We start from the raw sequence: 133,992 nt of genomic DNA on the forward strand, positions 1-133,992 counted from the left end.
CTTTGGTTTTCTACATCATAGCCTTATTATCTCTTGTCACAATTATATCATCAACATATATAAGCAAAATAATAGTGCCCAGTGAAGAATTGTGCACAAACAAGGTATAGTCTATTATACTTCGCTTAAAACCAATTTTGATAAGAACCTCACTGAGCTTGGCAAACCAGGCTCGAGGAGATTGCTTCATACCATAAATAGATTTTTGAAGTTTGCACACTTTCCCATGAACATATTTATACCCGAGAGGAGGATCCATATATACTTCTTCTTCCAACTCTCCATGTAGAAAATCATTTTTAAATCTAGTTGGAAGATGCACCACTGCTTATTAGTAGCATCTGACAAAATAATGCAGATTGAACTCATTTTTGCAATGGGTACAAAAGTTTCTGTGAAGTCAATACCCTCTTTCTGAGTATATCCCTTTGCTACCAGTCTGGCTTTGTACCTTTCTACGGAGCCATCACTATTCAATTTAATTCTATATATCCATCGACATCCCACAGTTTTCTTACCTTCAGGCAATTCAACTAACGTCCAAGCATTGTTTTTGAGTAACGCTTTTAGTTCTTCATCCATAGCCGATTTTTACTTAGGATCTTCAAGAACTTCTTTATGATTTGAAGGTTCATGATGGGCATAAGTCTTGGCAAGGTAAGTTTGGTAAGACACAGACAATTTTGAAAGTTCAAATTGATATTCTATTGAATGGGTTTTAAGAATCTCGGTAGTACAATAGGAGTAATAATCTCTCAGTTTGACAGGAAGCCTAGTGGGACAGGATGACCTTCTCAAATTATCAATCTCTTGACCGATATGAGTCTCAGGTACGTTCTGACTTGAGTTAGTATCGATCACAGGATTCGTAGGTATTGTATTTTGGTCCGACATGGGTGAGAACTCAAAATCTTGGTCTGGTAGACCAATTGGATCATTAGGACTAGGCGAGATAGGTTCGGATTCAATAAATGGATCGGGTATTGGTAAAAAAGAGCTAAACATATCCGATTGGTTCTCCCCCTCAGTAGGATACTGAAAATAGGTTTCCTTCTCAAAAAATTTCACGTCCCTTGACACATAAAGCCTTTTTTAGATGAGATCAAAACATTTAAACCCCTTTTTTGTTGAAGAATATCCAACAAACACATACTTCACGACTCTTTTCTCAAGCTTGTTGCAGAATTTGTCTTGTATATGCACAAAGCACTTACACTAAAAAACTTTCAAATGATTGATGAAAGTTTTTTTATTTCTCAAATTTTCAATAGGGATCTCATTCTCCAGTCTCGCAGTTGAAATTCAGTTTATGATGTAACAAGCAATAGCTATGGCATCAACCCAATATTGTTGGGGAATGTTCATATGGAACATAAGAGACCTTGCCACATTGAGTAAGTGATGGTTTTTCCTCTCGGCAACCCCGTTTTGTTGCAGAGTTTCAACACAAGTAGTTTGAGGCTTATACCTTGCTCAGACATGAAATCACCAACAACTTCATTAATGTACTCTCCTCCATTATCAGAACTCAAACATTTAATCTTGTGATCATATTGAGTATACACAAGATTATAAAAAAATTTAAAAACTTTGGCCACTTCATGTTTATGTTTTAGGAAATACACCCAGGTGACCCAAGATCTATCTTTAATAAATGTGACATAGTATCTAAAACTGAACACAGAGTCTACGGGGGTTGGACCCCACACATCAGAATGCAACAATTCAAAAAACTTGCTACTTTTATTAGAGGAGTTTTGAAACAGAAGCCCGGTGGCCTTAGCAAAATCACAAGCATCACACGATAGGCTATTATTATTCAAATCAGGTAGCAAAGATTTTATAGTCTTAGTAGAAGCATGTCCAAGGTGGGAGTTCCCCAGACTATAAGTATTATTTAATTAGGTACTACTCAAAAATGTTGTCTTTGGTTGACTGAAGATGTATAGGTTGTCCCGTTCGATACCTTTATCAAGCATCCTCTTCGATCTCTTGTCCTGAAAGACAACCTCATTAGAAGAAAAAATAGCCAAACAATCATGAGACTTAGTATTATGGCTTATGGACATAAGATTGACAACAAACTTAGGAACAATAAGGACTTTAGAATCAGAATCACAATTCATAAATTTAACCTTCTTCTTGCTGGTGACCATTATGAGAGAACCGTTGGCGGTATATACCGATTTTCTTAAGCTACTCAAGCCTTCATCACGGTTTGTCATGTGGTCTGAGGCTCCAGAATCTATAATCTACTCATCGTTTGTAATACATGAAAGAAGGGCATGAGTCTTGCCTTGAGGTACGACATGAGCATCATTGATGGAAGATGACGATGCTAAGTTAGTTTTGGGCATCTGCTGGAAATTTTGAGTAAGATCATCTTTGGTAACAAAGTTTGCAGTATTGTGCTTAATATTGTTCTCCTTGTTACGGCTAGGTTGACCCACGAGATCCCAACACCGATCTTTGGAGTGACCCAACTTTTTACAATAGGAGCATTTAAGTTTTAACCTTGGTCGAGACCGATCTTGAGTAAAGTTTTTTGGAGGCTCTGTGGTTGAATAACTTTGTTTTACATCAACCTGAAATGCCATTTTTTTGGCTTGTTCTTCTTTAATTTGCACGCTCGAATTCATAACTTTTCGGCGGGTTTCTTTGCACTGAATCATTGTGCATATCGTGTTATATGAAGAAAACAATATTGTCATCAAGATCTGGCTTCAGAGGTTTTCATAATCCGGGTCAATACTTGCAAGAACTTTAAACACTTTATCTTCTTCAAATCTTTTTTTACTTTTAAGGATATCACCAGTAGGGAGACGATATTGAAGCAATTCGCTCCACATACCTCTAAGTGTACCTATGTACATACTAAAGGGTTTGTCATCCCGAGTGTATTTAGCTATTTTCAATTGAAGCTCGTAGACTCTTGCAATATTGAACTGTTCACCATAAATCTCTTTAACCGCATCTCAGATTTCCTTTGTTATGTTCATAAACAAAAAACTCCTGACAATAGCCGGTTCCATAGAGTTTAACATCCAACTCATAACCATATCATTTTCAGATTCTCACTTTTCATAAGTGGGATCAGTGGGTTCTGGTTTTTCATTTTTTTCAGTGATATATCCAAGTTTGGATCTTCCACTGAAAAATAACTTAACAACTTTTGCCCAGTTTAAATAATCAGCCCCAGAGAACTGCGCATTAGTGATTTTAAGAAAATGATTCCGCTCATAGTAACCAACCTTATTATCAATAACTTGAGTGAAGGAACTTTCATTATTCTCAGCAGCGGAACCTTTAATGGTATTGACAACATTGCCGACCATTGATCTTCCGCTCAATACGAATACTACCAGATCGTCGATTACTTCAACGCATTATGCTCTGATATCATGTTAGAGAATATAACCATACACATGAAGAACACATGTTAACGTGGTTCGGCCTACAACCATAGGAAAAAATAGTCGCTCTCTTTCAGATTAGATTTACCCACTATTGGTTATACGATATATAAAAAACTAGTAACAACAACAATAACAATTGCTCGAGATAGACGATATCTCTATCTAGAGAAAACAGAAAACAACCCACGACATGATAATCTTGCATGACGCAGTTGCCTATGTTGGCTCACATTTTTTGAAAACTGAATCCATACTATAATAGCATTTGCTGACGAACATTTCAAAACTGCGTAACTATTTGCTGAAGGATCCTCTTATCTCTAGTGATGATACCATTAAAAAATGTAAGGACGTGCGTGCAACAGTAACGATGGACTTGGAGAACAACTTTTAAAAGAAATCTGAAGCTACCATCCCCGTCAGTCACACTAGATCCATCTTCTTTTTGAATCCATTGGATGTGTTTTCGTTGCATGTTCTTATTGACCAGGAGATGAAAAAAAAATGTGAGTTACGATCACCTTTATTGAGCGGCCAACAACGAGATTTCTGAAACAAATTGGTTTTCTCTATGCGCAGAATGTCTGACAACTCATACAGAAGTAAAGATTTTTTTCTCAATGGCTTCCAGACTCCCATTACTAACCTGAGACTCATGAGCTTTTCTTCCTTTCTTTGAGTTGGCGACTCACTGCAGAGTGTTTAGACACCATAAAAAATTGGCTGTCCTTAGCCCAAAGCCGACCCCACGTCCACATGTTACTCGGATCGGGTTCAGTATTCAACATAAACCCGACCCGTTAACGATCAGCAGCCAGCATTAAAGCCGCTCGAGCACGATAGTAGTATATGCTGGGCCCAGCACATTGCCCAGCCTTCATTCACGATCCCAAAACCTACCCTCGTCCTTCACACAAATTCCAAGAATGCCCTCCATACTTTCACTTGACGAAAATACCCTTTGCCGCGTCTTCCCTCCCTTCTTTTATTTTCCAACAGACAGAGAGAGTGTGCACCTGTGAGCATCATTCATGGCATCCACCAAAACCCTAGTTTCCGTAAAACCGTAGTTTCACCAAAAACCGTAATATCCGCAAAACCCTAGCTTAGTTTCCCGCCACTAAGGATGCCGGGGAGGGCCTCGGAGTCCGGCACGGCGCTGGTCCAGTTCGCCGCCGAGGTGAAGGATCCGGTGGTGCACCACCTCCACCACGGCCTCCTTAGCCCTCCTTCCTCCCTCTCCATCTCCTGGTCCCGAGGCAACGTCCTCCGCGTTTCCTTCTTCCGGCACCGGAGGACCCTTCCGTCCGGCGGCGATGTCGACGCCGCGGAGGATGAAGGCGGCGGCGGGAAGGTAGTCGAGCTCCGGTTCTGCTCTGGCGACTGGGAATTCGACGAGGCTCGGCGGAGGAGGGTCGCGTACGGGTCGGTCCACGCTTTCGCGCTGCTCCAGAGCCGGAGGAGCCTTCTCTCGTCTTCGATGATGGCTCCGCACCGCTCGGATTGGTAATTTTTATTGTTCTTCTGGAGTTTGTTCGTGATTCGTGTTCCGTTGCGTGATTTAGGGTTTTTGATGAAGTTTGGTACTTATTTTTGCTGAGTTTTTGGCTCGAAAATCGTTTGAATTATGAAATGATCCTCTTCTTGTTTGGATGATTACTGGAATAACCGGTGTATACTTGGTACTGGTTATTGGCGCTAGTGATGGTGTCGTTGTGACTATCGCTGATCCTGTTGATTATGATTCCATGGCGTGGATTTGTTGAATGTTCATTTTAGGGGGCTTGCAAACGTGTGTTCTCGTCAATATCATATTATCAAATGTAAATGAAAACATGATGTATCCTACCCCTTATTGTTGCTAAATCAGCGATGTGGCTACGGAGATTACAAGTTCTTTCGCACACAAATGAGTTCCTAATATCTTGATCTAATGCCTCAGTCCGGGTAGCGGAACATCATAGATTTTAATGTGTAGAATGTATTTTTTTTGTTCCTTCTAATATCATGGTTTTGTCATATCATGGACTGGTAGTTTTTGAGTTTGCGTCCCTTAGATCAGTAAATTAAGTCCCTTGGTTTGTTACCTGGACACTGATAGGAATTTCAGTGTCAGGCATGGACATTTGGAACTTTGCAAAATTAGATATGTTGGCTATAATCCTTTTCATCATGTGTGTGTAGGGCGTAACTGCAAACAGCGGGTGAACGTGTATGGAAAAAAGGTGCAAAAGGGGTCGTTAGTGGCGGTCAGGACCACTGCCAAAGACCAAACCCTAAAAACCCTTTTGCACATCTTCATGCATGCACCGTTGAATCATTGGGATCCAACGGCACATGCACATTCCTTTGGTGTTTACAGTTAAGGTGTTGGCATATATATATATATAGAAAAAGTGGTAGCTGTGCAACCCTTAGGTGCACAGCTACCAGTGCAAGTTTGTTGGCTGTCCATCGCAGCCTTGATGGATGGCCAGCGCAAAAAATGCTGAAAACAGCATTTTTTGACCATTAGCGGTGCTTTTCAAGTGCCGCTAAAACACTTTTTTTTAAAAAGAAGTGTTTTAGCAGCGCTTCTGAGCACCACTGCCTTTAGCGGCACTCGTAAAGCGCCACTAATTCTGAAAAAGTAAAAAAAAAACATTTTTTTGTTGGCTGTCCATCAAGGCCTTGATGGATGGCCAGGGAAGTTGCTCTGGCAGCTGCCACCTATGGGTTGCGCAGCTACCACACTCTTTCTCTATATGAGAGAGAGAATCACTAGAATATAAGAACTAGAAATATGGGCATTTCCAACACTTTTTTTGCAAATCCAACCATGTGAATGTGCTTGGCATGGTGAATTTGCAGGAATCAACCATTGGATCATGTATTTTCGATGAAAAAATATGATTATTGAATGATTGCATATTTATGAAGATTATGAGCCATTGATTTTAAAGGCTTCATAAATACTTGAATATTTATTAAGATTACGAGCCATCATAAATATTCAAGCATTCAAAAATCATATTTTTCATCGAAAATACACGATCCAATGGTTGATTCCTGGCAAATTCACCATGCCAAGCACATCCACATAGTTGGGTTTACAAAAAAACGTTGGAAGTGCCCATATTTCTAGTTCTCATATTCTAGCAATGTGTAAAGCAGCAAAATATGTAAATTGGTATGCACCAAAATTTTCATATTTTTTTTCTTCTAAAATTTAACCGTACAGATGTGATCTAGATCCTTGGTTTTATAGAAACAAACGGTTAGATCATCTGATTACGATGTATAAGAAGGATATTTTAAAGCTTGAAAATCCATGGCTCATAATTTTTGTAAATATTCAATCATACAAAATCACATTTATCGATCCGATTACGATGATCCAATTGCCGATTCCAAGCAAATGGACCATACCGAATGCATCTACAAGGTTAGATTTGCAAAAAAACCTATGAAAATCTTGGTTAATACTAGTTTACATATTTTGCTGGTTTACATATTTCAGTTTCCTTATATATATATATATAGTGATGCACACATGCTAAATGTGTTTTCTGGCTTTTCCAATACTTTTTTTTGTGATTCCGACAAGTACATGTTTTCGGCATGGTCGGTTTACTAGGAATCGGCAGCTGGATCATGTGTTTTTTATGCAAAAACAATATTTTGAGCTTCGAAATTTACAAAGATTTTAGACCGTTGATTTTTCGAACCTTATAAAAAAACCCACCCATGTGTCGGAATCGAACACTCTAAGAGCTGATCAAAATAAAATCAAATATGTAGATCACATCTGTAAGGTCAAAATTTAAAAATAAAATGAAAAAGGCCCAAAGAACTCATTTAGCATGTTTGCATATATAAAGCAAAAGGATTACAAACCTTTTATGAAAAAGGAGAAAAAGGGATAACAAGAGAGAGATGCTCAAACCTAAGAAAATGAGAAAAGATTGCTAAAAAACAAAAAATAGGAAAATTTTCAAAAACACACCTAAACTTTGTCATGGTTAATTAAAAAGAAGACAATGTTTACTTTCATCAAAGTTGCCATTAAATGTGCTGCAATTACTAAAACTTAGGTGTGTTTTTTATTATTGTGCCAAAACTTTAGGTGTGTTTTCAATTTTTTTTTAACAAACAATATTGTTTTGAGGGTAAGTTAGTAACTTTATGCTATTAACTCAACTTGTGTTAATGATAACCCCTGTTAAATTGACAGAAGTGTGTTTTTAACTGACGAAGTTTAAAGTTGTGTATTTTCAATAATATCAAAACTTAAGTGTGTTTTCTATTAGTGCCAAAACTTTAGGTATGTTTTTGAAAATTTCCATAAACAATATATAATTTGTAAAATCCTTAAAGTTTAGATGGAAAATTGCTACACTTTTAGAAAATGAAATTCAAAGGCTAATTGGTGCTAAATGTCATCATGTTCATCGTATAATCAATGCTTTAACAAACAAATGGTAGTTTATAAAATAACAAACATATGCCTATATGCCACAGATGGAGTGTCCAGCGCTTGCTTGTTGTCTCTAACATGCTTGATAGTGTTGGACATTTTGAAGTTCAAAAAGTCATATCCAAAACGTGTCAAAAAGCATTGATGCCAGTGTTAGAAATGGTTGAACACAAATGCAATGGACCTCTAGGAATGTCCAGGTGACATAGCTCCTTTTCTGGATGTTAATAGAGTTCTGATTTGGTTTGCTTGTTGAAGAATGGTGAAAGACCACAAATGATGTTTTAGAGTTTTCTTTTGTCACCACCACCTATAGACTAAGAGGCGGCTGGGGCGTATTTTTCGTGTTAGGGGTGGCTTAACTCCTCCAATGGAACACTAACCTAACAATAGATAAAGAATCATAACAATAGCTAAAAAAAAAAATCCTGTGTTCAAATGGTCACTTTGTGCCCCACAGGATAGCTTTTGTGGGGAAGAGATTTCTTTGGTGACTGTCTGACAAAAAAGTAGCCTTGATGCACCACCACCACCACCATCACTGATGCAAGAGGAGGTGTTCAGTTGACTATTGGTCTTTGTGCCTTAAAGCACAAAACTCCTGCTATTCACTCTTTGAAGCATGAAAAACCAGCACTTCTCTCTTTCTTTCAGAACCTCTCGACTTTGTTACTAATCTATTCGTATTCCTTCCTGGTCAACTTTAGGTCATGATGAAAGAATGTGCCCCTGATTAATTAATCATATTACATTTCTGTCTCTCCTAGATAAGTAAAATACGAGGTTCTTGTAATTTGCATTTGCTTGATGTAGTATTTAGCACTTAGTGTTCACAACAGTCTTGTGTATCTTCTTTCTGGAGTGTCTTCTAAATAGTCCACCATGTGAGAATATTTTTAGGAATTCATCAACATTAAAAAGCTACCAACTAGCATTAGCAAGGAGAGTGTTACATCCTATATTGCTATACTAGCCTGTGCATATCTTCAATACTGACCTGCAGACTTTTGGTGGTATTTGTAACCCTTTCTAACTAAAGTAAAGTTGGTCATGTGATTATAATGAGCCCTAGAAAACCTCTATTCTTATGATTTAACAAAGTAGAGTTAATTGATGATTGGTAGAGGAGCAAGGGCTGTGAGTGAGTCAATTGTCACCCCCTTTGGGTGCCCGACTACTATACATGGATGTGATGGTATGGATGTTCAATCATATGAAAAAAAGATTCTTTCTTGTCCACCCTAAAAGGGGCTTCAACGAAACTGATTCTCCTTCATAGCTAATGTTGTAATTGGCTTATGGATTCCTTTGTTTTCCAAATGCCACATGTAAAGTTTTCCATCATGCAAGTTTACTTCTGAAAGTTCTTATTATTTCTAGTTTAGTTCATCAAGTGTTGGTGGTTATGTACTTCCTCAAAGATCTGTTACTTTTATGTTACATGCTTATGTGCTTAACTGCTCTTTGGAGCTTGAAGGTGGAAGCATGTGATGGAGTTTAGCAAGTGCATCAGTGAGCTGCTTGGGAGTCCAAGGGATCCTTATGTTTCAATCATTGAAAGCCCAAAAGCACTTCTAAAGGTTTATTTTTATTCTTTTTGATACTGGACACATAAATTCTATCCTCTCATTTGTTTTTATGTTCCGGCAAGGGACTGACCATATGTTCCCAATTCCCTTGTATAATTTTTGGTTCTTTTTTTGGGAATATGGGTATGCATAGGTAGCTTCAGATTGTTTAATCGAAAATTTGAGTGATCCTTTTTTGATGGGATATTGCTATTTCTGCTTTGACTATGTAAATTCTTTTCAGGTATGAATGAATTGTGTCATACCTTAAAAGGGATTTTTTTAAAATGCATTTACTGTTGTTTGTTTCTATCAGAAAATGAAGTCATTGATATATGCCATGATTTTAGCATGCCTACATACCTGGTTCTGTTTTTGCAGTCATCTGATGAGCCTACATATTCAAAGGCTGCATGGGAATTGTTGGAGATGTTTTATGTTGATAATCATTCCTTCAATTGGCTCCCTGAACGACTTGTTGATTGGTTAGCAGTAATGTTCTTTCTTTTTCATCTGTTTTGTGTTGATTTATGTCCTAGAAGTCATACTTGGTGTTCAGGACTATCTTTGAGAATAACCTTTCAAATTATAATCATGTTTTTATTTGTTTAGGAATATGATCAGCTCATTTCAGAGACAGAGATGACCGTTCATTCAAAGCTTGTGGCTTTGCAAAGCAAACTTGTCAATTTACAGGTTTGATCTTTTGTGAGATCTTAGTAATATGTTATATCCACCTGCCAAATCCAATAAACTTCAAAAAACGCCATGTGCATACTCATTGTGCTATAATTCAATTGTTAACTAGGGATCCGGATATTATCACATTTCTGGCAATTTGTTGTTAAATGCATATGAAGGTGAAGCTCCTTTGTATATCTTTCGGCCATCTTTTTTAAATTTGTGAAACATGTATTTTACATTTTACGGTGGACTTAATCTTCATCTCTCATACAAAGCAATAATGAGTTATATATGGCTTAATCTGCATTTGTATACATTGTCGCTGTTCATGTATTTTCATCAAGTGACAATATAACGATGTAAAAGAATTCTTATATTAGCAGGAAAAATGTAATTTTTTCTTTTGCCAAAAGTGTGTTCTTTGTTCTATAATGCTCTAACCTGCTTACATGGATCTTGTCTTTCCTGGTCTGCAAGTTTAGGAATTAAGAGGATTGGACTTTTCTTCTGTGCAGTTTCTGGAGGATGATACAGATTATTGGGAAGGTATTGCTTTTGCACTGGCAGTTGGATGGCTGGAGGCAGTGGTAAATGCCTGACTGGTTTGTAATCTTTTTATTTGATCCTACAAGCATGCTTATGTTACTCTTTTGATGCTTGCTACGCTTTTGTTATCATCATTGTCATCATTATATCTTCATTAGTCATAGTTTGGTTATTAAAAGACAACAATCATGTTTTTCAGGTGAAACTGTTGAGATTGCATGGATCCTATCAGCTGCATCAGCTTGATAATCGTGAGGTCTGCACCATAAGCAATATGTATACTTGAATTTAGCACAATACTACCTGGAATATTTGTGAGGAATTTTTCTTGGATGTCATTTAAGTGCAGTTGCGATTGAGCAATTTCTTGATAAAATAAAACCTCTACAAAATTAGGGATAGTGATCTATTGATTACTGGCTCAAGGCTTTCTTATAGGCGCTTCTTGATAGTGCAAATACTGCATAGACTAGTCACATTGAGTAATTTTAAGTGGCTCTTTTCTTCCTCAAAAATTCAAGGTGGCTCTTTATTTTAACTCTATCATTGCCATGGTTCTTATGAATTGAAACACCTTATTAAACTTTTTGCAAAATTATGTATTCATTGTTTCTTCAAGCCAGTTTTGTCTTTCCTACTTATGTTGTAGTCTCAGCTACATATGTGCCTATAGTATAAAGGTAGTATAAGGGTGTAGAAGGGAGCAGCCACCTGTGTAGAGAGAGAAAGAGAGAGAGAGAGAGAGAGAGAGAGACGGCTGCACAGAAAACTAAATCACGTTGAATTAGATTAGGGCTTCTCTCTATATTAAATAGAGAGAGGCAAAAAGGAAAAATTACATCTAAGTCCTTATGAGAACAAAATTTCAGAAAACCTCTAATATAAGAGAACAAACAAACAAACAACAACTACGCCTTCATCCCAAAACAATTGGGGTCAGCGATATGAACAAAAAAGAAATTCATTTTGGGTCTTCCACATGAATCCTTTTCCTCCAATCATTTCTATCCAATGCCATGTCCTCGGTGAGGTTCAAAGCATTCATATCCTTTCCTATCATCTCCATCCAAGTCTTCCTAGGCCTACCCCGACCTCTTTTAACTAATATATTTTCCCATTTCTCCAACCTTCTAACTGGAGTATCATTAGGCCTTCGCCGAATATGTCCAAACCACCGTAAACGATTCTCTCGCATCTTATTTTCAATGGGTGCAACACCTACCTTCTTACGTATCTCCTCGTTCCGAATCTTATCTTTTATTGTATTTTCACACATCCATCTAAGCATCCGCATCTCAGCTACACTCATTTTTTGAATATGATGTCTCTTGGCAGCCCAACATTCCGTACCATATAGAAAAGCGGGTCTAATAGTCGTCCTATAAAACTTTCCCTTCAACCGCAATGGCATTCTACGATCGCACAACACTCCAGTTGCACTTTTCCATTTCATCCACCCAACCTTTATCCTATGATTTACATCTCCATCAATTTCTCCATACTTTTGAATGATGGATCCCAAATATTTGAAATAATCATTCACCGGTATTTCTTGCTCACCAAGCTTCACTACACTCCCATCACTACTTCGTTGCTTACTAAACCGACATTCCATATATTCAGTCTTACTCTTACTCAACTTAAAACCTCTAGCTTCCAATGTCTGTCTCCATAATTCTAACTTAGCATTAACCCCAGCTCTAGACTCATAAATCAAAACAATATCATCAGCAAACAACATACACCACGGTACATTTTCTTGAATTGATCTCGTAAGCTCATCCATCACTATCGCAAATAGGAAAGGGCTTAAAGCATATCCTTGATGTAACCCAACCGTTATCGGAAAATTGGTTGTCACCCCTCCACAAGTGCGGACATTGGTTACTACTCCTTCATACATATCTTTAATTATACTAATGTACTTGAGAGAAACACCTTTCTTCATCATTGTCCACCAGAGAACGCCCCTAGGTACTCTATCGTAAGCCTTCTCTAAATCAATAAATACCATATGCAAATCTTTGTTCCTCTATATCTTTCAATAAGTTGTCTAAGAAGATGTATAGCTTCCATAGTTGATCTTCTAGGCATAAAACCAAACTGATTCTTCGATATCATGACAACCTTCCTCAACCTAGACTCAATCACCCTCTCCCAAAGTTTCATAGTATGACTCATGAGTTTTATACCACGATAGTTTGTGCAATCTTGTATATCACCTTTATTTTTATATAAAGGCACCAAAGTACTCTTCCTCCACTCATTAGGCATCTTACTCTAATATAAGAGAACTTAACCTAAAACTACCTATTCTCAACACTCCTCCTCAAGCTGGAGCATAGATATCAATCATGCTCAGCTTGTCACAACATTTTGAGAAATTTGGCCTAGCAAGAGGCTTTGTAAACATATCTGCAACTTGGTCTTCCGACTTTAGTATTTGGTAGTGATATGACCAACTTGAATCATATCTCTTACATAGTGGCAATCAACCTCAATGTGCTTTGTTCTCTTATGAAAGACATGATTGTTTGCTATATATGTTGCCGCTTTGTTATCGCACATCATGGTCATTGGAGAGGAAACCTTCACCTGGAGATCATGAAGAACAATGCGAACACATATCAATTCAGCAGCTGTTTGGGCCATAGCCCGATATTCTGATTCTGCACTCGACCTGAAAACCACATTTTGTTTCTTACTTCTCCATGAACTCAAGTTGTCTCCCAAAAACACACAGAATCCTGTGGTAGACTTTCTATCTACTACATATCCAGCATAGTCAGCATCAGAATAGGCTACTATCTCCAGAGTTCCACCTTTCCTGAACAATAACCCCTTTCCAGGAGAGAATTTTAGATATCTGAGAATCATTATGGCTGCATTTCAGTGTACCTCACTTGGTTTGTCTATAAACTGGCTAACTTTGCTTACTGCTAAAGCAATATCCGGCCTGGTACAGTTACATATAATAACTTCCCTACTAGGGAGCGATAGCTTTTGCTATCAACTGGTTTTGACCCTTCTTCAAACAACTGAACTTTATGGTCCATGGGAATATTTGCTGGTTTAGCTCTCAACATGCCCGTTTCCTTTAATAAGTCAAGAACATACTTCTGTTGAGACAAAACCATCCCTTCACGGCTTCTAGCAACTTCTATACCCAGAAAATACCTGAGTGAACCAAGGTCTTTTGTAACAAAGTGTTTTTGAAGATGAGCCTTTGTGGCTTCAATAGCTTTCACATCATCTCCTGTAAGAATGATGTCATCCACATATACCACCATAACAACTATGCCAGAGCTAGTTTTCTTTATAAAAAATGTATGATCTGCTGCTGATCTATTAAAGCCAAAGCTTGACATCACTTCAAACAACTTTTGAAACCATGCACGAGGACTTTGTTTCAAGCCATAAATCACCTTTCTCAATCTACACACCTTCTGACACTCCCCTTCAACCTCGAATCCTGGAGGTTGTTGCATGTAAACGGTCTCAGATAGATCCCCATATAGAAATGCATTTTTCACATCTAATTGGCACAAGCTCCAACCATGCTGAACAACTACTGAGAGAACAAGACGGATGGTACCCATCCGTGCAACAGGAGAAAAAGTTTCAAAGAAGTCAATTCCATATGTCTGAGTATACCCTTTCGCGACTAATCTGGCCTTGTACCTTTCAATAGAACCATCAGATTTGTACTTTATTGTATATACCCATTTATATCCAACAATGTCAGCATCTGTTGGGGAATCAACTAGATCTCAGGTATGCTGAGATACTAAAGCTGTCATTTCTTGCATAGCCAGCTTCCAGCGAGTATCAAGTGCTGCCTGTTGATAGTTCAGAGGAATAGTTTCAGCAGATAAGGCTGAAATAAAAGACTTCATCTGATGTCCAATTCTGGCATGGGAGACAAAATGAGATATGGGATATAAGGTACATTGTCTTGTCCCCTTTCGTAGAGCAATAGGCCTGTTATCATCATCCTGAAGATCACGATTGCCAGTAGAACTTACCTCAGGAGAAGAAGAAGATGAAGGCTCTTGCGGAAGTGGAGCTCTACGCACATATACCAATGGAGGATTATTAAATCTGGAAGAGGATGAAGTTTGGTTCGGTAATGAGGGCACAAATTCCAAAGGAAAAGGAGGTACAGGTAATGGAAAAGACTCAACTGGATCAACTAGCGGGGAACCGAAAATAGAGTAATATGGAGAGGATTCCAGGAAAGATACATCCGCACTAATATACTCTCGGCGAGAAATAGGATCATAACATCAATAGCCCTTTTGATTTTTTGGATAACCGATAAATATGCATTTTGTAGCTTGAGCGGCTAATTTATCACGGTCAGGGCCAAGTTTGTGTACAAAACAAACACATCCAAATATTTTTGGTGATAAAGAAAAAAAGGGAGCATTAGGTTTTAGGATATGTAATGAAATTTGATCACCCACCGAAGACGAAGGCATGCAGTTGATCAGATAGCAAGCAGTGGTAATCGCATCACCCCAGTATAACGCAGGAACATTTGATTAAATCATAATGGTCCTGGCAACATCAAGGAGGTGATGATGTTTTCGCTCAGCCACCCCATTTTGTTGAGATGAATAGGCACAGGAAGTTTGGGGTTGGATGCCATGATCTTGGTAAAATTGTAACAGACCTTTTGATTTAAACTCGAGAGCATTATCAATGCGAACAATCTTGACAATAGATTCAAACTGAGTTTTTATTTCAAGAATTAGGGATTTGATAATACTTGGAACTTCAGATCGTTCTTTTATTAAAAATACCCATGACAACTTAGAGAAATCATCAACAATAACAAGATAATAACGACACTGAGTCCTAGTAGGAATCTTACTAGGACCCCATACATCTGCATGAAGAAGTTCAAAAACTTTATTACTAGACTGACTCTGACTCGAAGGGAACAAACTTCGATGATGCTTGCCCAACTGACATGCTTCACACTGAAATGATGTGGTGGTAGGAATCTGAGGAAAGACCGACCGAAGCTTTGACAATGAAGGATGACCAAGACGACGATGCCACTGAACATGACTGAACGAATGTTCCACTGCAACATGAACAATACCCATTGGATGATGTAGGTAGTAAATTCCATTTTCTTCATAGCCTCCACCAATCTTTTTCCCCGTCAGCAAATCCTGAAAATGACAACCCATTGGATCAAATATTACTCTACAGTTTTGTTCTTTTATAAGGCAACTAACAGAGAGTAAACTTTGAGGAAAGTTTGGAGCATGAAGAGCATTTTTCAACTGTAATGAGGAGGATATAGAAATATTTCCCTGACCAACAACCGGGGAGGAGCTCCCATCGGCTAAGGAGACTCCAAGTTGAGCCTTAATATCCTTTAGATATGAAAAAACATGTGAATTTCCACACAAATGTTTGGATGTACCAGAGTCAATAACCCACTTACTATCAGTCGGATGAAGATGATTTCCGGTTGAATATGCAACACCAGCTACAGGAGGAGTGGAACTAAAAGGTCGAAGAGCTATCAGCTCATCATATTCCGCACGACTAAGGGTGATACTATTTTCATTTTCAGCGATATTCTTTTGTACATTTGTTGCCTCAATAGTAGTCACATTTGCTTTAGGAGTATATGACTTTGATGAAGAAGAGGTTGGCCGACCATGCTTATCCCAACAACGATCTTCTAAATGTCCAGATTTTCCACAGAATGTACATTGAAGCTTTCCTCTGCCTCCCATACCACGTCCACGTCCTCTGATATTCTGAATATTTCCACGCCCATAACTAGATGGGACAACAAGAGCAGATGACTGAGTCACAGGCTGAGATTGTGGCAGAGAGATCGCAAGTCTACTCAGACGATTGTAAGCATCAGCAAGAGTGGGAACATCTGATCTAGTCAACATTTGAACTTTTGCAACAGAAAAATCTGAAGAAAGACCGGTAAGAAAACGAGCAATCATGGTTTGTTCTTGATGATCCTTTTGCTTCGAGCAACAAAGAGGCCTGTAAGCATTAAGTCTTTCAAACGCAGCTTTGACAAAGACATAGTATTGGGCCAAGGTCTGATCTCCTTGTTGCAAATTATATATTTCCTGTTCGACTTGTAGGATACGACTCACGTTCGTTTCTTGTGAGTATGTGTCACGAAGATTGTCCCACATCAGTTTGGCTGTATTATAGTATATCAATCCATCTGCAATATGGGGTTCGACACTATTCATGATCCATGACATAACTATGTCATTATCTTCATCCCAAGTAACATATCTTCCCAATTTCTCAGTGGGTTCGCCTTCCAACAAAATGTGTTTTCGACGATGTCTAGATACCGACATCATAAATGTTCTGGACCACCTGACATAGTTGGTTTCATTCAACCTTACGGAAGAGCCATACGAGAAGGGGTTGGCAAAAGCCTTATACTCCCCAATCTGTTCCATTTTAGAATCACATTTCGAATTTTCAGCCATACTGCTCACTAGAACAGCAAGTATTCAAGTAGAATTTTCCAACACTGTAAGGAATCAGCCCTGCTGTTTCCAAAAAAGAAAACAGTCCACAACCAGCAGGTAATCACTCCTGCTGCTTTCACGACAAAGGGATAGCTGAAACTAACACAACACGAAACAAAACTCGACACAGCAGGGAGTCACGACCATTGTTGCACCCAAACACACCACGATCAACAAGAATATTCAGTTGCAACACAGATGAACACGACAACTGCTGTTCTCCAAACATATAAAGCATAACGGCCAATAAGTCTTCAGAAGACAATTAAATAGATCAATCATATCTCGATCACACGCAACAAACACAGAAAAAAAATTCCAGAATCACGGCAGGCACGCAATCAGCACAGAAAACATGACAATCTCGGCTAGCACGCAGTATCACAGAAACTTGCTGCGTGACCCAAACAGCAGGAACAACCAACAGCTCACGGCTGACACGCAGCAGCACAGAAGCTTGCTGCGTGACCCAAACAACAGGAACAACAGGAACTCGTCAATCATGGCACGCCAATCACGACAGGCACGCACCAGCAAGAACTCGTCAATCTCCAGAGAATCACGACAGGAGATGACAAAAAAAACCACACTAAGAGAGAAAAAAAACCAGATTCAAAAAGAAATGGTTACGGCTCCAGGAAATCACGATAGGAGCTCCATCCTTAGATCTGGGTAACATCCCAGATCTGTTATCAGATCTTCCACATCAGTGCAACAACAAACCTGATTTTCACGCAGTCTGAATTTTTTTTTTCGTTGGTGAAGATCAGTCCTCTTCGTGATCACGCTCCCGAGATCGAGGGCTTTGATACCATGTAGAAGGGAGCAGCCAACTGTGTAGAGAGAGAGAGAGAAAGAGAGAGAGAGAGAGAGAGAGAGAGAGAGAGAGAGAGAGGCTGCACAGAAAACTAAATCATGTTGAATTAGATTAGGGCTTCTCTCTATATTAAATAGAGAGAGGCAAAAAGGAAAAATTACATATAAGTCCTTATGAGAACAAAATTTCAGAAAACCTCTAATATAAGAGAACTTAACCTAAAACCACCTATTCTCAACAAAGGGTCTAGTGTATTTTTATTTCAAAGAATGCCTTCATGTAGTTCTAGTTGATAAGAATTGTATCATTATGTTGGGCTGAATATTCTCAAACATAATTTGAAAAGATTCGTGCATTTCACTCATTGCTGTTGGGTGACATTAACCTCATTTTGTCCCTAAAAATGGCCAGCCTGCTGTAAATCACTGTGCTTTATGGCCATTTGTTTCATTTAATATTGTCACCTAAGCTGCAAACAAAGTCTCACCTCCATGTTTATGGGAATGTTGATGACATTTTTTCAAGTAGAGTTGTTCGGATGTACATATTGAGTTTTTGAGTTGTCCTGGTTGGCATGCTCTTCATTCCGCTTCTACGTTACCTGGCCATGTCATAGTTCTTTTATTCATCTTTTCTTCAAAACATTGTTGAACTCATAACTGAGTGATTCATCCATGTGAAACAGACTGAGAATGGGCTTGTTGAGGCAGTTGCTGTTCTTGTTTCAACAATGCCACGCTTACGCCCAGATTTACCTGCTGGAGGCTTTGGACAATGCTTTAAAAATAAACCCGACTTTATTAAGGTACATCTGAATGTTGTGCTGTTAAGCTTCTGTAATTGTGTTAAAGCTTATATTCTGGCTGTTTTCAAGGCATGGGAAAAGTGGCGGGGACAAGTAGCTAAGCTGGACTGCAGTGCGTTTTGGCTTAGGTGCGAGCATCATCAAACGACAGATGGATTGAAGAGATTGTTAAAGATTTTGCTGGGAGATGTTGAGAATCTTGCTACAGCAACTTGCCACTGGATGGAGCTATATATATCTCACTTTCTCTATGTCAGACCACTTACAATGGTTAGGATGCATGTCATTTTCTTTTGCTTGTTAAATTCTTTTTAACTTTTATTTGATGGATATCATGTTTATTTAGCACCGTCTCCTTTCCATATTACTGCCTAAACTTCTTTAACTTAAGATATGTTTTTTTCTTTTTTTCATTTCATGGACTTTTCTTGTAACCATAGTTGGCAAACTTGTGACTCAGGCTCGGATCGGACCCCTACTGGTCACCAAGTCAGCGTGTTGACTCAATGACTCGGACGAGTCAGGACTCTATGTTTTATAATGTAAGCACATGAATAAGACATGAAAATAACTAAACTTCAAGCTAATATGTCAATAGCTAATTTATAAAAACATATAATTATACTTGATTATTAACTTTTTTCATTGAACAATATTAGATTCTTCATAACAAGTGACTTTATATAAGAATTATGCATTAAAAATAATAAAATACATGATGAAAAAAATTATATCATGGGTTGGATCGGCAGTCCTAAATCGTGACCCAGTTGGGGTTCGATCTGGGTCGACCCGCGAGATTCCCGAGTTGACTCGCTGGGTTTGCCAACTATGCTTGGAACTATTTCATTTTTCATGTATCAGAAGTGAAATAAAAACTACTTAAAGAGGTCATCCAACATGATAAGGTAGGTTGCATTTAACACTTTGTACACTTTTTTAAGCTTGGTTCTTGGACCTCCTCGAATAAATGTATCTTGAAAAGAAAACCTTTCTTAAGATATCACAGCACTAGATCCTATTTTCCATTAAAACTTCATCATTGATCTCTTCATGTTGAGAACATATTTTAGGCATCACAGTTTTATAATTTCCCTCAGCAGAAGGCTGCAAAATTAATGCCTCTGTGAATAATGGTCAACTTCATAATGGAAATAATAGTTTTATTTGCACTTGTGCTTTTTATCATTTTGAAATCCTCTGTGCCTTATATTTTTTGATACTTTTATCTGTATTGCATTTGATATTACACATTTATGTGGAGCGAAAAACACTTTTGATTCTTGATCGAGTGAGTGTACTCATTTCTTGTTGGGGCCGAGTCTAGTGTCCTGGAGCAGCATGAACGGCCATATAATTGCTTGATTCAACATTCAAGCCAAGTATATAACCAGAGCAATTTATCTTAGTATACATTTTTTGAGTGTGGTATTTGTCGACTGTTCTTCACGTACAAGCTTCATGATCAGTTTTATCTATTGTGATAATAAGAGTGCTAGCAATACATCAAATAAAGTATACCATGGGGAAAAAAGAAATAGAGAATGCAAAACAAGAACCAATGACCTCCATAATTGGATTGCATATATCTTCATAAAGGCTTTGACAAATACCAACCTAAAATTCTGAGATAAGATGTACTTGGGTTTAACCACTGACCAATATTGGCGATATTTTTAAAATATCGCAATAAATACCGATATTTTAAGGTAGCCAATATTAAAGGGAATATGTCACTATCGCCGGAAGACAAAATATTGTGATAATATCATGATATTTTTGGGAAAAAACTCTTTTTTATTTTACGTTTGCATGTCCTATTTTTTTTATATATTTTAAAACCTTTAAAACTTGTTTCTTTATATTTTTGGAAGAAAAATAATGCAAAACTTATTATTTTCTTATATTTTTAGTTAATATTTATATTTTTTTCAATTTTTTAAACTCTCTAGATTTTTCAACTTTTGATAATCTCTCCGAGAAATATCTTCGCCGAGATAATACCATGAATGATATAGGTGACTATGGTTTTAACTGAAGTACAACTTGAGAGGTGCTATTAAAGATGTAGATAATTGCAGAATGCATGCATTTTTTTCCTTGTTTTGGTAAGCTGAAATGCAAGCTCACCGAGATTGCATATTGATTTTAGGGAAAAAATGTTGAATTGCTTGATCATCAATTTTTTTGTTCTTATCCTCCATTTCTTGTTGCTTTGTTTCTTATTGCAACTTGTACTACAGTCCATTTACTGAAATTTGGAAGCAATTAGCAGATCCTTAGAGTACAAGATACACAATAATACCATAGATCTGTTCAATTATTAGGAGGCATTTTTGTAGAATTATCTAGTTGCAAAAAATACTGAGCTTTGGATGCATATGTGTGCACATCCCCATGTGCATGTGTGTAATTCCAGCCGTTCTAGCATTGGAATAATATCTTCTTTTTACTATGTTAGGGCTTAGAAGCAATGCACAGCTTAGTTCAGAAGTGCATCCAGCTGAAGCCAGCATCTCACGTTAACAATTTGATGGGGCTTATTCTTGGAATTGTTGGTGATAATACTGAGGTATTTCTTTTCTTCTCCCTACTTTTGTTGGTACTACTGGATGCAATATTGTGATTATGCTTATTATTTTTCTGAAGCCTCTGCTTGTTGCATTCAGGTTGTTTTAGCAGAATGCTTGAGATCCTTTGGTCCCTGGTGAGCCTTTTCAGTTGGTGGAATCTGAAGCGTTTTCTGTTAGCAAAGATATTGAAATCTTAGGCCCTTTTTCTTGCACTTATGTTTGTTTTCACTTTTGCTTTTCAGGATGGTTGCTCATGCCATGGAGTTGTTGACGGCAAAGAATCATCAAATTGAGATTCTTTTGCATGAAGAGCGACATAATTTGGGTGGAATTAGTATAGAGGAGCTGCATCGACTTGTTTATGCTCAAGTTCTCTCTTCTCATGCTTTGACTTGGCAAGTAAGTTGCAATTTGACAACTGAACATGCATTTTACTGGACAAAGTTTTGAAAGTTATGACTTTTGTTGAGGGCAATACTTTCTAGGGCCAATCACAGTCTGATTTGAATACTGTTTTCCATAATGTTTGTCTTTTTTTCCAATGAGAATTCTTGAGTTCCTGTTAACATATTAGTCTAGAGTGTTGTACTGCATTTGTATTGCACTGCATGTTTACACTTCCTCTGGTAATTCTGTTGTCCAAATTCGCATGCTTACATTGACAATTGACTTTTTTGGCATCCTTATAAAACCCCATCTTGTAGGTGTGTATTGCATGTCATGGAAAACCTCTATGGGAATGCAGACGAGAAATCTGGTAGAGGGAGTAAGGTCATCTCCAGGGAAAGCTTTCCACTGAAAATGCATGAAAAAAGGTGGCAGCCCACTGTGTTAGGAGTTGCTTTCCTTGATCCGTGTGTACTCCACGTTTTTGTTGTACATCATGGGGGGGAATGATGAAAAATGATGCTTTTGCATGTCCGGCATGCAATTTTCTTCGCAGGGAAAATGCACCTTGTGGAAATTCCAATCAATTAGTGTTGACATAGTAGCTTTGCATATGGCAAGAAAGAAGAGCTACTAGTCAGTAAGGCTACTGCTTAGGCCATCAAGTGGTTGCGCCTCTCTTGAGACTCTCTTCCCTTTTCTTTTGATAGCTATCCTTTAGCTCATCGCAGAATGTTTGGTCTCACACCTATTCCCATTCACGTATGGCCTATGGTTTGGTTACTACAAATCATATCTTCTGCCAAGGTATTCACCGAGCAAGCAGAAGCCATTTTGAAGGAGGCTATTCAGGAGCTGATACCACAACACTGGCTATCCCTTAGAGAAAAAACAAAAAGGGTCTTTCGAGCTTAGTAGCGGGATCTGAAAGAGATTCATTCACAATAGCACAAACTATTTCTTTTCCATTATAGAATGTACTATTTACATGTTTCGTGAAAAAAAAATGTGAAACTTTTGGTTTTCAGGGGTTTGAAAATTGAGTTCAGCATGAAAATATGTTATAGTTTTATTTACTTTTTGTTAATTATATGCATAGTTGGCAAACTCGTGACTCAGGCTCTGATCAGACCCTACTGGGTCACCGAGTCAGCAGGTTGACTCGGTGACTCGGACGAGTTTGGACTCTATATTTTTTAGTGTAAGCACATGAATGAGACATGAAATAACTAAACTTCAAGCTAATATGTCAATTATTAACTTTTTTCATTAAACAATATTAGATTATTCGTAACAAGTGACTTTATATAAGAATTATGCATTAAAATAATAAAATACATGATAAAAAATACATGATAAAAAATACATGAAATAACTAAACTTCAAGCTAATATGTCAATTATTAACTTTTTTCATTAAACAATATTAGATTCTTCGTAACAAGTGACTTTATATAAGAATTATGCATTAAAATAATAAAATACATGATAAAAAATTTTATTTAATGGGTTGGATCGGCAGTCCTGAATCATGACCCAGTTGAGGTCCGATCCGGGTCAACTCGGGCGATTCCTGAGTCAACTCGCCCGGTTTGCCAGCTATGATTATTTGAGCTGTGATATTGAATGTTGATTGGTATATGTGCTAAAGAACTATTTAACCCAGTTATCTGTGTAATCATACTGATGAATCAAAACTGCTATTTTGTACTTCCTCTGATTAGTGCTATACAACTTCTGATTTGCTTCTTTCTGGATTCTATCTGTAGATTGCTCCAATTTATTTGGCATCATGTCCAAATCAAGGTTTAGGGCTGCTGGAGATTTTATTATACAGACAACCTGTGCAACACAATCAATTAATGCTAAAGGTGATGAAGTTAAAGATAGATCTTTGCTTGTAAAGCTATGATTTTTCATAAGATAATTCTTGTGCAATAATGTCTTTTAAGTTTCTCTTTTGTGATTGGTTTCAGTTTTTTATTCTTGTCCTTTTGTGCAGACTCTTGAGATATGCAACCTATATGAACTTGGCAACATTGGTGCAAGCATCATGATGGTATTTATAAACTTATTAATTATCTATTGGATGGACCAATTAATTGTCAAATCTCATTTCCTTAAATATTAATTGTGGTCCGAACTTTCTTTTGTTTGGTGAGCTTCATTGTTGCAGATCATAGTCACAAAAATTTACTATTTTCCTTTTGGTAAAATTTCAGTTCCTTAAGTATCATTTGTTTGTCAGAATTTTCTTTTGTTTGGTGAGTTCCACTGTTGCAGATTAGTCACAAAAATCTACAACTTTTTTAATAACTATGTTGTTTTAACGAAATGGCACAGATCCCAATGCACTCCAAAATGAACTCCAAGAATTGAAACTTAATGTATTTGGACAAAAACATAAGAACTAAAATGAAACACAAGGAATGTGAATAAACGAATAATTTCATTAATAAAGAAAAATTAAAATACATAATAACCTCACTACACAAATACACTCAAACTCATAAACCTAAAACTACCCATCACTCTCTCACTTTACAAAGCACACACCTACCCCTATTTATAGAGAAAAAAAAGGGGAGGAAGAGCTAGAGGAAAAAGAGGAGAGTGAAAGTCCTCTCTAGCCGTGGCTAGAAAGGTTAACCGTTGGGCTTAGTTCCCAATAACTAGAAGTCAACTTTAGTTGACTTACTTTATATATATATATACATACAAAAAGGATACATTAATCTTAATTGCCCTCCTCAAACTTTAAGTTTGCAAATACAAACAAAGAACCCATTAATTAAAATATTTTCATTTGACTTCATCAAGTTCTTCTATTCGTTGCTTCCTTAAAGGGTGTTGATCTTCAGTCATATACTCTATTGTACAAAGAGTTTTTAGGATCTTTAATATCATCAATACTTGAGAACCTGTAAATAGAGCTAACAAAACATCCCAACTATACACATACATATCATAAGAGGATTTCAAAAATTAATTATATATTATGGAGAGAGGATGACCAAATACCAAAAATACAATATATAGAAAATATTTAATAAGACAATTTACCAAATTTCAAATATATTTAAAAGAAAATTTTTGACATTATTTTTGAAAAATCATTAATTTTTAAGAAATCATGGTTCTTAATTCATAAGAGAACATAATTGCATATTATAAAAAGGAGAGATACCTGCATAAAATATCTCAAAGATAAGCTCATAAATCATTAATCACGTTAAACATTCATGAAAGCATGCATTATTCAATGTCAATACACCTATATATCTATCACTAAAAAACACATTAATGCATAAAAGGCATAGAATATGGTTTTTCAAACAACATTAATACCATGGATAAATAACTCACAAGGGAGTTTAAATCATAAAATCTCACACAGGAGAGTAAATTACTCATAGATAGATTTACTTTTTAAGAACAAATCATTTTTACACAGTGGAAGATACAAGAAATAATTCAAATTATTCAATAAAGATTCTGAAAAGACAAATATGACAAACATGGATCAATCAATTATTACATTTTAGAAGCAATATTAACCACACAACTAATGCATATATAAATGAACCATGCAATAGTTTAGACCAAATTTAAGAAAACCTTTTAAGAGAAAACAAGTTACTAAAAATATGAAGAGATTTAAAATCCCACAAATATCAATAAATTATATTTTGCAAACTTCAACAACAATTCCACCACCACAAGCAATCACCTCACTAGATCTCCAAACCTCAAAATTCGAGTGTATCAACTACTAGAACAAGAGTACAATACAAATGTCAGCCATTACCAAACCAATGACCATGCACCAACAAACTGGTAATTGAAATTGAAAACAAATATCAACAATAATCATTCTCGTGACCATGCACAGGAAATACAAGCTTCCTGACAATACAAATCAGCTACAACCACATGAAGTGCACGTACCTCACCTCACAAATGTTATAAAACTGCAAACAATAACATCAGTTTCAACGATTGCACATAACTCACAACACTGATAAACATCTCTTATCTACATAAAATGACAAATAAGAGACATAACAGGAGGAAACACACAAGGTAAAAGAGCGATTTATAAATCAAGGCAAAGATACTAAATTTTATGAACTTTCAAAACACTATGGTTTCCAAAAATAATAGTCATCACAGATAAACATAATTACAAGCATCCATAATAACAATGGTTACTCACGGAACCAGAAATCAAACAATCGTCAGTTAAAGCCAAACTATAAGCCAACAATGTAAACTGACAAAATCGTTGTGCACACAACTCACCCCAACAAACAACTCTAGTTTAACAAAAGCAACATGGATTTAAAGGTCTATCAACTATCAATCAGACCCAAGACAAGTAACAACACATCATTCATAACCCTTGAGAATCTAGAGTGATAAGATGACATAAGGTGAACACATAACTCACCTCAACGGTTAACCCTGACTCAATAACAAGGCCAAAAAAGATGATGCATCAAATAAAATTTTGTGAAAGAACCATAATATGACAATATTGAACTCACGAAAAGATCAATTTCAAATAAGGTGAGTTCAAACACATAAATCAATTTGAAAGATGCAATTTCAAATTAGATTCAATAAAAATTTAGAAACAAGTGTAATCATATGCAATACAAGATATCTCATAACAATTTTTACAAACTTGAACAAGCAAATAATGGACAAGGATCATACCCAATATAATCAATCTACATAGAGGAGATGGAATCATGAAGTTTGAGTATCTTTCAAAAGATAATGGAATCATAAATCTACCGATCAAGGAACAAGTGAACTAAAGCACATCACATTTAAAACATCCAATAAATCTCACTAAAGAGACAAGAATATATGATCTTATTAAAGAATAACTTCTAAGAAGCTAGATTTAAATAATAAGTCTACTATAAGACAATAGATGACAAACATAGAGATTCACAAAGAGCCACATATAACTATCATCAACCATGAACCCACATATGACATACAAGAAATTTGATCACAATGCAACAAATATAAAATCTATAAGAAGCATCTAATGGCATGAAATATCAATGCACAAGAAAGAAACCGCTAAGGGTTACAAAAGTGCAAAGCCACCAATGAGCAAAAACACATAAAGCTACAAAGTGCTAAACAACAACCATACAAGAGTTTTAAAAATATAAGTTTTATAAAATGCTCAAGAAGAAGCATAAGTACAAGCCAATAACTTAAAAATAATTTTACTTAATGAGGTATTTTAAAAGAAGCAATATCACTCAAACATACAAGGAATGACATATTCACACGATGATAGAAGGACCTTGAGATAGCATAGAGAACGTCTATGTTATAACCAATGACAATAACATACAAAAAATTTCTAAGATTCACAATCTTAATCGTGGAGTTCACACAATATATCTTAAAATTCATGTTTGGTCACATAATTAAAATCATCAAAGAAACATCACAATATATTAAAAATCCTGAGGATAATCCATTTTTACACATACATTAGGAGACATTCAAGAAAGAAATAAAACATGAAATTTAATATTTTGCAAAACATGAAACACATATATGACTTTAAGAAACCACATATTTTTGCAAAATATAATTTTCATATCCATAATCTAAAGCATATATTTCATATATCAAAAGATAACAATTTCTACATATTTAAAAAAGCATTTATTTTTAATATAACCCTTTTAAAACACCTATCATACATATGAAAATAGAAAACCAAAGATAAATACCGGGATGTGAAGTCATTGAATCCATATCATTCATTAATATGAATCCTTTCCAACACCACGATTCCAAGCTTTGATACCATGTAACGAAATGATGCGGATCCTGATGCAATCCAACAATCGAAACATAATGTATTTGGATCACGGTTATTCATATCGTACGATACATATCGTTACTTTTGGGGTTTGTAATACGATACATACTTATATCGCGATATGAGTATGTATCATATCATGTTGTATCGTACGATGCAGGACATATCGTATGATACACCTTCGACGCACTTTTGGGTTTTAAATACCTTTTGAAGGCCAACTTTTCCATTTGTCTAGAGGCCATTAGAAGTGGATTTCCAATGTTTTTTCACCCAAAGAATTGGGTTAAGATAAAAAAAATGCATTTCCACTATTTTTCACTCAAGAAAATGGGTTAAGGTAAAAAAATCTTTATTTTGAGTAAAATTAAAAAGCTACTCTCCAAAAAAAATTGCCTCAAGAGGGCGCTGCCCCCTACAACCCATGCCAAATTACCGCAAAGTTGGATTCCCTGAAAATTAAAGATTTATATCAAGGTAAATAAGGCCCCACACTTCTCCAACAAAGATGACATCAGATGATCCGGCATAGTAATGGGGCACTCGAGTAATGAGTGAAAACCGATTGAAAATCGAGTGCAACTATTGTTATAATAATTTTATTTATATAGTATGAAAGTATAGTCTTTTGGCATGTTCTTAATTGCATGATATTTAATATTTTGGATTGTTTTTGTGAGATAGTTGATGTTTGATAATGTCTTATGCAGCTCATAGAGACATAAATGCTTCATATGTGATTTTATATTTGTATTTTATGCAATTCATTAGTATTTGATGTGATATGATTTTTTTGAACTTTTACTATTTTTTTATTTTTTTTTATTTTTAAAGTTTTTATTAAAAATGTATGATACAGTGTTACTATTGGCTTGACCAATACGGGTAACGATACGCTACTTACAACCTTGATTTAGACAAAAACATAAGAACTAAAATGAAACACAAGAAATGTGAATGAATGAATAATTTCATTAATAAAAAAATTAAAAATACATAATAACCTCACTACACAAATACAATCACACTCATAAACCTAAAACTATCCATCACTCTTTCACTTTATAAAGCACACACACCCCTATTTATAGAGAAAAAAGGAGGGGAAGAGATAGATGAGAGAGAGAGAGTCATCTCTAGCCATTGGACTAGGTCCAACGGCTAGAAAGGCTGGCCGTTGGGCTTAGTTCCCAACATAGTTGATTTAATATATATTATTTTATATATATACAAAAAAGATACATTAGTCTTAACAGTTGCATTGCAAGAGTTTGATAAAATGACATCAAAGGAAACTCTTAATTATATTTTCAAAATATCACCTTCTGTATATTGTGATGTCATCGTGAAGATATGAAATGCCATGGTATTTTTCTTGTATTTTCTTTTTTTAAAAGCACTCTTACCCATAATTCCTTAAGTTTTCCAGTTCTTCATATTCTATTTTTTACATTATTTTTAAAAAATGAGTTAAGTCTATCTTGATTTTCTACATAAAAAATTTCTTTTAGAATTGCTTAGGTTAAAAACAATTGTGAATTGCCTAGAGAAATTGCATCATCAAGAAATTTTGATGCCAATATTCGTTACTGCTATGCTATGTCACATGGGTGCGGGTGCGGGGGTGCGACACTTTCAAAAAACTTGGGTGTGGGGGTGCGTCAAAAAAATAATAATAATAATAATAAATATATATATATATATATATATATATATATAAAATTTTTAAGTTTTAACAGTTAACAACATTAACACTAATGAAATAAAAAACAATTATCACAATATCACTTGGGTGCGGGGGGTCAATGGTTGGAGGGCTCTACTGAGTCGAGCTCAGTCCCAGTCGAACCGGGGGCACCTTGGGCATAGGGTGGCCTTCGACAATGCGTACAAGACGCGGAGGCACAGGGAGGTTGGAGAGAGAGAGAGAGACCTGATAACTGAGGAGCGCGGCCGGAAGGAGTCGGCGTCGGCTATAGGAAGCAAACTCGGGAAGATTAGGGCAAAAAAGTTTGCCCTAATCCTCCTCCCCTCAGCCCTTTTCATCGGGCATTTTTTTGTCCAAAAATTGGACACAAATGACCCTGGGTGCATTGACAACACCCAGGGTCTGGTTGACCGCACCGGGTGCCGCACCCGCATCACGTCGACGGGGGTGCGGCACCCGGTTGGCCGAATCCCTGTGACTTAGCTGCTATGCATGGGACCCCAACTGACAAAAACACAATCTGAATGAGCGTGTAATGAACTGAAAAAAGAATATCTGGTAATTCAGTTCTGACCTGAATCATCTGAACAGATTGCTGGAATGCATCACTGGAAGCATGGCAGGAAAGGGTTGGGTGTTTTTTGGTTGCAGCAGGCTCATGATGAAGTTCGTCTTGGTAAAATTGCACAACAGTTGTTCGAATCTGTAGGAAAGTCATTATCTGATGATAGTTTTAAGGTGATAACTTGTTCTTACTATTCTGCCTTTTGGAATTTTTTTCTTTGCTTTTACTGTTCTCTGAGTTCTTCTATTACCTAAATTTTTTGACTTATTTGTCTTTATTAATAGTTTTTACTGAAATGTGATTGTGACTTCTGTTGTTTGATTGATTTATTGCTGCAGCAATGGGAGGGGTTGGTTGAACTTCTGGAACATGAGAACAGGAGCGCAGGAGGTCTTGAATTTCTGCACATGTATTTCTCTATAATCCCTAATTAATTACAAACTTGCGAGACACTATAATGACAGGTTCTTGCCTGGAAAGAAATAGGTGGGACTTAAAAAAAAAGTAAATCTTTGCTAAATGATATGGAAATTTTTACCTACTTTTGGTTTTGTTTCTTAAAGATATGTAAATAAAATTTTATCCTTTGTATAATTTTGTGGCTTATCCTATAGAAGATGGTAACCTTGAATTTCATGGGTTTGATTTTTCAGAGAAGGAAGATGAGCTGATATATATATATATATTAGAGAGAGAGAGAGATGTATGTATAAAATCTTCTCTATTTTTTAATTGTGGGCTTTGTTTCATTCATACATTACAAGTTTGAAAAAGTGAGTTCCAAAACTTGGTTTGGTATCTGTTAGGCGCAAGTTGCCTAGAACAGATGACATGGTTTTTTTTACTGTGCTATTTGTTTCTAAAACATATGCCTAAACTTATTACAAACATGTAGGTATAGAGAGTTCAAAGGGTCACTTAGAAAGTTTCAGCATGAATCCCGTGATGGGCTCCTGGATGAAACTGCACAACAAGCATTGGAGATGCTTATACTGGTAATATCCTTTGAATGCTTCTAAAAACAATGTCTACTATATATATTTAATGAATTATTTAGATATGAATTTTCTTCCCTTAAAGCTTAGGTTTTTAGTGTGCCTTATGTTGAACATCAAATAGTGACATTCGTTGGGAAGTACACATGATCTCTTATTAAATCCTTGATAGTTCTAATTAGCGAAGTAGGCATGGTTGATTGGTTTTGTAAGCTTTGCAGCTAGATTCTCCTTCCAAGTTTGATTTCATGAATTAGTTCTTTTCTAGTGCATATGGATCCAAAAAAAGAAAAAGGGTCCGAAATTCGATAGCTGCATATTACCCTAGCAATTCTAGCATATGCCTTGCAGTGGAAACTGGAAAGATCATGAATGTATCTTACTAAAGTCAATCATGTCCTTTATGCATCAAGCTGTTTCTATGTTAGAATGATCTGAGGTTCACATCTTCCCATTATGCTTCGAGTATCTTCTCTTTACCTGTTCTTTGCCATGTCATCATCAGATGCATAATAACGGTCATTTGTTCATTCTCTTACATTTTTTATTCTGAATAGTTGAATTTACATTTTAAAGATAGCATGTTATCTATTTGTTATACAAAAGAACCTGTGATTATTCAAGAAATCATGTCATTTTTAAATCTGTGAAGCTTGTGCAGCATTGGGCAAAGTTTATACCTAAGTCCTGATTATAATTATGATGGAAAAAAATGTTGTGACAAAGATAAGAGTACAAAGTAAAACTAAAGAGTCCAACAAGGTGAATACCCCCTTTGTTTGCCATTAGTTTAGTGCAGAAAAATAAAAAACAACAAACAATATAGCACAATGCCATTCTCTCTCTCAACCATGTCAGAATGTGAATTTAACATGCTAATCCTATACAAATGTATAAATTGCTACTTCCTATAAAAAAATAGGAATGATTTGATTGCACTTTTGTACAACATGAGTAGTTTGTGCAGGATCTGGATAATATCATGCATGGAAAATATCTAAGACTGATATAGATCCTTTAAACAGAAAGCTTTCAAGATTTTGCCCGAGGAAATTTGTGCAGAAGGCCAAGGGATTACATCAGGTGTCTACCTTTTGAATATCACCTTTGAAAGGTAGAGTTACATGTTTCAGGGAATAGTGGTGCCATTATTAGCTGGAAGTAGGGGTGGGCAACGGACTGGGCTGGCCCGTCAATTGATGGGCCGGGCCAACAGCTTGGTTCGGGCCACCCATTAGCAAAGGCTCGGCCCATGGGCCTATTGGGCGGGCCGGTTCGGGCTGAACTCTTTTTTTTCGAATTCATATCTGAAATGGTAGATGACTTCCAGGCATATGTTGAGATAAATGAGGACAAAACGAATGCAAGAAAATATCTACATGACTTATCTAACGATGGACACGGTTAGACTAGCTAGGATAGTTTCCATCTCATGAGAGAATTCCTTGCAGTTTGTGAAGATATAGAATTATCTTCTTATGTTAATTTTCCTTTTCACTGTTGTAAACAATTAACCTTGTAACCTCATCTATTTAAGATGTTTATGGAAGCTGCCAGAACCTCATGAGAATGGTGAGGTCTTCTTTGCTGTCTGTCTGATCTAATTTCTTTTAACATGGACTGAGAATCTGTACAAAAAGTTGATAAAATAATAGATATCGGTTCAATTTAGTTTTATGTTTATACAGTGGGGTAAAAAAATGTATATGAGATTCCTCACTGGAAATAGAGTTTTTTTTGGTGAGCCAGCTCGTGGCTTAATTTTTCTCAGTTTCATGTCTTTTTTCAGTTTTTGAAAATTTAACAAAAAACATCTGTTTTAATCAGATCTCCGGTTGCAGATTGCTGTTCGCTGATTGCGGGTGGGAGGGGAAGGGGCGAAGGGTGCTGTGTCTGTGATACTGTGAAACCCTGCATGAGAAACCTGAAACCCTACTTACGTGAAAACTTAAACGCAATACAATAACAAAAAAAGACATAACGGGCTGGACCGCGTGGGCTGCCCTGCCCAGTGCCCACCTCTAGCTTGAAGAAACATTCAGGGCAGGCTAAAGATCGAATTCATGTGCAACTGTAGGACTTAGATGCACTTCATAGATGTGTCAAGAACACTAATACATCGATTAAGGGCTTATGAACAGAGGCTTTTTGATGGATGACTTCCCTGGGTACAGGACTTTATTCTGATTTTGGAGGTTGTGAAATTATTATAGGTGTTTTCCAAGCGTTGTTGGTGGTGGAGGGATCATTTGCATTTGCTTTGCAAGGTTATGACCTGGACCAGCATTATTTGGAGGACCTCCCGGGTTTTGTCTATATTTAGTTTACATCATTTAATGTAATTTACTGCAGGTACTGAAGTTAATTAAAAAAAATCTCACATGATAAGTTGAAATATTTTGCAAGATTTTTCCTGATGTCACAAGATTTTAATATTTCTGAGGTGTTTATCTCTATGAGAATTGATGCGAATAAATCAGATTAGGATAATTGGTTCAACGAATTAGAACAGAATTTGGCGTTCATAATCGTAACCTGGTAGGTTATTATTGTAATCATATGTCTGTTACGGTTCAAAAAATGTTTGTTAATATTCTAGTTACACCCATGTTCTAAATGTAACCATTGGGCCAAATCCGTTTTCTCTCCCATCAATTTATTGGCATGAGATATTCTAAAAACATTGGGAGCTTTTGTTGGTTTGACTTCTTTTCTTTTACTTTATTTTTCTCCTTTTTGAAATTTAAAGAGCACGAAAGAAGCTTGTATAAGACAAACTGGATGAAAAGAACTGTGATTATCTTGAGCAGCATCTGATATTTCATTTGAAATACAGAAAGAAAAGGCACTCAAGTTATTATTATTTTTTTCAATTCTTTCCTGTAGAGAAGTGTGAACAAATTGATTGTCTTGTAATTTGTTGTTGGTTGCAACTGGAGGTTTGAAGAGGAGCCTGATGCATATCTTGTAACATTGTTGTTTTTGTGATCATATCATGAACAGCTTATTAATTAGTATCGACTTTCAGAACTGCTGTGCCAGCCAATGCTTTTGGTTTTTGTGTTATTGTTTTGACTTTGGAGCTTGTCTTTTTTAAAAAGGGGTGCCTAGTTTTTCAGACACCCAGTTTATCACTTTTTAAAGCACAATTTTCTCAAGGTAGAAGCCGAGAGAAATTAGTCTCTATAAGCAGAGACATGTCAGGTCTTGATGCAGAGCTGTATGGCTGGTGGCTGTGTTTGAGCATTGTGACCTTTTTATCTTATTTAATTTGCTTAATTGTGTGCAGCTCATAAAAAATCCATCAACACCACAGCGGTTTTGGCTACCCCTACTTCATGATTCAGTAAGTCGTGTTATGTTGAACATTTTCTTGGAATTAATTTTGTAGATTTTCTCTGTAAAAGCTAACGTTTCTAAATGCCATTGAAGTTTGTATAAAGGATTCGAACAATTTGAATATATGCCAACATAGTGACTGCATAAAGTCTAAAAGTCATATGTCAATGTTGTTTTCCTGCCAAGTGCCATGTAATGTGGAGGGTATCAAAGGACTAAAAAATGGTGAATATTTTTTAAAAGAATCTCAGTCCATGTGTGGCAGAAGAAAGTTGTGGGTCTTGGACATGCAATTCTTGTCCTTTGAAGTTCTAAAAATAAATGGTACAATTTATGACGAATAAATTCATACTGTCTCAACTATGATATGCATGCTCCATCATGTCATTGGAGTTCTTCAAACTTGAACCAGATGTGCCATTTCTTGAAGTCAACAGTCTATCCGGGGAAAGAATCATTTTTCCTGTTCAAAAAGATAAAAATGTTAAAGATAGTCTGGTCAACCTGATTTTTGGTGGTTTAGCAAAAAAATTAAAAGAAAAAACAATTCATTATTTGTTCTCACAAGTTAATGGATATGTAATGACATTTGAATGTATATTCTCTGACACTGATCTCTGGTTTTATTGGCCCAATCTGCTGACTTCCAGTTGAGCCTACTAAGATGGCGAGACCACTCCCTGCTTTCCATCTCTCAAGCTAACCTATTGCTGAGCAAGCTTCAAGAGTTGTCATTGGCAAGACTGCATCCGGGTTTTTGTGAATCCGATTTGCCCCCGCAGGCTTTGAGTAGTGTGAGATTGGCATTGGCTACAAATCTTGGGCGAGCAATGTTTCATGAGTGATCTTTGTGGTTTAATGGCAGGTATCTACTTGTTTCTGGACTAGCTTGCACCCATTTTTTTTTTCTTTTTGCTTATTTACACTTTGTTCATGTGGGTAGTTTTTTTGTTCTGTAAATAACATATGAGGAACCCATCAGGATCGATGCCTAAATAGCCCCACCATATATTGGTAAACCCTGGGAGAGTGGACCGGCCCTACGGTGCTGCTCCATACCTGTAGCGGGTAGTTCCAGGGTGAATCGATCTCGTGATGTCTGGGGGCCTCTGGACGTCCTGATGCTCAACTTAACTGGGCAACTTTTTTTTTCTTTTTTGGGTGGCGGGGTGCGCCCTGATATGGTGTTCTTATTGTGAAGATAATCAAACTGTCAAAACTCGTTCTTTTCCTATTGACACATTTATGCATTTCTGTTGCAGGTGTTCATTTGCAACTGTTCCGCCATTTGGGTGTCACTGCTAAACTAAATAAATGGCTGCATCTTGTAATTGTATAGTTTAATCAAACTCCGTCCAAGTGCATGGAGTTCTTAACAGTAAATGTGGTCGAGTGTAGTCACTAGTAGGCTCCTTAGTTCAGCACTAAACAGGTTTCATTGGATGGAAGCACCCAGTTGTGCAGTATTAGGGGTGTGCTAGTAGCCAACGGGGGCTGATATTAGGGGTGCTAATAGATTGGGTTTGTTGGACATCTAATCTGAGCTCAAACACTGTGTGCCTTGGGTATGGATCATTAAACAAGATTTTGAATATTTATTTATATTTGGTTTTGATATTTTCGAACTTGGATTGGATATATGTTTTTTTTTTGGAAACATATCAAATGTGTTTTGCTTCAAATTTTTACATGTAAAGTACTTGATTTCAGTCTTATCTTACCAGATCCAGTTTTTATCACATACATTTGAATCAGGATTTGGTCTCGGCTGAGTCCAGGTTTGGTTTGATTCCAACACATTGGTGAGTTTTTATAAAGTTCAAAAAATCAACTGTTCAAAATCTTTGTAAAATTTTTATGCTCCAAACATCATTTTTTTCATCTAGAAGGCATGACCCAAGTATGGATTCTTAGTAAATCGACCATGCCCAACACATTTATGGGGCCAGAACCGCATAAAAAGCACCGGAGAAGCCCGAAAAACCCATTTAGCACATGGTTTAGCACGACACCATTACTATATATATATATATATATATATATATATATATATATATATATATATATATATATATATATATATATATAACGAGAGGTCTTTCATCTTTCATTTGAGAGGGAAAATCAAATACGAAAAGTTGTCATTTCTTGATTTAATTTTTTATTATATTTTTAAAACTACTTAACTGCGTAACACCCCGTTAGCTTTAGCTTGGTTTAAGCGGGAATCACGTCCAACACGGGCCACCTTCAGTTCTTCAACGGTGAGGATTTTGAAATGAGAAAGTTTCTCATTTCAGGAATGACCTGATCTGGATCCACATGGTTTGGTTAGTGAGAATAGACTCTTAGATCATTCGATTGTGAGGCATGCATGTTCTTGAAAGATTTAAAAGAAAAATCAAGTGGCCTACAGTGTGAATTTTTTTCTTGCTCATATAATCGTGTTTTTTCATTGAACAAACACGATTCAAAAGCCGATTCCCAGCATTTGGGCTATATTAAACACATTCATGATGTCTGATCGAGTCGACACAGACTTGCACCTATAGTTCCCAGCTCATTTATTTAAAAGTGGCAAAATTTGAGGCTTTCTAAAAAAATAATGTGAATGCTATGGTGGGTATAAATAATTAAAACAAACGGCTCAGTGTGCTTTTCAAATTACCCTATTATACCTGGATCACAAATAACTTAAGAAATTTCCATAATAACTCCACAGAAAGTTACAGTTGAGTATATTAACTAAAATAAGCAGTTTCGTAAGCGTTATGGAAATTAATCCAATTCTATTTAATATAATAAATTGTACCTAAGGAAAATGCCATAAAAATTTACATGTGGCAGCAGAATGGTGAAGGGCTTATCTGTTAGCAAAGACCGCCTCTTGAAAATCATGGACCTCACCCCTGGGTAGGATTGCAAACAGATACATGATATTTCCAGATCTAGATCTTTTACCTTATGTTTGGAACCGGTGTTGGAGAGAGTTGCAAGGAGTTGGGGAGAATAAAACTATCGAAATTAAAAAAAAATGGATTTGGGAAGAGTTGTGGACTTTCTCTTTTGTTTGGAAGCAGAAACAACTCCTGTAACAACTCCTGATTCCTCACCATGTTTGGAAACCCGTAGCATTGTATTTGGGGTGGGCCAGGGCTTATAAATTAGACTTTAGTTCAGCATATATATATATATATATATATATATATTATTTATAATATATACACATATATACATTATATGTATGTATGTATATATATTACGTAAATATACATATATATTATGCATATATATAATATATTATGTATGCATATATATTATATGTTTATATATATACATTATGTATACATATATATTATGTGTATATAATATATATACATACATATATATTATGTATATATATAACATAAAAAGTTAGAATTTAGTGAGCTAAAATCTTATTGTTTATGAAAGTAAAATAGATGAATATAAGATTTACTGAGGTAAATGAGATAACAAATTTGAACCATCAAAAATTTATGAACCCACCGGAATGCTTGTGATTCAAGGAGTTGCAAATACCTTTTTTTTTAAAAGAGGAGTTCAAATGGGTATTTTAAAGGAGTTGGAGTCTGTTGATTCCCAACCTAAAATATCAACTCCCTCAGACTCCTTCTCCCAAACAGCAGCCAAATCTGCGCCAAATAACTGTCTCCAATTACACTACAAATACTCCCGTAACATGCTCCCAAAGATTTGCCTTCAATTAAAATCTGAATGTGAGTTAGGATGGATTTGGATTGGGATTAGTATTTGAACCATATTAGGCTGAATCAAAATCGGAACCCATTGCATTTTTTACAGCTAAATAGTTTGTTTTTGTTCCATTTTTTTGGGATCCGGTATTATCACATGTATTTCAGATTCAATCTTACCTCCTTGGATCTTGCGCATCCGGATCAAGATTCAGATTCAGGTCCAGATCCAACAAGATCCGGCCGAATCAGACCCTACTCCTGGGGGTAAACGTCGTAATTTGGCCCTACTATATAATTCACCAGGTCGTCTCTCTCTCTCGCCATCGACCGCGGCGATGGCGTCCACCGAAGGAGCGACGGAGACGACGACAGCGACGACTCCTCTCCGGAACGCCTTCGGGAACGTGCTTTCGTTCTTCATCCTCCTCCTCATCGGAGTTCTTGCCTTCTCCATCCGTCTCTTCTCCGTAAGCCTCGCTCTTCCCTCATCCCGTTGTCCTAGATCAGATTTATCGCTCCATTCTCTCTTAGATCCGGAGATATGACGCCGATCGGTGATCTGGATAGAGAATTTTATGATCTTGACTTTTTTGTCGTTCTTTTTTACAGGTGATCAAGTACGAAAGCGTCATTCACGAGTTCGATCCATACTTCAATTACAGAGTCACTCAGGTTTGAGGCCTACCGATCCTTCATTTTCTCTAAAAATCACTGTCTTTCTGTGTTCATTTGGTTAGTTCGTGGTGTGAAGCTGTGGTAGGCTCTTAAATTTTCGGTTTTCTGCTTCTCTTTTTTGGTTTGAAGGTGCTTCCCGGTGAGAGTGTGATAAATTCTTCAATTTGTGGTTAAAGATGCGATCTTTGAGTAGAATGGGGTTTATATTTAGTGAATTGAAGAGTTTTAGTTCGACCAGGGGTTGTAATTAGTCACGTTCAGCTTGTTGCTGGATGAGGAACGGAATGGGAAGCACATGTAGTGATAAGAGGTCTTCGAAACTGTACTGACTTTTAATGTGTTTCAGTACGTGTTTAATTGAAAGTGTGAACTCAAATTTCATTACTAGTTCTTTGTTTTTGGGGCCCGCATTATTTGACTCTGCATTGGGCCTCTGAATCAACATTGTAAAAGAGGGTGCGGAATCAGTCAATTATATCTAATGTCTTATTCTGGGAAAAAAGCTTCTTGCAACAAGCTATTCTTTTAGGAATAAAATTTCCATGTGTATGTTAGTCGAATTTGGATGCTGATGAATTGATTGGTGATAGAGGAACTTGAATTTGTGGCAGCTTCTATTGAAAAAAAAAACTATTCATTGTGTCTCCTTAGTGGTAAGTCATTGCGATTCCGCACCTAGTTAGTGAGCTAGCAAAATTTTGAAGGGTCTCTGTTTAATGCTTTTGGTTGGTGCACATCTGAATATGTCTGATTAAGGTTCCTGCTGTAACGCCCCAAAAATTCGGGACTTGTAACTTTTACAATAGTTTAGAAAGCTTTGAAATCATACAATAATCAGAGTTTAAATAATATTTCAGCGGAAAATGATATTTTTAAAACCACAAGTCAATGGACCTTGAGCGCATTACAGCGTAAACTTTCCTTTGTCAAATCCCGCACGACCATTGAAATTAAATGGTTTAGAAATGGAGTTTCAATAATTGAGAATTCGTTTGTTGAAACCAAGAAGAAGCTTACTAAAACAGTTTTATTAACTCACGGTTTAATAAAGGAGAAATTTTGAAACACACTTTATACCGAATTTACCAACATGTCATTAGGAACGAAACGTCAGGGAAAGAGCTCTATCTTGACCTCATCACGCCATCGTGCCATCACAGACTGTATCACCTATCCAAAACTTGCCCATAAAATGGGTCAATTTCATTAAAAACTGGTAGGTGCACAGATAGGACAATATAGAACATAATTAAGCAGAATAATTTAATATGTCAAGTAGACAGGCAATTAAATAGTAATTTGCTTTCAGCAGAGTCATAGAACAAACTATCATGAGCACAATACTAAAATTATTACAAGCATTTTACTGGCACAAGTAGGCTAACTAGTACAAGCAAAGAACTGCATAAGAAATACAATGTTTCATCAACCACACACACAATTCCATAAGTACTGAACCTGTTGTACACTATAACTTTCATACACGCATAACTCAACAAATTGTGTGATCGGATTTAAATTATGTTTCGATATTAACTGGCCAAGCGGGTACGCACAAGGCACGACTCTAGAAACAACCTAGACTGATCCGGGGGTTTATTATGCTATGTATTTTATGATAACCCGGATAGCTGACTGAGTCCGCACCTAAGGGGACGGTCGGTGACCAAGAGAGAAATCCCCAAAGCAGCATAAACAATGTATCCATCCCAAACATGGAGAGCTACCACCTAGGATAATTATGGTAGTCCCATTCCCCTAACTCTGATGACTGGGGAAGCCGAGTCTTTTGCTCGTAACTACCATTAATGGTCTGTCCATCAAAGTTTTGTACCTTCTTGTCCTCTCTCCTGACAGGAGTCAGCGATTCGAATGAGTACATCAGGGGTAGTTAACTGAAGACCCATTCTACATACTCTGGTCTTTCGACCAACTCGAGTATCTTGTCGGTGAAGGCGAAAACATCACTTATTTAGGTGATCACAACATTTTGTTATTTGCTCTCATCGAGGTTGTCACAACCTACTCATCCAATCATCGCAACGTAAGAAGACGTACTTGTCAAAAAGTACGGTCGTACTTGTCAAAAGTACGACTACGATGAAAGGGAAATGGTTCCACAAAAAAAACCCCAACAGATATTATCTACAAAAGAATTAATACAACACAGCCTGGCAAGATAAGTCTTGAATTCACTTCAACAACATTTTTCATATTTCATGATGCAAGGTCATCTCGGATCTCTCGTCCGATCAACAAAGCACTTAACATGTTGTGCATGTCTAAAAGTACGCTATACTGAACTAGGGAGGTGTGTGGGCTTCTCAAAAGGAACACCCAACACAACTTCATAACGATCCAAAAAATAAGGGAGTGCTCATTTGACACGATTCATCCTTAAAAGCCATAATGCCACATTAAGTCATTCACGCAAGGCACAACACTATCAAACTCGCATCCAAAATTTATCTTAGTATCGACATGTGACACTAGATTGATAAATAAAGAATGGGTCCTTCAACAGAACCCCACTCATTCATATGCTCACCCCTGATCGGGGTTATTCGAATTGGGTCGCAACTCGAATCGGGGTTATAAAATATTTCTCCCAAGTGTGCGGACTTGGGAGGACTCAAATGCAACTTCGACATCCTGCGAGGATTAAAACTTAACTTTGCAAAAGCTGTGCCATTTGAAGAGCACTGGGTTCGCAGGAGGAAACCCTTTTTTAAAAGAACTATAGCGCACAAGTGCAACTTCTAGTGTTTTGAAAACAAGTGATAACACGATAGGCACAAGACTACATTTATGTAAGTACATATTTACCATGAGTGTGAGCATATGCAGGTTATAACATGTCAACAAACTACTCTCGACTTGCGATGCCGCACATCGAGGGAAAATCACATAAGTAATACACGAGGTACCAAAACCATACATTGACCACTTAGACAGGCAAAACACATAAGGTCATAAGTAATACATGAGACACGAAATCGTACCTTACTCAAAGGAAATATGCAGGCAGAAATGTATACAAGCAAACAAAGGCATATGTATTTCACGAAGTATGAAACCACACCTCAAATTCATAAGCAACTATGCAAAATAATGATCGAAGAATGAAATTGTACCTTGACCCATGAGCATACAAACATGATAATACGCAATGCAGAAGCAATATAACTCTAAGCATATCTAGCATGGCATCTTAATCATTTCAACTTAAATACGTTCATCAATTGCCCTTTGTGCGACTTTACCCTACCTCGGGATGTCGTGCAGCTGCGTACGTCTACGGGTGTGGATGATACGAAGGTCGGGCCGCAGAGCCCGAACTGGACTCGTTGCGAGAATCTGCAAGAGTGAGAGTTATTATGACGTAGTTGTCAAAAATAGCAGAAGGCCACTGGTAAGACCTGCCTTGCCGGCGGAATCAAAAGAGTGGCAGGGATATCGGCCCCTGTCTGACCAAACAACGAATGACAGGGGCCTCGTCCCCTGTCTGACAGGACAGCGGATGGCAGGGGCCTCAGTCCCCGCCAGACAAAGCAGTGAATGGCAGGGGCAGAGGCCCCTGTCGGCCAAAACACGAACGACAGGGGTCTCGAACCCTGCCTGCCGAAACAACAAACGACAGGGGTCTCGGCCCCTGCCTGCCAAAACAACAAACGGCAGGGGCCTAGGCCCCTGCCTAACGAAAGAAATAAATGGCAGGGGCCGAGGCCCCTACCTCACGGAAACAACAAATGGCAGGGACTTGGGTCCCTACCTGACAATATTGGACGACAAGGGCCTCGGCCCCTGCAAAACAATGAACGGCAGGGGCTTCAGTCCCTGCCAGACAAAACGGAAACTGGCAGGGGCCTCGGCCCCTGCCTGACGAAACGAAAAAATGGCAGGGGCCCCGACCCCTGCCTGACGGAACAACAGCGAAACAAGGGGGAAGGTGCGGCAAGGGGGGTGTCAGTCCCCTGCCACCCTTCAGGTAGGCTTAGAGGGAAAAAGGAGGGCACGACACAGGCGGTATGCCGTCTGTCGGCCCCTCGGCAAGCCCTCAAGGAGAGGGAAAGAAGGGAGGAGGGGTGCCGCAGGGGTGACTGCCCCCCTGCAGGCTCACCTGCAACCTCAAGAGAGAGGGGGAGGCGACAGGGCCCCCGTAGGCCACCTGTCGGCCTTCCGGCGAGGTGACAGAGAGGGGGGGTGAGGAGGAGAAGAGGGAGTACCTGGAAGGGGGAAAAAGAGGGAGGTGAAGAGGGAGGGGCCATCAGCCTCCTGTCGTGCCTTCCGGCGAGATGACAGAGAGAGAGGTGAAGGGAGGAGGCGACGTACCTGGAAAGAGGCCGACAACGATGGCCGACGTCGTCGATCGGCGTTGGCGGGGGGTTGCAGCAGCGGCGGCATTGGAGGCGTGCGCAGGGAAGAAGGAGATGCAAGGGGGAGGTGTGCCTCCCCTTGTCCTCCACTGGTGCTCTTAAAGAGCTCGGGGGAGGATGCATGAAATCGGGAAACCCTTATTTCCATCCTTATCGGGTTTGAAAAAGGGGGGGGGGGGGTTGCGGCGCACAGGGGAAAGACCTCCTGTGTCGGGTTTTTTTAAAAACCCTAACGACAATGGGCCTGGGTCGGGTCCGGACCCGACCCGGCCTAGGTCTGATAATTTTTTTTTAAATCCGGGTTTTACACCTGCTCTACTAGTTAGTTGATGGTCTCTCTAAAATTATCTGATGGTTTCTTTTCAGCTCTGTGGTGTTCTGAAAAGACTTTTAACTAGAATATTGTTGGTATAAGATTTTTATTCAGCTTTTCCACAAAGCAATATGATGAAGCATTTGGAGCTATGGAGGATTGCCGAATCATGCAAGAACATAGGTGTGGGCGGAATGATTCTGGTTGGAAAAATTTTAGTAGTATTTTGGTTGCAATCTTTTTTCGAAGGCAACATGGTTTTGTACTTTCCACAAGGCCACCTTCTTCCTGCTTCAAGACTTTGGAGCACCATTAAATTTGCTGCCCTCGTAGGATTTCTATTTTTGTTGCATCTTGATTGTGAAAATGTTCTGATATTGTCGAACATTCAATGGAAATTTCCCTGAATGCTGAAGTTCAGCTTCTAGGAGTCTCTATTAGTACAGAAATATGGTAGAGGGATCAGAAAGTTTTAGGAATTGTCATTTACTCGGAGGAATGTGCTTGTTGAAGAATTGCGAAAGCAGCAGAGTAGTGGAAGAATTTAAGATGTTTGCAGGGGAAACAGTTTGGAAGAAGTGTACAGCCTACAAGAAAAGCTGGTGCAAAGTTACTTGAAGAATAGCATAAGTGTTCCGGTGAAAAATGAAAGTGTATAAATGATTACAGTTGGGCATAGTAGCATCCAAGGTTGTAAGTATCACATCGTTATCCGTATCGGTCGGGCCCAAATTAAGCCTGTATCATATCATATCGTAAAATATCATAAATTTTAATACAAAAAATCCAAAAAATCAAGAAAAATCAGAAAAAATTAGCAAAATTTCTAAAAAAAATCATATCAGATAAAACAATGATTAATTGCACAAAATACAACTATAAAATCACATATGAAGCATTTATGTCTCTACGAGCCGCATAAAGCATCATCAAACATCAACTAATATATAATCATAGATAATATTGTATGCACATCTCACAAAAACAATGCAAAATATTAAATATCTTGCAATTAAGAACATGTCAAAAGACTCATACTTTCATATTACATAAACAAAAACAAAATAACCAAGTTTATAAACAATTAAGTGTTAAACAACCAAGGTTTTTTAAAACATATTATATAAAACCTCAAAAATCATAATCATCTTTATCATCATTATCTTCTTCTTCTCTTCCTTCTTCGACATCCACATCGTCTCTAAGATACGTGGGGTTTTCATCATGTACCTCATGTAGTCATGTGCTCTTTCCATATTAATTCACTAAATGCCCTCTTCATTAAAAAAAGTTTATGCTTCTTCTTCAACCCATGCATTCAATTCATTAAAATGTTCCAAACTGATGGAATCAAATTGCTTTTTGTGCCTCCTTGATGGAAACTTTTCGATTTGCCTAAAATGGTGACATGAAAAATTAAAATTAGTTGGTTTTAAATGATATAAAAAAAATATAAATAAACATATGAAATTGACAAATAAACTTTATAATTTTATATACCTCTGCCTCAGTCATAAGTTGTAGCGAACGTAGATGAGGTCATTGAGCCTTTTGTGCTTCAATCTATTTCTTCTTTTTATATGGATTTACTCAAAGACACTCCAGTTTCTCTCGCATCCACTTTCACTATATGTTTGACTAAGAATGCAAATAACAAAAACTCTTAAATTTGGAACACCGCTTTCAAACCTAGCCCACCACATGACTGAAAAAAAACAAAAAATGAGAAATCAATAAGATAATAAAGATGCAATCATACAAAACATCATACCTAAATAATAATATAAAATAAAAATTGAAATAGATAAAATAAATTACCTGAACGCATCGTGGAACAATTTTGCACTGTTGCAGGTTTTTCCATATCATACAATGCATTATTATAAGTTTTCTTTTCCTTATGAATTTGATCTTGAATACTATAATCAGGGTTCAACCTTTCAATGCAATCTAAAAGTCTCTTGTTGACTTTTCTTTTCATTTTAAACGTAGGAGAATTTATAAATGTTGGATTTAAATAATATACTGCATCATAAGATAGTGATGAAGTTGCCCACTCTACCTATGATCAATGATGTTCCATATAAGTATGTATAATTTTTTTCCCCTTCAAATGATCTATAATGGCCTCTTTTGTCTTATCCATGGCCTCATAGAGATAACCCATACTTGGGGGTGGGGATCTGAATACAGGGGAATTCTGAATCAACTAATCGTTTGAATCATTTAAAAAGAAGGAAAGAAAGAAAACAAATGTTGGAATCATATATTCAATTGCCGTAGCAAATGATAGATCGGTCCTGCTATAAGCAAGTCGATCCTACCATGGATGCCTCAAAAGGGAGAAAAGAAACAAAGATCGATGTAGAATTATACTATAAGAAAACTTTTACAGAAAATCAAAAGGAAAGAGGGGGAGGGAGCGATCAGATCAGTAAAAGCAAAATTGAAATGCAATCAGTAAAAGGGGTATAGAGAGAAAGAAAAAAATAAGATTGAGATGATGATGTGAGATGAAAATAAGGAATCAGAGGCTAAAGAAAAACTTATAACCAAGGGATGAAAGTGTTGGAATCTGAGGATTCCTATTGATGTTGCACAGGGATGGGTTGATGTTGCACAAGCAACTCAACACCACCAGAAGCGCTAATACGAGGCGATAAACAGAAAAGCTTCAAAGGAAATTAAAGAAGAGGAAATCAACTGTCGTCATTATCAACCAATTGAAGCATCTTCACCAAAGATATAGTTATTCTTAACAACTTCACCTATGAATCCTAGAATTCACTTCTGAATACATTATTTACAATCTCTAGGCTTTCTTTTTTGTGCATGGGGATATACATTCCATTCATTTGATGATTTTTTTTTTCTATGCCACAGTGACTCATCTAATAGGTTGTTGCATCTGCGTTGACGCTACTCGACGCGGGTGTGGGTGCCGCACCGGGTGTGGTAAAAAACCCTGGGTACGGTCAACCTGCACCCAGGGTCATTTTTGTTCAAAATTTAAAAAAAATTCAACCCATTTTGTTTCTTTTTTTTATGTCAGTGAAAGGCAGGGAGAAGAGAGAGACGAAGAGAGAAGTAAGAAAAAGAGGAGGAACAAAGAGAGAGAGATACCTTCTTCTCTTACTCGTAGAGAGAGAGTGAGCGAGATGTTGTGAGGATTACGAAGAGAGGGAGAGAGGGGCGGTGGGTGAGGGTTACCAATAGAGGGAGAGACATGGGGGTGGGGGTTACGAAGTGAGGGAGAGAGGCGGAGGAGTGAGGTTACAGAGAGAAAGAGAGAGGCGTGGTGGTGGGGGTTACGAAGAGAGGGAGAGGGAGGCAGTGGGGTAGGGTTAGAGAGAGAGATGTGGGGGTAGGGATTACAAAGAGAGGGAGAGAGAGAGGCGGTGGGGTGGGGTTGGCGAGAGAGAGATGTGGGGGTAGGGATTACAAGGAGAGGGAGAGAGAGAGGCGGTGGGGTGGAGTTAATAAGAGAGAGAAAAGAGGGGTTTGGGTTTGAATCTAGATCTATATTTGATCTAAACCTAAACTTTCTCTCTCTCTCTCTCTCTATATATATATATATATATATATATATACCCTCCTGCACCCCTGCACCCAAGTTTTTTTAAAGTGTCGCACCCACACTTATGTGACATAATTTTTTTAATATAGCTCTATTCTTTACTAGACTTTGCATTGTCAAAAAATTTGTAGCAAATTTAGTAACTGCATTATGAATCAACTCAGCACCACCAATGTACTTTCTGATTAGGTTAAAAACTCATGCATGATTGTAAATAAATTTAGTAATTTTTTGGTAGCATTCAACTGTCTGCTTTATTTCATCCATGTTGCCAATGTCCTCAAGCATGAGGTCTATGAAATGGGCAGCACACAGGGTCCCAAAGAATGACCTAAATTTTTCTACCAATTATTTACTTGCTACCCTATAATTTGTTGCATTATCAGTAACAAATTGCATAATATTTTGAGGTTCAACCTCTTGACAACTTGCTAAAAAACTCTGAGCAATACATATGCTGTCTTGGGCGTATTAGATATATCAATTGTCTTAAAAAATATAGTTCCTTTGAGGCAATAGATAAGAAAATTTATCAAAATCCTTGACTTTCTGTCTCTCCACTCATTTGCCATAATGTTATACCAAGTTAGTTTTCATGTTTGTCTCATCTTATTACAATATGCCTTTACTCCTTTCATATTAGTATCTAAATTTTTTATTCTTAAAGCATGATGCAAAGGCATTTTATATCCAGGCTCAATACTGGTGATGACATATGTATGGCTTGAAAATGAAAGGAATGTCTCACTAAAAGAAATGCAGGCATCATACAACTATCTCCTAACTGCGATATTTTCTTGCTCGAGTAAATGTTAAGGAATCATAGCAGTACGAATGTCGGGTTATGCCCTAGGTGCAGTCTTAGGAGGGAGAAAACTCCTAATAAAGTCTCTAGCTTTACTTCATCTTGAAGAACTCCCTCTTCCTCCTCTTCTTTTTGAGTTTGCGACGACACTACTATTGGCACCAACCACACCTTTCGCCTTCGCTTCAAAACCTCCTACTTCTGATCCTATATTAAGAGTTGTAGAATCAGAATTAGGGAGGCCCTCTTCGTAATACCCATCCTCTCAGGACTCCGCATTACCTCATTTCTGCCTAATTCATCGCTCTTGTCATTTTTTTATCAAACCATCAAGTAATCGCTGGCATTGGTCATTTCACATCATCCGACAATTTACTTGACATGCATGCGACAACATTATGATGTATTTCGGCTAAATGATGCTCCAATCAAGTGATACTACCCGAAAAAGAATTTTGGCAATAGTTGCACTTGATTTTTAATCGGTTTTCACTTATTACTTGAGTGTCCCATTGCCATGCCGAATCCTCTGATGCCATCTTCTCCTAAAAAAACTTAATAAGAAGTAAAGAATCAAGATTTTTTGCCTTAACCCACTTTCTTTAGTAGAAAAATGATAAAAATGCACTATTGAGAAAATCGCAAAAGCCTTATCCTTTGCACATGAATCGGCCCCCAAATCTATCTTACGACTCCTAGGGTGCATGGGTTACTTTCCAAAAGCCTTTAAACAAATGGAGAAGTCAACCCTCAAGAGGCCTTTAAAACCAAAAACTTAAAAAGTAGTTTCGGATCTTTTTTAAGTGCGCCAGACATGTATCGTACGATACAACACGATACAGGGGTGTATCATACGATACACCCAATACGGGTACAATACGCACTCGTATCGCAATACTAGTGTGTAATGTATCGTAATTCCAAAAAGTAACGATACATATTGTACTATATTGTACGATACCGTACGATATTTACAACACTGGTAGCATCTACAAAATGGGTCTCTTTTGGAAATTTAGTGGCTTGAACAATAGGATGGATGAGGTTGTCTAGTGGTAGTTTTCTCCACATACCTTAGGATATGTGTATCTTGTGCAACATTTGAAGCATGGTTTCAGTTGGATGGAATTTTTCTTTAAAGGTCAATGCAGTAGGAAGTGGCAATTGAAGGTGTGTTTAAACAATAGTCGTCAAACATCTCACAACTGTTTCAATTTGTTATGTTTTTAAATGTTTCTTTTGTGAAATTGAAAAGTGTGAATATCCCAAAAGTTGAAAATGTTGGCAGAATCAACTATCATAATTTGTGATGTTTACAAATTGTAAATAGAATTTGATTTTTTAAATTCTACTAATTTTTAAAAAATGTCTCAAGAATTTTCTGAGTTCTTCAGAAGAGCCTATTATTATTATTATTATTATTATTATCCCAAGAAAAACACTGGTTAGTATTTATTGCAAGACCGATATTTGTAACTACGGTTTAAATAGAGTTAGGGACATAGATGGGTCAGATTTAGTTCAGATGCAGGTATTACTAAATCTCTACTCTCCTACTCTGATATGTAATTTATACTTGGATTCCAAGTCAAATATCAAATCATTCCAAATAAATACGAATCTGTGTAAAAAATTATAATCGACATTCAACTGAAGTCCATTAAAATAGTTGAATTCTGTCAGATCCTAGTCAAACCTGTCTCATTTTTGCTATTACTTTTAGCATTTGCAAAACATGCATAATTATATCACAAGTTTCAAAGTTGCATGTGTGGTTACTCGTCCTTTTGAAAATTTTACCTGGGCACTCATATTCCAGGTTCAAGTCTTAGCCCCTACATTTTACCCCTTTATAACAATCTGATTGAGTTGGTGCAGAAAAGCAAATTCGGATTAAAAACCAGATGGTTACTTTCAACAGTATGACATATTGTGAGATTTATTATGTTGGGAATCCAAATGCATCAGCTTTAAGATGATTTTTGAAACTTCTGTTGTAACAGTCACTTTCCAGATTTTAGGAAATGAAAGGTTGAGACTTTTTGGCAATGTAAATGTCAGACTGACTTGTGTCTTGTGAATAATGCACATGGAATGCAATGCTGGACTTGAGGAAATAAAAAAATGAAACCTTTTAAACATAGTTAACACTAGCAACAGGCTGTCTTGCAGGTTAATGTAAGCATAAGAAAGAAAGAAAGAGTTGGGATTGTTAAAAATATAAAAATGTAATATATATATATATATATATATAATATAATAATTATTTATTTTTATTCTTTTTTCTTTTTATTTTTCATCTAGTTCATTTTGAACTAGAGATTTAATCTAGTCAAGATAACATTTGATCTGACTAGTTTATAGTCGTTGGACCTAGTCCAATGGCTATAAATAGAGTCATTGGACTAGGTCCAACGACTCTTAAGAAGTGCTCTTTCCTTTTCTTATATTAATAGGGGTGATCCCCTCCTTTGTATTTCAATGCTTCTTAAGCATTTCTTATGAGAAATAAAAGTTTATTATTTTATCTTGTGTTTTTTCATTTATACTCTTTCGTGGGTTGTGCTTGTAGTGTCTCCAATAGACATTCGTTGTGAGCTTTTGTGATTTTGTGAAAGATCATCATTTCATTACATGGTATCAGAGCTTTGAAGCTTCTAGATCTTGAAGAATTTTACCTTGTTTTTTGTGCCTCCTTAGCAAAAGGCGATTCATCCTCTTGTTCGTGATTCAAGTGACTTTTGTGCCACTCTCATTGAAGAAGGAAGACGTTTGGAGGATAGATTGGCTACACAAATTTGTGATTATACTCACTTCCTTCCTTTCTTATCTTTTTTTTTTCTCTCTTTCACCTTTTTGTTTTTATCTATCTTTCTTTCTTTTTCTCACCCTTGTAAAAGCTGGATGACAACGATAAAGTCACCATCATGCCCATGAAATTAAATGACGCCGACTATGTAATGTGGGCTTCAATCATGAAGCACCACATTTGGGGAAAATGGTTGTGGGGTATAGTGGATGATTCCGATTCGAAACAAAAACTAGTTCTCACAAAAATTGAGAATGACAAAGAAGTACATCTCACGGAAGGAGAGAAGAATAAGTCCTTGGTGACTTATAAGACAAAAGGAAAGAGTGGAAGATAGGGCACGCCAAAATTATATCATGGCTAATTAATAGCATTGACATCAAAAAATGCTCTAGTCTAGCCAAATTTGAACATGCCGATAAAGCTTGGTGTAATACCTTAAAAATATGTATTCTCTTAAAGATATTGCACATGTGTGCAATTTGCAAGACAAAGTTGGGACTATGACTCAAAGAGACAAAAGTATTAGGAAATATTACAATGAGTTATCCGTGCTTTGAAAAGAATTGACTCTTCTTGAGCCAAAATGACATTGTCCTGAAGATATCGAGTTTCGCCAAAAGCAATTCAATGTGGAATACTTTTATCAGTTTATAAATGGTTTAAGGCCAGAATTTGAATCAACAAAATCAGTTCTTTTACATCGTGTAAAGGTTCCTTCTGTGAAAATATCTCAAAAGAGATAATGAGCAAAATAAGCACAACCTCTACAAAGGGAAATGTGCACAAAGACACAAGAACAAAATGTATACAAGGTACAAATAGAGAACACAAATGCTAAAATATAAAGAATTTTATTGAACAATGGAGTACAATGCTCCAAGCATTGAATAACATTTAAGAGGGGGGTTCACCCCTATTTATAATGAAGAGGAAGCCTTGGAGGGGCTCCCACTAGACATTGGAGCCCCTCCAACGGTTATAAATCTAACCATTGGAGGGGTCCAACGTCTAGTGTTGGACCCCCTCCAAAGAGTTGACTATGTCAACAAAAAAGAAAAAGAAAAAAGGAAGAAAGAAAAATGGAAAAGAGAAAAGAAAAGAAAAAAGAAGAAGAAAAGTTACAAACATATTCACTAATGTGGATATGCGTAAAAAGAGGAAAGGACAGAAATACCCCTGGGGTTACATGATGTGAAAATAATATATATATATATATATATATATATATGTATACAAAAATGAGATACAATTTAACACCCTCCCTCAAACTTGTTAGAAAGTGACTTGGAATACATTGGGTTCAATAATGAACCCATACTTATGCACGTGGAGTGCAAATATACCCATTAAAGGGAAACAACATAAGCACATAATGTGCTAACACATAAAACCCATAAAAAGGAAAAATATGACATAAAGTCATAAGTTGCATATCATTGAAGAATAATGGAGAAGGGGTAAAAACCCCATTACAATGGAGCATAAGCTCCCTCAAGAATACCAAATACAAAGGGGAAATCCCCTATTTATAAGCATGAAAAGGGACCACCTTGGGGGCTCCCAAAGGGGACGTTGGAGAGCCCCCAACGGTCACATTTGTGACCGTTGGGGGCTCCCAACGTCACTTTTGGGAGGCCCCCAATGTGGTACGAAATCCAAAAATATAAAAAACAAAAAATAAAAATAAAATAAAAATTACAATGCATATTCCAATTGGAATATGCGTAAAATGCTAATTTATAAGAATACTCTTGAGGGTATTTTAGGAAGATAAAATATATATTTATATATATAAATAGAGATATGTATACATATATATATATATGTATACGTATCTTTATATATATATATATATAAATATATATATGTACATTTAAGGATCAACATATTTTAACACCCCCCCTCAATCTTTGCGGGGAAACGAAAAGATTGAACAAAGGGCAAGACTCCAAGAGGCTCCGGCAAGGATGCAATGGAACTTGAAAAAGCCTTCCTCCTATTGTCTTCAAATTTCCCGAACTATCCAGGGTACTTCTCTTTGTCCTATCTCCAAGATCCTGTGAAATAACAACAAAGAAACAAGTAAAACAAATCTTTGTACTTTTATTCAAATGGAACATTTCTAACTAGCACAGGTTAGAAGAGATGCAAATTATGCAAAAATGACACCAGAGTTTCAAAATCATATATCATGTTTAAAACAAAATGAGCGGAAGCAAATTATGCAGAAATAAATTGCAAGAATGCATAATACATTCATAAGGTCCAACGTTGGACAAATATAACCCCATAATGGGGAATAACAAAATGGTCCACTAAGGGACACCACAATAAGCCTACGAAGAGGCATGATATACATAAACATTATTGAATGAGGGCCCAAAAAGGCCATAAATAGCATATGCATATACTTATCATGAAATGAATTAATACTCAAAAAACTCATTAATAAACATGCTTCAAACATGTAATGAAGTACCAAACAAGAGAAACAAAGTCTCCAAGCATACTTTAGGCAAAATAAACCCAAGAGTTCACAAGGTTTTAAAATCATTTATGAAAGACATACTTAATACACATTTTGCATATAAGGGTGGCAAAAACCATAAGCACTTAATATATAGATTAAATGCTAAGAAATCAACTTGATATGCATATTAAAAAATATGATTTGCTTGAAAAACACAAGTCATGAATGAAATTTTGCAAATTTCAACAATAGTTTATCCATTACAAACATCTTTCCATTAGTCCTCCAAAACCCATAAATCAAGTGTATAAGCTACTAGATTAAGAACATAAAGCCATTAAAGGCCAAAGACACACACAAAGGTGTGTAAAAGAACCTCTTGTCTACATATAATAATACTTGAAATAAGTGCATCTACGACAAGAACAAGAGAATACATGCCAACATGGACTAAAAAGTATCTTTTGTCTACGTAAAAAATACACTTAAAACCAAGTATGTTCAGCTACTAGAACAAGAGTAATAAGCCAACCATGGGCTAAAACATAATACATCTCTTGTCTACATATGATAGCACTTGAAATGAGTGAAATAAGCCAACCATGGGCATACATCTTAAGCGACTAGAACAAGGACACAAACGCCAACATAGGCTCAAAATCACACACCATGGTGTGAATCAACATGTCTTGTCTACATATAAGATCACTCAAGACAAGTGTATTAAGCTACTAGACCAAGAGAGCAAAAACCAACAAAGGGCTAAAAACACACGAAGGTGTAATAAAATTCTTGTCTACATATGATGACACTTAGATAAGGGTTATAAAAGGAGGACTTTTGAGGTAATAAAACTTGTAATGACAAACATATATATAAATCAAACCTTGAATCAATAGAACAATATTCTTCAAAAAGAATACCCATAAAAATAACATTTTGGAATAAACTATGTAAAAGTATCTTCAACAAGATACAACAACCGATAGAACAATATTTTTGAAAATAAATGTGTGAACATACGCACACCAAGAACATATGGAACACGTGTGCACAAAATCACAAAATCACAAAATCACAAATGTGCAAATGCACTCATAATTTTCATAAACAATGGAAGGTTGGGCAATAATCCCTAAAACCTTGATTTCAATATACCTTAAAACATTTTAAGGTTTCAAACATCATATATCCATCACATTTATATATAAATAAGAGCATCCATAAGATCAATAGCCAACATCAAACTAGTGACACACTCATATACCAAATCATTCTAGAGTCCCAAGGTGCCCATAACTCACCTCAACCCCCATCTATAATATGGTAAGTGGACAATCTAAACAGACATAACAACGAGTGTCACACTCATAATTAGAGATCATATACCAAATCATTCTAGAGTCCCAAGGTGCCCATAACTCACCTCAACCACCATCTATAATATGGCAATTTGGACAATCTAAAATGATATAACACGAGGTGCCCATAACTCACCTCAACAAACATCTCTAATAATAAGGCCAAAACAATGATGCATTAAATAACATGTGATGGACAAACATAAATGCCACAAAAGGGCAATAAACACATAAGGAATCATTTTCCAAATAAAAGTTTTTACAAAGAGGACCAATTAACAAATTGAATCAAAGGTCCAATATAATCCATCAAAACAATTTTGCATAAACATGAATTATGCTTAATCTTCAAAAGAAGTCTTGTACACCAAAAAAAAAAGGCTTACTATGCAACATAATATGAAATATTAAGCAACATCATGTGTATGAACCGATTTAGAACAAACAAGCCTTAACTATGAAAGACATAAGGTGCAATTAAACGGTGAAGTTGGTGAAGTTCAAAAATAACAAACTTAGGCCAATATAGGCATTCATAAAGATGGTGAAGTTCGAAAAACTTATGAAATCTACTATTACAACTTAAAAATGATAAATAATCATGAAATCTTCATAAAAGAGTATATACTCACAAGAAGATTATAAGGACCGAAAGGCTCCTTAAGGAGAGTTTGAACAAAAAAACATATACAACTCTCAAGAAGGAGAAAACTCCATTAAAGTGGAAGAAATCCCAACAAAATAGATTCATTAACAAAACCTTATGATAAATAAGATTGTACTATGGCTTAAATAAAAAGTAAACATTTATTGAGGAAAAATTTAACACTCTTAAGTTTTATAAAAAAAAACATGACTTAATAGATTATTACCTACTCCTAATGAAATAAGTACACAATAAACATTAGTGAAGACCATAACTTTTGTAATGAAATATGCGGAAAAGCAAAAGAGTGCATTAAGCACTTACAACATTCACTAATGAACAAACAAAAGGGCAAACACCAAAACCCTCAAGAGACAATCACAGCATAAAAATATAAATGTCTCTTATTGAAAAGAGAGAGAACTCTCTAAATGTTGAAAACATCCTTAAGAGTGTAAAGATGGAAAGAAAATCACCATATTCCATAAGATCATTTTAAAACTTAATTCAACCGATATTATAAAGAAAAAAACTTTCTTAATTAAATGTTGCTCATATAAAACAGACACATAATATGGAATTTTTCATATATGCCAAACATTTTTCAAAAAACTACATTTCACAAGCATTTTAATCTTAACATACCTTTCTTTAAAGACTAAACATTCATATAAAGGTATTTTCATAAACAAGATTAGGTTTAAAATGTAAATTCTAAGTTCCAATGGTCATAAATTTTTACCGACCCATTAAAGCAAGTTTTGAGCAATCATATATCTAATTTTTCGCCAAACAAGTTATCATTTAAAGTTTTTCAAAGAAAAACATACGAAGACGATTCAATGGAGAAGCAAGTAACTCAAAAAAGACATAATGACAAAAAGCACACATAAAGAAAAGGACATATTACATTCTTCATACAATACTCAAAGAAATAAAATGCATACCGAATAACTATAAGAAAGACAATAGAGAGAAACGAATACTTCACCATTTTTCTTCAACAAATTCTTGAATACTACGCTTCCCGATGCACCAAAGAGCAACTCGATCTCAACCTCGTTCTGATACCATGTTAGAAAGTGACTTGGAATACATTGGGTTCAATAATGAACCCATACTTATGCACGTGGAGTGCAAATATACCCATTAAAGGGAAACAACATAAGCACATAATGTGCTAACACATAAAACCCATAAAAAGGAAAAATATGACATAAAGTCATAAGTTGCATATCATTGAAGAATAATGGAGAAGGGGTAAAAACCCCATTACAATGGAGCATAAGCTCCCTCAAGAATACCAAATACAAAGGGGAAATCCCCTATTTATAAGCATGAAAAGGGACCACCTTGGGGGCTCCCAAAGGGGACGTTGGAGAGCCCCCAACGGTCACATTTGTGACCGTTGGGGGCTCCCAACGTCACTTTTGGGAGGCCCCCAATGTGGTACGAAATCCAAAAATATAAAAAACAAAAAATAAAAATAAAACAAAAATTACAATGCATATTCCAATTGGAATATGCGTAAAATGCTAATTTATAAGAATACCCTTGAGGGTATTTTAGGAAGATAATATATATATATATATATATAAATAGAGATATGTATACATATATATATATATATGTATACGTATCTTTATATATATATATATATAAATATATATATGTACATTTAAGGATCAACATATTTTAACAAAACTTAGGGCGCAATGACCGAGAGTTTGCCGAGAAAAAAATTGAATCTAAGAGAGTAGAGCGCTTTGGTGAAGAAATCTGTCATCTGATATTCTGAGGTCACGTAAGGAATATCTATAACTTTTTGCAAATATGCTTCTCTAACGTAGTGGTAGTCCATCTCAATATGTTTTGTGCATTTATGAAACGTGTGATTTTTAGCAATGTAGATTGCACTCTTATTATTACAACATAACTTTGTGGGTCCTTGAACTTGAATCCCCATGTCTTGTAGCAGTTGATGAATCCACACAATTTTCGTGGTTGTGGAAGTCATGGCTCGATATTCTGCTTCTGTGAATGATAGTGACACATTCTGTTGTTTCTTGCATCTCTATGAGATCAGGAATTCACCTAAAAAAATGCAAAAAACCTGTAGTGGAGTGACGATTATTTGGGTCACCTCCCCAATCAAAGTCAGTATATGCAATTAAATTTAACTCAAAAGATGAGGAAATAAAAACTCCTTTGTTTAAAGTTCCCTTTATGTATCTGAAAATTTGGAAAACGGCGTCCATATGGACGGATGTAGGAGCATGCTGAAATTGGCTTGCAGTGTGCACGACATGTGAGATGTCTGGCCTTGTGATGTTAAGATACATTAGAGACCCCACAAGTTGCCGGTAGGGGGTGGGATCCTCCAAAAGTATCCCATCATCAATCTTCATTTTTTATCCCACAATTTCAGGGGTCTCACAGATTTTATCGTCAGTAATACCTGATCTGTCAAGGATCTCACATGCAAGTTTAGTTTGAGACAAAAAAATATCCTCTATGAGAGTAGGCTACCTCGATACCAAGAAAGTATCTCAGATATCCCAAGTCTGACATTTCAAACCTTTCTTTTAAAGTGGTTTTAATACTTTTGATGCCCTTTATGTCACTACCTGTTATCAACATATCATCAACATACAACAGTAAAATCACAATTTCTGCATCAAATTTTTTGACAAACAGAGCAATGTCAATGTAGCATGAAGTAAAACCATCTTGAACAATTATTTCATTAAATTGATCATACCAAGCCTTAGGATCTTGTTTTAAACCATAGAGCGCTTTTTGCAAACGAATGATTTTTCTTTTTGGTACGTCCATGCCAGGAAGAACATCCACATAAACTTCTTTATTAAGGTCCCCATTTAAAAAGACATTTTTAACATCCATTTGGTAAATGCTTCATTTTTTAATAGATGCAATAGTGATCAAACATCTTAGAGTGACTATTCGTGCAACAGGGGCAAATGTTTCTTCGTAATCAATGACGTATTCTTGACTATATATTTTTGTGACAAGGCGGGCTTTATATCTTTCAAGAGTGTCATCACTCTTGGTTTTGACTTTAAAAACTTATATACATCCTATTGATTTCTTTCCTTTTGGAAGATATTGAAAGACCCAAGTTTTGGCTTTGTTGAGAGCTCTAAGTTCGTTATCCATGACGTCCCTCCACTCTATTCTTTTCATAGCTTCTTCAAAATTTCTAGGTTCTTGATATGAGTCAATGACACCAAGACATGCCCTATGTTTTGGAGAAAAAGACTCATAGGATATAAATCTAGAAGGATTTTTCCTAGATCTTTCGGTTCTTCGAGAGTAGTTGGAAGGTTCACTAGGGTCACTATATTTCTCTATTGCACTTCTAAAGGTACTTTTATTTCTATGTGTATAAGTAATTGGTTCAACTATCATTTTTTCTTCATGTTGGATGGGTTGTGGAATACTTTCACTTATATCCTCATCCTTATTCAATTCATCATTTTATCATCGCTAAAAAAAATCCTTATTTCTAGATAATAATTCAAACAAAAAAGAGTAATCAACATTATCTTCATGAGTTTTGTGTTCTTCAAAACCACTCATGTTTTCTAAAAAGGTTACGTTTCTTAAAACATATAGTTTGTCATTTTTAATATCATAATACCTAAAACCTTTTTGTGTTTCCGAATATCTCAAAAACGCACAAGGAATAGCTTTGGGAGATAGTTTATCATTCTTGTCGGTGAAAACAAAACATTTAAAAAAAAATCTTAGTCTATTATAATCAGGTTTTTTTTTATACAAAGTTTCAAAGGGGGTTATTTGATTCAAATTTTTGGATGAAAGTTGATTTATGAGGTAAACCGATGTAAAAGTCGCTTTGGCCCAAAAATCTTTTTTGGAATTTTTTAAGAAATGAGTAAGATCCTTATAGTTTCTATTATATGTCTATGTTTTTATTCGGCTAATCCATTTTGTTGAGGTGTTTTGGGGCAAGACCTTTGATGAACAATCTCATTATTTTCAATATAACTTTTGAAATCATTTGAAAGATATTCTCCCCTGTAATCGGTTCTAAGAATTTGTAATTTACTATTAAATTGATTTTGTATCATCATATGAAAAACCTTAAAGGTAGAGAAAACCTCATGTTTATGTTTGAGGAAGTATATCCAATTATATCTTGAGAAATCATCAACATAAATAACATAATACGAAAACCCTCTCTTAGACACTACAGGTGCCGGTCCCTATACATCTGAATGCACAATTTCAAAAGGCTTAGTTGAAAACATAGTTCTTTGTCCAGGTAAGCTTCTCATTTTACCAAGAATACAATCATTACAATTGAAGTTGCCTTTACGTAAAGGTTTAACAAAATATAAATAAGAAAGCTTGACAATATTTGGATGCCCAAGGCGTTTATGCCAAACATTTATATTTTTATGTTGGGCAACATTACAAAAAGAGTGTTTTGGAATTTGAAAAAATTCCATAAAGTATAGATCTCCCTTCCTAGAGCCTTCCCCAATCAACTTCTCGGACCGACGATCCTGTATTCAACATTTATTTGATGAGAATTTGATATCACACCCATGATCCGATAGTTGAGAGATAGAAAGAAAATTTAAATTTAGTTTTGGGATAAATCTAACTTTAGGAGTAAAAAAATTGTCTTTCAAAATCTCCAATTTCTTTTATTTCAAGAGAAGCCCCATCCGTGGCAGGGACAAAAGAGGGTGATAAATTTTTTGAGTATTTAGAAAGTGCAAAAATATTTGGAGTCATGAAAGGATGCACTCGAGTTTAAGAGCCAAAGAGTCTTACCGGGAGGAGAGAAGGTGGTCATGGCGGCTCCGGAAATGGATCCCTTGAGGAGAGGTTGAAGAGCTTCCATGATTTGATTTAGAGACAAAGTAGCATTGTTGGAAGTTGATGGTCCTTCCTCCTTGGTTGGTTGGAAAGTTGTAGACATAGCCACCATCTTTTTCCATTTAGGACATACCGGTTTAATGTGTCCCGGTTCTTTGCAAAAGTGGTATATGATTTTATTATAATCTCTTCTTCCATATTTCCCACCATTTTCTCTTCCTCCTTGATTTTTGTTGAAGTGAGGGGGTTTATAAGTTTTGACATTATTCCCCGGTCTTGAGACGGCATAAGCACCCTCATCCTTAGAGGGAATGGCCAACACACGTAGATTGGTTTTATTCATCCCCAATCTAGTTTCTTCTCCACTTAGCTTGGTAAGCACATCTTCCTAGTGAGGAGAAGAGAAAGAAGACAAGAAAGAAGATCTAGTTTGTTCGAACTCGGGTCTAAGCCCATTTAAAAAGTTGAAGAAATGATCCTCTTCTAATTGTTTGGCCCTCAATTCAATTGCCTCTCTACTCCATTTAGGTTCTTGGAGAGCAAGTTCATCCCAAATAGTGGATAGCTCGGCAAAATATTGTCTAACGGACATTTTTCCTTATTGAAGAGTTAACGCCTTCTTTTGGAGATAATATTTGTGAGACAAATCTCTTGAAGTATACATTCTTTCAAGATACTCCTATACTTGAAAGGCTTTCTTGAACTTCAATATATTGGCATTTATTTTCGTTTCAACGATAGAAAAAAACCATGAGAGAATTTTGTAGTTTTTCATCTCCCATTCTTCATGCCTTTTGGTGTATTCTTCAAAGGCTTTTTCTCTCTCTTCACCATCAAGAACCTTTATTTCACCCTTCTTAATAATGGTGATCTTAGGTTCGGGTTCGGGAATGGTTCCTTTGACATATCCCCAAAGACCTTTTCCTTTAACGTGAGCATCTGTACTACCGGCCCAAACATGGTAGTTTAAGCCATTTAATTTAAAACCAAGTGAAAATGAGACTCTTTTTCACCTATTGGAGAGTGAAGAATGGAGAATTTATACGTACCATAACAAGACTTTTAAATCTTGTCGTAAAATCCTTCTAAAATATTGAGGGAAGAGAAATCCCCACTCCAATCACCAAGAAGCCAATGACACGCTTTTTGAGGCACTTGCAAATACGAAGAATCACACGATCTTCAATCTTCAACGTTCCTTTGATACCATGTGAAAATATCTCAAAAGAGATAATGTGCAAAATAAGCACAACCTCCACAAAGGGAAATGTGCACAAAGGCACAAGAACAAAATGTACAAATAGAGAACAAAATGCTAAAATATACAACAACAACTACGCCTTCATCCCAAAACAATTGGGGTCGGCGATATGAACCAACAAAGAAAATCATCATGGGTCTTCCACATGAATCCTTCTCCTCCATTCATTTCTATCCAATGCCATGTCCTCGGTGAGGTTCAAAACAAAATGCTAAAATAAAAATAATTTTATTGAACAATAGAGAACAATGCTTCAAGCATTGAATAACATTTAAGAGGGGGGTTCACCTTTATTTATAATGAAGAGGAAGCCTTGGAGGGGCTCCCACTAGACGTTGGAGCCCCTCCAACGGTTAAAAATCTAACCGTTGGAGGGTCCAATGTCTAGTGTTGGACCCCCTCCAAAGAGTTGACTAAGTCAACAAAAAAGAAAAAGAAAAAGGAAAAAGGAAAAGAGAAAAGAAAAGGAAAAAGAAAGAAAAAAGAAAAAGAAAAGTTACAAACATATTCACTAATATGGATATGCATAAAAAGGAAAAAGACAGAAATACCCTTGGGGTTACATGATGTGAAAATAATATATATTTATATATATAACGATAGATACATATATGTATGATACATATATGTATATATATATATAATGTATATAAAAAGGAAATACAATTTAACACTCTCTATCATTGATACTATAGAGGAACTATGGAGGAAAATAGACTTAGGAAGAATACTCCAAAGCATGGAGATGATTCCGTTTTAGCCGTATCTAGACTAAAAAATTATGTGCGTACTTATAGGCCGCCTCACTTTGGTAGACAAAATGATGATTTTGACAAGAGAAAAGTCATTTGCTACCATTGTCAAAATCAAAAGATCAAATCAATCAAGATGGACCTGTATCTATGACTCAATTAATGGAGATCCTTCAACCTCTTCTCAAAGGAGCATCCTCCTCAACTGAAGCCTCAACTAGAGCAGCGGTTTCATCCTTCTCCAATCTCGATAACTTTCCTTGGCTCCTTGACTCTGGTGTTTCTTTTCATATGACCCCAAATATCAATAGTTTATCCGAATGTCTTAACAATAACTCAAGTGTGTCAAAAGTTTTCACAGCTGATGGTATATCTCTTAAAATAAAAGGAATAGAAAATTTTGAAAAACTTCATAAATCCAAAAAATTCTGTATTCCAGAAGTTAGATATATTCCTAAACTAAATATAAACCTTTTATATGTTTTTCAAATATCGGATTATAGGTGTAATATCTCATTCTCTTCTCATGGTTGTTGGGTACATGATCGCCAATCAGGGAAACTGATTGGGAAGATTATAAATGACTCTACTATATGGATTTTTTGGAATTACCTAAAAATGATTTCTGTTATAATGTTCAGAAACTAGAGTTAGATCTATGACACCAAAGACTTGCCCATCCTCGTATGTTTAAAATCCAACATTTTCCAAATTTAGAAAAAATTTGTAATTCTGAAAGTTTTACTTGTAAAGATTGTATTCTTGGCAAAATGAAAAGATTACCATTTCATGATAGAACTTTTGTTTCTTCCAGACCACTTGAGTTAATACATTCGAATGTTTGGAGTCCTGCACCTGTCATATCAAAAGGCGGGTATGCATATTATGTAATTTTTGTCGATAACTTTTCTAGGCATACTTGAATTTACTTCCTTAAGCATAAATTTGAGGGGTTTTCACATTTTCAAACATTTTACAAAATGACTAAAAATAAATTTCAAAATGATATTTTCATTTTTCGCACTAATTAAATGAGAAAACTTATGTCCAAAGAATTTAAAGACTATCTCAATTTACATGACATTATATATCAAAGATCTTGTCCACACACATCACAACAAAATGGTCGGGCCAAACGAAAACATTGACACATTATGAAAACCATTAGGACTTTATTAATAACAAATCAAGTTTCATAAGGTTTTTGGGCAGAAGCTGCCCTAACTGTTACCTATCTCATTTATCGAATGCCATCTTCTTCTTTGAAAAATATAACTCCAATTGAGAAACTTATTAAATTATCTCATTGGGAAATGCTTAAGAAACATTGAAATACAAATGAGGGGATCACCCCTATTTATACAAGAAAAGGAAAGAGTAAGAAGTGCTCTTCTTAAGAGTCGTTGGACCTAGTCCAATGACTCTATTTATAGTTGTTGAACTAGGTCCGACGACTATAAACTACTCAAGATCAAATGTGATCTTGACTAGATTAAATCTCTAGTTCAAAATGAACTAGATAAAAAATAAAAATAAGGAAAAAAAAGAAAAAAGAATAAAAATAAATAATTATTATATTATATATTATATATATATATTACATTTTTATATTTTTAACAGGGATGCCTTTTAGTTCAGAAGCTAATTTAAGGGATCTTGTAGATTATTAATTGGTAAAGGATTAGAAATGTTTGACCCAGTATTGTTAAAAGTGCGCCTTGAGGCGCAAAAGGCGTGCCTCGCCTTGACGCGAGGCCCTCTGCGCCTCAAGGCGCTGGCCTAAGGCGTGCTTCATCAATAAAGCATTTTTTAGTATTTATTTTAGATTTTCTATTTCTTATTGTTTGTTGCTTCATCAATAAAGCATTTTATTTATTTATTTATATTTTTAGATAGTTTTTTATAGTTTAATCCTTAGTTTTTTTTCTAAGTTATATAATCAGTTTCATGTTAATCTCTCATATTTTTTAGTATTTATTTTAGATTTTTTAGTATTTTATTTTAGATTTTCTATTTCTTATTGCTTCATCAATAAAGCATTTTTTTTATTTATTTGTATTTTTAGATATTTTTTAGAGTTTTTTTAAGTTTTCAAAAAAAAAATTGAGGCTTCCGCTTTACGATCAGTTTCTCATTTACTTTTACACGCTAATCTCATATTCTTTAGTATTTATTTTAGATTTTCTATTTCTTATTGCTTGTTGCTTCATCAATAAAGCATTTATTTATTTATTTGTATTTTTAGATATTTTTTTATGTTTTTTTTAAGTTTTCAAAAAAAAATTGTGGCTTATGCCTCGCATCAGTTTTTGGTGGAATGCCTTGCTATGCCTCAATGCTTTTCACAACATTGGTTTGACTATTAGATCTATTTTTTCTAAAGAAATCTTCCAACTGAAATGTCTATAACGGTGCCTGCCAGCCATAGGGTCCCAATAGCTTGTTAGAGCACTCTAATGGGATAGGGAGCTAATATGACTGAACCTCTCAACCACCGAGTTTCACAGGCAATATGTTTTCTTAGAGTCAGCTATCTGCTATGGGTTTCTTTCTGAATTATGCATACATTCGTTATATTAAGAATTCACCAGTCTTTTTCATGGTTTATTAGTAAAACTTGATCTCCTTGTTGATTATGTTAATTTTTCATAAAATTGCTTCTCCAGTTCCTAAGGTCATAGTTATTTATGATATTTTTTTCTACTGTATCCTTATTCCTATAAAATGTCTTATTTTGAAGGCATATATTTGGAACTAGTTTGTGCTAATTAGTCAATTTTCTGAATTCAGTATCTCACGAAGAATGGAATTTATGATTTCTGGAACTGGTTTGATGATCGCACCTGGTAATAGTGTTTTCTTACCTCAAGTTTTTATTGGAAGTTGTTTGGTATATAAATGCAAATGTTTTTTAATATAACTCTGTTTCTTATCACAAGGTATCCACTGGGACGTGTGATTGGCGGAACTGTTTATCCAGGTTTAACACTCACAGCTGGTTCCTTGTGGTGGTATGTAAACCTACATTTGCTTGTTCCCTGAACAATTCTTTTTGTTCCAAAAAAAATTTGTGGTGACATTTTTTTAGTTTTGAATTTGTATCTCATTATTATATTTGTTGTCGATTATCCATTGAGACTTTGTAATTTTATTATCTAAGCTAGTTACTGTTTGATGTATAGATTTCCACCTCTACCATTTATGAAGATGTTTAAATTTCATTAGTGAATGCTGCTTGCATAACTTTGTGTTGTGGGCACAGTGTTGGGATTACGCTCTCATTTGTAGTTTCTTTTTTTGTTCTTTTTGCATTTTGACTGCAGGATATTAAACTCTTTGAACATTCCTTTGTCTGTGGAAACTGTTTGTGTTTTTACTGCTCCTATCTTCTCAGCTAATGCATCTTGGGCAACATACCTTTTGACAAAGGTCTGGTTTCCAGTGATCACATACTATCTTTTATAAATGCTAATGTATGTTTTTTTGGTGGTGTTCTTTTAATTCTATGGGTTGTCACTATGCAGGAAGTCAAAGGTATTGGGGCTGGTTTGGCTGCAGCTACTCTTATAGCTATGGTAAACATTCACGTGCTATCCTATAATCTGTTAGATTTTTGTGTTCATCAGAAAACACTATCGAATCATACATGGTCTTAAGCATATTAAGAATTATCAGTTATGGTAAAGGCATTATAAATTGTTAAATGGGATGGCCTCTGAACTTTTCTAAGTTTTTCACAGGCAAAGCCTCTGTTGGTTCATATTCTCTTTCTCCCACCCTTATTTGATTGTGTCATTTTTTCTGCTACAGAGCTTTTTCATCAAGGTTACTGTAAATACTTGCACATTTTTGTGTCTCTTCTTTCAAAGGCTGTATTAATATCAAGTGTAACTCCTTGTTCCTCATGAAAAAGAAACTAGCTGCTGGTTTTCTACATATATATATATTGATAACTGGTAACATTATGGTGCATCATGGTGGCCAAGTCTTAAATCCTTGTAAACAAACTACTGGTAGCCTTGATCTTTGAAACTAAACAAATTGATCCACATCCAATCATTAATAGCATTGAAATATGAGAAATTGCTTGCATTTTCTTAGAAAAAGAGGCAAGTAGTTTATATAAACCCTGAAAATATACGTGTATGTCTGAGATGCATGTGTGTGTGCAAGCATGCATAACCTTTGAGCATACATTCATCAGGTTTGATGTGCTGAAGGCATGGATAGAGTTCAAACAACTGAGGGCACGGTGTCAATTGGATCTGTGGGAAAAGTTTGTTCTTTTTGGTGCTGACCATTTGGACCTGCCAAATGAATGGAGAAGTCTTAAACTGGGGGAACTTTGTATTCTCCATTATGCTGACTGCTGGGTGCTTGAGCTCATATGTTGGAGTTCTTGTGGTTGTTTGTGTGAACATGTTATTTTTTATTTCTAGACTGCTATAACCAGTAAAGTCCTGCGCATGGTCCTTGTTCCCCAGTCATTGTATATGGGTATTATCATTTCTTTGTCTTGTGGTTTTCATTTTCCCATGGTGGATGAGGTCTGAAGGACTGTTTATACCCTCATTAAACTGTATACAGTCCTTGTGATATTATTCAGATGTTGCAGGATGGTCAAGATATCTTGGTCAATAGATAATTTCACCCTGAGAATTACAGGCAATCTTGCTTTTTGTCTGTGCTTCTTATGCTACCTCCGAGTTTTACTAAAAGCCCATCTGGATTCTAAGGAGTTTAGGCTTCTGTTGCTATTCTTGTCCATAATTAATTTGGTTGCGTTGATTATTGTTTGGTATAGTTCTTAATTTAGTTCCCTAAACTAAATTGTGCTTGTCTTTCTGACCAATCTCACTGTGGATTATTTTTTAAGTATTTCATTGTGCAATATTCTTCCATGTGCAAGGAATCCAACTTTAATTTGATTTCATGCATGTGTCCGTTGTTTACAGAGATGGTATGAAATCTGGACATTTGTAAGTTCTGATATGCCCAGTCACTTGACAATAAATTTGACAGATATTGCTTTTGCAACCTGTTTGATGTGGCTCCTCTTTATGAAGTTCCTCCAACTCAAAGTGTACATTTGTGATCATGAATTTCGGTTTTTGTTGGGGTGATAGAATTTTATAAGAATCTTTTGCTGCAGACTGCAGATATTTTTCCTTACCTGCTAAAGTCAATTCTTTTGTCTGCATGTGATCAGGGCCGGTTGGCCTCTTTGAGATTTGAGGCCACCGCCTAGGGCCTCAAATGAAAAAAATATATAATGCTTATATTTCACTTGCTGAGGGCCTCCAATGAAACATGGCACATGCTGAGGGCCTCCAATGAAAAAAAATATGGAGAAATATGGGCCTCCAATGAAATATATGCCTAGGGCCTCAACTTCTCTTGAGCCGCCCCTGCATGTGATGATTGAGTGATTTATTTTTCCTTTATTTTCATATGCCTTTGCTTCCTTTCTTTTTGTTATTTTATTAGTTTTTAAGGTTCCATACATGCAGTTTAGTGGTAGATGAAATTTGACTTCTGCATCGTGTAAGGTGTCCTGATATCCTGAAGCATTTATACAAACTTCTGTCTGCATGCGTTGTGAATAGGTGCCATCCTATATATCACGATCTGTAGCTGGGAGTTATGACAATGAGGCTGTGGCGATATTTGCCTTGATATTCACATTCTATCTCTACATAAAGGTTTATCTCTACAAAAGTTGTCCATCGTCTCTTTCTTTTTTCCTTCAGTTTGTTGATGGTTCTTATACGTGGTTGATTGCAAGATTGGTGATTTTTCTGGATGAAGTTGGTGAATGTATACTAATAATGACCCTGTTTGTTTATGATATTTGAAATCTCCAGACACTTAATACCGGATCTCTTTTTTATGCTACTTTGAATGCTCTCTCATACTTCTATATGGTAAGCTTTACTCATTAAATATTGTGCTTCTGTTCTGTTGTCATATTCTTAATGCTCTGGATGGTGGTATACAACTGCAGGTTTGCTCCTGGGGTGGTTACACATTTATTATAAACCTTATTCCAATGCATGTGCTTCTATGCATTGTCACCGGGCGCTACTCATCTCGACTATATATTGCTTATGCTCCTCTGGTAAGTAGCACAAGTGCTTGAGAAGCTTGTGAAGTTATATAACTCATATGTTTCTTACAATTTTGCTTTGACATTGAAGCTTTATCAGTTCATCATAGGGATTTTTTTTTCACTGGTGGTGGTAGTAAATATTCCTTCAAATGATAACATATATTTTCTCATGCAGGTTATCCTCGGAACTTTGTTGGCTTCTTTGGTTCCTGTTGTTGGGTTTAATGCTGTGATGACCTCAGAACATTTTGCATCATTTTTGGTTGGTATTTTTACTCAACAAATGAGTTTTTTCTTAAAATGATGGATCAGATAGATGCTTTGGATTATCAATGCTTTTCAGGAATCTGATGATGTTCAATTAGTGGCAATGGATGCCTAATGCATGGAAAACAAACGCCTTTAGTTGTTGATGGACCTATTTGTCCTTTCTTTGCTTGGAGTGGCCTATACAAGAAAATTTATCTTCGTTACTTCTTTTGGTTCAATTAATTGTGTTTCTTCTCAGAACATAATTCATTATGTTTGCAGGTCTTTATCATTATACATGTGGTGGCTCTCGTGCATTATTTCAAAAGGCTTCTTACTCCAAAATTGTTTAAGGTTGCTGTGACACTTGTTGTTACCATTGGGATGTAAGTTTTATGGGTATTATATGCCACTGTGGAATTTACTGCACCGAAGACCTAGGCTATTGTTTTACAAAAAGTGAACAGAATAGCATACCATGTTGGGATTTCTTATATTTTCATCTGTTTTCTATTTGGCATTTCACAAATTAAATTGTTTCGACAAGCCATGATCATATAGGACTAGCTCATGGTTGCTTCTAAAATGGCTTGATATTTTTCAAAAGTGTCTGTTTCAATTTCTTTTGGCAGTATATGAAATATTTATTTTCATGGTGATTAGGTGTTAAAACATAGAATGAGCTGTTCTATATTTTCCAGGGCAGTGTGTGGTGTAGTGGTGGCAGTTCTTGCAGCATTAGTGGCTTCAAGCCCAACAAAAGGATGGAGTGGCCGCAGTTTGAGTCTTCTTGATCCGTAAGAACCAGTTCCACCTACTTAAATTATTTATTTTGTGAAAACAGTAGGCTTACATATAATAGATCCTCTTAAGGATGTTAAATGCTTTCAAAGATTATTACTTATTCATTAGATGACTTATAACTTGATCTGAGGCACAAATGAGTTAAACATAGATATTTGTTCATTCAGATATATGGTTTACTTGATATGGTTGTGTGCACTCTGGGCTAAATGTTGATCTAGAAAATAGCAGCCAAAGAGGGGAAAAAAGAATTTCTACCAGAGGAATTCATGTCCTATTCTATAGTATTGTTTAGAACCTACTTTTTATATACATTTTCTATGTTGAATTAGCCTTAATTAATTTGGAAATAACAGTTCTCTGTTGCTAACCATTCTGGTCCTGAGACCTAAACTTTATCATCCTTATTCATGTTTTTATTGGTGTCTTTCCATTGATTTTGGATGGGTGCAGAACTTATGCAAGCAAGTACATCCCAATTATCGCTAGCGTTAGCGAGCATCAACCTCCAACATGGCCATCCTATTTTATGGACATCAATATTTTGGCCTTTTTGGTTCCAGCAGGCATTATTGTAAGCAATTATTCATGTTTCATCTTTGTGCACTGCATCATTTTTTCTTCTGGACTATATAATTGCTGATGCAAAGTGTTTCTGTTTTCTGAATAGATACAAGGAATGCATTGTTCAATCATATGTCATTTAATATTGAGTGACATGAAATGCATGTAGTTAACAGTATCAGCTTGTCAAAGATGCATGCCATAAGAAAGAGCTGATTTGTTGACTGCATGCACAACAAGGGTGCCGGTTCAGGCTCTCCCATTCTCATGTGGAATAACTTTTGTCAAGAATTTGAGTTTGATTGAATCCTCATTCCTGTAGTTTATCATACTTGATAAGTGCACATAATCATCAGAGCACATAAAATTGTTTTGTCCACATCTTAGTTGTCAAAGGTGGTAGGCTGTGTGCCCCTAAAAAGACTTGGCGGGGCTAGTCGGTACCCTAATTAAAAAAAAAACACAAAATATGTAAAGAAACTGCTAAAATTAATAACAAACATTTATACAACATAAAATCAATCAACAATAAGCAATAGAGAAAATACATGGGTTAGCTAGTAAATAAAATAAATAAATATGTGTGTCTGCTTCTGTCTATGGTGTTTATCTTCTTATTCTAGTGCATTACTGGTTGATTGCTTGACACTTAGGTTAGGAAGACGTACAAATTTTTTCATACTTAACATTTGATCTTGTGAATAGGCTCTTTTCATTGTATATGAGGATACCATTTATTCTTGCAAAAGTGTAGGTTTGTTTGCACATAAAAATTTAGTTGCTTTTATTTCATGCCTCAACTAATTCAATTAACTGTTTGTTTGTCAGGCATGCTTTTCACCCTTGTCTGATGCAAGCTCCTTTGTGGTCCTTTACATAGTAACATCAGTATATTTTTCAGGTGTCATGGTATGTCACCACCATTTTCTGTTTTATAGGTGCTACCTTTTCGTTCCTATTTATAATTGTTGGTTATTTCTAGGTACGTCTTATGCTTGTGCTGGCTCCAGCTGCTTGTATTTTGTCTGGAATTGCCCTTTCTGGTGCGTTTGATGTTCTTACACGATCAGTTAAATTTCAACCACCTAGTTCACCAGTTGTCATCACTTCTGATGTGAGTTGATCATTGATGGCATACCTTGCACTACATTATTCTCATTCCCTGATGGCTCTGTTTACTAGTTGCATGTAACATCTTTATCACAATTCATCTTCAAGGCAGGGGATGGTGGTTCTCAAAATGCTGTTTCCCAAGGTGATGCGAGGAAGTCTATGAACAAGATTTCATCCAAGGAGAAGGCTGATGATGGCATAAAGGAGCGATCCTCAAAAAAGAACAAGAAGAAAGAAAAAGAAAGCAGTGAAAAGGTCATCATCAAACCTCAAAGCGAGAAGTTGTTAGTTCTGCCACGGGAGGCATCTGTGGTTGCTATTCTTCTCCTTATCATATTGGGGAGTTTTTACGTGGTAAGCTGCATTTCTGCTCTAAAAATTCTCTATCGTTTTCTCTTTATTTTGTTAATTAACTGTGCATTGTGTATTACCAAATTACACTTCCTATTCGATGTTGAAAATATGGATCATGTCTATGGATCTACTCCACCACTGTCTCATCATAATTGGGAGTAGTGGATATGTCCTTTCATTCAATGGCAAAATTAGCTTGCAATTTGTTATATTTCAATCACCTAGATGTTTTTTGCTCAACTAAAGAGATGTTGTTAATTCATTTGTTTACCAAGGCCTTCTAAAATCTTTAGAAGCATCATGTTAAAATATGAAAGCATTGAGACATGGCGCAGCTTTGTTGTGTCTAGTTTGTGTGATATCATACATGGGGAAGACCTATTGTGGTTTAATCCTTGAAAACAGGAATTGACCTCACCAAGTGGCCTTATTGTGATAAAGTCCTGTCTTTATTCTTTCTGTTCTCCGACTTTTTGTCATGGGCAAACTGTGTGTGTTGGAGGTATCTAATGCCAATATTTGATAGATTTACCACAGATAGATTATAAAAAATGAAACCATCAATGCAGCTGTAAACCATCAAACCATCAACGGGATTCTAGGAATTATCAAACCTTTGCATATGGCAGCACACCTCATTAATGCTTGATTTTCAAATACAATAATGTGATCATGTAATCATTTTCCTATTTCAAACAATACAACAATGTGATCATGTAATCGGTTTCCCATTTCAGTCTTATAGTTTTGGGATAGTAGAGTTCCAAGTTTTTGTATACTTTTCCATACAGAGGAAGATTGTTGTTGTGGGCCAAGATCAAATGGATGCAACCAGATTTTGTCCTGGTTAGGTCATAGGAGTCAGGTATCAGGGTTTGGCTAATCTTTGTTTACTTTTTTGATGTGCTGATTGTTTCTTGGCTTGTCTGAAATGCCCTGATGGTTGTAGTGTTATTACTTGTCGCCCATCCCCTTTCTTATTTATGAAAGACTTCTCTCATTTAAAAAAAAAATCGTATATTTTTTTGAGGAAAAAGAGAAATTTAATTAAGAAAAACAGCAAACATTTAAGCAGGAGGTGACTAGAGGTCAGAACAGCAGATAAGCAACACTATGGAAGAATAAACCCCTCAGATTGAGCCTCTATGGATGGTCATTACAGAGGTTTCAATCTCTGGGGACCAATCAAGTTCACAGCATAGAGCCTGACTGCACCTTGCAAGGTGGTTCTGGTTTCTGTATAAATTTTTAATCTTTCTGTGTTTGAAATGCCATGATCTTTTTTAGATTTATTAAGGCAATGAAATATCATAAGATGTTGCCTTGCCAAGGTAGTGCTGAAGCTGGTGTATTCATGTTTGGACCTTAAAAATATGTGCACAGTTCCTTGATGTGAAATGCAGTTCAGCTCTGTAAACCAAAAGCAGTCAATGAATGAACCTTACTAAGTTTGAATACATCATGAATACATCATATGCGTGTGTTATTGATTAATACCTTGTTGTATACCTTATTAGGCATGTTTAAGTACAGTAGTTCATCTACTTTTGCAGATAAAGAACACATGAAACTATTACTATTTACAAAGTGGGAGACAATTACCATTTTAAGTGAAATAGCTGTTTGTCAATCTGTCTGCAGAGATGTCTGCTACGAGAACACAGTTTTGTATTTTATACTTTGTAAGGATAACCAAATCGTTATTCCCAACTGAAATTTGAACTTCAACTGGAGTATCAGAATATTTTTTCTCTATCTTTAGGACATTTCATCATTTCCACCGTAATAGCTCTCTGCACTTTCTGATCCCCTCTTTTGTATATTTAAGTTGAAATTTTCATTATTCCATAGTCATGTATTAGTCACAAATATCAGCTAGATTTTGAAAATATCATGATTTTATCACAATATCTTCAAAGGCTGATAACATACTGAAAAACTTGCACTTTTAAACTATCACCTGTATTTAGAGTATTGCACTACTAGCATTTTTTTTCTTCAAAACCTTTTGTATATTTAAATTGAAATTTTCACTATTCAGTGAGGCATTTAATTAATCATGCATTTTAATCCAAGGGAACCCCTCCCCCATCACTGACCACACATTAGCTGACCTGTCGGTAAAACTAAAACCCTTGAGGTCCCCCCTGCCCAATGGGGAGTACACCCAGCTTTGACCGCGGCAAGGGATGCCACCCATGGATTTGGAACTTGTGAAGTCCTGTCAGCTTGGTGACATTCACAAGTCGTCCCCACCAGATGAGTGGAGCCCTTGTGGGCTTAAGTAGTCATGTATAGTCACAAATATCAGTGATATTATGAAAGTATCATGATGCCATATTTTCAAGGGCTGATAACATACTGCAAAAAATTGATACTTTCAAAATATTGACCATATTTAGAATTTTTGCAACAAACTTTTTAAAAAAAAATCAGTTTTATTTTTCTTTGTAATTTATACATTCTTTTATAATTTTATATTTTTAAATTAGATTTTCCTGAGAAAAAAGATCAAAGTTTCTAACCTATTGGAAGAATTTCCCTCCGACCCTCAGCAAGAAAATTCTAACAATTAGCTGTGACATTGATCTTGGCCATGGATCTAAAGCTGTCTAGTTATACAGTTGCAATTCTGAGTATGATTTATCAGAGGTTGCTAGATACCAATGGAAGTCTCTATCATCATGATGTGGTTTACCTCTCATTGGTCTTCCACCTCACCAAAGCCCCCACCCCTCCTGATGATTTTAAAAGATTAGCTTGTTGAAATGTTAAAAAGGTAAGGAAAGAATGTCTATGTAATTCATGTAGCCGTTGTGCAGCCCCATGAATTACCTATTGATTATAGTTGATCTTTAACAACACTTGGTTTCCATCTTCAGGTTCATTCTGTCTGGGCTGCAGCAGAAGCATACTCAGCCCCTTCCATTGTTTTAACATCCCGTTCACATGATGGATTGCATGTATTTGACGATTTCCGTGAAGCTTATGCATGGTTACGCCATAATACTGCAGTGAATGATAAGGTCAGGATTCTCTTTCATCCTTGATTGATTTGGTCTTGGTTCTATCTTCATGAAGCTATCATTATTAGTTCCTGTTCAAAGAAAGAAAAAACATTGGTTTCTTCTCTGAATTGAATTGTACATTTTTCTTATGAACATAAGTGCATTATTTTGATAAATGGTACAAAAAGTTGAGGCTTATATATTACCATAATTTTTTTTGCATAGGCTAAATGATAAGGGCAGCCTGATATGGCTAGATAAACATTAAACAAGGACATGTCAAAATGGAAAAGGAATGTAATTAATGCCTTTGTATGTGAACATTGAACAATCATTCTGGTTAAGAGTTTGCCTCCATGTTTCCTATTACATGTATATACTTGAGCAATGTTGAAAAGAACAAGAATAATTGAACATAAATCTCCTTGACATATGAAGTGCAAGTGCCATCCGACAACACTGCATTCTGTTTCATGAGATTATTTGTCTTTTGTAAATATATAGTAGAATGTAATATTTTTATTTTTTACTCTGATAAAGAAAAATAAAGTGTTGCAGTCCAAATACTGGAAATCTTCAAAGAATTGTCCAGAATATGTGGTTTTCAAGGTATTCTTTGTGTGATACACCTCAGTAGCCAAAGTCAGGACTAGGTGCCTTGGCTAGGCCTCTTATGCAGGTCCTCGTTGACCGACTAATTGCCAACCTGTGACTAGTCAGTAAGGACATTTTGTCTCCCTCTTTTTTTCTTTACTTTTTCAGTAAAAGGGGTGAAGTGGAGATGACACCCTACTATCTCTCTCTTTCTCTTTCTCTCTCCTACCATCAGCATCGACGACTTCTCTCCCCCTTCCCAAGCCCCACAATGCACCCATCAAATTTGTGTGTGCTGATTGCTGTATATATGATGTTTTTTCATGCATTCTTCTTTTATAATGTTTAATTCTATGTCACATGGGTGCGGGGATTCGGCACTTCCAAAAAACCCGGGTGCGGGGGTGCGACAGGGGCAAAAATGTAATATATATATATATATATATATATATATATATATATATATATATATATATATATATATATATATATATATATATATATATATATATATATATATATATATATATATATATATGTATGAATGTATGGTAGCTGTTAAGGTCCATGACATTTATGCATGTTAGCACGTTCACCACAATTTTATGCCCCTAACAAATTTAAAAATTGATATGGTGATTAGGTGTATTAATTGTCACAATTATGAACATTTTAGTAATTTTTATTAGGAAAACATATTAATAATTGTGCATTTTGAATGCACAGCTAATAAGTGTGTAACTTATTTTTACACAAAATTGCAAAAATAGCTACTGGTGTCCATTAATGCATGGAACTGCCAAGTCATTTTTAAACTTCAAGGGTGTATTTTATGGTCATGTGTTAACACCTGCAGATGGCTATGGAAGTCAACACACTTATTAACTTCCCAATCCCTCTTCATGAGAAGCCTTTTGTTTTATGTTTGCAGAGGCATTGATTTTTTTTAGATGTATATCTGAATGTGTGCCCAACTTGCTTTTTACCATTTTTTTATCTTATATGGTTGTCCCCAAAGATGAAAGTGATGAGTTGTGGAGCTTGATTCATTGTTTTTGCCCTCGCAGGAAGGGGGGTCCGGGGGCTCCCCCTGGCGCGGGTCCCGCTGACTCAGGGTCAAAAATGATATTGTTTCATAGGGCAAAAAAAAATTAAAAAAAAATCCAAAAAAATAGACAAAAATGACCCTGGGTGCGGTCAACGCACCCAGGGTCGGGTTGACCGCACCCGTGTCGAGTCACGTCGACGTGGGTGCGGCACCCTGCTAGCCGAATCCGTGTGACATAGGTTTAATTTCATGCTGAATACATGCTTTTTATTTGTTTTACTATTTAATATAATTTTTATGTTTTCCTTTTTTTGCTTGAGGTCTCTAGTTGACTGACTAGTCTTGCCTTGACATCAACCAGTCCTTTAGGGGTCTGGTACTTGGCGCTTTTGACATCTCGATTGCTCAAGGTAATTTCTCGACGAGGGTTTTATCAGAGATATTTTCAAAAGGTGGAAATTCTTGGGAAAATCTTGGAATCTTAAAACATTGAAAAATATAAATAATAGTAAGAAAAAATAGGTTTCTATTATTTTTCTTACAAAAATATAAAGAAACAAGTTTTAAAAGTTTTTAAAATACAAAAGAAACAAAAATAGAAAAACTGAATTTAAAATCTGTCGCACGAACGCTCCATTTTGCCCTCCATACCCATGTCGACACCTGGACAAGCCATTTTACCCTCCATACATACAAGTTTGTGTTCAATTTATAATTTATAATTACATTATCAATATATAACTTTATATTTTCAGTATAACATATATATTTAGATTATATTCAGTTTATTTTTCAATTTATTTTGCATTTTTTTATATTTAATATATATATATATAGCGTGTCCCCGTACCCACATTTTTTTGGAATTGCCGTGTCGTGCGCTTCGTACCTGCACCCATACCCAGGTGACAACTTAAAATATATAAAAATAAGATTTTGAAACAAATTGCAAAAATATCGTGATAATATCACGATATTTTCATTTTAGTGATATTTTTAAAATATCAGGAGATTTTCCCAATATTATCAGCTTCCTTAATTCCTCAGAATTTATCGCGATATTTTCAAAATCTCGCTGATATCGGTGACTATGCTTTTGACTACATAGTAATCTGCATGGTTGGCCAAAAATATTCATGGAAAATGGAAGAACAACGCACTCCAAAATTGAGGTTTTGTGGTCTAGATCTGATAGACACATTTATTGGGTGAGAGTCTTTGTATTTGTAGATGATTTCCATTGTCCTGAAAATTGGTCCAAAAATGTATGTTTGTGGTAGAGGATGTAGATAACCACACAAGTAACAAGTCTCTCTCTCTCTCTCTCTCTCTCTATATATATATATATATATATATATATATACATTGATGGCCTTTATTGTTGAGTTCATGGAAAATATGTTGCCTTCCATAATACCTCTTCAGTTTCATCTTGCTATCCTCGAAAGCTAAATGACCCATGGCTATGTAATGAAATGAAGATCTTTCACGAAAGCGCAAATGCTTATAACAAGTGTCTATTAAAGACACCTTAATTATAACCCACAAAAGGGCACAAATGAGAGCACTCAAGAAGAAAATAACAAAATTATTTTATTCACATAAAATGCTTAAAAAACATTATTACAATGAGAGGGGAGTTACCCCTATTTATATTCATAAGAGAGAGGGAGAGAAATATCTTTAAGAGGCTTTATTTGTAGCCATTGGACTAGCTCCAACAACTATTCAAGCTAGTCAACATGAAAATGTTGACTAGTTTGAGTCTAGTTCAAAACGAATTAGACAACCTAAAAAGACAAAAATAAATAAAGTAAAAGGGAAAATATAAATAATATATAAATATACATGTATTATATATAATTATATATACCTATACATTTATGTATATAGTATATACACTTTTTAACACTCCCCCTCGAACTTACGGTACAATGAGTGAAAGTTTGTTTAAGAAGAAATGAAATCTAAGAGCGATGAGAGGTTTGGTAAAGAAATTTGCTAATTGGTATTCTGATGTAACATAAGGTAGATCAATGGTCCCATGTAGATACTCCTCTCTGACATTGTGACAATCCATTTCGATATGTTTGGTGCATTCATGAAATATTCTGTTGTTGGCAATGTAAATTGCACTCTTGTTGTCATGGCACGTGCGTGAGGCTTTTGTCACTTCAACTTCCATGTCAACCAACCGTCTTCTGAGCCAGACTACCTCCATCGTTGTGGTGACCATGGCTCGGTATTCAGCTTTGGTTGATGAAAGAGAAACCTTCTGTTACTTCTTGCATCACCACGAAATCAAGGATTCACTTAAGAAAACATAAAAAACAGTTGTTTAGTACCTATTATTGGGACCATCTCTCCGGTCAGTATCAACAATCAAATCTAATAAAGATGAAGCAAACAATAAGAGGCCTTGAGAAAGAGAAGACTTAATGTATCTAATAATACACAAAACTGCTCCCATGTGAACAGAAGTGGGAGCGTACTGAAATTGATTAGTTATATGTAAAGCGTGTGCTATATCAGGTATAGTAATTGAGAGATAGAAAAATGCTCCAATAAGTTGTTTATAAGGAGTGAGATTTTCAAGAGGTTCTCCATCATCAATTCGCATTTTAGTGTTGACAACCTATGGAGTATCAACTCTCTTATCATTTGTGATTCTGAACCTAGAAACAATATCAAAAGCAAACTTAGATTGAGATAATAAATAACCTCGAGAGGAATAAGCTACTTCAATTCCTAAAAAATATCTCAATAAGCCTAGATCAGTCATTTCAAAATAATTTTTAAGAAACTTTTTAATGTTTTTAACTCTTTGTTTTTCTCTTCCGGTGATGATCATGTCATCCACGTAAAGAAGAATAATAATAATCCCTATATCAGAAATTTTAACAAACAAAGCAGTGTGAGTCAGGCAAATTCTAAATCCAATATGAAGCATAACATGACTAAACCTATCATATCAGACTTTTGGTGCCTGTTTAAGACCATAAAGAGCTTTTTCTAAACGAAGAGTTTTACCCTTATGAATACTTATACCAGGTGGTACCTTCATATATACTTCTTCAACTAGGTTTTCATTGAAAAAAATATGTTTGAGATCTATTTAAAATATAGGTTATTTTCTAACAGACCTTAAAGCTATTAAGGTCCTATTTAAAATATAGGTTATTTTCTTCGTAATCTATGCCTTACTCTTGAGAATACCTCGTAGCTACTAATCTGGCCTAATATCTTTCAAGAGTTCCATCATTCTTGGTTTTAATCTTATAAACCCACATACAACCTATAGGTTTCTTTCCTTGTGGAATATCTTGAATAGTCCAAGTGTTAGCTTTTTCTAAGGCTTCTAATTTTGCCCTTGTGGCTTCTACCCATTCAATATGTTCTTTAGCTTGAGCATAAGATAAATGTTCTATATACGAGTGTATTAATACAATGAATGCCTTATATTTGGAAGAAAAAGGTAGGACACAGTTACCGGGAGGTTTAAACACTCTAGATGACCTGTTTTGTACTTCTGAATATTTTTTGCGTGCACATGGAAGATTGGATTCCCTACATCTGAAGTATTGCAAACAATTGGTGTCTCTATGGGTTTGTTCTTCATTAATTACATTCTCTTCTGTATCTATAATATCTTGACCATCATCAAGGTCACATTCATAGTTACAACTATTAGACTTCGAAGTCAAATCTATCATAAAGGAATACTTGATTACTTCTTTGGCCTTTTCAAAATAAAAATAAAAAACTTTTCTTTTCTAAGAAGGATATATTTCTTGACACATACAATTTTTTATTTTTAATATCAAAACACATATAGGATTTTTGGTTATCTGCATAACCTAAGAAAGCACAAAGAATGACACAGAGACAGTTTATCATTCTTGTTAGTGAAGACAAAACATTTGTATCCAAAAACTCTTAATCTAGAGTAATCATGAGTTAACAAGTTTTTTAATTGGGGTTATATTTTTCAAAGAAGAATATGACATTCGGTTAATGAGATAGGCAACAGTTAGGGTTGCTTCAAAATTCTTTTGATATTTGGTTTGCTATCAATAAGGTCCTAATAGTTTTCATAATGTATCTGTGTTTTCGTTCGACCAAACCATTTTTTGTGGTGTGTAAGGGCAAGATCTTTGATGTGTGATGTCATGTAATCTTTAAATTCTTTTGACAAAAAATCTCTCTCCCGAGTCAGTGCAAAAAATAGAAATTTTATTTTAAAATTTATTTTTAGCTTTTTTGTGAAATATTTGAAAATGCAAAAAGACCTCTGATTTATGTTTAAGGAAGTAGATCCAAGTATCCCTAGAGAAATCGTTAACAAAAATTACATAATATGTGTATCCGTCTTTTGATATGATTGGTGCGGGACGGCAAACATCTGAATGTATTAACTCAAGTGGCTTAGATAATGTATTAACTCAGGTGACTTAGATGAAACAAAAGTTCTGTTTGGATATATGAGGATGACCAAGTCTTTTGTGCTACAGATCTAAGTCCAATTTCTGAACATTATAAAAAAAAATATTCTTTGGTAATTCCAGAAAATTCATATAGTAGAGTACTTCTTCTCTATGACCTTTCCCAATCAGCTTCCCGAACTGACAATTCTATACCCAACAACTATAAGAAAAGAAGGAGATGTTACACCCATAATCAGATATTTGAGAAACAGACAAAAGGTTTGAATTTAATTTTGGAATATATCTAACTTTTGGGATAAAGAATTTCTTAGAGTTTTGAAAATTTTCAAAAAAATTTATTTCTTTTGTTTCAAGAGATGTACCATCGGCTGTGAAAACATTTGGCACACTTGAGTTGTTATAACATTCAGACAAACTATTACTATTTTGGGGTCGTATAAAAAGAAGCACCAGAGTCAAGAAGCCAAGGAGAGTTATCGGGATCGAAAAATGATGAAATAACTACTCTGGTTGAAGCTTCAGTTAAAGAAGATGCTCCTTTGAGAAGATGTTGAAGAATTTTCATTAGTTGCGATATAGATAAAGGTGCATTTTGATTGCCTTGGTCTTTTGATTCTTGTGATGAACCGACTGATGCAACTTTCTTTTCATCTTTTCTTTTTAATTTAGAGCATTGAGGCCTATAATGTCTCGGTTCATGAAGATGGTGACAAATCATTTTCCTTTTGTCATAATCATTGCTTTGTCTAGCGAAATGAGGCAACCTATAGGTGCGCATATAGTTCTCCGATCTAGATACGGCTAGAACGGAATCCTCTTTATTCTTTGGAGTATACTTTTTTAGCCTATTCTCTTCCATAGTTAATTTTTCAATAGTCTCAACAATAGAGGAAAATTTTCCTTTGTATAGAAGAACCGATTTGGTGGTTTCAAATTTTGGCCGCAAACCATTTACAAATCGGTAAAAATGTTTCATATCGAGTTGTTTTGGCGAAGCTCGATATCTTCGAGACAATTCTACTTTGGCTCAAGAAAAAATAACTCTTCCCAAAGTTCAGACAAGTCATTATAGTATTCTCTAATACTTTTGTCCCTTTGGGTCATAGTTTGCACATTGTCTTGTAAATTGCACACATGTGCAATATCTTTAAGGGAATACATATTTCTAAGGTATTCTCAAGCCTTATTGGCATATTCAAACTTTGCAAGACTAAAGCATTTCTTGATATCTATGCTATTAATTAGCCAAAACATGATCTTGGCATGCCCCATCCTTCATTCTTTTTATTTTTTCTCATATGTAGCTAATACATTTGTTTTCTCTCCTTTCGTAAGAGGTACCTCTTTCTCATTTTCGATTTTTGTGAAAATTAGTTTTGGTTCTCAATTAAAACCTTCTACTCACCCCCACAACTCATCCCAAATATGGTGCTTCATAATTGAAGCCCACATCACATAATTGATATCATTTAGTTTTACGGACATGATAGTGACTTTATCATTGTCATCCATTATTACAAGGGTGAGAGAGAGAAAGGAGATAAGAGAGAAAAAAAACGAAGAAAAAAAAATGAGAGAAAGGAGAAAGAGCAAGAACACAGTCACGATTCTACGATCTTTGAGTAGTCAATGATCTTTCAAACTACTTCTTTCTTCAACTATGTAAGCACAAGAGTACTTGAATCACAAACAAAGAGACAAATCAACTTTCCAAGATCTAAAAGATTCTAAGCTCTAATACCATGTAATGAAATAAAGATCTTTCACGAAAGCACAAATGCTTACAAGTGTCTGTTAAAAACACCTTAATCATAACCTTCAAAAGGGCACAAATGAGAGAACTCAATAAAAAAATAACAAAATTATTTCATTCCCATAAAATGCTTAACAAACATTGTTACAATGAGAGGAGAGTTACCCCTATTTATATACATAAGAGAGAGGGAGAGAAATGCCTTTAAGAGGCTCTAAAGGAGTCGTTGGAGGTAGTCCAACGGCTCTATTTGTAGCCGTTGGACTAGCTCCAATGGCTATTCAAACTAGTCAACATGAAAATGTTGACTAGTTTGAGTCTAGTTCAAAACGAACTAGACAACCTAAAAAGACAAAAAATAAACAAAGAAAAAGAAATAATATAAATAGTATATAAATATACATGTATTATATATAATTATATAAACCAAGGTTTTAAAATCCGTGACTCGGAACTTGACTCGTTCTTTATTGACTCGTTATTCGGCGGGTCAACTCGGTGACTCGGACCGGGTTTTGTTAACTTTTGATTTTAAAAGAAAAACAATATATAATTTGTCTCAAGCCATGTTTTTGAGTAAACATATAGTCTCCAAATGTCTGTAAGAATATAAAAACTGCAAAGAGCTATAGAGGTTTGCTTGAATTTGATATCTATACAAGCACTTTGACTAATTCATGACTTGAATTAGAGGATGTGGTCACCATGAGTTCAGTCTGCTACTACCTACGGTTCCTAAAATGGCCAATCATATCATATATGCTAGCTTGTTTTAAAAGTTTCAATTCCCTCTCTAACAAATCCATAAATGTAAAATAGGGATATATGTGCATATTGAAAGTTTAATCATATGAAAACTATGCAGGAAATATATTAATGGCACAACTATAAAAAGACTAATAATATTTGAATCTGTACATTGCTTGTTCACATAAATGGATGATGAAACCTAAATGTGACTTCCTATAGGCGATTTTATTCTATGGATTTAAATGATTTTTTATCTTTAAATGATTTTTATTTTTTTTATACAAAATCTGGGGGTAACCCTTGTTAAAATATATGTACTTATATATTTCGAAACTGTAACTTCAAACTCAAAAAATCAAATTTCAAACATCCCAGAACTCACCCGAGTCAGGTCGAGTCAGGCCGAGTCAAGCCCGAGTTTTGGCAAACCCAGTTTGCCTTGCCGGGTTGACTTGCTGGAGGGCCGAGCTGAGCCGAGTCAGCCGAGTCAACGAGGCGAGTTTTAAAACACTGAAACCTATACATTTATGTATATACACTTTTTAACATGCTATTCCCTCAGGTTGCATCATGGTGGGACTATGGATATCAGACAACTGCAATGGCTAACCGTACGGTCATAGTGGACAACAACACATGGAATAACACTCATATTGCCACTGTTGGTATGGCAATGTCATCTCCAGAAAAAGCAGCTTGGGAGATCTACACGTCTCTGGATGTCAAATATGTGCTTGTTGTCTTTGGAGGTTGGTTACATTTTGTACCTGGTGGGAAATTTGCCTTGATTTCTTGTATTCAGTTTTATTCATAATGCCACTTATGCAGGTCTCGTGGGGTACCCAAGTGATGATATCAATAAATTCTTGTGGATGGTTCGCATCGGAGGTGGAGTGTTCCCTCACATCAAGGAACCTGATTATCTCGTAAGTGGTGATTGTATTGTTATCATCCTCCAAATACCGGTTGATTCAAAATCTGCCTTTGAGATTTTTTGACGTACTTAGGCACTCATATGCTCACATGATATTGTCCGAATTAATGCTTTGGCTTTGTCCTAAGTGGTTAAGTTGTGACAAGGTGCCTTCGGAGGATAAATGGGTTCATTTGTCCTCTGTTTCATGTCTACTGCTTGATCTGATTCCAAACACAGTAAATTTGTCTGTACATGTTGATCAATTTGAATTTTTCACAATGTTAGCTCTAAAAACTGAACTATATATTTTTTCCCTGTTCTTTCTTTTGGCATGTGAAAGAGGGATGGCCATTACCGCATTGATTCCCAGGCCACACCTACTATGCTAAACTGCCTGATGTATAAGCTTTCTTATTACAGGTATGCTGAAATTACTTTGGAATGCCTTTTTGTTCTGCATCATATTGTGAGTTTTTTCTTGTATTTATAGGTTTGTAGAAACAGATGGCAAAGCCTTCGACAGAGTGAGAGGGACCGAGATAGGAAAGAAATATTTCAAACTCACCCATTTTGAGGAGGTCAGATCATTTGTAATAGGATAAATTTATATTGCTTTTCTTTCACTCAGTCTCCATTACAAATTTTATTTCTAACTTTTTTGGATCATGTTGGATAATATTTTCACTAGATTTTTAGAATGCTTCCCAATTTGAAAGACATGAAGGCAGCTGGAGATTTATATAGCAACTTAGTTGCGCCTGCTGTCGCTATTTGTTTATCATTCTTTCTGTGTCTCTTTATGATGAATCTATGGTGAACATCTTTCAATGCATTGGCACATTGTTTTTTCATAGATCTATCTTGTTGGCTCAGGTGTTTACAACTCATCATTGGATGGTGCGGATTTATAAACTGAAACCTCCAAAAAACAGGATTCGTGGGAAATCAAAGAAGTCAAAACAGGTATGGCTTGAATCCCTTATTCTTCATCTGTTGCCATCATTGGAAATTAACTAAGTGATACCGCATTGATCGGTACAGAGTTCAAAAACAAGCCGACCTACCACTCAGAAAATGGGTGGACAAAGGAGGAATCCATGGCACCGGTAACAGAAAATATGTTGGGGGTCCAAGGTTCTTATGTCAGTGTATGTATGAATTGCATGGGCTGTGAAGGCAGTTATGCTTTTGACAGTCCATTAAAAGATTTTGCAGTTTTTTATAAGTTTAGGATGTAGATTAATTTGAGTTTTTTGTCAATTAGTCATAGGAGAGTCATCAGTGTCATTCAAACGAGGATGCAACCGAATATTGATGATCCTTAATTTAGTTCTATAAGATGGAAATGAATATTGATGATAATTTATTTTATAAAATGTCATGGATCTGTTGAGCGCTTGAGCAAACATTGTCTTTAAATCTCAAAATCGAGTGGAATTGGCCTGAACTGACTGATTTGAATTGAATTGCTCTTTTTGCGATTCAAAATGATTTAGGTAGGCCCACCCCCCCACCCCCAGACGAAATTGGGCAATTCTGGCCTGGTTAAACTGTCTGAGGCTGAATTGGCTCCATATAACCTGAATTGACCCACATTAATATGTTACCTTTTCGCCTTTTCCTGTAGATGAACCCAACTGAAACCCCAACCCGAGGCCCCCTTTTCCTTGCTCTTCTATGGGTCAGGATTTCATCATTGGTGCCAGAATCCGAACTGCTATCTGTGTGTGTGTGTGTGTGCGCATTGGCAAGAGCTTGCAGCCAGCACGGCTGCCTCACCTGCCATATCTAGCCGCTGGTGAGCAGTCTTGGGGCGCAAGACTGGTGGCAGCAAGAGCTGGTAGCCGGCAAGGCTTGGGGTGCCGGTACCTAGCCAATGGATATTTGAATCCAAATACGAGTAGATGGTTGGATTCGGTATACCCTTTCTACATTTGATTACGTCCCTATAAGGGCCTGACAGGAGGCTTGATGTAGAAACAACCATTTCAGGCAGCTGTTGAAGTCCATGTTTTAAAACTTACAACTGGGGCACGTCATTATCTTGAGACTATGATATACGGTCTGACAAAAAAGATAATTAAGACCCCAACTATGAGATTTGAACCCTAGACCCCGAAGCCATCACTGATTCCCCATTCATATAAGCACAAAGGAAGCAGATGACTCTTTGTTAAGCCAGAAACCATTACGTGGAAGGAGTCTCATTGTTCACAAAATGGTAGCTTTAGAAGTTTATCTTTAATTCAACAAGCTTAAAAGCTCAGCTACTTCTGGGACCAAGTTGGGTTATTTGCAACAAACTGGTTCTCATTGTGTGCTACCTGTTGCATCTGAGCATTTATATTCCTTGCCTTTTGTTTCTGGGTCCTCTTCTTCCTGTATCCATAGGGTCTTGAAAGTACACAATAAGCCCATATTAATGCAATCTTACAATCTGAACTGAGCAGCAATCTGTTCAATCTCATGATTATCTTGCATCATTTGATTAATATAAGAAAGACACACACCATAGGCAATTTAAATTCAACCGACTTTCCTTGGATTAGTCTTAACTGGGCTCAGGGCAAAGAGCAGCTTGAAAACACCCTTCTCCCCAAGAAATGGGAATTACAGACATCCACACGAACCTTAGCCATGAATAACTAACACCCCTGTCACATTTCCTACAATTACTCATTAGTGCACGAGCTTCACTTGGACCAAGCGTAACTGATAAAGAACATATGCATTCATTAACGAACGCACAAAGGATAAGCTTATAATCAGAAGAACACATAGTAGGTTAGTTCAAGCACACCTCAAGCAACCTGCAGTTAACTGTAAAGAGACATGACATACTGCATCAGGTTGAGAAAATGAAACTTTTCTTTTCTTCAATGAATGCTACCAAAAGTCAGTTGTACCTCATCCTAAATAACCTGAAAAACAGCCCGACAAAAATGATCAAGGTCATCCGAATAAAAGAATCATCACTTCAGGTTGTTCAACGTTCTACAATTAGATTATCCCATAAACTAGATGGGTTAAGGCCAGTTGATTGTGCAACAGTAACGCATCATATAACCCACTAAGGTGCTAGCTCCCTAACTACTGTATGAAGGAACCCTCAAGAATGAATATAAATAGCTCTCTAAATAGTATGCAGTAGATACATACAGAACTTCTCAAGAGTCCTGCAATGAAGCACTCCAAGATGTTACAGTTTCTTTGGAAGTCCATAAGTCTTCTTCAAGAACTTGGTAGCTGCCTCATCATTCCTATAACAAAGAACTCGCAGGATCGTGTTTGGGTCTGATGGTATCCAAGCATCAGGAGTTGGAGGAAGAGGGAGTTTGGATTTTGCAGGACCATAGACCTCTGAGATTGCACTCTTAAACCGCTGGATCAAATCTTCTGTCTCAGCACGGAAAAGAGGAAGGACATTTGTTACAGGTGTTGCCGCCTTCTGGATCAGTTCCTGGGGTAATCCATCCCCATCAGCCAGGTACAATTCTTTGAGGGATCTGAAGTCTTCCTCTATCAATTGAGAATCTCGGCGAGAAAAAGCACGATATGGCCCTCCGGCAAGAAGCACCAGCAAGAACCCATCAAAGGAGGCCTTCATTAAGGCGGTCAGAATGCGAGTACGAACTTTGTTGTGCACTGTACTTGCAATTAACTCAAGGTTTGGCTCTAGTTCCTTAAGGACAGGTTCAATCCTTGAACTTGCTGGTTCCCCAACGTACAAACCATCCCACAGAATGTGACTCAAATCATGGAAGACAACCTTATATGCAGTTGCCTCACAGAGTTGTTGGATTCCTTGATGATAGCCGGCAAGAGAAAGCTCAAACTTGGCTTCTTTCCCATTCAAAATAGATGTGGTAGTAGATTCTGCATTCCTCAAATGAGAAGTTATTCCTCTCTCCAGAACCTCCAACTCTGTCCGGATCTGCTGCAGAGTATTCATGAGAACACATAGTTGAGGCAGACTGAATGAATCATCACCATTCATTGTGCCCACCTGTGATTTCTTTTTTTGCGACATAGGCAACTTCTCTTTTTTCTTAAAAAACCCTAACTTTGAACTAGTTGTACATCTTGTCAGTGCTGGCAGGGTGGGTATAAAACTGCTGCTTGTTCCTGCAAAAATATGGGGCAGATGACATAAGTAGTCACAACCTTATTAAAGAAAACTTTTGCAAGTTTGTTTCATACCACAGCCAGATTTTGCCTTGGATATGTAATGATGAAGACCTCGGTCAAGACCGGATACCAGATCGGGAAGCAATTCTTGATGCATCGGTATTGGAAGCAAAAAGAATGCTTCAATTGTCTCATCCATAATACGAAGAACTTCCACTACAGAGGGTGCAAATCTCTCCTTGTTCGCCCTCGGATTCCAGACCTACAGCAGGCATGGACCTTAGATCTTGCTGTCGTTTGTTCAAAAACCATAACTTTATATATACAAAAATGATAATGCAATCTGAGGAACACTGTTACAAATAGTGATGAGATTGCATATTATATGCATAATGGTTACCATTGTCTGCAACAGGCATAAAGAATAGACATAACAACTATACGATGATCGAACTGTGCGGTTTCTCTTAAGCTACAAATACAACAAAATACATAAAATGTGTATGAATTTACATGCTCAGGAAGAATATTCCAGAATACCTCTTGCTGCAAGTTCCTGTCGACCCATTCCCGCAGTTTATCAGCTCTTATCTTTATCCATGTTTTTGCCAAATTAGCCATTGCAGATTCAGCCTCATAAGGAGGCATCTCACGAATTATCCCCTTTCCACCATCCTCACTATCAACTGAGTCTTCAACAGCAATATTCACTAGGTTCTTCTCTAACTTGTCTGCAGACTTCAAAACTTGGACAGCATCAGGAGTCAACTCTGTCACACCTGACATGAATTGCTTTAGCTCTCTTCCATAGCATGCATGAAGGGTTGCAACAGCCACACCAGCAGCCAAAGGATGCCATCTCTTCAACACAGGACTAAACATTTCTTTTTCATATTTTGCTAGATCACCAATGTCCCTTGCAAGGACTGAAAGAACTGGAGAAGAGTTTGGTTGGTTTCTAGATAACCGCCTGTTTGAATCAACACTTTCCATTTTCTGCATTTTCAACAAAATAAACATTGTTAGGATGTTATTAACTCAAAAAGACCAATAACTCGATGCAGAATATTTTCCATGCTAAACAGAGGAATCAATGGCAGTGTGAACAGTGATTGTACTAACGTTCCAAGTTGATCCTCCTATAAGGGAAAATGGTTAGTGAAATAATTTAGTTACATATACTCACCTGTGCAAAAGCTGTCCGGAGAGAGGATCTAATGTAAGTCTCAACCCTGTTACGCGCTACATCAACTTCTTCCTTCCGCCTGCGACGATACTCACTTGAAATATCTTCAACTAGTATCTTAGCAGACGAAACCCCCAAGGAAACTATGGTTTGCATCAAATCAATGGTTTCTGCCTGAAAGGTGTCATGATAGGCAAGAAGCCTTTTCTCAGCCCAACCCAACATTGAAGAAAGGGTCGAGTTCAATATTTTAGCATAGGATGGGTCCTTTGTTGCCTTTGCATCTTTTGCAACTTCTGCCAATTGATTCTCAGCTGCAAGTAGTAAATCATTTTCCACTTGTCCAGTTGCAATGAATTGACTAAACAAAACCCAAGAAAAACAGAGGTTATGAAGCATCTGATTCATTCCAAGTATCAACCATGTCTTCTTTAATAGATCTAACACCTCATCAAGTTCCTCAATTATTGCAGATTCATCATTACCATCAAAACAAACCTCTAATAGCATCTGGTAAAGTATAAGATTCAAAGGCAGTCCATCTGCCCAGTGGCATGTATCTGAAGGATATCCGTCCAATGATCTGCAAGCAAGAGGCATTATGGCACTTCGCAATACTTGCATTGACTCAGAATTTTTTCCAGTTTCTATCGGTCTCTCTGAAGCTCCTTTTAGAACTTGATGAAGCCTCAACATGGCTGAATCATTTTTTTCCAAAGAAGCAAAAGGATGCAGAAGAAGACCAGCCTCAAGGACCTTCAAATTCCTCACCTTCCAGGCTTCATATTCTTCAGCTTCTGGAAAATCTGAAGCCTTGAATTGCTGTAAGAATTCTAGAGGCAGAACTATTGATTCAATGCGCTTCCCAAGCTGTTACAGGCAATGATCAAAGTTCAAGAATTAATTATGCCAGAAGCCAGTAATATTGAAGAAAAATACTTGATAGAAAAAATAGAAATAGAATTTTCTATCAAATAGACAGGTCTAAAACTCATACACAATCCTTAAGCTGTAAAGACCTGCATTCTGTTATTGACCCCTAATGTTGAAATGAGCAAGTAGGACTGGACAGACAAGGGTCTACACTAAACAATCATCCTACACGTGTTCTCCACCATGGCACCTCTAATTGTTTTTTTTTTAATCTTTGTTTTCCTTAATATAAAATTCCAACATGATGCCTTTTTGTTTCTGGAGAACCTGAAATGCCCTTTTGTCTTCCATTTACATCATATTCAGTTCCCCAGAATTTTGTGGGGCTTTGGTGTCATGCAAGAGAACTATTAGCAGTTCTTATCCTAAACCAAGCACAACTTTGGGCTTTTGTGAATGTACCCACCTATCCAGAAGAAATAAACCAAAACTTTGAAGATTCAGTAGACAGTTACAAAGGCACATAATCCGTCAGTACAAAAAGTTGCGAAATGGATTCCTATTAAAGAACTCAAGCACTATATTATTTTTATTCTTCTGGCTAAATTTGATTTACAAGCATCGAGTTAATACCCAGTGAATTAAATCAAACTAATAGAGAACCATGAGTTGCAGTAAGCCAAATGGAGCACAGAAACCAATGAATTGAAATTATTTAATGAAAAAAGTGATAAGAATATTCGATTGGCTTCACATGTTCTTCATTTTTTTAATTGGGGTTCACAATTTACGATTAACATGCTCAACAGTACAATTGCAACAACTAGTCACCAAAACTTATTAAATTCAAAAGCCAAAACAGAATTGACCTGAAACTAACACATGAACCCTATAACCCAAACCACAATTCAACAAGAGATCAGATTTCTCACTGCCAGACCATTCGGGAAACGTACAAATACACCACAGGAACGACACAGACGCAGCATTTTTTCCGGATTTCAATTGATCCGCAATGAATAGATCATTGGATAATTTCTCAAAGCAATTAAATCAATCAAAACGGCGCAACAACCAACATAACCAGATCTAACAACACAATTCAAAATAGTAGAGGCAGATCTTTCAAAAATATCAGCTAAGAGATTAACCAATCCGAACAAATGAAACAGTTGCGAACAACGAAGATTCAGTAACCAATAAAAGCACCACAATCCAATTCCGATTCAGACTCACCTGTCCAGCAGCGATCCTCAACAGGGCACGGCGAATCCGAGCGTCCTTTTGCTCTGAGATCCTCATCTGAACCCTCATCAGCTCGGCGACCGTCGTCGGCCTCTTCGACGACTTTGCCGGGCTCCCATCCTTGAAAGGGCTCTTCTTGTAGGGCTTCAAACCCAGTGCCTTCTTCACTGTGCTCGCAGCAGTGGAAGTCAATGATCTCTGCAAGGGAGACGAAGAGGGAGAAGAAGTGGAGGAGGACAACGACGACGGTGACGGAGAGAGCGATCTCTCTCTGTCGCCGCTCTCGAATTGAGCAACGTAAGTCAAGGGCTTCCCTCCCGACGGTCTGCACACGACAACGAAGATCTCGTAGGCCGTCTCCTTCAATTCTGAGGGTGAAATCTGGATACCCAATTCACCAAATGGTGAACCAAAATCAGAGACACCATTTTCTGCAGCACCCATGTCTCTCTTCGACCCCCCAACGTTTCTCTCTCTAAAGAAGGGAGCCATCTATAGGGGGTTTAAGAAAAAACAAAAAGAATAAAGTTCTCTCTCTCTCTACTGTGTCTGTTTTCAGTAATATTTTTTGTTGGGTGCCAGAGATATGGAGGATGCCATGGCAGAAACGTGAACGGAGAAGGTGAAAATGAGAATAAAGGTTCCGTGTAAAAGGAATAAATAAAGTGATGAGGAGTAGGAGAACAGGAAACGGGCAGTGTGAAAATGGGGTTCTATGAAATATGTAGTCTAATAATAATACATGTTAGGTAGGCAGGTAGAGGGGAGAAGGGGGATTCGATTGGGCAACATAACGTAGTTGACAGTATGAAGATTGAATTTTGGAGCGGCAGTCGCCAGAGGGAAGCAATAAAGTGATTAGAGGCCCACTAATTTCGGGAAATTGAAAACTTTGAAAATCTGGGGGTTTAGGTGTGATCTTATGAGATGAGTTCATGGAATCTCTTGCACCCGAGGTTGAAAACTTCGAAATTATAATGTGTATGGAGAGAATGTTGACTCTCTCTCTCTCTTCCCATGGAAATTTTGAAACTTTCAATATGACAATGAAAGCATAATTAGCATTACATGAAGCGGCAAAAAATAGTTAAAATTGGATTACATGATTAAAAATGCTTTGCACTCAAAGGAAGGATGAAACGGCTAAAAAATGAGTTAAGAAACTGGGTTTAGTTCAGTTATTAATTTTATAAAGGAGACCAAGAAATGGTCAGAGACCAAGAAATGAGTTCTGAGTTCTTTCCTCTGAAACGGAGTCAGGGTATAGGACCTAAAGGAGACTCATTGTGATTGAGACCCAGGGTCCGATAAAATCGAACCCACATTGGAGTTTTTTAAATAGTATTCGTAAACATAATTTCGCATGTTCTGAACATCTCTCTCAAAAGAAGCAGCTTCTGTTGGCATAATTAAAAGACGAAATTGTTTTTGTTTTTTTGGTGGGGAGAGAGACAGGTTCAGAGTTTTACTGTGGAAGACGTCTCTTAAACGCAGTTTTGTTAATGTAGTTTCCATCTATAGCAATGAAGTGTGGAGAGAAAGTTCTAAATATCTGACCGAATCCTCTGTTGACCGCTCTTGGTTCCAAGATTAAGAAAAAGAAAATTCTATGGCAAAATCCTTGTTCCTTAGGAAGGAAGACAACTGAGAAAACTCAAAAGGGAATGCGCGTCTTATTCTTTGAAATTGTGCGACACTTATTGATTCTGTCATTCCTCTGAAAACGAAGAATTTAAAGGCATCTTACAGGCTTCTTTCTATTTTTTTTTTTTTTTGAAAGTCAAGCTGACCCCTACCAGATATCTCTTAAACCCCATGTAGGGGAAGTATTCGAACCTAAGCCTTCAGCTTGGCACATGACCCCGAGATACCAATATGATTGCCCTCCATCAGGCCTTGGGCCCCACAACTAACAGGCCCTGTTCCCAAGATGGAGGGTGATCAAATGCTTAATGCACAAATATTTGTGCAATCATATGATCTTTTAACCCTCGGTAGTTTGGCTTCTTTCTATCTTATTTAATGGAAGGTATGGTTTTATTTATTGACTTTCATTTGTTTATCCTTGGCCACTTGTTCTATGGACAAAGCCAACTTAGTGTGCAGCAAGAAACCTGCAAGAAAAAAAAATCAAAGTAAGCCAGCATATTAAATAAATTATTGCTCAATCTCCAAATAATGCAAAATGGTCAGTTGCTTTTGACAGCATTGGAATACTACATAATTGGGTACAACTGTCCTTCAAGCTTCTAGTTTTTTTTTTCATGACAAAGAAAAACCTTCATTGAGAACTGGGTATGGCCCACCACCCTGCCAAGTAAAACTCCAGGTTGAGACCAGCCAGCCTTACGGACGGCAGCTCCGACGACATGAGAAACCAGCGCGGGTGGTAAGCTTCTATATATTGATGTCATAACACATTCACTATAAAGACTTAAATATCAATATCCCCTGTGATTGATTTTATTATGAATCTTGCATTTATAATTACCAACTGGTTTTTTTCTTCCTTCAAAGTAATATTAGAAAATTTTACAAAAAAGCTGCCTAACATTTGGATTCTTACATTCACACATAGTGACAAACGTTTAAAACGGCAAAATCTCATTTTTCAAAAACTAGCGAGAATTTGAATTTTTTTCATAAATCTTGCATTTTTTGGCAAAATCTTGGCAATAAAAAAATAAATTAAAATATATATATAATATTTTTATAAGAAAATATTAATAAAAATTCTTTAAAAATAAAAAACACATGATTTTCATGATAAATAGCTATTTAAAACATAAATATTGCATTTAAATCATGGTATTTATGTTTTCCATAAATCTCGTGATATTTTAAAAATCTCACAAGAAATTGCCGTTTTAAACTTTCAGGCAATTTCTCATGCTATTATCGCAAGATTTTCATAAATCTCGTGATATTTGTCACTATGCATTCACATACTTTGCTTGAGGTATAAATTGGCATTTTTGTCATTTACTTATCCATCATGTGTCATCTTATAGTACTTTTGTAACGTCCCAAAATTTCAACTTGGAAAAACCTTAAATTTTTAGAGTAAACTTTTTTTTTAAATATTGTGCAAAGTGGAAAAAACATAAGAGAGAAATAGTTGAAAATTCTGAACGGGTTACAGGATGAATCAACACTTTTTCAATACATTTACAAAATGAGGCCAAAAGGTATATATTATTACACTTTACAAATTGTCCCAAATAAGAGATTTCCCAAAGCCAACTGGCAAGATTGCTGAGTTCTAGTGTGTGAGTTCAATTCTTCGTTGTACATCAAGCCTCATCACCTGTATTCTCATAAAACGGGGTCAATACTCTTGCGAGTTTGTGAGATAAACCATTCACAATATACCATTTTCAGAAAAATATGAACATGATAGCAAACATGACATGAATCAAAAGTACGTAGCAGAAACATGCAACCAATGTATATGTGCATGTGAGCATACATGTGCATTGTGCGACAAATACGAGAACTAGTAATGTAACAATACAAAACAATGTGCATCATGATAAGACAGTTAGAAACATTTAACTAAGATAAGGCATCTCTAGAAACGTATCACAAGACATGTAAAAGTATTCTCTTGCTTACTCCTTTGGGTACACAAAGGAAACTCACATAGGTAACGAATTCAATCTGTATTCTTTAAGGTGAGCCATTTTGTGAAATGGGCAACCTGGCAGTTATCATAAATATGCTTATCTAGCAACATTCCCTCCTTCCGAGGTACTTAGGTCCATCTGGCCTTGTGTTCTCCACAGGGCAACACGAACAACGTACAAAGATCTAGCTCGCCCAATCACGTGCTTTAAAACAATAAATGTCAAAGATGACTATTTCATCGATGGAGGCAACATAACATCATTTATGTCTTAAAGGTATTACTACATGTGAGCTCACTCACAAACGTGGGACAATCGTCCATCGCAAACATATATGGAGTTCAACATTATCAACTGAGAAATGTGTCAATACCCTACAAAGTGTTCGATTCCCAACCCTTTGTTGGGATACAACAAGTGCGCAGTGTGCGACATATTTCAATGTGGTGCCAAGAAGTGAAATCAAATAATGATCAGAGATAACACACATGAGCTAAGTACAACACATGATGATATGCTTCAATAAGCAATTTATGCCATGTAATCATGATGTGCCAAGGTGCGAGTGTAACGACGTACAACGTATTTTCATTAACTATGCACATGTGTAAATTTGTAGCATTTATGTACGTCACATACAATCCGTATTACAATACTACAACCATGCTAGGCTTTGACGCCAAAAGAACACTTCCATAATTTATGCCAAGAGGTAAATACAGCATACATATGTGTTACATATGATCCATAGCACATTCATGTCAATATGTTGAAATGATTTAACTATGCCAAACCCTATTGCTTAATCTATTCCGGAATGAGTGATACAAAAGAAAATACATGAAATTATTATTTATCGGCAACAAACATGCATTTTAACTCTGTTCCTCATAATTCCATCATACCTTTAATGTGCACACTATTACAACACTTGAACTTTTAGACTTAAAGGTGAGTGACAATGCAGAAATGCAATGCCAACATCTATTAACAACTAACACGATAAAACACTGGGCAAAAGTATATGTGTTATAATCAATGGTATGCAACTTCATCACACATTAGCAATGAATTGATGCTAATATAAAAAACAAGAACTCTATATATGTTGCTGCAACTACATTCAAGAGAGAATGACCTCATTGAAAACACAACCTGTAGCCATTCCATACAATGGTTCTGGCAAAAATGGCCAGCATGCTGCCCCTTTGGGGTCAATGTGCGGTAGCCACAAACAGCCCAGGTCTGAACTGACTGGTCTGTCATGAACAAACTGGTCCCCATGAGTGGGGGACCCAGCAGGACAAGTGATGGTCTGATCCAGGCCAGACCCACCTGCTCACGAGCCACGGTGCCATGGGGCACCACTCATAGCAGGGCCCGATTGGGTGACCTTGCTGAACTAAAATGCACAACAGGTCTGGCTGCAGGGTGGCTGCAACCGATCTGCTGCAGGGACCCAAACCGCCTGAACCAAGTGGGCTTGGTCCAGGGGAAAGCCACAGGTGTGGGTGCGGCTGCAACAGGCTGGACTGCCTTGGCACCTTTGGTGTCGGCAGTCCGCCGAAACCGAGAGGAAAGGGGGCATCATTGGGTGCCCACGACCTTGCTACAAGGTGTAGCAGCACCCAACAGTCCAACAAGCATGCTGGACCCGAAAACAAAAGAGAAAGAGGAGGAGCCTGCGGTGAGCCCGGGCTAGCCGAACCGGCCAAACCGCGACCCCACGCAGGCGGTCCAGGTAGGTCTGAACCATGGTTCAGACCATTCCTAGCAGTGTTGTGAGAGGCGTACGCCTCAGTACCTGAAGCATACACCTCAGAGGCGAGGCGCACGCTCAAGGTACTGAGGCGTTGCTGTGATGCGCAAATTGCCCCTCATCAACCTCCGGAATCCCCTCCTTCTTCCCCAAGTCTTCCTCTTCCGCCCGATTCGTCAGTTGTGCTAACCCCAAGTGTCGGTGGATCCACCGCCACGTGCCGGCCAACTGCTCCTCCGCCGCTCCCTGTCCCCCGTACATCCTCCTGTCCAGCTCCGGCATCACCGGTGGTGGCCTCCTCTTCTCCGATATGTTGTCGCTGCCGGGGAAGCCCCCGGTGGCGAACTTCGTCGTTGTCTACTCAATCTTCTCCAACCACCGGACGACCGGCATAGGTAGTTTCAGACGTGGGGCCCCCTCGCTTCTGTACCAGTTGGGCGCGCGGTCCTTCTCCTACTGCCTCCCCTCCCACCGCTTTGCTTCTGTACCAGTTGTGAGAGACGTACGCCTCAGAGGCGAAGCGCAGGCTAACGCCTCGCTTCGCCTCATTGCATTTAACAACCTTGATTCCTAGTCCACCCTCATCCGCACCAGTCCAGCAACTAAAAGGTAATTGGGCTTGGTCCGGACGCTCCCCGACCACTCACAAAACCCTAAAAGGAAAGGGGTTTCTAAAAGGAAGGAAATGGCAGCCCATGCTACTCGGAGCAAGGGGCCATTTCTGACCAATCGAATGTCCAAAAGCCTCGGATGGAAGCTCCCCATGGCCACGAAAAGAAAAACCATGGAGAAACTCCACCACAACGAGGAAAACCCCACGAAAAACAAACATGCATATACGAGGAAAGGAAAAAATCGGGCATGTGAAGCAAACAACAAATAACGAAATAAAATATAAGAAGACAATTTTTTTCTTTTTTTACCTCTAATCTGCCTCCCTTACGCACCTATCGAATGCAATAGGGTGGAGGTTTCATGGTAGCATGCTATACAACAGTAATTTTCCAACTAAAATGGTACAAAAAGAAGAAAAATCTCACATTGCTTTCGGATTTGGTTTGAGGAAGGGTAAGAGGACGTCTTTTCTTGCTTGGAAATGAAACCCACATCAACTCACACACACAACCACACTAGCCACACCCGAAAATTCGGTGGGAAGGAGAGGAGAGAAGAGAAAGAGAGAGGGAGAGCTCAAAAACGTCTAGTTTTTTTGGCTCCCTCTTTTTTCCAAAAGTCTTTATACTATTGCATGCAAAATAGATGGCTAAGATTTCTTAGAGAGATCCAATGGTTGAGAGGATCTACACTCCCCTTTAGGCGGTGGCAAGAATGAAATTTTCTTGCATGACCGCCCAAGAGCCACACCTTCACACCTATTCAAATCTCCCTTTTAAATATCACAAAAGTGCCATGGGGTGCAGTCTCATGCACCCCTTGGAAATCGCCTCTCCCTCATGATGATGCCCCATGCATTATCATGAGGCCTTGAGCCAAGCATTGGGCCAATCATGGCCTTCTTTTTTAAGCCTCCTGCACTTCTTACAGAAGTGCCACCGCCCAGCCTGGTCAACGTGACCAGCTGATCTTCAGGGTTATCCAATGTCCAAATATAGGTCGACCATGGGCTAGGGTCGACCCCCTAGTCAGACCCAAGCCCACCTACGAAGGGCAATTCAACAGAAACTCAATTATAACCCAAAATCCAAAAATATATTCTAAATTAATGTTCTTCGTGAAAAAACCATCTTCGGTGTAACACATACTCCTTTAAAAATACATTCTTTATTAATTTACATAAAATGATAGGGTTTTAAAATCATTTAAATTCTTTGATTTGAGATCTGATTGATCTTATACAATTTGAATAGAATTTAGGGTTTTGACGAATAATGCATTGCAATACACATACATATGCATTTGTTTTAATACACACACACATATATATATATATATATATATATATATATATATATATATATACACACGAATGTTCATACATACATATGCGTATACATATGTATATACGAATATATAGATAATTGCATTATAAAATTTCATCTTGTATCGGATAATTTTTTCAAAAAAATCACGGGTCTTACAACTTTTGCTAAACAAATCTCTTTGAAAGGTACGTTACAAAAATAGGCAGTTAAATGTAATAAGTAAAATGTTTGGTTCTTTTTATAAATGGTGAATAAGTTAGGCAACTTTTTGTAAACGGTTCATGCCGTTTTCTGAAGTCACCATCAAGTAAATGCACAACACGTCTCTCCTGCTCTTCAATATTGTTGCAAAAAATTTAGCAGATATATTCCCCATTTCTCAGAACTGAGATTCTGAATATCTGATGCAGAGGGAGTCCATGATACTATACTCATGACCTTGATTCTACAGTTTTGGGTTTGAACCATGCACTTAATGATTTAGTTTTACTAAGTAGATCCTTCTATAGATGCAGAGTTTAGTTGTGGAGATCGTCCAATGCACAGATTCAGTAGGTCGACTAAAGAACAAAGGAAGTTTAATCCTTCATTTTCTCAGTTGGATCTGAATCCAGTATAGCTAAACCGGTCTATGCACAGCTACCATCATAAGATCCAGATCCTAACCCATTTTCATGATCTAGATCCAGTTTAGCTTTGAGATTTTGAAAACCCTAATTGTTATTTGGTTGCTTTTGCTTGATTTCAATTTCAGTGTATAATTTCTATTAGTTTTGATTCCGATTGACGGGGTTCATGAAAGATCATCATGTTCACTGCATCATATTTTGGTATTTTGATTGTTTTCCTCGATAATTGCTCTATTGCAAAGGCTGAGGAAGGTTCTGTTGTGGGTAATCAAGTGCATTTGGAACTGTTGGCACCCAATTTTTTTTTTTTAGGTTTCCAACTAACTTGTATGTTGGCCTCTGACACATTAGAGTCACTTCAATGACTCATCAGAAATGAAATGGTTTGTTCAGATGCTAAAAACTATGGATGTTAAAAGGATTTTCATTGCAAAGAACGAAATACTTTGTTAAGGATATGAAATCTTTTGTGTATGGTCGATAGCAATTCTCAGCACAATTCCATCAAATGTTTTTTTAAAGTTGAAAGAGACTTTTTCATAAAACCTCACAAGAGGCTCAATAACGTTTCATAAACATTTTAGAATATTTTTTAATCAAATCTGTTTTCAGCCATATTTAGCTTAGAAAACAACATCCTCCAAATATTTTCATAAAAAATTAGAGGTTTCAACCTTTCTAACAAAAATGACATTGATCTGCTGATGGAGAGTGAAAAGTCACAAGTGAAGCAAGTTTACAAAATAATTGTTTTGAAAAGTAAGACCTATACTGTTTTATTGATCCAGCCGTGCACCCAGACGACCTGACAATGTACTTACTGGACTCACTCGGGTCAGTTTTAACTGGATCTGGATCTGGATCCGATTCATTGGTGACCGAATTCCTATAAATCCCCCCTCACCTCTCTCTCTCTCTCTCTCCTGTGTTTATCTATAGCTCCAAGGGACTCTGGGCCAGCTACTCTTCTTCGAGCTCGAATTTTAGTGGCGGTGAGTTCCCTCCGTCTCTCTTAAATTTGAATTCTTGTTTTGCTATATATCTAGGTTACGATCTCGTAATGAAATTTGGGCTTCAACTGAACAATCTTAGGTTGAATTTTATTCTCTGTTGTTCATCTTATTACCTTGATAGCATGCTCATTTGAAAATTCAGGGTTTTTTCCCATCGATATTAGGTGAAATTTTGGATACCCACAACCTATTTTTCGTTGTACCTTGAGTATTTGTTGGTCTACTTGATTCTGCAAAGTGTAGTTTATTCATGAGAAGACATTTCTTCTTTAAATTTTTTTCTTTTTCATGTTACAAATCTCTTAAGGTTTATGAATTTTGGGTAGTTAAGATCTTTTTCAGAAGTGTAATCATTTAGCATGAAACCGGTAACCTTTGATTATTTATAGAGAAACTTTTTCTTTTCTAGAAGCATTGCCATGTATGTGAAACCCTATATAATTTGTCTCTGATGTAAAGTTGTAAACAAAGTTTTTTTTCCTCCTTTTTTACCTGTTTCTTGTTGGAACTTAAGGTTCTAGAATTTCTGAATGTTGCATGGTGATAGGATTTGGTTGAGAAATGGCAGCAATTGGAGATGATGAATTGGGGTTGGTGCTGGAGAGAATTTCTAACAAGAGTGATAGGAAATCTTGTTCTCAAGTATGCAAACAATGGTTTCGGGTTGAGGGATTGACTCGAACAGTATTGAAAGTGCTTGATCCTAACATTCTGCGCTGTTTCTTACCGAGGTTCCCGAATTTGGCAGTTTTGGAAGTGGGGAAAGGGTTGCTTGATACTGATCTTGGGTTCATAACAGAAGCATGCCCTAATCTTCGGGTGCTTAACTTGAATCTTAGGCAGACACAGCAGGTGTTCGATTCTTTTGGTGAAATGGTTCTCAATGATCTTACTGATGATGGGGTATATTCAGTTGCTATGGGGTGTAAAGGTTTGAGGAAGATGTACCTTAGAAGAAGGAAGGGAATTGGCAATGCCAGCGTGATCGTTTTGATCAAAAATTGCCCAAACATCACACATCTAGAACTCTCATGGTGTAGTAGGATCACAGACCACGCCCTTCAAGCATTGGGGACTGCATCCTCATTGGAGGTCTTGAATCTGCATGGTTGCTCACTGATCACTGACTGTGGCTTGGATTCTTTGGCAACTGGTTCTTCAGCAAGAACTTTGAAAAGGTTAGACCTTGGCGAATGTGACCAGATTTCAGATATTGGTGTCTCTGCTCTGCAACAGTTATGTAACCTAGAGGTGTTGAATCTGGCAGAATGTGGACCAAAAGTGACAGATATAGGGGGAATATCAATATCAGCCATTCATTGCCTCAAGAACATTGATTTTTCATGGATGATTAACATCTCTGATGCAACACTCATTGCCATTGCAAATAATTGTCATCATCTTGTGATGCTGAACTTAACAGGATGTGAGTTGATCACCGGATCTGGGGTGCGGTGCTTTGCGACACACGAGTCACTGGAAATTCTTATAATGTCTTCATGCTACAATCTGTCTGCTGATGATGTAGAGTACACAGTCCTCGAGTGTAGGACATTGAGGTGTGTGGGATTGGATAAAGCACTAAAAGGTTGGATGTCTAGGGAGATGGTTGCAAATATTACCAAACATTGTCTAATCGAATGGAGGTGAGTTGGTGCAAGTTTTAGAACTCTCTTTTTTGCTGTTTTTTTTTTTAAATAGATGAGCAATTGGGCATTTGTATGTCTGTGTGGTCATGCATAATTGAAAATGTGTTAGCAGCTGTGTGTGTGTGTGTATATATATATATATATATATATATATATATATATATATATATATATATATATATATATATATATCTGTTATGGGAAAAATAGAAATAAAAGGTTTTCTCTTATTGATGTAGTATATCAATAGAGCCAAACTAGTCCAGTTTTCCTTGCCTCTTATTCATGTGGCACATGCTGAACAGAGAAAAACTAGTCCTCCATCAGGATGAGGATTCAACTGGGCTGCCAAACCTATCCAAAGCCTTAGCAAAGGCACAGTTTCCATGGATTGAGATTGCAATATCAGCTGCAATTTTGTGATGATAATAACTAGTTCATGTTTTGCGAATTGGAGTGGCTGCTATCTATTTGTTTCGTTTCATAAATCTGAAAAGTAGATGACTTATCAACCAGGTAGTGTAGAGACCTTGCCTGTTTTGGTACTTTTTTTTTGTAATATCATTTTTAATTTTCCTTTTTTTTCGAGAAGGAAAAAGATTATTTATAAAGAAAATGGCTAACAAGCGAGGGAGAAAAGGTGATGAGAGGTCACCAAGGGGAGCATAAAACAGATAAAAACAATCCATATAGCATGGAAAGGTCATTACAGCTGAATTTCAGACACCTTAGGATCAGGTTGTGGAGATGAGATCAAATATGGGGCCCCTCTCCGATGCAGATTTGAGTCAGGCCAGACCACTTTCACTGAAAAAGGGGCATCCTCTTGAATTGAAATTCCTGGTACATTCATTATAATCAACAGTAGTAATTGTCTCCTTATGACCAAACCCTTGAGGTAGGGATGTAAAAGGTCAGGATTCAGGTCAGATATCCTACTGAATCCATATCCATTTAGTCGGATTGGGTAGCCAAAGTCAGATCTGGATTCAATATTAAGTTTTGCACTTGAATCCTATTAAGATCCCAATCTGAATATATGTAAATGTCCGTTTTATGGTAGTCTGGTCCGGACTCGGTTGCAACTGATGCCCATCCGACTCCAGTTCCAATTGTGATATATCCAATTAGGTTGGACATGGTAATGCTTAGATCCAACCCAAGTCTGAACCTTTTACATCCTTACCTTGAAGAGATACTGTATTAGCTCTGCCCATCATCTAGTGCTCCATTGCTAATGCAGCTGGACGGTGCTTAGCAATGGAGATTCCCTACCTATAATTAACATAATAATTGGTATGATTTTCTTCCTCCACCTAATGTGCTTTTATTTTCATAAAAGGGACAAAAAACTTCTTTATCTACCTGATGCGTGTATGTGTTTTTTTAAATAACGAGAAACTACTGTTATGACAGGTGTCCGGTTACGGCCAAGGGCACGTTTGAAAGCAGGAAAATATCTCATATGAAAAGAACATTTTGAAGTTTTGATTTGAGAACTTTTCTTTGAGAAAAAAATTCTCTTGTTTGTGTGACATGAGAAAACTGGATTAAAAAAATGCGTCTGCTTTGATATGGGTGAGGGCTGCCCTCAAAACTATAATTTTTTTTATAGGAAAAATTCCTGTCTTTTGAGATGGATAAATTCTTCCTATCAAAATCAGGGCAAAATAAAAACAAATCTGTTAAAATTATGGTATACTAACCACGATGGGATTCCTATTCCCATCGTGGTCTCTTTAGGAACCTATTCGACTTGGGTTCCTTCCGGATCATGGCTCTATCCTTGTAACTGCCTGGCCTTATCACCTTATAACTGACGATAAGGGTTACAGCATTCTAACCCATCCTGCCTATCGCCCCCTGTAACCCTTTATTAACACCTCTTGTATCTCATTGCTATGTGTGACATTAGTAATATAATCATTTGTTTCTCTGTCTGTGGACGTAGGCCAAGAGCTGAACCACGCTAAATCTCGTGTTATTTCTTGTCTTCTCTATTTTATCATGGTATCAAAGCAAGTTTGAACCTGCCCGTGACTGCTTCAACTCGCATTCATAACCACCGACTATGGCAGAAGGAGAGAACGAGTCCAGTTCTCCCGCGTATGGCTTATCAAGGATGGTGGATGCAGGAACAAAATCCGACCCTCAAGATTATCATCGTTTCACTCAATGGATCCAATTACTTGTCCTGGTCGAAATCAGCTACTCTCTTCCTTAGTTGGAAGTCTAAACTTGGATTCATCAACGACAAGATCGTTCCTCCGAAACCCAAGGACCTTACCTACGAAGAGTGGGAATCTGGGAATCACCTCGTTATGTCCTGGTTGTTAAACTCCATGGACCCAAGCATTGTCAAGGGTTTCCTATTTCTCGATACAGCTAAAGACATATGGGAATCCCTGAGAAATATTTACGGTGAGCAAAATAATTTGGCCAGACTCTATCAACTTCAACAGGACATCGCGCTCCTGACTAAGGAAGACAAGCCGTTTCACTCTTACCGCAACTCGCTATGTGCCATGTGGGACAAAAGAAATCTCTATTGTCCCATCACCAATGACATCGATTTTATCAAAAGGCGCATCGAAGAAAACAAAGTATTCAAAATTCTAGTTGCACTCGAACAGGACTACGATCACTTGAGAAGTCAAATCCTTATGTCCAGAGAGCTATCCCTCTTTAACGAAGTTTGCTCCATCATCCAACGTGAAGAAACACACTGCAAGGTAATGGGATCTACTCCCATACATCACATTGAAAGCCACGAGAAAACCTCCTTCTCCAGCCGCTCCAAGGACACATCGTCCAGAACACTGTCTGAACTCATGACTGGTGAGAACTCTTGTAGCCACGTAAGACCCTGCTACAGCCATTGCAAAAAACTCAAACACCTAAAAGAAAAGTGATAGGATCTTCATTGTCGCCTTAAGCAACAAAAGGTACATAACAAAGGGTCAAAGGCAGGAACCACCATGGACAACCTTACGCAACTTCTTCAGCAAATTAATAAATCCAAGCTCGCGGCCTTGCTAGAAGGTCAACAAAAGAAACTTGTAGTTTACATATCCGCCCTTGGTTCTAAACTCATTAGTTGCAGGTGGGTCATTGATATTGGTGCCACTAACCACATGACAGGTAAGGTAGATCTACTCTCCAATCTTTGATCCGCCAACAAGGGTCCCGTTAGTATTGCTAGTGGAACGCAGATGCTGACCCAAAGTGTTGGTGAGGTCTCCCTCCTTAATGGGCCGAGTTCATCAGAGGCCCTATATATTTCCTTTTTTTGCTCTAGCCTCATGTCGGTTAGCAAAATTACGGAAAGTCATAACCGCATTACTATTTTTTCCTCTAAGCATGTGGTGTTTCAAGATCTGAGCACGAACAAGGTGATTGGTAGGGACATGCGGTAAATGGGCTCTACCTCATCGATGCAGAAAATAGGGCTCACACCGCCTACAAAGAGAACAACATGGACAAGAAGTGACACATTAGACTTGGACACCCCTCGCACCAAACTTTAAGAAGGATATTCTTCGACATACCTCCACCTCAGCACTCATGTGATGCATGGTAATACTATAAGCAAAACAAACTTTTGATTTCCTTATCTGAGTCTAAAACTGATGAATTTTTTTCCCTTATTCACTCTGATGTATGACGGCCGACCCCTATTGAATTTTATTCTAGCTATAGATATTTCATCACTTTTTTAGATGAATGCTCTCACGCCATATAGGTATATCTGTTCAAACACAAAGATGAAGTTTTTGAAACTTATAAAAAATTTCAAAACATGCCCCAACCCCAGTTTAATGCCAAGAGCAAGACCTTTTGCTCTGATAATGGGACAAAGTACATCAACGACAAGTTCACTTAATATCTTACCAATCATGGCATCACCCACCAGACCAGTTGTATCGGCACACCCCAGCAAAATGGAGTTGTGGAATGCAAGAACAGGACCCTCCTAAATATAGCTAGAGCCCTCATGTTTCACATGAATATCCCTAAACGCTTCTGGTCAGACGCCATATCCACAGCCTGCTATATATCCAATTGCCTACTAAGCCAAGCCGTCAACTGCATGATCCCCTTGGATATGATCAGGGGAAAGAGCGTGTGTTTGGATGCAAGTGCTTTGTCCATCTACAAGAGTGATATAGAGACAAATTCAAAAAAAGAGTGGCCAAATGCATATTCTTGGGATACTCTTCCGTCAAAAAAAGATATAAATGTTATGATCCCGTAAACAAAAGGTTTTTTCTCTCTCGGGGTGTCGAGTTCTTCGAGGACAAACCCTATTACCAAGATAAAGACATGCCTACCTATGACATCGACCTTCGGGGGGGCAAACATTGCCAAATACCGTACCGGCTCTACGTGCCATTGACATCAGTGAATGTCCCCTCACCAAAACTATCGATGTCGCACCTTCAGAGCCTCCCAACACTGACATCTCCACCACTAGGGGTACCATGACACTTGTCGAGACACTCGAAGAAAGCATTGTCATACCTTAGAGATCTGGCAGAACTACCAGACATCCCAGTAGACTACATGACTTCTATACCTACTTTGCCTCTGAGTCTACTGATCATTTGATTGAAAGACACATATCCTTTGACAGATTCTCCAATGCATATCTCTTATACTTATGCAGCATGTACTCCAACACGGAGTCATCCACCTTCAAGGAGGCCAACACACAGGAAGTATGGAGGACAACCATGGATGAAGAACTAGTAGATCTACAAAAAAATGGCACTTGGGAAATTGTTACTCTCCCTCCTGGCAAGAAACCAGTGGGTTGCTGATAGACCTACAAAATTAAGTATTGCAATGATGGTGTCATTGAGTGTTACAAGGCAAGAGTCGTTGCGAAAGGATACGCCCAGGTTGAAGGTATCGACTACAATGAGACCTTCGCTCCCGTCGCCAAAATGAATTTCATCATAATTCTCTTATCTGTTGCAGTAAACCAAAGATGGCCTCTATATCAGCTCAATGCCAAGAAAGCTTTCTTACATGGAGAACTAAAAGAGAAGGTTTACATGGAGCTTCCACCCGGGCATAACAACGAGGGCAACAAAGATCTAGTCTGTTGTTTAAAAAAGGCTATATATGGTCTCAAGCAGTCATCCCAGACATGGTTTGCGAAACTAAGTGATGCACTCACACAATTCAGCTTTCATAAAAGCCCATCCGAGCACTCAATGTTCAGCAAAAAGAGCACTACGGGCAGAGTTATCATCCTCACTCACGTTGATGATATCATCATAACGGGCGACAACCCCGAGCTGATTGACGTCGTTAAGATTCACCTTCGTCAAAAATTCAAGATCAAGGATCTCGAAAAGTTTTATTATTTCCTCTACATAGAAGTCACGCAGTCTGGCAATGAAATATTCCTTTTCCAAAGAAAGTATGCCATGGATCTTCTTTAACAAGCTGGTATGCTCGAAGCCAAGCCCATCAATACACACATCGACCAGAATCATAAGGTCAGCAGGGACAATGGTGAACCCATATGTGATGTCAGCAATTTTCAGAGACTCGTCGAACACCTGATTTACCTCACTATCACAAGACCAGACATCACATATTTGGTTAATCTCATCAGCCAGTTTATGCATGACCCCAAGGTTTCCCATTTGGCTATTGTTCATAGAATTCTAAGATACATAAAGTCATCCCCTGGCAAAGGCATTCTCATGCATAGGAACGGTGACACTGAGATCATGGGGTACTCAGACAAAGACTGAGCAGATGACCGCTATGACAGAAGGTCGACGTCAGGGTATTGCACGTTCATGGGAGGCAATCTAGTTACATGGAAAAGCAAGAAGCAAAACATTGTCGTTAGATCCAGCGCGGAAGCTGAGTACCAGGCTATGGCCTCTGTATCATGCGAACCCATCTGGATAAAGGCCCTCCTCAAAGACGTGGGTTTCTCCAACGATGAGCCCATGCAGCTGAAGTGTGATAATCAAGCCGCCATACACATTGGAGTGAATCCGGTCTTTCATGAACGGACTAAGCACATCGAAGTCGATTGTCACCTTGCGAGAGAAAAAATCCAATCAGGGGTCATATCCACCACGCATGTCAGGAGCGTCGACCAGCTAGCCAACGTCTTCACGAAAGCTGTCAGCGGTGATAAACTTCAAGATGTCGGAGTCAAGTTGGGACTGATCAATATGGAGCCCCAACTTGAGGGGGAATGTTAAAATTATGGTATACTAACCACGATGGGATTCCTATTTCCATCGTGGTCTCTTTAGGAACCTATTCGACTTATGTTCCTTTCAGATCACGGCTCTGCCCATGTAACTGCCTGGCCTTATCACCTTATAACTGATGATAAGGGCTACAGTATCCTAACCCATCCTGCCTATATTAGCACCTCTTGTATCTCATTTCTGTGTGTGACATTAGTAATATGATCATCCGTTTCTCTATCCGTGGACGTAGGCCAAGAGCCGAACCACGTTAAATCTCGTGTTATTTCTTGTCTTTCTCTATTTTATCAAAATATTTATTTGAAACAAATGGAAAAGTTGTTAGATTTGCATTTTTTCCTAGCATTTTCCCGTTTCTAAACGTGCCCTTGATGTATTTTGCACTCTTGAGAGGTTTTCTTTCCCTATTTAATGTGTTTTACGTTCTTAAGAAAGAGATTTTCCACAGCTAAAGGACAACAAATGCACAGTTGCACCACACGAGTGAGAAACCTATAGTTGCATGGTTACCCCTTAGCTTGTAAACTAACTGTAAATGGGTTAGATGATTGATTGATCCAGTGATTATCAATCCTAAGTAACTGAACGCAGCCTATGCTCTGTTTGGGAGCAGGTCACCGAAGGAGTTGGGATGTAACCAGAGATGGTTATCTGGCACTGAAGATAAAAATTTGACTGACGTTTGGGAGAAGGAGGTGAGATATTAGGTCGAGAATCAGCCGACTCCAACTCCTCCAAATATACATTTGAACTCCCCTTAGAAAGATGAGGTATTTGTGATTATTGGATTCACAAGGATTCCGGTGAGTCCCCTAAAAATAGGTTGTTTCAAAATTTTGACAACATTTACTACAGTAAATGCTCCATTTACTGTGCCACTTACTTTGTTGGTTTATTTACTCAAATACCATGCTATGGGTTTTCAAACATGTTGAGAAATCATAAGTAATTAAAAGCCTGAATCCTTGAGACTCTGTTTGGGAAGCTGTGTTGGAGGGAGTTGCAAGGAGTCGGGAAAAGTAGAACAATTAATTAAAGAAAAATGGATTTAAGAGGAGTTATGGACTCCCTCTTTTGTTTGGAAGCATAGAGAACTCTTTCAAAGATACAGTCTTGCAAATATTCCTTATTTATCACCATGTTTGGAAACCTGTAGCATGGTATTTGGGTCAGGTTAGGGCCTATATATATAATGTGCATCCATGATTCAACATCTAACAAGATATCTTTAATATTATCACCTTAGGATTTTCAATCGTATGTATATATACACATTTAGTTACTTTGAAATTACCAGTTTAAAAATGCCTATAATCCCAAATGCAATATGTATCAATGCATAAAATGAGTTTCCTTTGCACTACCCAAAATCACATGAGTGTCTCACTATGCAAAAGTAGCTTCAAAAATATTAAATAAGGGTCCTACACAATTAAGTTTAAACAGTTTCATTGAACCCCAGGCCTAACAACCCAAACTTGAAGTCGAAATTCTAAAAAAAATGCATTTAGGTGCCTTAAGAGTCAACTCATCTGATTATGAGTCAGACTCTTCAATACCTATGAGTTGACTCATAACCTAAAGGGTCAATTCATATATTTATGTGTGGACTCTCAATATTCATGAGTCGACTCATAGCCTAAAAGGGGTTAACACTTATGTTCATGAGTCGACTCTCTACTTGAAGTGAATTGACTCACTGCCTACAGGAGGTCGACTCTCTGCCCCCAAAACCCATTATAGGATTTTAAAACTGAGGTGAGTCAACCCTCATTAGCAAGGGTAGACTCTTGAGGACAGAATAGATGCAAGACCATGTTAGAGTTTATTCCTAACAAGTAGTAATCAACCATAAACTGAGCCAAACCAAAAATCTTAATTTCAAAACAACAATCTTCAACGTAAATTCATGGATTCACATGATAAAACATGAGATAGACAGTTCTAACATGAATTTCTATAAGAAATACATTATCAAACTTGCATTTAACCACGTACCTGGTTAAACATGCAAGTATACATTTTAAAAACACCATTTTCTAACATGCAACAATTATGGACATACTTTCACAAAACTTAATTCAAAACATGGTTTTTTAACTCAATAAAACCAGGTAACATTACCAACAGGAAACCACTCATGATTCCACATACTAAAACCTTTTTCAAACATGCCAAAATTTACCTAACGAACATGATTTCAAACAAAACTTCATCTACATGCTTGCATGCCCCTAGAGTTCACGGAGTGGGAAGATTACACCTTGCTTTTCGCAAAAAAACCATAAAATCCACCTAGATTCGCTAAGACTCTCGGTGAGTTGGTGAATCTCCTCAAATTCCAATTAGAACCACCCACGCGGTCTATGAATGATGCAACCCCTCTTTCTTCGTTAAGACATGATGGTGCGAGAGAATGTGGAAAAATCAAAGGGGGGTGGAGAGAGAGACTAAACAAGGAAGAGAGATTAGGTTGTGACTAATAAAACCCTTAACCCCTAATCATTCCTTCTTAACACATGTGAACAAAGCACATTAGTGGGGCTGAGTTGTCTTCTTTAATAACAGTTGCCTTATCAAAGTTACCAATATACCCTTCATAACCTTCTTTGATTTATTTTGCCATTTTTTGTAAACATAATTACAAGACTACCATTATGCCTTAAAAACCATTTTTTTATTAATTCCATATATATTCTCATGACAAAAATGTCCATTGTCTTCCTCCAAAATTTTGGGATGTCCTTTTGCCCAAAAAACCATAAACAATTCTAAAAATAATGACTAGGCCTTCAAATACACATAAGCCCCATCCAAACCCAATTTTGACCATTTTTTTTATCTGATTTTTTATAATGACCCAATAATTATCAATATTAAATGCCAATCCTGATACCAAGACTTGTATTTATTAACTAAATCCCCTTTTAAAGGGTCTAAAAAATTCAGTGTTATATATATATATATAAGATTTTGTTAAAGTAAAATCTTATTATTTATTGAGGTAAAATAGGTAAATATAGGATTTACTGAGGTAAATGAGTAAAGGAGTTGCAAATACCTCATCTTTCTAAGAGGAGTTCAAATGGGTATTTTGGAGGAGTTGAAGTCGGATGATTGCTAGCTGAAAATCTCACTGTCATTGGCTCCGGTTACATCCCAAGTCCTTTGATGACAGACTCCCCAACAGAGCCTCAAAGAGTTGTTTATGCTTCCAAACAAAAGGAGTCCACAACTTCCTCTCAAATCCATTTACCTTGAAATCTTCCCCCAACTCCTTGCAACTCTTTTCAACACGGCTCCCAAACGGATCCTTAATGGAGTTGGATTCAGATGTGAACCATTCTAATTGCATGCTCAAGTATTTATAAACTTCTTGAGTTGTAATTGCTATCTTATTAGATCCAGACGCCATCGCCATTTCACAGTCCCACGCACTATTTTGAAATGGGATCTTTTTTTATTTTGATTTGCTGTTCTGTGGTGATTGAATGAGATAAGAGGCTGGTGGACTTGATGTGCCGAGCAACCAACTAGATCTTTGCCAACTATCAAAGGGTCGAACATCTCTCACAATGAATAGCTATGGCGATATATGATCAAAATTTTATCAACAAATATTCCCCGTTCCAAACTCAATCAGATCCAGTCAATTTATCAGATCCCAAAGACCTCTCCAATCCCAATTTGTAATCTGTCAGTCAGATATCTGAACCAGACATGGCCCCTTGACTTCCAGATATTGGATTCGGATCAGATTAGCCCAAAAAATCTGGTCTAAATTGCATTTTTAACATACTATCAGTTCTGGATCCGGAAACTTTGGATCTTGAAGAACCCCATTGCATACTAATTTTACCTGAAAAGGACTCTGAAGACTTCATGTCATTCTATGAAACCCAAATTCATGCCATTGATTCGAACCCTAAACTTTTGGCTGTTAAGAACACGAAAGGGTTGCATATGGTTCAAATCATTCTTGGCCCAACACTGTATCCAGTTTTTTCAGATCGGGTCTGGTTTTATATCCAGGCCTGACTCAGATCAGTAATGAATTCTGGGTCTATGTGATAATAGATTTGGCTAAGTCGATAAGTTCTATTGGATCTTATGGGACAAACATAAACTGAGCCTGGTTAGTCTTCCTCAGACCAAGATCTGTTTGCATGTTTACTCTGAACCTGTATTCTGATCTGTCACATGGTTCTTGATCCCACCCAAATCTGGATATCTGTTACCTGAATCAAAAAATATGTATTGGATCCGGAATCGACCCAATATGGAGTTCTGACACATTTGCATCTCTAGCATTAGGGCTGCAAACAGACAAAATACAGGCTGGATCTTGTTAGATCCAAATCCAAGTCCAAATCATATCAATGTGGTAATACTGGATCCAGTGCAAACGATAAAAAAACTAAGCTCTTTACATGTTAAAAAAGAACTTGGATTAGACTTTGATTCAGATCCAAATTAGATCTGATCTAAAATACTGATCCGCATCTAAAAAAATAAGATTTTGCACACCCGAAACAGATCCAATTCGGCATTCGGATCTTATTGTAAGGATCTGAATCCGAATTTGGATCGAATGTCTGACTGTATCCGATCCGTTTGCGGCCCTACCTGGCATGTCTCCTCGCAGAATGTCCCCTCCCCGCAAGGGCATTCTAGAGCCTTCCACGTACGGACAAGATTATCGCGACGGAAGATCCAACGGCCCACATCCGACGGAAATTTCGAGAAAACCATCCATGCTTTTAAACCCTACTCGTTGTCCCCCAAAAACCCATCAGTTCTTCACCCGGCGTGCCACTTTATCCATCGAAAACTCGACGCCTGCCCTTTTTCTGAGGTACCCATCTCGCTCTTTCTCTGATTTCCGAGCCTAACTGTTCATGGACATCCGTTTTCTCTTGGTAACTGACCTCAAATTCATGTTCAATCGATCTGGTTTTCTGTTTCTGCAAATGGGTTTTCATTCTTTTGGTTGTTGGTGGGTTTTCGTAGTCTCCTTTAGCTCGTAGTCTGTGCGTTTTAGTATTGTTCTTGTTTTTTAATGTTTCTTCAGAGGGAGTGCCGCCATCATCACTAGTGCTAATTATAGTTGGATGGTTGTGGTAAATGTTGTATTGGTGAGATAGATTGCCGCTGTTTTAAAGGGAGAAGAAAGTCTCTTTTGGAGAATTTTGAGGATAATTGTATAACTGAAGTTATTGGGGTGAAGTAGGTAAAAACAATTAAATTTTCAGGGATTCATACGGTGGTACTTTTTGCAGCTATGTGGCTTTTATTGGGTTGCTTTGATTTTGTGGTTTCATGATTGTTCTTTCCTTCTTGTCTTTTGAAGTTGAATTGTTTTTCTATTTTATTAACCATTATGATCATGGGTCGTTGGGGTTTGGTAAAATTTCTGCTTTCATATAGGAGGTAGGAAATGACATAGTAAAGCATGTTCGGAAATTCCGGTTTCTGGACAGTTGGTTGGTGGATTAATAGAGGAGCTTTTGCTTGTCTTAATTAATTTTGGTTTGGGAAGTGGTGCTTTCCATTTAAAACGAGCTTTGCGGGCTCCATTTTTGTTGCCCACTTCATGTCCGATGTATACGATGAAATCCGATAAATTATCAGTGGTAGATTGAACTGTCGTGAGTTACTAGTAAATTTGATTCATATCTGCAAGAGACATCCCCAAACTTCTGTTTTTCATTAGTATTTGTGCATTAGGTACTTGTTGGTTATAATCAGAGATTAAGTAATCGAAATTTTTGGGTTTGCACTACATATTCTCTTGCAGTCTTTGCTTCCTTCTTGTTTTCTTTTTTATACTTCCCGGGAGCTTCCCCTAATAAGTTGATAGAACATAACAAAAAGCGTTGAAAAGCCTTGCCAGAATTATACAGTTTGATGCATCACTGCGGTATTTAACGTTTATTGATGTTGTTTGATGCTGGGCATAGAGTGGTCTTATTAATGTAGTGTGGTTGTGCTTATTGCAGTTATAGGCAAAAATGGCATCGACTTACAGCACCATGTCCACTGTGGGATCTTTGGTGGCTCATGGAAGCCTGGGAACAGAGAAGAAGATATGTGCATCTTTGGACAAGTATGTGCAGTTCTCTTCTCTCTCAATGATATATTCGAGCTCTATCTCCAGCGGGGGAAACAAGCTGTGTGTGCAAAGGAGGCGTTCTTCTAAAATAAATGCAATGGCTAAGGAGCTCTACTTTAACAAGGATGGGTCTACTATCAAGAAGCTGCAAGTATGTTATTTCTCCTCTTTTATTTCTCGTTTCTTTATTGTTGGTGTTGCTTTCCTGGTTCAGTGAAAGTTTGGATCATAGTTACCAGAAGCTTCTTGCTACATGGGAAAACTCATTTACTCAGTTAGATTCGGAAGCGGAAAACTCTTAGCTTCTCTGAAAGGAGGAGAAGCTTTGGGAAACCTGGAAACTTCATTCCCTTTAGTGGGAAGCTCGCTTCCTCTTAGTTTCATAAATTGATTCTCCCTTCCCATTCACTTCCTATGTTTTCATGTTAGAAAATTATAATTTTTTTATAACAAGCTTGCATGTTAGTTTTATATTTGTCTTCACGTCATTTCTTATTTGCTTCCACATGTGCTTCATATTGCTTTCTGTGGATTTCCTTTTTATTTTTCATGCACTTGCATAATGGCTTCATAATTATATCCCGCATCCCGCTTCATACTACTTTTTTGCACTCGCTTACCCGCTTCCAGTTCACACATCTCTTCTTGTATCCATTTTGTTTCCTGGTAACTATGGTTTGGATCCCATCTGATTTTAGGTTTGTGGTTGCAGATCGGTGTCAACAAGCTTGCAGATCTTGTAGGGGTTACTCTTGGTCCAAAGGGCAGGAATGTTGTTCTGGAGAGCAAGTATGGTTCACCCAAAATTGTTAATGATGGGGTGACCGTCGCAAAGGAGGTGACATCTTCTCTCTACATGATCTCAAATTTTTTTCTTGGTGAAGCCCACTGTTCATTGTTATGCTGCTTTTAGGTGGTTGCCATCGTTTTTTAAGTCTGGTTGGGTCCTTCTCTTTTGCCAGTTTGTGAGGTCTCTATGTCCTTGGTTGAGAATTTTTTTTTTCTGTGCCCATGTTGAAGATGTTAGTATTTTAATATAGATTTACATGAGTAGTAGCTTTTTAACAAGATGCAGAATACAATGTCAGTATGGACAACTGATTTATGCAGAGACCACATGAGTTGCTGAACTTGTCATAGCTGATTTTAGCAGTGGTTTTGCTTGCTTTATCTAAATACATGACTTTTTGCCTGTAGATGTATCCAAACGGCTTATTGAAATTTGGATTCTACAATGGTACTTGTAATGCTAATCCTTATGTTGTTCTGAACTAGTGAGACGAGTTTTTTTTCATTAGGCCTATACAAATCAATGTGAATGTCGGTGTAGTTTTATCATTTTGATTTTATTCAAATCTAAAGTCTTGAAATCGTTGTCTTTCATTTCTTTTCTACTATTTTTTCTTTCTCTGTTCAAGCTAAACATTGGGTGATGCTGAACCTGTCTCTAATGCTGGTTCTTGTTCAGGTTGAGTTAGAGGACCCGGTTGAAAATATTGGTGCAAAGCTTGTGAGGCAAGCTGCTGCAAAAACCAATGACTTAGCTGGTGATGGAACCACTACTTCAGTTGTTCTAGCGCAAGGCCTGATTGCTGAAGGTGTGAAGGTGTGTTTCACCAGCTTTTCTTCACTTTCTTTATGGACATTGGAACTTTACTGCCCATTTGTTTCCTTATGCTGGTACCTGGTAAATTGACTGTCTGGTGCATCATACAGGTGGTTGCAGCTGGAGCAAATCCTGTGCAGATTACCAGGGGCATTGAAAAGACTACGAAAGCTCTGGTTGATGAACTGAAATTGATGTCTAAGGAGGTCTGTGACGTGTTATCCATCTTCCCTATTTTTTCATCCTTGCCCTTCAATTGTATATTTTGCACGTGATGTGGCTTTTGTTGGATTTTTGTGGTAATTGTTGATAGATACGTTAAGCCTATTTCTGACTTTGGAGATAAAATGGCTGTTTCAGGTTGAAGACAGTGAACTGGCGGATGTTGCAGCAGTCAGTGCTGGAAACAACTATGAGATAGGAGATATGATTGCTGAAGCTATGAGCAAGGTGGGCCGAAAGGGAGTGGTGACCCTTGAGGAAGGAAAGAGTGCAGAGAACAGTCTTTATGTTGTGGAAGGGATGCAGTTTGACCGTGGTTATATTTCGCCTTATTTTGTAACGGACAGTGAGAAAATGTCTGTGGAATATGAAAACTGCAAGGTTTGTTGATGTAACACCCATCACCTTCATACTATTTGACCTGTGCACCAATTGGCATTTCTACTTCTCCGTGAGGGTCCAGCAACAGAGACTCATCTGACCAAGTTTGTTGATGTAATGCCCGTCACTGAAAAATTTATCTTTTTTGTGCAGTTGCTTCTTGTCGACAAGAAGATCACAAATGCTAGGGATTTGATCAACATATTGGAAGAAGCAATCAGAGGAGGGTATCCGGTCCTGATTATTGCAGAAGATATTGAGCAGGAGGCGCTTGCAACTCTTGTTGTCAATAAGCTGAGAGGGGCATTGAAAATAGCTGCTTTGAAAGCACCAGGATTTGGAGATCGGAAAAGCCAATACCTTGATGACATTGCTACCCTAACTGGAGGTTTTTACAGCATTGTATAACCATTGTTATCTTTCAATATCTTAGTTTGGAGTTCTTTTGTATCTCTAACTTGGGAATTGTTTCTCTGCAGCAACTGTCGTCAGAGATGAAGTAGGGTTATCCCTTGATAAGGCTGGCAACGAAGTCTTGGGAACTGCTGCCAAAGTGGTTCTCACAAAGGATTCAACCACCATTGTTGGAGATGGAAGTACCCAGGATGCTGTGAATAAGCGAGTTTCCCAGATCAGAAATCTAATTGAGGTAGTCTGTTGACAGTATTGTTCTTCCCTTCGTACACATTGTCCTTCATAAGGTATAGCCTTCATGTGACAGATAGTGATCAAGCAACTTGATTACTTGAATGAGTGTGATCTCTTGCCACTAGACAAATATTTTTGGAGGCTTGCTACTCGGAGACCTATATAATCATCCGCTTTCGGATTTAGCTTGTTACCTGTTGGTCTGGATCGCTGTTATTCTAGTTGATGTCGGTGAGATGGTTACTGATCCATGCATTCATACTGAGCCATGTATCACTTGTTTACCTCTGGCATCAACTTTTCATATTTTCTTCATTCTTCTTAAGTCTTTAGATTATTTCTGTCAGTTGAAACTTCCCTCTCTTTTTACGTTCTAGTAGCTGAGAGCTGTATTCTGATTGATTTGTGCCACTCTTAGTTTGTTTTTGACAATGGATTTTGTCATGCAAGCATTAAATTGTGATGCAACATGATTTTGCAGGCTGCTGAACAGGAGTATGAAAAGGAGAAGCTAAATGAACGAATAGCCAAATTATCAGGTGGCGTTGCTGTCATTCAGGTACGTGTTTACACCTGCTTCATTCCTTATTATTCTTTTGATTGAAGTCCTGTTAGCGTGCGTGCATAGAGAGCCTGGAGTGATTTCATGTTTACTGACTGTTCTTATGTGGCAGGTTGGAGCACAGACAGAAACAGAGTTGAAGGAGAAGAAGTTGAGAGTAGAAGATGCCTTGAATGCAACAAAGGTAAATGTTCTAAGTCATATCCAGTTGCCCTTGGAAACCTGGTGTAACTGTCCTCTGTAAGCTTGTGCTGTAAGTAGGTGGTAGCTAGAACTAGGAGCTCTAATATCTAGTAACTTCAATCATCCCAGGCAGCTGTTGAGGAAGGAATTGTTGTTGGTGGGGGATGCACTCTTCTCAGACTGGCGTCCAAGGTGGATGCAATTAGGGACTCTCTTGAGGATGATGAACAGAAGGTGCACTTCCCTGTCTAGTCTCTCTGCGCATCAGCTAATCAATTTTGCAATTGCACTATGGATCATTGTGCCTATTATGCTCTCTTTTGAAGAACATCCAGGATATTCAATGGTGGCATATATAGATTTATTAATGGTATTGTATGGCCTATTAAACAATTGACAGGTCGGGGCAGATATTGTGAAAAAAGCATTAGGTTATCCCTTGAAGCTCATTGCAAAGAATGCCGGTGTCAATGGAAGCGTCGTTGTTGAAAAGGTTATACTCGCAAACATTAATGTGTGTGTGTGTGTGTGACACAATGTCAACCACAAGAGGCAAGAATGACATACTCCAGACATGCATCTGGTGCCTGAAGGGCGACAGAAAGTGGCCTTTCTCTTGTTTGCAAGGTCAGCAAGAGAAAGACGTCACCATGCATTGATTTGGTTTATTTTGTAGATCATATTTTTGTTATATCGACAGGTATTCACAATTTCATCATAGCTGGTGGTGACTTACCCTTGTCTGTGTGGATGCTAAAAAATTCCGGACATTTTTATCTGCAGGTTCTGGCAAGCGATAATTGGAGATTTGGCTACAATGCTGCTACTGGGCAGTACGAAGATTTAATGGCAGCTGGAATAATCGATCCAACAAAGGTATTACTGGCCTCTGTTTTGCTGTAAACTAAGCAAAAGGACACACTGATCACTAACTGATTCACATGCTGGCTTCTTTTCTGCTTGAATCAGGTGGTCAGATGCTGCTTGGAGCATGCTGCATCTGTGGCACGGACCTTCCTCATGTCTGACGTTGTGGTTGTTGACATCAAGGAACCAGAACCCGCTGTTTCTGGAAACCCGATGGGCAATTCAGGTCTGGTTAATGGTATCCTGTCCTTAGCCACTCCATAATGTATTTGGTAAATTTATCATTGTGCTCACAGTAGGATCCATGGTCTCTCCTTTGTATGCAGGGTTCGGTTACTAGGCAAGCTCTGAGGCCGTTGGTAGGCATTGGTGTGATGTCTGGATCTTTATTTTTGTACATTGGATTTTGATGGGATTTTGATGGTATAGCTTAGTGTGCAATTCTGGCTAGGTTAGCTAGCCGGAATCCGGCAGAAAAATGCTGTGATCCCTGTGATCAATTACTTTTTGTTGGTATGCAATGGAAATGAATGAAGGAGTCTTTGATGATTCATTGATGGTTGCACTGTGTGTGTCTGTGCCCGTGCACGCGGGGGAGGGGGTCGTGGAATCACTGTTTAGTAGCAACGTGTCTCATATATTTAAAAACAGGCAGTGTGGTTGTAAATATCTGAATGAAAAGCTGGTTATAGTTGGATAAATGGTTGGATCTACCAACGGTGGCTCAGCTTGTCAGGTAGGGGAGCAGCTAGTGCACGTCACCTTTTTTGGGGACGTTGCAGGTTCAAACCCCAATGTTTTAGTTGTATAACCGGTAGGGGTCTGCCTAACCCCAGCTTGCCTTTCAAAAAAAAAAATGGTTGCATCTGAGGCGAGTCCAAATTTGATGTTGGTGTTCTAAGGTATTCTGTCTATGTATACGAGTGATTGGTTCCTCTTAACGTTTATGTGGTTTAGATGGTGTTAAACTTTTTTATTTTCTTGTTGTAAATCTGATCCTGCAGATGTGATCTACATGGTTTGTTTTAGGAAAAATCATCTTTTGAATCATTAGTCTGATTAAAAGAGCTTCAAAAACCAATGACTCGTAATTTTTTATATTCTTAAGAGTCAAAAAATCATATATATAGTTTAAACACGGTTCAAGATATGTGGTTCAATTTGTATAACGTCTTGGTATATATGAAAGATTATTACCGTCCACCACACCGTTATGGACGTTAGAGATGTTCAGTTACTTTTTCAAGGCCAATCTAGCAAATCACGTTTGCTGCCTTGCTGAAAAATTGATCATGAAATCTGTCTTTTATATATATATATATATATATATATATATATATATATATATATATATATATATATATCACAATGTCAAGAGTATCTCAAGGTACGTTAGAGTGTGTGTGTACAGTCATGTTTACGAAAGTCCACCCATCTACTTATAAGCATCCCACGGGTTCTACCAAACCTGATTCACATTCAAGCCTCATATATGCATACTTCACATGAATTATAATATACCACATATCACACTCCATGATGCATGAGACTTATTTTAATTTAGCATGAACCATGATATTTTTAGAATAACACGCATAATCATGCACACCATTTGGTCTAATTATCATGCTTAATTTTCATGTTTAATATGCAGTTTCATATGCTATCATGCCCACATAATTTACATGCTTACATACAGCATATTCATGATAAATTTCACATTAACATATGCATGATTAACATCTTATATAATAATCAAGCACATGATTTTAGAAACATAATTTCACTAGTCAAGATATTATCTAAAATCATGAACTATATAATATCAGAATTTGCATGTTGTTCACGGGGTTGAATCAAAATAAATTGGCATAACTCTATAAAAATTGACCATCATGTCAGAGGATATTAATTTTCAATTCCAATTGATAGGTCTCAAAAAAATGATTTCATTTTCCCATGAAAATTCACAAAATTGAAATCATTTTTCTTTTCTTGACAGAGCTTATCAGAATCTTGCTTCCCAAAGAATCAGTCACCAGGCCCAATCAGAGAGGAATTTCATCCTCCCAAATTTTTTGGTGAAATGTATGCTTGTTCAGAATCATTTGAGTTTGTCAAAAAACTCCATCATATGAATTTTCTAGGTTTTCTAGACCAGACCCGACCTAAGATAGTCCAGATTCAGGTATTCTGCAAAATCTTGAGTCTTTCATGATTTGTGTGAGCCTTCAAGATTTACAGAAAATGAAATGTGTTTTTTTTATCAGATTTATTCATATGATGTAAATGACGTCAAAAAATCAGCCATTAACTTGAAATCAATGATTTATTAGATTTTTTGCAAAACCAATTGTCAAGAATCGCTTTGCACGCAGGACATAATTTTTGTCTTGGGTTGCAACAGCCATAACCCTCACTTTTGTGCCACCAATAATGCCCAATATTTTTTTGAGACACGTCTCAAATGTCTAGAAGGTCTCCATGAAAGGGTTTGGCCATTGATGATCTGATTTGAGAGATATAATTATTTTACTACCATGGATCGGTTAGGAAAATTAAGAAAGCATGAGAAATATAATATAAATCATGAGAAAAATAAGAAAACTCAAGCATAAACATGGAATATCGATTTTTAATCATGAATCAACCCATGGACAGTATGTAAACATCATCTACAGTTACAAAGAGACATCATATGATCATTATACATCCTTTGGAATCTGAACTATCAAAATAAATCATAATTTTTGTTTAAAATAACTAGTTTAAGACGCTAGTATGCGAAAACACCACGAAACACATAAAATAAATTTTCAGAGACATGATTTATAATGTAAACACATGAAAGAAAGCAAATTCACATTCATTCATGCTAGAAACAAAAATTTAACCATCTAAAATTATGTAGGAACACAAAACTATGTGTTTCGAGTTACCTGATTTCCTAGTTTAGCCGTCCGGGCATAGATTTACCAAAAATGATTTTGTAAATCTATTTTAAAGCATGGTAATGAATTAAAAACACTTTTAAAACTTTTTTTAACTTATTCCAAATCTGATCAACCATAAATCAACCTGTAGAATCGGCAAGACACACGGTTTATGTGTTTGCATTCGATCTATGCTACGCATAGGATGAATCCTATTTGGAACATATTTTCGGAACCACCAACACCTTTGTCTCCCGTTCTAGCACCTTCAATGGCTGCTGAAAAAACCCTAAGGGAGAACAGGAAAGAAAAAAAAATTAATGAGAATGGGAGAGGGAGGGAAAACTAACTTTGTTAATCCTCTTCATGAGGGCCTCTATTTATAGATAGGCTTAGGCAAGAGTTTTAGATGTTAATTTCTATTAATATTTTTTATTAATAAAATAATAAAATAAATTATAAATCTTAATTCATTAAATTTCAAAATTAATTAAGCTAGAGTAGAAAGGTGGGGACTTCTTACCCTGGCTTAGGCTTCAGTGACAAAGTAACCCTTTTGGTAGGCCTACAGACCTAAAGACTCACCAGAATTCGGTGTTTAAATAGTTAATTTGATAACCCTTGAAACTTAGATCATTGTGATGGTCTTAGACTTAATTTTACACACACAAATTGGCAAGAAAATTTAGTCAATGTTGTAAAATGTTGATTTTTTACCTATAATTAGGCATGAACTATGATCGATGATAAAATGTTCAAATCAACACCAATTTGGGCATGTGGATAGTTGATTTCAATGCTCTCGAAATAAGAAACATCAAGGATGACTTCGATCGAATAGGTAAGCCACCGATCAACCAATTTTTTTATCAAAATTATAATGACATTGTTTGGAGCATCCCACCCATGAGATTATCCTGAGTTATATCAAATCCAATTCATCCCTAATTAGATCCAAATGTTATGGATTATATCCAACCTAATTTGGTTAGATACAAATACCATTAGTTAAGTCAACTACCTAATTTATGGTTCAAATCCATATTTAATCCAAATCTGAATTGGATCCAAATAATAAAGTTTGGATCTGAATATGATCTATCCAAGATGCATAATCTAAAAATATATGAATCATTTATTTTCTTGTTTAGTGTATATTTTAAATTTTATAATTATTTATGCATTGTTTTTCATAACTTGAGACTTAATTTCATAATATTTTGAAATCAAGAATTTCAAGAAAACCAATAAATTACACTCATGTCATAGATGTAGATAAAGTCCATCCTTTATTCATTTTAATTGGCAAAAAAAAATCTCAAGTTTTACAATTGCCCTAACCAATTAGGGTTATCGATGTCATACATGCAGACAATGAACTTGTATAAACAATTAATATTGTATATTATTAGAGGATGTTTACAGAGAATGTGCAGCTACATCAGCAAATCAGTACTATTATTGGTCATTGTAATCATGTAGATAACATCTAACCTTCCAAGGTGGATGACATAATGAGGTATAAGTTGGACCATGTATTCTATGCTTGAGATATTGGTGTTTTTTTTATGGTTAATCATGAAATTTAAAAAGACAGAAATGATGCATCCATGCAAGTAAAAGAAGAGATAATAATGATATCTTGTGATTTAGTTTGTGCATCTAAAAAACTGATAATTGAATGATGATAATGACTATACTGTATTAGATGAGGGTGATCTCAAACGATAGGTGAGGGCCAAAGCACATATGTCATGAAACAATTAATAACAAATGCAAGTGACATAAAATTGGTAATTAAAAATCGAATCCTTGGTATTTTGTATAAGTTATATAAGCATTTATTAGTCAGTAGAATTAATTTTTTTTCTACTAGTGAGACATGGTTGAAGAGGTTCTCATTTAGTGGATTGTCATATAATAAAGTGCAATTGAAAATCATTGAAGTGAAGGCAACTAAAATGATTGACGAATTGAGTAACAAAAAACTTAATAATAAAAAATCTTTTTAGTGACTAACAATAGACTCAAATGATGAAGACATTGTTGTCGGCCAAAGGTTTAATGATCTAAAACATTATTATAAATTTTTAAAAGATCATATGATAAGGCACAACTACAAAACAAAATTTTTTAAGAGGTATAGTAATAGTGTGATTGTTGTATACATGTGAAAAAACCTATAGAGTATAGTTGATTGCTCAGGGAAGATCTGTAACGCCGCAAAAATACTAACTTGAAATCTTTAGATTTTTAAAGAAAATATTTTTTTTAAAGGTTGCACAAAGCGAAAAAAACGAAAGGGGAATTAGTTGGAAATCTTTGAGCGGGTTATAGGCCAAGAAGCTTAGCAATTGCAAAACTACAAAATGAACTTCATAGTTACAAAATGAGACAAAGGATATACAATTCATTTTTACAAAAAGTCTCTCAAAATTAAATGGAACATTCCCCCAAAGTGACTGCCAGAATCACAAGAAGTCTAGAAGTGTGGGATCTAATCCTCTCAACACATCGAGCCCCATCGCACCACCTATCAATCATCTGCATCCCCATAAAACGGGGTCAATACTCTTGCAAGCTCGTGAGATAATATTCATAACTTACCATTTTGTGAAAAACGTAAGCAAAGCAAGCATGAATCAACTATCAATATCATTCTTTTGCAATAATTAAACAAGTACAACTATGTGCAGGTAAAGAGGCAATAAGCAGGATGAATACTGAGCAATAAGTGACAACATCATGTAACTAGCATGCTTTAGGCAGTGAAATTAGGCATTTAAGCAAGTAATCAATTAAACAATTAAGAAATGAACTATGACAAGAAACATCAACTCATAAGTCAGCAGTTAGCACGTTAGTTTAGTTGTTCTGTCTTGATTACTTCTTCTGGTATGCAAAAGAACCTCACATTCTGTGAAAAATACCGTCGGCATTTGTTATTTTATTTTATGTGATAACCAGGGTACCTATAGACCGATTAAACCTCATGCGGGTAACCCGTGACTCAGAGAAAATCTCGCATAGGTAATGGATTATAATCTACACTACTATAGTAGTTGAGATACCTCAATAGGTAACATCGACCTCCCTAACTCTGAGTGACTGGAGGTTAAAGCACGTCATTGCTCCTTAAACGTGTCGTAAAATCGATCGGTCACTCAAGGTTGTACCATCAACCCTCTCTAAGGTGAACGGTTTTGTGAATGGGCAACCGAGCTGTTTATCTTTTTAGGGCTTTAGTTAGTAAACATTTCCTCCTTTCGAGGCACTTAGGCACATTTGCCTTGTGCTCCCCGCATGGCAACACGAACACCATAACAAGGTTTAGCCCGCTCATTCACGTGCTCTGGCCCAATAAAGCCAAGAGGAGCACTTCGCCTGTGAAGGCGACAACAACATTTTCTTTTTTGGGGTGTATGACATTCTTGAACAAGTGAGCTCAACTTACAAGGTGGTTTCATCACCCACACATAACTCGCCATAGAGTTTTCAACATACAACAAGTCTCAAAAGGACAATCATACCCCTATAATGGTGCCCCAAGTCTCCTTTGTATTTTTAGGACAAATCAAGTGTCAAGATACAATACATAGCAAGGTCTTTCCATGAAGATCACTTGCAAAACAATTTAAGTATTTCATGGCATAATTATGCTATTATGACACTTGAATAAAGCATGCTCATATTCATAATTTTAACTGTGTCGGTATGTGCATGTGACAAGTTATAACTCATTAAGCGTGTTTTGATATATTTCTAAGATTTGAAAACATATCGTTCCATCAAGACATCATGAAGTTTGTTGTTTCATGTTGCGTGCACAAGGTTTGGCAGCCTACATATTGCTACCAGCGAATGCATTCTTGGCCGGAAATGTTGTGCACAAGGTGCTGCCAACTGCACCAATGTTGCAAAAAAATTGCAGCATGAATGTCATTGCAAATGAGCCCGCAACTGCGGACAAAATGCAGCAGTGAAGTGTTGTCAAAAGCACATCAACCAGCAAGAATTTGCAGCAAGAAAAGGTGTTGCCCAATACACAGAAAAACACAACAAACTATATGTTGCCATGTTGGTAAAACATGTAGGAAAATTATGACTTACTAAGTGCTGCCAAAGAAGGCATTTATGCCGAATATAAACAGCGCACAGGCTGCTGTCAAGCGTGTTAACATGCAGGGCTTTACAACAAATGAGTATGATGCAGTGAGGGTGTTAGGCGTTCAGAAAATCGCAACATGCTCATGCTGCCAAGAACATGAAAATTTTGTAATCGGAGTCTCAATAATAATAATTTCAGGATGACGGCCCACTTAGGGTACCGTTTTGCAAGAGGTATGGGACTGAAGACATGTTGTTGTGCAAGCACACATTATGAATGTACTACATGTGCATACATACCTATGCAATAACTTCCATTAAGAAGGTGCGGTGTTTAAGGGAATGGTAAGGTCCAGCAGCATGCGGCCCCAAAATGTAAAACACGAGACTGTCGCAAGAGGAAAAAGGGAAAGGGGTCAAGACCAGCCCTCGGTCCAGACCTGTCATACCTTGACTTGCAGCTCCGAACACAACCAAGGTCTGGCTCATGGAAATGCCAACTGCAACAAGACTGCGGTCGTCTAGAGATAAGGGCACCCGAACTGCATGGTGCACCAGGTTGGGTGGCTATGGCCATGCATCAGTTGGCCGGTGCAAGCAGCCCGAGGTGACTGCCACAATAGAGTAGGCCCACTAAAAGGGATAGTGCCATGGCCTGCACCCAACTCGGACCAGCTGAGTGGTGCACCAGCCAGGCGATAGCCGCCCAACTTGCTAGTTTGAACCCGGGTCTGACACAAATGAGGTCAGTCCAGGGACACGTTGGTCTGGTCAGACCGACTTGGTCTGAACCACATGGTTCAGACCCTGGTCTAGGTCTCCCAGACCGACACCAAGGTCTGAATGGAGGAGGGATGGCTAATTTTCAAAAGAAAAAAAATGAACGTGATCTCTACTTGGCCACCCGCTTGAAAACCATTTTTTTTTCAAAAACATGCGGACAACAGTTTAGTTTTACCATTCACAATGGCTCATTGTTGGTGTGTATAAGGAACACACATCAATGGTCCTCGACTGGGAACACTAGGTGTTGGAAACTGCGCTCCTTGCACTCAATGCAGCAAGAAGTTTGTCGAATGTGTCCAGCCATACCCGTATTCAAAACTCATCAAGTGTGTTGAGAAAGACATGAAGAATGACCAAAAAATAATGCTTGCAAAGGAAAATAAATAATGTTGTTTTACCATGCTTGAACATTAAAATAGAAACATCAAGTTAAAAGATTGTATGCATGTGTGAGCACGTATTGTAAATAAATAAAGAAGAAGGAAGAAACTCATTGAGGGTTCTACTCAGCCCATCTCACATGCATTTCAGAAAATGCATATGGGAGAGCATGACATCATGCTCAACTCGTGCTTTTCTTCAAAAGGAATGGCAGTCATGGAGACTTTCTCACCTTAAACTGAGTGGAGTTCTTCAAAAAAAATGGTGGAACCAATGGCTCCCCTTTGCTTGAGGTGTAGAGAGGAGTCCCTAGCTTGGTACCCACCCCTACACAAAAGCACAAAGGGAGGAAATCACAGATGGGAGAGAGGGGAGAGAGAGAAAGAGAGAGAGGGAGGGAGCAAAAATTGCCCCCTGCTTGTCTCTCTTCCTTTCTCAAAAGCATATATATGCTAGGGTTTAACAATGAAGGGATAGGATTAAAAGTCCAAGATGGACGGTTGGGGTGTATGCCACATCCTTCTAGGTGATGGCATACTTGTAATATTTTATAAAAACCTCCACACGCCCCCACTAGGCTTATTTCAATCAAATTTTTCTAAAATTTCTTTCAAAAATGCCACTGCTACTCCCTTGGGCGATTTTCCAAGTTTTAATCATTTTTTTTGTCTAGTCAATTCAAAATGGTGTGGGCTACACTCTATAGCGCGTCCATGCCCGTTAGGGTGACGTTGGCCCTATGCCAATGTCTCAAAATTTTAAAAATAAATAATTCTTAAAACTATTTTCTCTCTCTTTTTGAAATTACACTTGGGTTTATAATTCATCTTTCTAAATTCCTACAACTCTCAAACATTTTTAAAAACCTCATTTGATGTAAAAATATCTATAATGAAATGGGTTTAAGCATTTTTCTAAAAAAAATCACTTCTTGTCAAATTGTCTTAAAATACTTTTGGTTTAAGCCCTTTAAAAATTTTTGGTGGTTTGATTCATTTAGTTATATGTATTTAAATAAAATCTTTCAAGCTTCAATTTATAGGGCTACTGTAAACACCCCAAATTTTCTTAAAAATTAAAAAAATCCCTTTCTGCCTCTTGCCCCCAACTTCTGAATAATTGGGTCAACTTTTGATCAAATTTCATTTATTTCTCGGATTCACTAGTTGAAGATTCAAAATCCAAATTCAATTTTCGTATTTAACCCAATCTCGGATCCAAATCTGATATTTGAATTCAACTCTGAGTCTGGATCTCCTGTTTTTCAAAAAATCAAAAAAATCAATTCTCTGTATTTTCTCAGATATTTTATCCGGATCCAATCTCAATTCAAGATCCAAACTTGATATTTTCTCAAAATCTCGGATCCAGACCTCTTTTGAAACCCAATTTTTGAAATTAACCATGTATTTCCCAAAAACTTTATTTCAGAAAATCTTTAAATTTTAAAACAAATATTTAACAAAAACATTTCAAAAAACTCATCTGAATCCCATCTTTTAAAATCCTTAGGTTTTTCCTCGTATTTTCCCTCTTATTTTTAGAATCCCTCTCTAAAATATAAAAAGATTTTGAAAAATATAGTTTTTACCCCCCTTTTTGAAAAATCTTGTAAATGAACCATGTTTTCGAAAAGTTTTTAAAACTTAAAGGACCTCTTTCGAAAGTTTTTTAATGGTCTGCCGTTATAAAACAAGTCGAAGGGGTTGACTCCAACGATCGCCTCTTCACCTCTTCATTGTTCTGATCGTCTTCACCTCTCCCCTTCTGCGCATGATCCATCATCGCTCCTCCCCCCCCCCCCCCCCTTTGCAACGCCCCTCTCTTCTTCCCCTTCCTCTTCACCTCTTTCCTCCTCTTCTTCTACTTTTCCCTCTTTTCTCCTCTTTTCTCTTCCCACTTTCCAGTGGAGTGCAATCCGACGGCTGCGCAGATGGTGGAGGCCACCTCTCTTCTCAACCAGATCTTTCATTGTAAGTGTTCTCTTTCCCTTTCTTCTTCTTCTCCCCCTCTTCTCTAATTTTTTTCCCTTTTTTTTCTTTTATGTTTCACGATTTTACCTCTTTTAAGTCTGGATTTGCTATTTGTTTCTTTAGAATTGTTTCTTCTGAATTTTATATTTACGCACAACACATTTTCACTGAAATCCGTTGTTGTTTTGCATTTGTTTTCTTTTAAATTTTGCATCTCCTTCCTTGTGTTGCATCTATTTATTTTCTCTGCATACATCTATGCATCCACCTGTTGTCAATTCTCTCATATATTATAGCCATGATCAGAGACTCCAATCAGAGTAATCGGAGCTCTCTAGGATCTATGGTATATTTATATTCTTAACTATGAGATCCTCTTCAGATTGGATTTCATGGTGAGATTTGTTTTGAAACAGATCTGCTCATTTTCATGGCAAATTAGAAACATCTGATCGACTGTCTTTAGCCTGAATATTGCTTAGTGCGGTTTATCTCTGATCTCATCCATCGGTTGATCTAATGCTTTACAGTAGCATCTGATAAATCGAATTGTGAGATTGCTTTGCTGCAAGAAATCAATTTGTGTAATTTGCCGAGAATGATTCAAAATGATGAAGTGTGAAATGTGTGAGAATTATTGTGTGAGAGTTTGCTGAGAAGTCTCTTTATTGTTCATCTGAGCAGCAAACGAGCATACCTTTGTGTGCATTTCTGTGTATAGGCATCTCCTTTTTGTGCGTCTTCATGTATGATTTGTTGAACTCACTTGTTGAAGTCAATTCGCTAGAATGGATTCACCAAGAATTCGATTTGATGAGAATTGATTTGTTGTGTGTTTGTGTTTAATTCACTGAGTTCAAAGCAGCAAATCAGATATTGATCTTCATATTATTGATCAATAGAGATCAATGTGTTGTACATAGAACTGCAGCATTACTTCTATGTTCATTTGGTGCGTCAGTTGAACTTTCCATTTCCAGCATAGAGGATTGCAAAGTCTCATTTCATAGGTTGCGCATTTCTATCCAGTTTCAGTAGTTTTCATTTGTGAGTGTTTTCTATATTTGTGAATGAAATTCCACTAAAGGGGGGGTGAATAGTGAAATACGATATAGATCGATAAAATAAAATAATCAGGCAATAAAGCACAACACATAAAACACAGAATTTATACTGGTTCGGTCAAAACCCAGATCTACATCCAGTCCCCAAGCAAACCACTTGAGCTTTCCACTATAATATCCGAGTCACCGGATAAATAGTACAACACCCTCTTCCTCAGAGGTCTTCTTCTCTCAACAAAGAAGGGGCACACCCTCTTTCACAGAGGTCTTCTTCTCTCAACAGGGAAGGACAACACCCTCTTACACAGAGGTCTTCTTCTCTCAACAGAGAATGGCACACCCTCTTTCACAGAGGTCTACTTCTTTCAACAAAGAAGGAAAACAGTGAATAACATAAAGTTACAATACTTCCTATAGAACCTTCATAATGATATGAGTGCACGAATGAAGGATTCTCAGAATGTTCTGTTTGTCACTCAGAGGATACTCTTTGTCAAAGAGCTAGACTTGACTTTTTCTCTTTTCTTTTTCTCTTTCTTTTTCAAGGCTCTCTTTTCAAATATCGAATATGAATTTTTCTCGTTGTAAGCTCACATGTCCATTCCATGTTGAATAGTTTATTTGAGTGTGTTTATATAGCTTTAAAAAAGTAGTCGTTACTTTTTGAAATCGTAGCTTTTTGAGATGTGAAATGTTATGTCATTTCAAAAACATCTTTAGAGAAATTTGAGAGTCTTCTTTCCATAAAAGTGAAATGTAGGGTACACTAGTCGTTGTAAATGTTTAGGTAATATATATTTTATGTGAAAAGTCTATTTCTTACAATAGTACATTGAACATTGGATTGTAGGCTATTATGAAGTTTTGTCTTTATTCTAATTAATGATTTGAGGTACATAAGTACTTCTTTACTTTAAATGAGTGTAAGTACAATGAGTGCTTTGAGATATTTATTTGTACATAGTCATGTCAAGTGTTTTCTTTATGTTGTGTTTTTCAAAGTCTTCAGAGAGAATGAAGACTACAAGAAAGTCGACATTCTTGAGAAGGATATTTAACAAGGATTTCTTACAGGAGGTATTTAATGCTATACAAAGAGAATGATGACTTCAAGTAAGTCGACATTCTATGGGTTTGTAAAAAGGTAACTAGAGTCTTTTCAAAAAACTTTATTATATTTGTTCTTCTTTGTGTAGCCGATTTTCATGTTTTGTCTTTTTCCTATATTTGAAATCATTTCTTTAAAGAAGGTAACTAGAGTCTTTTCAAAACATATTATATTTGTTTTTCTTTATGTAGCCGATTTCATGTTTTGTTTTTTTTCCTTATTTGAAATTATTTCTTTAAAGAAGGTAACTAGAGTCTTTTCAAAACATATTATATTTGTTTTTCTTTATGTAGCTGATTTTCATGTTTTGTCTTTTTCCTATATTTGAAATCATTTCTTTAAAGAAGGTAACTAGAGTCTTTTCAAAACATATTATATTTGTTTTTCTTTATGTAGCCGATTTCATGTTTTGTCTTTTTCCTATATTTGAAATTATTTCTTTAAAGAAGGTAACTAGAGTCTTTTCAAAACATATTATATTTGTTTTTCTTTATGTAGCGGATTTTCATGTTTTGTCTTTTTCCTATATTTAAAACATTACTTTTCAAGTTGTCTTGTATATGATATAAGGTACAATTATTACATTTTGAAATCATGTCAAAATACCTTTTTCATAAATGGTTGTAAGAAGGTACAATTATTTGTTTTCAAAAAGGAGCTTTTTGAAACTATCGTATACTTTTATGAAATAGCTTTTATGAATGAGTATGTAATATGCAATATGCATGTTCCTGAAGGTTATGTTACATATGACTCTAAAGAAGAAAAAAATCTTCATCTTGAGGTAGCCGATCTCTTCAGTTGATCTTTAGGAATGCATGGCTCATCAAGCTTTTTCTTCAATGAGAATGATTGCACCATAGTTGTACTTGAACAGTAAGTCTCCATCCTTTTTGGGTGAGATATCCTTGCATTAAATACTCGTTAGATTTATGGCAAAACATATTCAGTCATAATATAACATTTTTCAAGAGAACATATTATCATATCATATAAAATCAATTACGACAGTGTATCATATTATGTGATATCAAAACAGAGTTTCCCAACAGTGAATAGTTTTACATTCCATAACATGTTCATCACATGCGCATTACATTTTCTTTTCGTTTAATGCATTTTATCTGAGTTTTGTGGTTATAATTTTAGTTAGGTTGTATTTTGGTATTCATAATCTCTTGTTCGTATTGTAGCGCATCTTGCATTCACTTAGCATAGCCCTGTGATTCCGCATTTATATAGCATAGTACTTGTTTTTCCTCTTTTGCTGTAAGTGTGCAGCGAGTGTGTTGTGAGCAGTTTGAGTGTTGTGAGAGTGTTGAGTGAGTGTTGTAAGTGTGTGTTGAGTGAAGAGTGTATGTGTTGCGTGTTGTCATTGTGAGTATTGTGAGAGTCTGTGAGTGTGAGTTAGAGTGTTGCCTGTGAGTGTGCAAGAGCAAAGGGTATCCCAGCTACCACACTCTCACCTATTACCTACACCCCAGCACCAGTCACTGTTGCACATTATCCACCACCAACACTTACCTTCCACCTCACTTGTGCTATCCTCCACAGCTACACTTACCTGTTACACCATATCGACCTCCAACCTTCATTTACCCACAACACATGCATATCTTACATTGCACCATCTTCACTCAACATACACGACACCTTCACTTTCTGTATTGCACAACATTCACCTGCTACCTGCTGCATCCACCTACTTTCCCTGCTTCACCTGCTACATTAGCACCCACACCATCTTCAACTACCTATTATCCATCTTCCTACACTTTCACTTACCCACCTGCACAGCACTTGCACTTACCCATAGCACCTTCTCACTGCATACATGTTGCTGCCCCACTTTCACAACACACAGCAGCAACACCCCATATGCCTACAACACCTCCCTTCATTCACTCCCTCACCTGCTGTAACTACAGTAAATTTCTGCACCCTCTTTCACCCGCATCATACTCACACTTATTCATTGTATTTGCAGGTACTTTATCACCAGCCATTTCCAGCTCCACCTATGCACCCTTCAGCACTGCTACCTGCCCTCCTCACTGCACCCTCATCTTCCCCTGCATTTTACTATGTATATATCACTATACCCTGCTGCACTTATATATCCTTTAACACCTATGCACAACACCACCTTCACCTTCATAACACTTTCACGTGCCCTACTTCACCTCTTCACGGCACCTTATGTGCATTTTCACAACATTTTTATAGTTGCAACCAAATATCTCCACAACACTTCACTATATTCTAATATGCACTTTATCATTAATATGGTGCATCACATATGCATCATAACATGCATTTTCTCACTAGCTCAATGCACCACATATGCATCTTAATGTCCTTTTTCTCATTAGCTTAGGATATTATCCATACATTTTAATATCCATTTTCACCATTAGCTTAGGATATTATCCATACATTTTAATATCCATTTCACCATTAGCTTAGGATATTACATATGCATTTTAGTATCCATTTCCTCATTAGTTTAGTGCATTACATATATATTTCAATACACATTTTCTCATCAGCATAATGCATTGTATATGCATTTTCATGAATATTTTCTCATTAGCATATAGGCATCATCATATGCATTTTAGTTCCAATACATCTTAATTTCTTTCCATATTTAGTATTTTGCTTTATGCTAACTTTGTTTTACAGGAATACATGGAAATGTTGATATCCTTTCTTAGATTAGGGACTTTATCATTTCAATTTGAAGATTGTAATAAGTTGACATTAATGAAAATTTTATATTTTCAACTTAAAATAAAATGTATGAGCATATAGTTCTCATAAATTACTTATGATATTTCATTTTATTTTCATTTTTATTTCAAAAATCACTGTGGTGAAACACGAATGACACGTGCACCATTCTAATAAAAGGTAATTAATCCTAAGTAAATGATTCACATTTATGACTATAGTCAAAATGTGAACAATACTTAGGATTTTTATCTTTTATGGAATAACATTCGACCTCCACTTAGGTCTCTTTTGAAAATCATCATATTTTTCTAAAATATTCTTTTCTTCCTCTATTAGAATTCAATATGTGAATTAACTTAAGATATATTTGTGGTCATAGTCAAGGATATATTGAAAGTTAATTTCATTTTAA

At 36.8% G+C, this 133,992-nt stretch overlaps 5 protein-coding genes and 1 long non-coding RNA gene across 7 annotated transcripts; 4 read left to right on the top strand and 2 right to left on the bottom strand.

The window, feature by feature from the left end:
• The first annotated feature begins 4,422 nt into the window (after nucleotides 1-4,422).
• Nucleotides 4,423-35,890, top strand: LOC149830151 (nuclear pore complex Nup85-like protein). The gene is made up of 19 exons (XM_090015720.1): nucleotides 4,423-4,922; nucleotides 9,350-9,452; nucleotides 9,822-9,932; nucleotides 10,053-10,136; nucleotides 10,640-10,711; nucleotides 10,870-10,926; nucleotides 18,709-18,828; nucleotides 18,898-19,098; nucleotides 21,290-21,400; nucleotides 21,498-21,535; nucleotides 21,644-21,800; nucleotides 23,557-23,658; nucleotides 23,790-23,846; nucleotides 29,947-30,093; nucleotides 30,259-30,329; nucleotides 30,816-30,915; nucleotides 34,205-34,261; nucleotides 34,905-35,119; nucleotides 35,517-35,890. The coding sequence occupies exons 1-18, from the start codon at nucleotides 4,543-4,545 to the stop codon at nucleotides 35,097-35,099; spliced, it is 2,163 nt and encodes a 720-aa protein (XP_089871846.1). The 5' UTR covers nucleotides 4,423-4,542; the 3' UTR covers nucleotides 35,100-35,119; nucleotides 35,517-35,890.
• Nucleotides 35,891-38,316: 2,426 nt separating this feature from the next.
• LOC149830152 (dolichyl-diphosphooligosaccharide--protein glycosyltransferase subunit STT3A-like) lies at nucleotides 38,317-85,021 on the top strand. The gene is made up of 23 exons (XM_090016339.1): nucleotides 38,317-38,458; nucleotides 38,601-38,663; nucleotides 64,699-64,754; nucleotides 64,848-64,919; nucleotides 65,232-65,337; nucleotides 65,433-65,483; nucleotides 67,515-67,610; nucleotides 67,773-67,832; nucleotides 67,913-68,026; nucleotides 68,193-68,279; nucleotides 68,549-68,652; nucleotides 68,968-69,063; nucleotides 69,524-69,644; nucleotides 70,463-70,543; nucleotides 70,617-70,748; nucleotides 70,853-71,101; nucleotides 73,984-74,127; nucleotides 83,262-83,448; nucleotides 83,528-83,625; nucleotides 83,956-84,035; nucleotides 84,106-84,193; nucleotides 84,489-84,578; nucleotides 84,657-85,021. Exons 1-23 carry the CDS (start codon nucleotides 38,327-38,329, stop codon nucleotides 84,723-84,725), a joined length of 2,376 nt encoding a protein of 791 aa, XP_089872465.1. The 5' UTR covers nucleotides 38,317-38,326; the 3' UTR covers nucleotides 84,726-85,021.
• A 1,129-nt stretch (nucleotides 85,022-86,150) lies between these two features.
• On the bottom strand, nucleotides 86,151-86,549 carry LOC149830153 (uncharacterized). The gene is made up of 2 exons (XR_016433810.1): nucleotides 86,416-86,549; nucleotides 86,151-86,327 (listed from the first exon to the last, which is right to left on the bottom strand). It is a non-coding gene; the product is annotated as an uncharacterized LOC149830153 (long non-coding RNA).
• Nucleotides 86,550-86,570: 21 nt separating this feature from the next.
• LOC149830154 (protein unc-13 homolog) lies at nucleotides 86,571-91,672 on the bottom strand. The gene is made up of 5 exons (XM_090016338.1): nucleotides 91,039-91,672; nucleotides 88,930-89,799; nucleotides 88,284-88,739; nucleotides 87,816-88,005; nucleotides 86,571-87,740 (listed from the first exon to the last, which is right to left on the bottom strand). Exons 1-5 carry the CDS (start codon nucleotides 91,537-91,539, stop codon nucleotides 86,815-86,817), a joined length of 2,943 nt encoding a protein of 980 aa, XP_089872464.1. The 5' UTR covers nucleotides 91,540-91,672; the 3' UTR covers nucleotides 86,571-86,814.
• Nucleotides 91,673-99,929: 8,257 nt separating this feature from the next.
• LOC149830155 (uncharacterized) lies at nucleotides 99,930-101,778 on the top strand. Its single transcript, XM_090015721.1, has 2 exons — nucleotides 99,930-99,996; nucleotides 100,565-101,778. Exon 2 carries the CDS (start codon nucleotides 100,579-100,581, stop codon nucleotides 101,665-101,667), a length of 1,089 nt encoding a protein of 362 aa, XP_089871847.1. The 5' UTR covers nucleotides 99,930-99,996; nucleotides 100,565-100,578; the 3' UTR covers nucleotides 101,668-101,778.
• Nucleotides 101,779-112,561: 10,783 nt separating this feature from the next.
• Nucleotides 112,562-119,045, top strand: LOC149830156 (ruBisCO large subunit-binding protein subunit beta, chloroplastic-like). 2 transcript variants are annotated; one of them, XM_090016343.1, is made up of 15 exons: nucleotides 112,562-112,766; nucleotides 113,911-114,174; nucleotides 114,736-114,861; nucleotides 115,492-115,629; nucleotides 115,740-115,835; nucleotides 115,990-116,232; nucleotides 116,386-116,620; nucleotides 116,712-116,881; nucleotides 117,362-117,439; nucleotides 117,555-117,626; nucleotides 117,755-117,859; nucleotides 118,026-118,118; nucleotides 118,409-118,501; nucleotides 118,595-118,718; nucleotides 118,819-119,045. In XM_090016343.1, exons 2-15 carry the CDS (start codon nucleotides 113,923-113,925, stop codon nucleotides 118,830-118,832), a joined length of 1,839 nt encoding a protein of 612 aa, XP_089872469.1. In that variant the 5' UTR covers nucleotides 112,562-112,766; nucleotides 113,911-113,922; the 3' UTR covers nucleotides 118,833-119,045. The 2 variants fall into 2 exon arrangements, with proteins under 2 accessions (XP_089872469.1, XP_089872470.1); XM_090016344.1 differs by having other exon boundaries at nucleotides 112,752-112,830.
• The last annotated feature ends 14,947 nt before the right edge of the window (nucleotides 119,046-133,992 follow it).

Source organism: Nuphar pumila, chromosome 8 (assembly GCF_984573655.1).
Source record: "Nuphar pumila chromosome 8, dmNupPumi1.hap1.1, whole genome shotgun sequence".
Taxonomy (NCBI): domain Eukaryota; kingdom Viridiplantae; phylum Streptophyta; class Magnoliopsida; order Nymphaeales; family Nymphaeaceae; genus Nuphar; species Nuphar pumila.

Coding starts and splice junctions, on each gene's coding strand:
- LOC149830151 (XM_090015720.1), top strand. CDS start 4,543: ATGCCGGGGAGGGCCTCGGAGTCCGGCACGGCGCTGGTCCAGTTCGCC. Junction 9,933..10,052: donor GACTTGTTGATTGGTTAGCA/GTAATGTTCTTT, acceptor TTATTTGTTTAG/GAATATGATCAGCTCATTTC. Junction 34,262..34,904: donor TACCCCTACTTCATGATTCA/GTAAGTCGTGTT, acceptor GCTGACTTCCAG/TTGAGCCTACTAAGATGGCG.
- LOC149830152 (XM_090016339.1), top strand. CDS start 38,327: ATGGCGTCCACCGAAGGAGCGACGGAGACGACGACAGCGACGACTCCT. Junction 69,645..70,462: donor TGGTTCCAGCAGGCATTATT/GTAAGCAATTAT, acceptor TTTGTTTGTCAG/GCATGCTTTTCACCCTTGTC. Junction 71,102..73,983: donor TATTGGGGAGTTTTTACGTG/GTAAGCTGCATT, acceptor TTCCATCTTCAG/GTTCATTCTGTCTGGGCTGC.
- LOC149830154 (XM_090016338.1), bottom strand. CDS start 91,539: ATGGCTCCCTTCTTTAGAGAGAGAAACGTTGGGGGGTCGAAGAGAGAC. Junction 89,800..91,038: donor TGAGGATCGCTGCTGGACAG/GTGAGTCTGAAT, acceptor TGCCTGTAACAG/CTTGGGAAGCGCATTGAATC. Junction 88,006..88,283: donor ACAGGAACTTGCAGCAAGAG/GTATTCTGGAAT, acceptor TGCCTGCTGTAG/GTCTGGAATCCGAGGGCGAA.
- LOC149830155 (XM_090015721.1), top strand. CDS start 100,579: ATGGCAGCAATTGGAGATGATGAATTGGGGTTGGTGCTGGAGAGAATT.
- LOC149830156 (XM_090016343.1), top strand. CDS start 113,923: ATGGCATCGACTTACAGCACCATGTCCACTGTGGGATCTTTGGTGGCT. Junction 115,630..115,739: donor TGATTGCTGAAGGTGTGAAG/GTGTGTTTCACC, acceptor TGCATCATACAG/GTGGTTGCAGCTGGAGCAAA. Junction 118,119..118,408: donor GAAGCGTCGTTGTTGAAAAG/GTTATACTCGCA, acceptor TTTTATCTGCAG/GTTCTGGCAAGCGATAATTG.